Source organism: Homalodisca vitripennis, chromosome 4, assembly GCF_021130785.1.
Source record: "Homalodisca vitripennis isolate AUS2020 chromosome 4, UT_GWSS_2.1, whole genome shotgun sequence".
NCBI lineage: Eukaryota > Metazoa > Arthropoda > Insecta > Hemiptera > Cicadellidae > Homalodisca > Homalodisca vitripennis.
Genome location: NC_060210.1, coordinates 82,281,575 through 82,425,753, shown reverse-complemented (window position 1 = coordinate 82,425,753; position 144,179 = coordinate 82,281,575). Strand labels below are relative to the sequence as shown.

General features: G+C 33.3%; 4 protein-coding genes across 7 annotated transcripts; 2 read left to right on the top strand and 2 right to left on the bottom strand.

Annotated features, from left to right (window-relative positions):
- Positions 1-6,431: 6,431 nt before the first annotated feature.
- Positions 6,432-50,682, top strand: LOC124359649 (beta-catenin-like protein 1). The gene is made up of 12 exons (XM_046812562.1): positions 6,432-6,602; positions 12,995-13,100; positions 16,284-16,517; positions 17,988-18,094; positions 21,843-22,014; positions 26,598-26,757; positions 29,488-29,711; positions 34,438-34,586; positions 35,909-36,090; positions 38,747-38,925; positions 44,093-44,282; positions 49,024-50,682. The coding sequence occupies exons 2-12, from the start codon at positions 13,071-13,073 to the stop codon at positions 49,110-49,112; spliced, it is 1,716 nt and encodes a 571-aa protein (XP_046668518.1). The 5' UTR covers positions 6,432-6,602; positions 12,995-13,070; the 3' UTR covers positions 49,113-50,682.
- A 9,950-nt stretch (positions 50,683-60,632) lies between these two features.
- LOC124359648 (transcription initiation factor TFIID subunit 6) lies at positions 60,633-90,876 on the bottom strand. 3 transcript variants are annotated; one of them, XM_046812558.1, is made up of 12 exons: positions 90,419-90,858; positions 83,743-83,829; positions 81,803-81,956; positions 81,157-81,307; positions 80,624-80,759; positions 78,301-78,480; positions 76,837-77,071; positions 76,492-76,640; positions 75,781-75,952; positions 68,198-68,322; positions 64,135-64,224; positions 60,633-61,236 (listed from the first exon to the last, which is right to left on the bottom strand). In XM_046812558.1, the coding sequence occupies exons 1-12, from the start codon at positions 90,569-90,571 to the stop codon at positions 61,141-61,143; spliced, it is 1,728 nt and encodes a 575-aa protein (XP_046668514.1). In that variant the 5' UTR covers positions 90,572-90,858; the 3' UTR covers positions 60,633-61,140. The 3 variants fall into 3 exon arrangements, with proteins under 3 accessions (XP_046668514.1, XP_046668515.1, XP_046668513.1); XM_046812559.1 differs by lacking the exon at positions 64,135-64,224 and having other exon boundaries at positions 90,419-90,849; XM_046812557.1 differs by lacking the exons at positions 60,633-61,236; positions 64,135-64,224 and adding an exon at positions 67,397-68,115 and having other exon boundaries at positions 90,419-90,876.
- A 6,166-nt stretch (positions 90,877-97,042) lies between these two features.
- LOC124359647 (synaptojanin-1) lies at positions 97,043-110,671 on the top strand. Its single transcript, XM_046812556.1, has one exon. The coding sequence runs from the start codon at positions 97,514-97,516 to the stop codon at positions 100,967-100,969; it is 3,456 nt and encodes a 1,151-aa protein (XP_046668512.1). The 5' UTR covers positions 97,043-97,513; the 3' UTR covers positions 100,970-110,671.
- Positions 110,672-120,350: 9,679 nt separating this feature from the next.
- On the bottom strand, positions 120,351-140,166 carry LOC124359645 (pre-mRNA 3'-end-processing factor FIP1). Of its 2 annotated transcripts, none has more exons than XM_046812554.1 (9): positions 139,783-140,166; positions 135,767-135,890; positions 135,490-135,665; positions 135,172-135,298; positions 131,932-132,221; positions 130,293-130,432; positions 125,085-125,181; positions 124,250-124,392; positions 120,351-120,650 (listed from the first exon to the last, which is right to left on the bottom strand). In XM_046812554.1, exons 1-9 carry the CDS (start codon positions 139,939-139,941, stop codon positions 120,509-120,511), a joined length of 1,398 nt encoding a protein of 465 aa, XP_046668510.1. In that variant the 5' UTR covers positions 139,942-140,166; the 3' UTR covers positions 120,351-120,508. The 2 variants fall into 2 exon arrangements, with proteins under 2 accessions (XP_046668510.1, XP_046668511.1); XM_046812555.1 differs by having other exon boundaries at positions 135,767-135,887; positions 139,783-140,165.
- Between the last annotated feature and the right edge of the window lie 4,013 nt (positions 140,167-144,179).

Below are 144,179 nucleotides of genomic sequence, written 5' to 3'. Positions count from 1 at the left end.
CATTTGACCAAGCAGTTAAAATCATCACGTCAGCAGAAGCCGCTGAGAAGAATGCAGCAGCCTTGGCGATCAACGGAAGCCGCAACGCCGAGCGACTACAAAAGATGACAGCTCATCACCGCAGTGTAACAGCTGGGAGCAGAGCATCGGCGGGTGCCGGCGGCGCTACCACACCTGGAAGTCACCACCACAACCCCAAAAGCAGCGCTTCGCACGACTACAAAGTGCAGTGTTCGTGTTGTGGTAATGTGGGCCATTTGCGCCATCAGTGTCGATTATTTGGTGTTACGAGTAACGCGTGTGGAAAAAAGAATCACATTGCTAAGGTTTGTCGATCAAAGGGTAAGCCCCAAAACCAACAATCTAAGTTTAAACACTTTAAAAATAAAAATGATAGTAGACATAATTATGTAGAAGAAGTATGTAGTCAAAACACTGATAGTAATGTTGAACCTGAATGCTATGAGGAAGATATTTCAAATTTATTTAAAATGAATGAAAGGGAAGTTGAGCACATTAAAGTTAGTCCGGTTAAATTAGAATTAATAGTTAAGGGTAAGCCAATCTATTTTGAGGCTGATACAGGCGCGTCAGTAAGCGTGTGCAGCGAGAAATTTTACAAAGAAAACCTTAATAGTTGTAAATTATTGCCCACTGACTTATCTCTAAGTTCGTATACGAATGAACCTATAGTTCCGTTAGGGAAAATTGAAGTGGATGTTCAATATCAAGGAGTTAGCAAATTTCTTGAATTGTTTGTAATCAAGAAAGGAGCTCACCCTCTCATAGGACGAAATTGGCTTCAAAGTCTCGGTGTGGAAATATCTTTCAAAAATAAAATATTTGGCATAAGCAATAAAGACAGTAATCCGGATGTTACGAGTAAACATTGCATTGAACTAACTAAAGATTTGATCAAAGAATTTCCGGAAGTTTTCAGTGACAAATTAGGTCAATACAAAGGTGTACCAGTTAAATTAAAGTTAAAACCTGACGCCACACCAAGGTATTTTAAGCCACGGTCCATTCCCTTTTCACTTAAAACTAAAGTCGAAAAAGAACTAGAAAGGTTAACTGAGGAAAAAGTACTTGTTCCAGTAAAAAGTAGTGACTGGGGCACTCCCATTGTTCCAGTAATAAAACCAGACGGAGGAATACGCATTTGCGGAGATTTTAAAGTTACCTTAAATCCATGTTTAGAAGTTGAAAAGTACCCTATCCCCAGAATAGATGAATTGTTTACTTGTTTACAGAAAGGCGAGAAATTCAGTAAAATAGATTTATGCCAAGCTTATATGCAGCTAGAGTTAGATGAAGAATCAAAGAAATTATGCACTATAAGTACCCATAAAGGGTTATTCAGTTATCAAAGAATGCCGTTCGGAATTTCTTCCGCAACGAGTATATTTCAGTACAGAATCGAACAGTGTTTACAAGACTTGTCCAATGATGTTGTATTTTTAGACGATATATTGATTACAGATGTAAACGATGATCTACACTATCAAAAACTTAGGGAAGTTTGCAAACGCCTAAGCGAAAATGGTCTCACAGTAAAAAAGAATAAATGCACATTTTTTGCACCTAAAGTGGAGTATTTAGGTTTCTGTATTGACAAAGAAGGGTTGCACACTTCCGAATCTAAGGTAGAAGCAATTAGGAATGCTCCCATACCTAAAACAGTGACAGAGGTCAAAGCTTTAGTAGGTCTAATTAATTACTACTCAAAGTTCATACCACATTGTTCCACTATACTAAGTCCCATGTACAGTCTTCTTAAGAAGGACACACCTTTTAATTTTGATAAGAATTGTATCGCAGCTTTTGACAAAGTAAAAGAGTTACTTTCAAACGCACCAATTTTGGCGCATTATGACACTAATTTGCCTTTGAAGTTAGCCGTAGATGCTAGTTCAGTTGGCTTGGGAGCCGTCCTAAGTGTTATCTCACCAGGTGGTATAGAGAAACCAATAGCCTATCAGTCACGCACACTCTCACAAGCTGAGCGGAACTATTCACAGATAGAGAAAGAAGCTCTGGCTATCGTATTTGCAGTCAAAAAGTTTAATCAATACTTGTACGGTCGGAAATTTATTTTGTACACTGATCATAAACCTCTTTTAAGTATCTTTGGAAATAAAAAAGGGTTACCTATCTTTGCTGCCGGTCGCATGCAAAGATATGCTTTGTTCCTGTCCGGTTACGAATTTGACATTCAATACGTAAAGACGGAACTAAATAATGCAGATATGTTATCTAGATTGCCTTTAAGTGTCAATCACAACAATGCTACTGATGAGTTTGCGTGGCAAGGTACCTATTTACATTGTATTCAAGAAAGCTCATTACCTTTGACTTTTGAACATGTAAAATCAGATACACAGAAAGATCCAGTTTTAAGTAAAGTGTATGGCTACATTATGCACGGTTGGCCTAATGTCATTCCTGAGGGAAGCGAAGAGCTTACTCCGTATTTCCAGAGACAGAACGAACTGACAGTTGAATTTGGAGTAATTATGTGGGGTTATAAAGTAGTCGTACCAGTAACTTTAAGGGATTATGTACTTAAAGAGCTTCATTCTAGTCATTTAGGTATTGTGAAAATGAAATCGGTAGCACGCAGCTACGTCTGGTGGAACGGTATTGATGAACAGATCACAAATATGGCTAACAGTTGTTCTTCCTGTCTCCGGGAACGGAACAACCCGTCAAAGAGTCAATTACATATTTGGCACTATCCTTCCGCTCCCTGGGAACGTATTCATGTGGACTACCTAGGACCTTTTAAAAATAAAATGTATTTAATCGTCGTTGACGCTCACTCAAAATGGTTAGAAGTAGGCGAAGTTAGTTCAACTTCCGCTAAACTAGCTATAAGTTTTCTAAGAGAGCTATTTAGTCGCTTTGGTCTACCTGTTAATTTACATTCTGACAATGGACCACCCTTTACCTCATCGGAGTTTAAACAGTTCATGGAAATGAACGGTATAAAACATACTTTCAGTCCTGTGTATCATCCAAAAAGTAATGGCCAAGCAGAAAACAGCGTGAAATTTGCTAAAGACAAATTAAAGCGAGCATTTCATGACAATGCAGATGCTAGCGTAGCCTTGAGTAGGATATTGTTTGACTACCGTAACTCTGTACATAGTACTACCAATGAAACACCAAGCAAGTTAATGTTTGGCAGGAAACTGCGCACCCGGTTGGATCTATTGAGACCAAACATTACCCAGTTTGTAAATAAGAAACAAGAGGAGAGCAAAAATAGTTTTAATAAAAATATTACTAGGGTAGTTTATCCAGGTCAAACTGTATTAATGCGAGATTACAGGTCAAACAACAAATGGTTGCAAGGTATTGTAAATAAACAAATCAGTCCTGTTATGTATGAAATAGAGTTAAGTTCTGGCATTGTAACGAAACGTCACATAGATCAATTGATCGGTCTGAGTGACAGTTCGCTAGACAGAGACTCGAGTGCAGTAGCAGAAACTGTACCGAGAAACGTGGCAACCCCTACTTCCGCATACGCAGACGTAGACTTGGCAGCGCCGCAATACCAATCGCAATGTAACTCTCCCCCTGCACATGACGTAAATCGATCGCCAGTTGGCATGCAACCACTACGGCGAGTGGTGGAAGGTCACTCTCTTCTCCCTCTACCCCGCACCGTACTACACCCATATCAGAGCGCGTAAAATCAGCTGTTCTTGACAGTACCTGTCAAAGTCGAACGCGACGCTATCCTGAGCGCACTAGAAAACCTGTAAATAAACTTGACTTATAATAAAGATGTACTTATTCAGTAATGGTTGTGTATTATGTTATACTATGTGTTTTTCTTTTTATTATATTGTGGTTTTATCAAGCGTTTATTTTAATTTAAACTTGTTTAGTGTTTACTTTTTGTCAACTTGTTGTTAATTATAGAATCATGTCATATCAGTACTTTATCAATTATTACTTTAAGTATCAAGAGGAAGCATTCAAACTATTGAAGGACAATTAATTTTTAAATTTGATTTGTTTGTAATTTCTGAATTAAATAGGGAGGAAATTGTTATATATGAATATTCTTTGTGTCTTTATCTAGTAAGTTTAAATATATTTGCAACAGGTGCACATCACCCCATATGACGTAATGTGTCGGATGTTTTAATCGTATGATTTTGAATAAACGGCATTGGCTACTCGAGATCACCTGATCCCCCTCTCCTTTGGTCACTGCCTTGTCCGAGCATTCCTTGAGCCGAGTAGGCAGTCAACTCCCGGTCTCGCTTGCCACACCACCCCTCGTGTGGCCGTGTCTTAAGAAATGTAAAAGTGTTCTTTATTTCGATTCACCCGCCCCCGGCATAAGTACTGTTATTTAGATACAAACATAACACAAGGATACCGCATCAATGTGTGCATCGGGTGACAAATTTGTAGTCAAACTTACTCCAAGGTCGTTTATCGAGGTCACTCGCTTGATGTCGCCGGATACAGTGTAATTGAAAGCAACAAGATTCTTCAGACGACAGAAGGTGATTGTAAGACATTTGGTTGAGTTAATGACCATCTTATTATCATCGCACCACTCAGCAATTAGGTTCAGATCACGTTGAAGATTGAGACAGTCATCACGAGAGTAAATTTCTTTGAATATCTTGAGGTCATCTGCGAAGAGGAGATATTCCGATGATAGGTGGCTGATGATGTCGTTGACAAACAAGTTGAAAAGAATAGGGCCAAGCTTGGACCCCTGTGGGACACCTGAGGTGGGAGGAAATTCTTCAGACAAATGGTTTCCAAGTTTGACCCTCAGCGAGCGTCCACTTAAATAGCTCTTGAACCATTCTAGAGAGAGTCCGCAGAAACCATATCCTTCGAGCTTGGAAATCAGAAGTGAGTGACTAATCTTGTCAAATGCCTTGGAAAGGTCTAAATAAATGCTGTCCACTTGATGTCTTCGATTAAACGCAGAAAGAATATAGTCTGTGTAGATGACAAGGTTGGTCTGGGTGGAACGACCCTTGCAAAACCTATGTTGTTGGGGGACAATGATACTCTTTATGTCATTAGATATCAATTCCAGCACTAAACCTTCCACAACCTTAGCCAAAGCAGGCTGGATGACGACTGGCCTGAAGCTGGTGACATCAGTAGCATTTGGTGTTTTAGGAATCGGCACAACATAACTGGACTTGAGTGCTGTGGGAAAGATGCCGTCCATAAATAGTCTGTTAAGTAAATTGGTGAGAGGCTTTGAAAGCTGAACGCTACATTTCTTGAGAACTATAGGTGGGATGAGATCAGGACCATTACCTTTGTTGACATCAAGTGACTCCAGCTCCTTCCGTACTCTTTCCTCACTTACATGGAAGCGATTTACATTGAAGTTGCTAGCAAAATGAAAGTCTAAAGTTGTGTCATCCCTGGGATTGAAAGTTGAGGCGAAGAAGCCAGCAAAAAGATTGCACATGACATGAGGGTCATCAGTAACTGTGTGATTAAAAGTCAGACGAGTTGGGATACACTGCGATTTCTGCATTTCAAGAAGTTCCTTTCACATATTCAAGAAACTATGTAGGCACTATTACTAATTAAATCTCAATATAATTAATATTGCCGAATTCAAATGATTCCCTACTGCTGTCCACAATTATAGTGTTGTTCTAAATATCCAACAGTGACAAGTTATATAAAGCCAGCCACAACTCTTGGAACCTCCAGAAAGTTAATGTGGATCACAGGTTTCCAACCAGGCACGGCATTGATCTCCGTATATCTACACATCGTCTTACTTTCTTCGAGGGTCAGATGTCTCATGCGGGAATTTTGTTTTTTAATAGGTTATCCTTTGGTACTATAAGTAAAAACATAAATCGTTTGAAAACATAATAAAAAAATACCTGATAAACAGGAAATTTTACTCGTTGGAAGAATTCTTAAGGTCCACATAGATTTATTTTGTACTAAGCACTATCTGTTTGAATTCTATTAGGAAGGATAATTAGCTTCTATAATAGTTTTACTGTCGACGTCTGAGATAAACATGTAAGCAATGTATCTATTCGGAAATAAACAATTAGAATTTGAATTTGAATAATGTAAATGTTACACACACCCTTCATATACTTTTATACAGTGCATATATCGAACATATATTAATTTAATGAGTATTGATAAGGATATTTATCTGTCAGTAGTTGTTACAATCAGTTCTACATCTCAATTAAAATAATATTGATTCTTAAGTTAAATGGTTTATCATCATAGAATAAATAAATGGTAGAATTTTCCAAGTCAGTCCACTCCTCTCTATATCTCATTGCTCAAACTACGCCATTTCAAAAGTATTTGATATTGAAATGTAGTTATGTTTATTTTTTTACTCTATGTCGACAGAGTTCCTTTCTGTTCTGGCTGCATGCAACAAAACGTTAAATCAAGAAAGGACAGTAAACACTAAACATTACTCATAACCTACAAATCCTTTTGTTCAATTCAATTCACAGTTCACACTCAGTCAATCCTTATTTCCATCAAAATTAGATTGAATTTTGGAAATTCATTCGCAAATAAGGTTATAGTTGGACCAAATAGAGAAAACTATTGTAAGTTTTAGTTATACATATTTATTGTTTATTTTAAAGTAGCAAATAGTAAAGGATAGTTTTATTTGATGAAGACTAAAGTACTATTTAGAAAATTGTAAGTAGTTGTAGACAATCATGAATACAGACAGCTCTTATAAAGCGTATTGTAGGAACATATGTAAGAATTTTGTCACAATCTTCTAACATATACTTCTAAAATTTGTAGCCGTTGCTGTAATATACTATCAAAATCTAGCCTAATTGAAAAGCACTTAAAGTAAATTTAAAAGAAAACTTAGTGTAAAACCAGTATTTTATTATACACTATAATGGTCTGGTCAATACATATGCTAGGCCTATGATATATAATATATATATTATTTACTACTTTTTATTGAAAATAAAAACAATGACATATTTCTGAATTGAAAGAGTGATTTCTGTAATATAATAAGTGTTAATACAAGTTTTAATAAAATATACGCTATTAAACAAAAACTTAAAAAAAAAACAAAACTAACTTTTGCCTAGACCTAGGCTAATTTTACATATCAGAGAAATGTTACAATACTTGGTAAATCTTAAGATCAGTGACTACCGCTCCAATCGCCGTAATTTTTTGCATACTAACACAGGTTAACGTAATTTCACCGATAAAAATAGTCCCGATTATCGCTAACATATAAAAACCAGTTTTTCGGCAGTACACAATGTTGGCAATACAAAACACATAAATAACAAGATTTTCGACTATCAAACTAAAAACAATGGCCGCCCATGGTCGTTTTGATGAGTTGACAGTAGTCACGTGACCTATAGGACGGCTTCGATTGACCGCCAGACGTAAACAAACAAACCCACATGGACAAGGAATAATTAGTGAAGTTATTGACATGGCGTGCGATGGTTCTTGTCACACGCTAAAAAGACCCTAGCTTGCCTATTCAAAACTCAGATCACGCGATGCTTGCCCGCTGCGCAGCGCATTGCGCTGCTTGCTCTTTTAGAAAAAAAATTAACTCGAGCTTGCAAAGTCCAAGCTCAGATCACGCCATGACTGCTTACACACACAAAACTCAGAAAGAACTAATGCAGGTTTCATTACATGCAAAAGATAAGCGGCGCGCGTTTATCACTGATAAGAAAAGACGAGTTTATACTAGAAGTAGTACCTGGACTACTGCCCTACGAACTAATAACACCAAAAAAACGAATAAATGCACTGTCAGTCAGGTTTTTTAAAATTTTATTTTATTTTCAAATTTTGTTGGGGGGGAGTAAACGGCTACGGCGATAATCGGGACTATTTTTTTCAGTGAAATTACTTTAATCTGTGTTAGTATGCAAAAAATTACGGCGATTGGAGCGGTAGTCGCTGATCTTAAGATTTACCTACTTTTAGCTTACATAGACAGGTACATTTGCTTGCAGTACAAAAAATTCACAAAGATGGTCTGTCGTTATTCCTCTTCTCAAACTTCTCTTGATCGCTCGCCAAGTGTTTGCAGTTATTATCTCCTAAAATTTCCTTCAAATTTATCACCATTTACCAAATTGAAAAAAAATAGCTACTACTTGTTCTTTATAATAGCTCAAAACACTGCTATAATAAAGAAGTTGAAATCATATTTTAAGTTAATAATTTGTAAATATCCAATTCATTTCATAAAAAAAATCAAAATATTTGATAAAATGAACTAAATAACGAGTGTAGTGCACTCATTAAACTAATTACTTAACCTAATAATAATTTAATGATAAATAAAAACTATCTAGGCTATAAAGTTGCGTAACAAACAAGACAGAGTAACATTTAGTTAGTTAATTTGAACTATTTAAAAAAATAAATGTTTCTGACAGCTTGTGACACAATTAACACATGTGAATTGTAACTGTATATTTGCGACTAATACTCAAATACCATAGAAATGATTTTACTTTGTTTGAATTTATTAAAAAAAATATTCTTATCCTTACATTAACCCTAGAACTGTTAATCGACATAATTATGTCGGTTAATGCCGCTTTTGTGGTGTTAACCGTCAAAATTTTGTCGATCAAACATTCCTTCGTATAATTACTTTTTATAATATACTCCGGTAACGTATCGATATAATTCATGCACCATTGGATTCGGGAAGAAAAATGCTAAGGAACAGATGAGTTTTATTCCTCTTTGTATTGTGGTTATGACGTAGCAAGCTTGTTATTTTGAACGTAAAAGAAAACGCGACGCCGTTTGTTGTGACCGCCATATTGCCGCTGCCGTTCTTTATCACTTTCGTGCCGAGCTGTGGATATTTGTAAGTTTTAATAGTTTTACGCGTGTTTTAGTGTCGTATTTAATGTGTAGTATGTTGTTTGATGTCGTAGTAGTGTAAACATATATATTTTAGAATAAATCAATTTCTATTTACTGAAATATGTTTGAGAAATTACCGGCTTTGTGTAGGCTATGGCAAAATGACTTGGCTAAAATTCATTTCACATAGTTTGTTATTGTTTTCACTTACTAAACGTTATTTATAGCACTCTTTTAGCTCTGAAGTAAGTATTTATTTTTGGTAAATAGATAGTTTTCACAATAAAATATATATTTCCTGTAATTTCTTTGGTTATATATAATAACTGTTTGGGTTATTCTATATTTTTTCAATATCTTTAGTTATATTTATAGTTTTCTAACTTCATAATATTTCCTATTACTTATAAACCATAAATTTATAAATTTTGATATAGTACAAGCTTTAGAAACTATTTTATATTTTGCTGAATGAAAATTTTTCGCAAAATTTTTGAATAATGGCAAAATTTAACTTTTTTTACTTTTCAAAAAATAATTTATGGTAATTATTTCATTACTACTGTATATTCTATTTTATTCTAAGTAATAAAATATGCAAAATAACATGTATTCATAGATAAATGTATTAGCAAAACTTGTTTTACCAAAGTCTTACGTGTACACCCGATTTTCAGAATTTATACGCATTGCTGCTTTTTGTTCTATAGCTTTATGATGCTTTCATAAATGTGTATAATGTTTATGTTTTTCTGAAACTAGATAAAATTTGACACAGAATGGCTATCTCACTTATAAATATTTCTCACCATAACTTCATTTGCTAGGTATGGTCCCCCCCAAATTTAAGAAATATTTTTCGTAAATTTTATATTTGATTAAAAAAAGTGTTTATTAGAAAATTTTTTATGGTTAATTTTACAATATAGTGCAATTCTACGTTTAATTCTGAACACAAAAATAGGTACTTTGGGATTATACCGACCACACCCATACATGAATCGTTATTTGACATTTTGCTTCTACTGATTACTAGATTAGCGTAGAACAATATTTCGTCAATATAAAACAGGAATTGTCTTATCGCAAACCCCTCCCATCCTCAGACAGAGGTCAAAGTCGAGCGGTCTAGTAGATAACGTGATTGCAGAGTCTCGCCGCCCGTTCAGCTGGTGCGTCGCTTTGTTGTACTTCCGTGTTTTACCTCTACATTTCTCCAAACACAATAATTCAATAAAAACAAACATTACCAAACTAAAACTAAACTCTTTATTGAAAAAACACTAAAAACTTGTTTTTATTCTTGATCACACTCCGCCACCCAAAATGCGAGTGCCTCCGGCCATCAGCGCGGGCTTCGCCCCGCGCTGATGTCAACGAAAGAAAAACATCCCTCGAGATAGTACCTATCAGTAAAATATCAAATTCTAGAGGATCTGATCAAAAATATAAATTGAATTGTAATGGAAAGGCAATTAATTATGTACCGTGCAAATCATGTGATGTCACGCGGCCTGCCGTAATCGGGATTCTCGAGAAAGATAAGATAACAGCGACAACAATACCGATCACAATACCTGGAAATGCTTGTAATTTTGTAATCAAAGAGTTGTTTTTTCGTTCTATCATGTTTGTTTCTATAAATTTATATTTTGGTGTTCTTCATACTGGTGTGGTCGGTATAATCCCAAAGTACCCAAAAATATATACTCTTATTTATATTGCTTTTATTTTATATTTTTAATAATTTTTTTAAAAAAACCTTGCGCGAAGCTCCAAAACAGCCCGACACTACAGGATGAAATGACCGCCAGTTCTAGGGTTAAAGGAGCTGGCAATAATTAATTACAAATAGCTTTAATTACAATGGTTTTTATTCATTAGTTTAGGTAGCCTCTTTCTAATTGATAATTTGGTAACCGATTTGACTGTGGTGATTGCCGCTTACTATACTGCAGCCAGGGTGATTCATTAGTTTAGAACTGCAAAGTGTAGCCTATTATGGATCATACATATATACATATATATATATACACACACACACACATATATATATATATATATATATATATTTGTTTGTATATAAATGAATGAAAAACAGTACTTTGGTATTATCCGGAGGCCAATCTGTCCCTATCTACTGCTTGTTATTTCTTGAACCAGTTGCACTTTCATATTTCGTATCAGGTCAATTGAGTCTAGTAATGGTAGGTCAATTTCACAGTTAATGTGCTCAGCACAGGTTTGTGATGGGAGGACGACTCTTAAACGACTGACATTTTGCTACTGCCTTCTAAGATAGGCAGGCTGTATTTGGAGAGGCTGGAAGTGGCAGTACACTAAATGGCTGTTTTGAATCGGGGTGAATGCGCTCTACTATTTAGAGACCAGGTGATTACAAAATTTTAGATGAGGTTAAATTATGGCATTACATAGGCTAAATTTTTATATGTCCTGGTTTACTTCTTTCTAAAAAATCACTTGCCGTTAGGGTATCAGTTAAGTTAACTTCCGGATTTTATGTGTAAGATATTTATTATTACCAATTCTATTACATCTCTTGAAAAATACTAGCCTAATGGTTTCATAACATAAGGATATTCTCATTTAACTTTGGTAAACTACTAGTAACATACTTATGATAATCTAATCCAAACCTACTTATATTAAGAGGACATAATAACAAGAAGTAGATATAGGCAGAGTGCCCTACTTCTAACCGACAACGCTTCCTTTTAGGAGGTAAAAAACCAGAACCGATTCTTACAATGCCATGTAATTTTCATAGTAAGTCAAGTAAAATCTGTTATTTCTAATAATATTGTTATTTAAGGTCCTCTGTAGGAAAAACTCTTCGATAAATATTGGTCTCCAGATAATACCAAAGTATCGTTATGTTTAGCGTATAAGAATAGTAGACATTCATCAATGATTAAAAATAAATCTAAATTTTAGCTTTTTAACACAATAAATATTATTATTTGGATTTCAACTTTAAGTTAGCATGTACATACTAACATGTCCACCACTTGTTATTGGTGTTCTGTGTTTGATCTGTAAAGTAATTGGTAAGTAAATGAATAGCCAATAAATTATGTAGGAATAAAAACATATAGGTAGAGAAATAGTAGGTAGGCTGGTTAGGTTAGGTACAGTAAGTTTAGGATACTTTTACATGTCCATCACTTTGTGTTTGTCACTTGTGTGTTCACCGTCACAACAAACATTAAATTACATACATCACAACAACCTCTTTAAATTATATATTATTAAATGTTTTTTCAGTGGGTGATATATTTTTCAACAACAACATGTTTATTGTATACGGATCATTTTGTATTAACTCTTTATATTAAAGGCGATGATTGGAATAGTGTAATTAATTAAAATGTCCAAATAAATTATCACCTTCAACCAAGAGAAAACAGGTAGTGTGGATACTGTCATATGTATATGGTATCAATAGACGTCACGACAATGTACCTCAGTAACAACTACAGTCAATATGAGGGTGACTAAAATATAGATGAACAGTATACAAGTAGAACTAAAGAGTATTGCTCTGCGCAAGAATAGAAGTCACACTATGTATTTTTCATACCACTGTCTAGTAAATCAAACCACATACTTATTAAAAAATTTAGATTGTTCAAATGAGTACTTTTGAAATTACTTAATGCTAAATTATTATTGGAGAGTCTTTTGGATTACCTTTTGTTAAAAAAACTATTTCTATTTATATTTACTTGCTTTATTGTATAATTTATGTAGACCTTATCTTTTTGAATTTGTGGTAGTATTAACTTCTGATATAAAATAAGGTGGTTTTAAGTGTTAAAAATATTATTATTTGCAATCAGCACCTCAGAAAAATTTATAATATTGTTTAAGGGTTATTATCATTATATTATTCAAACTAACAGAAATAAGATTTTTTAATTTTTATAATTTTGAAATAAGATATCAGATAATCCGAGACACAGCTTGTACAGAGCAGAATACTCATTCTAAATTTCTTTTTAAAATCTTTTATTTAAGAGTTGACTTACTAATGTATTAGCAGAAAATATTATTATATTTTATGCTTCAAATGTTAATGATCTTTCAGGCAAACTGTTCAATCAAACAAGGGGGAATTACAGCTTAGCAGTTGCAAACATTAGCTGAAATTGTCCAACTGAAAAATGGATATAGGAGAACTTCTGTCTTATAAGGTCAGTAATTCCTTGCTTTGTAAAATTATTGAAGTGAACATGTTTAAAAAAATAAACATACAAAGTTTAACATAAATTCAATAATGTACATTATATCTTACATATATAATATACTGATGTTAGTTTAATATCATATGATCATTTTATAAATACAGGGTGCGGCAAAACAAACAGTGCAGTTGTGATGGACTTCTACATCCGCTGTGGTGGGGGTAGGAGCCGGGGAGGGGGCTCACTGCATTCGGTCACTCACCCCGTTTTCAGTCGTAGCAATGGTTTGGAGCGGAGAGCATCGCGGCATTGCCGTTCGCACGTGTTTTGAAAGTGGCGTTCTTACATCACGACTCAACGAGCGTTCCGAGTGCACTTTAACATTCCGCGTAATGATCCCGTTCCACATCGCAATGTTATTGCAAGTTGGGTTTGTGCGTTGGAAGAAACTGGTTCAACACAAAGGCCTAAAGCTATGGGAAGACCGAAAACAGCGAGAACTCCCGAAAACGTCGCAGTAGTGAGGGCAGCTGTTGAACAATCACCAACACGCTCTGCCCGGAAACACGCAACTGCTTTAAACATGTCTGATCGCTCTGTTAGGAGGATTTTACACAAAGATTTATTCTTCCACCCCTATAAAATTATGTTGGTTCAGAAGTTAATGCCTCCAGACTTTCAACACCGCGTGAATTGCGCTCAAGAAATTTTAGAACGTATCCCACCAAGGTCAACCTTCTTCAGCAGTGATGAAGCCCATTTCCACCTGTCAGGTTCAGTTAATAAACAGAATTTCCGTTATTGGTTGGACAGAAACCCACAACAAGTAAATGAGCGACCTCTCCATTCCCCGAAAGTGACTGTATGATGTGCGATTTCCAAATTTGGTGTTATTGGACCCTACTTCTTTGAGGAGGATGGGCTTACAACAACCGTGACCGCTCAGCGTTACGTTTCGATGCTGCAAGATTTTTTGAGCCAGAATTGAATCAGTTGGTTGAAGAACAACATCTTGAGGATATTTGGTTCCAACAAGATGGGGCCCCACACAGCACATGTTTCAAGGACGAAATTGCGGCAGATGTTTCCTGCGCGTCTCGTGTCTCTGAGGGGTGACCTGCGGTGGCCTGCAAGATCACCTGATTTGAGCATTTGCGATTTTTTCCTGTGGGGTTATCTCAAGGACAAGGTTTTTCGGCATCGTCCTCACAACTTGGAAGAACTCAAGATCCGTATTAGAGAGGAAATCACCGCCATTCCAATCAATATGTGCCAAAATGCAGTGGAAAACTTCAGAAATCGCCTACATCAGTGCATTGCTTCTGGAGGACGCCATCTTTTTGATGTGATCTTCAAATCTTAACAGAAAAAATGGGGTAATGTACTTATTCAAGCAAAATAAACCACATTTTCATAACTCGTACCGATTTTCTTTAATACCATTTCAAAACTGCACTGTTTGTTTTGCCGCACCCGGTATATTCAAATTATGTCGGATAAAGAATAATTAATATACTGACGATTAGTATTGATAATCGATAATTAAATTAATAATTAATATTGATTTTCATTTATCTATGAAACATAAAGTAATTCATTGATTTTTCTGCTATCCTGGTTCATTTGAATTCAAAACTCCATATCAGTTTAAATGATCAAATCCTGACATCCAAATAGGGTAGTAGTTAGTAGCATGAATTAAATATAGATGCATCTCAGAAACATACTTCAGTATTTTTGAAGGTTGTTAACAGTTTTAAATTTTACATGTACATTTATAATTTTTATTTCCCTTATATTTCTGATATAATTCCACTCAGTTTTCTGGCTTCAAAAAATAATACCTTTAAAAGATAATATTTTAGATTTCGGGAAAGAAGAATAGAGGACTTGTTTAATTTGCTCCAGGCTGCATGCATAACCCACAACGCTCAGCTATAACATATTTAGCATCAAAGTACCAAATGCTAATGCATTCTTTATAAATGTAATGCAGCCATAGCCTTTCCTTCTATAGCTGTTGGACTGTTTGTTGTTTCTCTGACTATTACTTTGGTGTTGGTTGAGTCGATAAGGTGACCGAATTCAAGAATAATTGGGATTTTAATTATGGTTACTGTAATGGTGGGGAGAAGAGGGATGGATGTTGCTTGTGTTTCATTCTTGGGCTGATATATTTGTGGATATAAATATACTCTGTCGATGATTGTATTCTGGCTGTCTGGAGGGGTGTTGTTGCTTGTACCTTAGGGATGGGTAAAATACTGTGTGACAGTTGTTTTGGAACAGTTGTGCTCAGACAACAGTTTCAATCCCAACCGTTGTCTGATATTTTAGTTGCAGATGCATGCTCAATGGTACTGACTGCCGCTGTTGCGTTGTTGCGCTGCACATTGCACAACTCTTGAAATTAAAACTAGACTAAAGACTGTCGTCAACGATCGTTACCTACAGTAAAAACAAATTGTTACTATTCAAGACTGATTCATTATGTTATCCAACCTGCCATAAGATTAGACCTGTAGTAACATTAGTTAGAATTATTAATTTGCGAGTGTGTTACCTAAAACATTCTAAATAAAACTCATTACTCAATACTCTCTGTAATAAATCAATTGAGTTCTTTTACATTAAGTAGCTTTATATATATATATGAATAGCTTTGTATAATATTATATGAAGTACAAAATAAATATGAACAGCAATGAGCTATTTATGATTTAAACCATCAAAGATATGTTTCAAACAAAATATATTTTATGATAACAGGTTAAAATATCAAATAAGCCTATCCACTATAACAAAGTATGCCTAAATAAACAAAGTACTAAAAAGGGTTCAGTTGTCCCCTATGCAGATTTGACATTATTCTAATTTAATGTTATTAAACAGGAGTGTTAAATTCAATGACTTTAGATACTAAAACACAAAAGATGTCTTTTAACATTAATTCTACACTATTAAACAATCAAATAAAAACTTTATTTAGATGGCTTTTTAAATGGCTAAACACTTTCTAAAAATATTTTATTTATAGTGAATGAAAAACAAAAAAGTATGTGCCAATCAGTATAATTTATTTTTTAAATATTTTTGTTATGGATTTCATCCAGAATAATTTAGATGACTGACTATACTAAACATTTGCGATGGAATACTTCACTGAAACTAGAGGTTTTTTGTTGGAAACAGCCTCCAAACACACCTAAGCGTCCTTTACCAGAAGAAGAAGTCGATGAGCCTGATGAAACTGAGTATGAAAGGCAGAGAAAACTTAGAAAGCTTCAGAAAGCACGAGCTGCAGAAATTGAACGCCTTGAGCTTGAACGCCAAATAAAACTGGAACGAGAAAGGGAAGAAATGGAAAGACAAGCACGAGAAGAACAACAAGATGCTATAATGAAACTTGTTGAAGAAAGTGTTGAGGTTAGTAAAAACCATTTGAATTTATTCATAGTGATATGTTTGAGAGCTTGTATAACAAATCTTGTTAAATGTGTGTTTAATGAAGATTTAGTTTTGTATATAGTCTTATAATTAACTGCAGATCTTAATTAAAATGTTTGTTGCATTCTTTTTATTATTTGTCTCATTTTATGGTAAACTCAAATTTCAAAACAAATTTATAAACAATAAAATTTTTTTGTAAGTTTAAAAAGGAACAAATAATTAATTATCTTTTTTTTATTAAATATCCTTTTAGATAATTTAATTTACTGCTAAAGAAAAACAAACTGAGTTAATCACTTCATTCACATTCACATTCAATAAACAAATGTTACGTGAGTTTTTTGAACCAAAACCTGCAAAACCGGCCAATTTCACCTTGGCGCTTCTCAGTAGGCGGCAGCATTAAGTGGCTGGTGTTAAAAGGGTTGTAATAACTTACCTAAATAATACAGAAACAGTAGAAACATATGTGTCCATGTGAAACTACTGGCATTTAAAGTTGGACATTTTTGCATTTTGGTCCAAATAAAAATGGCTGAAGAATAAAATGTACAATTTTTAAAGCATATACTTCTTATATAGCTTCAGGAAGTGACATATTTTCTACTTATACAAAAGTTAAGATTGTTAAAAAGTATTTAAAACATGCTATTTCCTTAAGTTATGTAAAAAATATTTAATTCCTTGTTATAAATTTCAAGTGGACAGCTGATGGCTGTATTTACCATATTGTAAATATGGGTTGGTTATATCAATTTATTTATAATACAATATTTAGTTTTTAGTTAGTTGATATAATACAGTATTATTGGTTATTGGGTGTCGTATTTCTATTTTTTATTATCTGTTCACTAAAAAAGGAAATAAGTGTGTGTATTTACATAAATGTATGTAAAAATATACTTTTTTTCTGAATAAAGAGGTAAAGACTACATATATTTATGAAATAAACATTATAGTTTGAGTAAAAGGTTAAGTTTTGAATGTTGCTGTACACACTTGAAGTTACTTATGGGGTGGAATTTAAACATAAGTATTTGTTTTGAATTAATTAAAATTTTGAAGAAAAAAATATCAACTTGATTTTGAAAAAAAAATTTGGAAATTCAATTTGAAAAATTCTTAAGAGCTCATCTTATACTAGCTCATTCTGATAAAAGGATGTTGAACATGTTACATTTAGGACATTGATTACTGTTTAAATAATTATCCAAAAATATACTATAGGTTTTTACCAGTAGGTCTATAATATTTTAAGGGTTTAGAAGAATTAACCACCATGTTGAGAGTTAATTTAATAAAATGTGTATTTGTTAGACTAATAAATTTGTAATTACTGCTACTGTGGATTAAGAGAATATGATTTTTATTTTTATTTTGTGAGTTGATTGCATTTTTCCTGTTGAATTTTGTTTGAAAGAATTTTAAACTAGTAAATATTTACAGGGGGAAGTGTTAGATGAGGCCACACTCAAAAGAATGGTGTTGCAGTTTGAAAAACGAGCTCTCAAAAATCAAGAAATGCGTATAAAGTTTCCAGATATGCCAGAAAAGTAAGTGTACAAGTTAAATAACATTATAGAATTAAAAATGTATTTCTACATCATTAGTGAAAATATATCTAAGAATGTGCATTGAGAAAATGTTGTTGTTTTATGATTATGGCTAAATTTTAAAATTAATGGTAGCAGTTTTGTCATCTATACAAAATGTTTACTGCTGTCGAATGGCAATTAGTTTAGCCCATTAGTGCCCATTGCTCACTTTTATGTGCACTGCATTTTAAAATACATCTCAATATACCCAAAACTAATTGAAGGAAACCTTATGTTTTCGAGTAAGTTTAATTGGCGGCCCAGCATTTATCAAAGCTCCTGGTGAGTTGTAGTTGCCAATTGTTTACACATGACAGAACTTTTTCATAATTCTGTCAACATATATTGGCACTGGGCATATATGGTGGTGGAGTGTTATTATTTGTTAAATGGTAGTATGGTTCACTGAGTAGTAAAAATGGAGGCTTATATATTATATGAGGAGGCACAAAAAAAATAGGATTTTCTGTATAATTTCTTTATTTTTCAATATTTTTACATAACATTATGATCAACTTCAAAGTATTCACCATTGACCATAATGCACTTCTCCAAACAATGCTTCCATTGTTCGAAACATTTTGTAATTTCCATTATCGGGATGTCTTTTATTCCTTCCAACAATTTTTGTTTTACCTCCTCCACAGTAGCAAAATGCTTTCCTTTCATGTCCCTTTTGAGTTTGAAAAACAAAAGAAGTCACACGGTGCTAGATCTGGTGAGTAGGGGGGATGGACAAAACATTTTTCAAAACATGCCTGAAGTGGACTGTGAGATGGCTAGGGATGAATTTGACTGCAACCCTTTTCATGTGCAAATCTTCAGATAAAATCCTTTGAATTGAACTCCATGACACTCCAGGCATCTCACAAAGTTGATCAATGGTTCTGTGACAGTCTTCATGAACAAGGGCATTGATTTTGTTGATGTTTTCGTCAGTTCTTGATGTTGAAGGCTATCCTGAACAGGGTTGGTTATATGAAAAATATAAAAATTTCAACAATTCAAGATAGAATTATATTATATGCGTGCACGCGCGCGTGTGCGTATACACACGCACACACACACACATACATATTATTATAATGATTATCTTTATAATTATTAATATACGAGGGCTGTTCGGAAAGTTGATTACGTTTTGCGCTGTGGCCGCCAGGGGCGGGACTAGTGCGGCCATCTTGGTGTCAGGACGTTCCACCGCTCAGTGGCTATCCAGCCGTGCTAGCGGGAAGTTCGTGTTGTAACACGTATAGTCACAGTGTCTGTTTGAAATGTCTGCCGCAATTGAAAATCCCACCAACTGTGAGGTGCGTGCAGTAATTAGGTTTTTGACTGCCAAAAACTGTAAGCCTATAGAAATCTATCGGCAGTTGTGTGAAGTTTATGGGACCAACATTATCACTGAATGTGGAGTGCGACAATGGGTCATTAAGTTTAAAAATGGCCGAACAAATGTTCATGACGAAGAGCAAAGTGGAAGACCCAGCATAGTGAATGACGAACTTGTTGAGAAAGTTGACGCAAAGGTCCGAGAAAATCGACGGTTAACCATAACGGAACTCTCGCTTAGTTTCCCTCAAATTTCACGAACTTTGTTATACGAAATCGTCACTGATAAGCTTGGTTTCCACAAGTTTTGTGCAAGATGGGTACCAAAAATCCTGACCGACGTCCACAAAAACCAGTGCATGGGGCTGCAGCGTTAACAATTTTGGATGCTTACGACAAAGAGGGTGAATCACTACTCGATCGCATCGTAACTGGCGATGAAACATGGGTGAAACATGTTAACTGCGTGATCAAATTGCAGTCAATGGAGTGGGGACACACAAGTTCACCTCACAAACCAAGAAAATGTTTGCAAACGATGTCGGCAAGAAAGGTTATGGCGACGGTTTTTTGGGACAAGAAAGGTGTAATTCTTGTTGATTTCCTGGAACGAGGCACTACAATCAACTCAGAAAGGTATTGCCAAACGTTAAACAACCTCAGAAGAGCGATCCAAAACAAGCGTAGGGGAAAGTTGAGCTCGAAAATTCTGTTGATTCACGATAACGCTCGACCTCACACAGCAAATCGCACACGTGAAGTTCTCGAATCATTCCAGTGGGAGTTGTTTCCTCAACCACCATACAGCCCGGATCTTGCGCCAAGTGACTACCACTTGTTCCCCACAATGAAGAAGTGGCTGGCAACGCAGCGCTTTGACGACGACGCAGAGCTGCAGCAAGAAGTGACAAATTGGTTGAAGACACAGGCGGCAGAATTTTATGAGGAAGGCATTGTCAAGCTCATCCATCAATATGATAAGTGACTAAATTTGAATGGCGACTATGTTGAAAAGTAGTATTTAAGTGTGGCTTTCATATGTATATACGAGGGGGTACCCAAAAAAAAAAACCGGAATTATTTAATAAAAATTATATATTATCAAATTTTTTACAATACGACCTTATCTCCTTCAAAATAATCTCCATTACAACTAATACACTTGTCCCAACGGTATTTCCATTGATCAAAACATTTTTTGTAGTCATTATAAATGGCTGCAAGCTCGAGCTTCGTTTTTTTCTTAACCTCTTCAATGCTGTCAAATCGTTGACCTTTCAAGCCTCTTTTCATGTGTGGAAATAAAAAAAAAGTCGCATGGAGCGAGGTCAGGCGAGTAAGGTGCGTGGGGCAGCGGAACCATGCCGTTTTTGGCTAAAAACTGCCTAACTGAGATGGCTGTGTGTGCCGGTGCGTTGTCGTGGTGGAAGAACCAGTCTCCAGTCTGCCACAAATCGGGTCTTTTCTGGCGAACATTCGCTGAACCGAGCTCCAAGTTAACCCACTACTCTCTGATAGTTCCTCAATTGTCTGTCGACGGTTGGTGAGCACAAGTTCACGAATTTTCTCAACATTTTCGTATGTTCGAGAGGTTGATGGACGTCCAGAACGAGGTTTGTCTTAATCGACATGTCGCCATTTTTAAATCGAGCGAACCACTCGTAGACCTGAGTTTTCCCAATAGCATCATCTTTGTAAGCTGTATTCAACATTAAAATAGTTTCTGCAGCATTTTTACCAAGTAAAAAACAAAATTTCCCAGCTGCACGTTGTTCACTTAAACTTGCCAAGACAAAAAAACGAAACAAGAACAAAACAGGGTTAGCGAAAACAGTCACTACGAACGAACAGAATGCACTAGGACAACGGAACTGGGGTCACTGAGCTCGCAATGGGTTGCGCAACACACGCCTAGCGGCAGGAATGTGTACTACACGCTGCCGGCTGCCAGCAATACAATTCCGGTTTTTTTTGGGTACCCCCTAGTAATAAAAATTGTTTCCTATTCTTTGTTAATGTTTAATTCCAAAACGTAATCTACTTTCCGAATAGCCCTTGTATTTAAGGATATATACATACACATAAAATGTATCACTAGATAGAAGATGTCATTTACGAGCCGTGTGGTATGAGCATTGGTTGGGTAGATTGAGAGAGATATGAAGCAGGTAGGTTTTAGCCATTTCCGAGTACTCAGTACTGAAGGGGGAGGCAGGCAGGCAGGCTATGTTATCGCAGCTCCACACAAAACAGGAAATGATCATGCCACTGCTACCTGGCGGTCAGAGTGTGCATAACTGCCACAAAGACAACCTTAAGAGGCTAACATTAAATTGGAGAGTGAGTCAGATTCTAACAGACATACATGTCCTAGGTTCATGGAGGCAGAGGTGGAGTTACATGAAGCACTACAGGAGATGCATGCTGTGGCTACTGTACCTGACTTATACCCTATAGTTGTACAGCTGAATGCTGTGCCTTCAATGCTAGAACTATTATCTCACGAGAATACAGATATCTCTGTTGGAGTTGTCTCTCTCTTACAGGTAATTTAATACATTTTTTCAACGTAACGATGTAACGATTGAAGTTACATACTTTGTGTATATAGTTATACAGTTCTGAACTTAGCATTGATATTTGTATTGTAAAATTAACTTATTTTTTAAGGTGTTTAATTTTTCCTTCAAGAAGTAAAATTATTCAACAAATAATCCGTAAATGTATTAACCTTAAATAACATGCTACACACAAAACCAACATTAAACGCCTCTCTCCGGGTGGATTTCTTAACATATATAAAAAAATTGCTTATATTCATTTTAAATTTATTCTGTCTGTCCTCATGGGCAACAAACCTGTACAAGAAGAGTAAGGTGGAGAATCGGTACAGTGTAAGATATAATATTATTGATAAAAAATGCTACAATAACAGACATTTTTTTTTCGCTGTGGCTATATGGCCGGCTACCGTCTGTAGATTAGACAGACGGGCGATGAGTGGTGACGTCAATCGTGACGTAACGAAAGGGCAGCCATAACTGTCACCTTTACACCACTGTCTTACAAATATAAAAAACACAATTTGTATACTATGTTATTAATTGCATATTATGCATTGGTAATGTATTGAACGGTAAAGTAATAAAAGTGTACACTTAAATAAATTAAAAAGAAGAAATATACAACTAAAAATTAACCATGTACCAGAATCTACACTTCGTAGTTTATTAAGATATAGTTTTGTTTCTCACAATTTTTTGGAATGTTTCAATTAATAGTCATTAAGAGAAATCATAATTAATTATAAATAATTTTTGTCATATTTTATATGTATGTCATTTAATAGCATAAAATAACTGGAACATTTGTTTTATTTACTAATAACACTCAAATGGTTATGATTTCATTGTATATTGTATGTAAGTGGTAAGAGGGAAATTAGTTTCTCGTCTTGGGATATTTGAAAATTAATTGTTCCATTTACCGATTAAAAATAGTTTTATTATTAATCATTTATGCATTATCGAACTAAGTTCTTATAGAAGGGATCTTGGTACAGTTTAAAGTACATAGCATACAGTCTACATCATTACCTAACTTTTCTATTGTATTCGGCAAAATACTGTCAGTTATACAAACGTCTGGATGAGTCAGACAGATGTAAAGTAACACTTAAACTGGAACTTGAAATGTTATACATCAATGTATAATTCTCATTCATTGTTATAAAACACAGGGATGTGTCATTACGATAACAGATAGGATTATTTAGAAACGTTGGCTTCTTACACGAAAGAATTTTGAGCTGTTAACTTACCATAAAAAGAAGCCTGAATATGTTCATTAAGATGTGACTGGCCAAAAACGGAAAATTGGGTTAAAGCAATAACAGTCTAGAGAAAGTTATAAGAGTTGTATACGACATCTCAACGAAACAACTGATGGCATCTCACACCCAGCACAACTGTCGTAGATTTAATGCATTTAACGTGGATGATACAGACAGTTCTTTTCATTACCACAATCCCTTCCGCTTTCCCATTACTGTACAATAAATCTCGGGAACTGATGTTTCCTCAAAATTCTTATTTAACAAAAATCAATCATGAAAATTCCTAAAATTGACTCTAAATATGAAACTTGAGTTATTAATTATAATTAGGAGAGGCAAACTAAAATAAAGCCGTAGAATGCATTATAAGACAATTATTAAAATGGAATTAACTGAGAACTTACAATATTTATTACTTTAAAAAATGAGTAAAAATAAGTAATTTACTTAATAGAGTTGTAAGAGGGATTGGACGTAAGTTACCAATGCGGTATAATGGTGTTACTAAAATGTGACAAATAGCTCTTTGTAAGCATCCAAATTAAAAAGTTAGTTATAAAGTTTGCATGAAAATGTTTACACGGATCAATACTGTGCACTTTATGATCAAAAGATAAGATCACTGTATATTTCTAAAGATAAATTTTATACGCACTTCTAATTTAATTTTTGTTTGTATTCACACTTATGGAGTTTAATCACAACTGCGAAGTTTGGTGCACAATATGATGTAATGAATAATTTACAATGTAAAATCTCATCATTAATTACCAAATGAATGATATTTATTATACACCACAAGTGCTAGAGCTACTTCAAAACCTTTGACGTCACAGTCTGTGATGTCATAGTCGTTCCCATTCTTTGAAACCAAGACCGGTGACCGGGCATATAGCCACTCCGTTTTTTTATACCCGTTCTATTAATGTTTAAAAGTCAGACACCTTAGTTTTTGGCATCTCATGCCTTCCCAAATCAAAGTTTTTTTATCAATGTACATGTTAACTAATAATGGTGTTGTCCAGGTTAGTAATAATCTATATAAAATAATTAATCAATGTACTTTATGTGGCATTTTATACATTGTTAAATAAGCGAGGAATTAATTTTTATAGCTAAATAAAGTATGTTTTCTACAGTGCAACCTCGTTAATTGGACCCCTTTATGTTGGATCTCCTGGTAATCTTGATCAGTTCAGGAAATTTTAAAATTAGCTTTTTGCCGTTCACTCAGACTGCTGAGCGTGGGACAGATTTTTATCAGTTAACTCAATAATTACATGTATTGCGACTTGTTGCGATAAAGATGTTAATAACAGGGAGGATACTATAACGACTTGGATTGTAGGTATTAATATTCCAGAATATTAAGATTTAAATTATCAATAAGACATCCAAGAAGATATAAAATATTTTTTGATTACTAAGCTCCGAGTGAATATTCAGTAAAATTTATTACTAGATTTTTAAACTATTAAATATTATCTGGTTTGTCTTAAATAAAAATCACAGTTCTAAATTAAAATAATGGATTTATTTTAAACTGGCAAATTAATAAGTTCAATGTTTCAGAATTTTCATCACTCTATTTTCCACAATGAATTTACAAACCGTTTAGTAATTTTAAAAGGTCCTTTGGCAAGAAATAAAAATATTAATCATATATATCAAACTAAAAATCAGAGCTCTCTTCTGAAATAAAATAATAAAATTTTCAAATAAAAATCAAATACCACTTGGAAATAACTAAAATAAAAATGTTCACTTCTAAGTTCATTCAAAATTCAAAATCAAAAATCAAACTTCTCTTTCCACTAGTTATACCTTAACTTTCAAGTCTATGCAATTCAGATACAACTCTCTCAAACAATAATTAATGTTCAATTAATTTCAAATTAATAATTCACAATAAAACAGTTCCAATTAAATATTAATAAATTACTAAATTTCCAAATTTCAATTAAAGTTACGAACAAAGTTCAATTTTAATTCACTTTTCTTGCAAGTTTGAACCAAATGTAACTTTTATGATTCTATTTGCTCTATTGTTCACTGAGAATCATTTATGCAGATTGCTCTGTAGTTTCTATGAATTTAATTTTTCCTATAAAATAGACAACAAAATTAATTTAATATCAGATCTGGAAGACTATTTCAATATAACGTTCAGTAAATTTGGTGCTTACCTCAAAATCCCTCACGAAAAAAAAATTAGAAACGGCACACTATAATCAACTTAATTCACGATAATATCCAAAAATTATGTGCTGGAGGTTTTATAGTTCCCCTTCCCCCCTTCTGATGGACATCCGCGGTGTTCTCTCATTGGCCCAGCCGTATCCAACTTAAGAACAATAGCCTTCTCAGATCTAACGTAACTGCAGTTCAACACAAGTTCTGATCAATTCAAGGCAGTGAACCACTTTCCTAATAATTTAAAATTACCAGCACTAACTTGCCAAAGGATTACATATTCGTTTTTATCCTAACTTCTCACAATCTATTAAAATTAAATCCCAATATTTCTTTCCCAAAATTTTCATTTAATTTAAGTTTTAATTTTTAAAAATCAACCAATGTAGCTTTAAAAACACTACAGATACTAACAAAGAAAACACAGAAAATATCTCAGTTATAAGCTATGCAGAAGCAGCATCTCATTTGGGCGAGTTAATGGTTTATTTGGAGCAACAAGGAGAGACATAACCGGCCAAGCTACTCATGTTGAAAAGAATGCGTGACCGCACGGCATGGAAACAGTATTCAAAGCTAACACAGCTTTGGATCTTTAAACGAAATTCTTTCAGAATAATTAAAACTGTATATACTGTATTATATTTTATCGTGACATGTATTTTAAGTTTTTTTCCAACAAATAGTGTATTGTTTGTAAATGTTGTTCTTTATTTTTCAACATTCTCCATTTAAATTGGATTTTCATTATGTCAGATCGGCCACGATCCCAGTGAGTCCAACTTAAAGGTTGTAATGTATTGGTAAATACGTGTCCTGAAATACTTGTTTGATAATTTATCTATTTTTTAAGTGACACATAGTAACCAACAGTTGGTTACTGTTTGTATTTTATGTCCTACAACTCATCTATATCTGTACTTTTATACATAAATCTAATGGTATCTCTCTGACTCTCTTTCTGTATGTGTATTTTACTCAATCACGTAAACAGTACTGTACTGATTGTTGGGAAAATTTACATGGGCATTCTTAGGATCTCTGGTTAAGATATATATTTTATATTTCGAAAATTAATTTTTGTTCCATGTTCATGTGCAGGAACTATCAGATGTAGATATCCTTCATGAAAGCCAAGATGGTGCGGACGCTCTAATAGATGCCCTGTTGGGACAACAAGTCTGTGCGTTACTCACACAGAACCTAGAGAGACTTGATGAGACTGTCAAGGAGGAGGCAGAAGGTGTACATAACACACTGGGTATGTTGTTTTGTTCTTTTTTTGTTCTCTTAGGACAAGAAGCTTATACATTGCACCTAGTCCTATAAGGACCTTTGTGCTGCTTTCGGAGTAACATTGTATTCTGGATGAGTAAGGTAGGGGATAGGGGCTGCCTCCTGTCGAGATTCATGAGGAAGAATTTAGGGCACTAATCTCAAGTCATGTCCCCTCGAAAGAAGAGGATGCCAGCTCTGAACCAGCCTCTCCAGTCAAAGCAGGCAGAGGGTGGCACACCTTTATGTTGAGGCTAGCAAGAACCTCTGAGGTTAGGGAACAACCACCACCAACTCCAACAGTCATCCCTCTCAGTAGATAGACCTATCAAATTACCCCTGCACCCCAGAATCTCGACATTTGCGGTTAGTGATGTGCCGCTCCTGGGCATCCTTAAGGTTGCCCAGATTGAAGTGACACATCAGTTTTTGCTGTGCTCAGTGGTAGGTTCAACTGGAAGGTATAAACCAGACAGAAGTGATCCCTGCTGGGTACATCAGGAGAAATAATTGCATTTCTCGTTTACAAATGTTTTTCAAAATAACTCTTGTCATAAATTACTATAGTTAAACCTTAATACAGTGTTTTGCAGCTTTTGAATCCTTCCAGTGTCCTCCCTTTAGAGGCTATTCCAATATGCTAGATAAAAGTAATAAAATACTGAAAAATTACTGATTGCATGAGCTGAACTTTGGCGGATTCCGGTAACAGGTTTCTAAACCTATTCAGTCCCCTCAGTCTTCCTAGGGCTTGCTGAATGGCATGGGTGAAAATGTGAGCTCTTTGTCAAGCACAATGCCCAGTATTTTGATCTTATCACAAACCACCAAGGCCTGGCCTTCAAGCATCACTTGCACCCACGCTGGCACTATCCCTCTGGAGCTTTATGCAGAACTAAAAACTTTGATCAGAAACCAGATCAGAATTGATATCAGCAACTGCAAGTTCCATATTTTCAATTTTATATTAAATGTAACTGACAATCATCTGCATATACATGAAGTGTACAATGTATTACACAACTGGATAGGTCAGATATGTACAGAATGAAGAGAATAGGCACACCTACCCTGAGGTACCCCACGCCGCTTAGGAAGGGGCAAAAAAGTCTCATCCCCTATCTTCGTGACCTGCTGCCGTTCATTCAGGTATGAATTAACCCACCTGACAATGTTCTCTCCAAATCCATAATAACTCATTTTAGCTATCAACAATTTGTGACTGTTCAAGTCAAACGTCTGGGAATAATCAAGCATGGTCAGTGAGCTATGTCTTCCCATGCCTCTTGCACCATACAGGTCAGCAAGTGCAGTGCATGTGCTGTAGTTACTTTGAAATCCAAATTGCAACTTCTGCATTATATCTTTGTAATTAACATAACTTACAATCATTTCTAGAATCTGACATGGCAAGTAATATGGAGATAGGTCTCAGCTGCTGAACTGTTCTTGGATTTGTTACTTTTGGTAGTGGTTTACTATTCTTGTTTTCAATTTCTTGGGAAACATGCCCTTTGTAAGTGATTGATTTATTATTAAATGAGTTATATCTCCTATGGCGTATGGGCTCATAGCTTTTATCATATCAATTGATATGTCGTCACTACCTATTGCCTTTGATTTTAATTCTTGTACTACTTTGTGTATATTGTCTTTAGTTACGCCAGCAACACAAAATTCTTCATTAACTCCATCTCTTTTGTAAGTCATAAAGAAATTTAATGTATTATCATCAACCTCACTACCATGTCGCATTTCAATAACAAAACTTGTTAATGTCATTAATTTTACGTCAGGTGGGATTCTAACATTAAATTGTCCTCCTATGAAATCACATAGCACAAAACTCTCTTGTCCTCCTTTAGACAAGCACAAAACTCTCTTGGATTATCACACTCAGATATATTGTCAGAGAAATATCCCTTCTTGCTCTCCAAATCAATCCCTCTTTGTGCTTATAATCATTCTAGTCATCATTCTTGCTAGACTTCCTTTTATTATTTCATTAATAATTTTGACCAAATACTCACCAAGTTTTAGATATAAAACCATGTTTATAATAGTTCCAAAACTAATATATATATTAGTGTGTGTGTGTGTTTATATGTATGTATGTGGTAACTTACCATGCCAACAATTCCAAAAATTTGGTTTTGTAAAATTTGTACTACATGTTTCGGGATCAAAGTCCCATTGTCAGGTGTATATGTTTTTGCATGTAATATTTTAGGGGCCTGACGATGGGATTTCGACACAGGTAGTAATGATTCTACAAAAACAAATTGTAAAACCGCCAAATTAAGGTTCTATACATTCTGGAAGAAGATTTACTTCTGGCTGGTTTATATCTTTTAGTAGTAACCACTGGATGTATAGCAAAACCCAATTTTGTCACTTACATCAGGGCAACCTTTTTGATTTCTAAAAGTGGCATATTTACTAACTACAAATTTCAAAATATTGGATCATTTGAATGATACGTCTGGTTGTTGTGGAGGATGATGTTTTGGCAGTGAAGCTTTAGCAAGCCTAAGCATGAGGGATACATCTCCCTAGCTTGATTTGACCAGTAGAGGCTGGAACATACCTGTCTCCCCTTCTTCAATGGTCGAGATAGGACTGATGCAATTGATTGATACTCAAAACAATGTTGTGTAAGTGCCCCATATGATGTCAACAAGTTGTGTGTCAGTGAAATACTCAATATTTTTTCCAGCAATATTTGAGAATATAATGGAATTCAGGCCAGAGGTGGTAGTGGATGTGGCTAAACAAGGGCTGATGCAGTGGCTACTCAAACGACTTCGTGTAAAGGCCCCATTTGATGCCAACAAGTTGTACGTCAGCGAAATTCTGTCCATCCTGCTTCAGAATTCAATGGAAAACAAAACACTTCTTGGAAGTATGGATGGTATTGATGTGTTGCTGCAACAACTTGCTGTGAGTACATGCAATCTTGAAATGTAAATGTATTTTGTTTTCTTGAATTTGTTTTTAGCATATTATTTACATGTGTTCAAATTATAATATTGTAGGGTTAGTAGCCTATCTATAACTCATATAAATAAATCAGTTGTTTCTTTTACAACCAGGGTGTGATTGTACATTTTAGAATTACAATTATATTAGGATAATAATTTTTGAGATAATATAAAATATTTAACTGAATGTGTTTTTAATCCTAGTATTAGGAATTACTTTTGTGAATGTTTAGAGTATTTATCTAGATATTAGAGCTCAAATAGAGTTGCATATATGACTTACTTAAAATTATCAAAAAGCAGATATCTTTAATACAATATGTATTTGAGCATTCTGGCATAAACCTCTATTTCATATGAGACATTTATTCATTTAAGCTAATTCCATTAACCCATTGCGGATCGTATTGTTTTGGCGCGCGGGCACCAGCGGGCGCGAATTAATTCACAGTCAGCGGCCACACGAACAGCAATGGTGCGCCACATCATATCTCTCGCTATTGCATACTAGAAAATTCAGCTGCAAAGGTATTCGTTCAGATGGAACATGGGCATGCTGGGTTATCCGTGATGTAGGAACGATAACACGCGGGCAAGATTACGGCGTGGCAGGGATGATGTCTGAATCATAGTCTAAATAAAGCGGCTCGGGCGAATCGATTGCAACATCCGGGTCATTGTCTAGACTAAACCCACCAACATGTACGTCTGCGTCGTTTAGTTGTGTCATTAACCTCAAAAGTATTATAATATCAACTGAGGAAAACACCCAATCAGAAGCGCTAAAAAGCAGAGAGTAAACTCATATGAATGATTTTTCAACTTCGACATACAACTGCGATCTGTAGGATATTTATAAAACTTTTGAAAATTCTAAATGTAGACCGTTGTTAAACCCTCCTAGTAGACAAGTGAAGACGATCGCCCGATCTATCAGACATTAACAGAACTATTTGGAGGGAAATTTAAAAGCAGACCGCTTATGCGACCTGAGCTCGTTACCGTGCCGTTAGGCCCGGCCGCTGCGTGACGAGCCCAGCTCGTCAGTGATCCGTAATGGGTTAAGATCTAGGAAAGGGATTTTCAACTGTTTTCCTTACAGTTAATTCTTAGAGGAGTAATAGAATATTTTAAGGCAGGTGTTATTTATTTCACATCTTTTATTACAATATGTTTAATTTCCAGTAGTTTTATCATAATGTTTGAGGCTGTAAAATATTTTAGACTGTTTCAGGACAAGAATTTACATTTTAGGAAAATAAAGTACTTTGAAAAAAGGTTTAAATTTGATGTGATTTCAACTGAATTTATGATAACAATTCTCTAATTTAATCATGTTTAATTTGTTAATTGTTATCTATTCATTCTAGAACTGTCAATTAAACAGTTTTTGATGCATTTAAATGAACATATAACTTTTTTTATTTGTATTATATTTAATGAAATGGAGTTATCTGCGTTTTTACAATTAAATATAAAATGCACCCAGACTCTGAACGTCAGGCCCGATGAGAGGAGGTAAAATCCCCAGGGCACATGCTCTAGGGGGCCCAGCAGCTTTAGAGTACTCACCGCTAGTATAGAACAAATATATTATTATATATTATAATGAAGAATTAGTATTTCTTTGGTTTTATAGAGGACTAGATAAGTTTTTATTGTTCATTTAAAGTCCTTGGTGAAATAGAAAAATATTGTGAAACAGAGGAAGTTATTCTGATCAGCAGGAGTCAAATTTAAAAGCTTAGCTATGTGGAGTTAGACCTAGAGACAGCTCACAGCACAGCATGTCGGCCGGTCCCTACGCTTGCTAAGGTTTATCAATCTTGGACTTTTATTAATTGAATCCAAACTGGCTAAAAGCATTAGTTATGAATCTATAATTCAAACATTTGCCAAAAAAGCCCAGAAAAGCGTTGATTTAACTGATTTGAAAGTGTTTTTATGACTTTGTCTTTAGTTAATGTAGTGGCTACAAAATAAATTTTGAATTTATTCACTCAATGTATTACTGCTAACCGTCATAAATTTAATAAAAAATTACTAATAAATTAAACGTGTTTACATCCAAAAAATTATAGTTTACAAGAAAATTCTCAGTGCTTAGTCCTAGTTTTTATTTAATAGTTTTAATCAAATAAAATTATGACAGTGCAAAATTAAGAATTTAGTAAACAAAATAATTAATTAGATTGTAAATAACTAAGTACCAATGTACTTTAGACTTTTTAATTTTGTTCTCATTATTTTATGCCTATGTGCTGTTTTTCACATAATAATGGTAAAATTAGTTACACTTTATATACTATATACACTGTATATACTGTACTTTAAGGCAGGTTTTTTGTAAAGTACTTTTCTCACAGTTTTGTAATGTAAATCTGTTTGTGTTTCACGCTTTAACAAACATTATTACGAAGTTTGAGCATTAACCACAAACTAACTAGTAGTGCTGAAACTACAGAGTTGCATTCAATTTGATATTGTTTATTTCTGCATTTAGACCTACAAAGCAAATTATTACTTCAAGTTTTTATTTTGCTAAAAACGAAAAAAGGTAAAATGTTGTGTTGTTTTTCAACCAGCAGCAAGCTTGAAAATTCATAACTTGGAAACTTGTGATCTCATTAACATCAAATTTGTATATAGGTATGTACAAGTGCACTGTTTTTGAATGTATATATGAAAAAAGTTGCTATGAAATTATCATTTTAACTTTTATTCTTGACAGGAAAAGTTCAAAATTGCTTTGGTCACGTTATGGAGCTCTTAACATTATTATGTTGAACATATAATTTTGTAAACTAAAACTTAAAACTTTATTTTTAACACTTCCTTAATCGAACAAATGTTGTTAATATACTGCAGCCGGTTCCTGTTAATGGAACAAGCAAACCACCAGACTGTCGAGGGCGATGTTGCCACGATCATGTGCGACTCACTAATTCCCTTGACTGCAAAAGAAAGCCATACTAAGAATGTAGTGATATTACAAATTTTCTGTGCTGCAACACCAATAAATTGGTCATGAACAAAACTGTAGTCACAAAAAATTATGGTTTTTTAAAAACACTTTTAGTACCTAATTAATAAATTCACTCATTTTAGTAGCACACAAGGAGTTGGTAAGTAAAAAATTAGATTACAATAGGTGGGGGGGAGAGGTACTTGCCAGTGTTTTGCCCTGGGGTCTACCCAAAAAAAAAAAAAAAAATATTTGTGGATAAATAAGCTAATAACTGTCACAATAAACTTCTTTCACAGATTAAACCTTTGTGATGATTGATTATATGAGGTGTGGCTAGAAAATAACTGGATTAGTATTGATGGAGCCACAGAACAAATGCAACAAAACTGAATATCCTACGGCTGGTCACATAGTGATTCCTCCTCACACCTCTCCTTGAGTTTCATATGGCTCCCATACTTAGTCCGCCCGTAGCGCCAGTTATAATTGATGGAGCCACAGAACAAATGCAATAAAACTGAATATCCTACGGCTAGTCACATAGTGATTCCTCCTCACACCTCTCCTTGAGTTTCATATGGCTCCCATACTTAGTCCGCCCGTAGCGCCAGTTATAATTGATGGAGCCACAGAACAAATGCAATAAAACTGAATATCCTACGGCTAGTCACATAGTGATTCCTCCTCACACCTCTCCTTGAGTTTCATATGGCTCCCATACTTAGTCCGCCCGTAGCGCCAGTTATAATTGATGGAGCCACAGAACAAATGCAATAAAACTGAATATCCTACGGCTAGTCACATAGTGATTCCTCCTCACACCTCTCCTTGAGTTTCATGTGGCTCCCGTACTTAGTCCGCCCGTAGCACCACTTTGAGTATCCAGGAAGAACAGCATGTGAACATCAAATTTTTTAATCTTGGAAAATCTGCAAGTAAAATATGTGTAATGTTACAACAAGAGTACAGTGACGTCTGTTTATCATGAACACGTGTTGTGGTTTAAACAATTTAAAAAGTTCCATTACTAGTGACGATAAACATATTAGCAGATCATTGTCATCAAAAACTGATTCTAACATTGAAAAGATCTGTAACCTTGTTTGACAATGAATCAGGATTATTACATTAACATCCTGATCCTCGTACTACCCTCCATGAGAACGTATGAAGAATACGGACAGTTTGTAGAAAAGCAAGTCATGAATCCTCCACAAGAACAATGCTCCAGCTCTCACTAAGCTTTGTCAGTGAAGATGTTTTTCGCCAAACACAATATACACGTCATAGATAATCCACTCCACTCAGCCCCCTGTGTCTTATGTTTTATTCCCTAAAGTTAAGTCAGCTTTTGAAAGGAACAAAATTTGAGACTTTTGAAGTAGTAAAAGAAAAAGCAACGGAAATCATGAACAGTGTGTTATGGAAAATGATCTGCATCATTGTTACGCATAGCAGAAAATTCACATGGAACGATGTAAAGATCAAGGAGAGGAGTTTATTATAAAGATAACATCAAATTGTAAATATCTGTAAGTCAAATTTGTTTTCAGTCTCAGTCCAGTTATTTTCTAGCCACACCTCGTATGTCCAGTCAGATCTTGTAGTTTTTATAGAAGTGCTGATCCAACACTTGTATTACATAATGCAGAAAAATTATTACCAATTGCAAGATTAATCAGCTATGTAACTAAATGAAATGTTCTATGATGTACAGTTTTACAAACGTCATGACCCTCAAACTACAGAGGAAGCAGAGATGATGGAGAACCTTTTCGACTGCCTGTGTTCCAGCTTAATGGTGACTGCTAACAAGGACAAATTCCTGCGAGGGGAAGGTCTTCAGCTTATGAACCTCATGTTAAGGTACTGCTTGTCTAAGCTTAATAGTAACAACATTACTTTTAATTACATTTTGTGAAATACCACAAATCTTTATAAAGTAGTTTTTAGTCATTTTCTCACAAATTTAAATCTATACTGTATTTTATTATTTTTACTATGAGTGTATTTTTTTCAATCAAACTATTGTTACATCCAATAACTCTCAAAAGGTAAATGTTCAACAGAATCAAGAAAAATTTGGATTAATCTGATTTATCAATTGTTTGTCAGTAAAATCCTGCCTTTTTTTTTTTAACTTACTCTAATTTAGAGAAATCTTTCTGTAACATATCATTACTTATCTTCTGTGTTTATTCATTTTCACATTGAAAATTTTCAACATTTTTCAAATTTAGTGATTTAGTACAATTAGCATATTTTTATTAAATTGTGATAAAGCAACAGACATTTTGGTCTATTTTGGCAATTATAGGGCTAGAGCCACCTTCTTGTGTCAAAACGTTCCTACACACACTTAAACAACTACCACAGTATTCAACTTGGATAACGGGTGGACAGTGCCTCCCCTACTTTGCTCTCTGTGACGTTTTAAAATGTGCATATCATTATAAAATTCTGCCACTTGTGAGGCCCATTCTGTGAATAGGTTTTAGTGGGCCTAAAAGTTGGAATATGCAAATCAGCAACGTGACGTGTACGGAATAGGAATAATATGTGAAAGTCTGGTAAAGGAATGGCTTTCTTTGATTACTGTACTAATGTTTACAATGAAGACTGCACTGTTATGACTAGCCTGCTAACTGGTAATAAAAATTAAAAACTAAATTTAAAAAAATTTAGTGTAAATTATTGAATTTTAAAACGTTTTCTCAGAATTTCACAAAGTTATTGCATACATTTTTGGTAGAAAAGTTTGGTTGATATATGATGTGACAGACTTTTACAAAGAGTATTGGAAACTCGTAGCTCTCAATTCTCAATTGTACCTTCCAAATGTATAATTGGTTTTTTCATCTTGTTCATTCTGTATTATAAAAGGTTAAATTTTTGGAAAGCTCTAGTATCCTGTCTTGGTATTGAGATTATAATGGATAACTTATTAAGTTGTGATTAGTTAGATTACATAGCCTACCTTATACTATGTGATGATTAGGAAATGTATGTTTATATTATGTCTTAGAAAGTTTCCTGAAACTCTCTCTAAACGTCCTGAACATCAGCAGCGTTCAGTATTTAAAAAAAATTAAATAATGTAAAACAGTATTTTAAGTAACCATTTAAAAAGGTAAAATAAAGGGGTTAAGTATCAATAGTACTAATTTATCAGTAACTATTCATTCTAGGGAGAAGAAACTGAGTCGCAATGGATCATTAAAGGTTCTAAACCATGCCATGTCAGGTCCTGACGGCAGAGACAATTGTAACAAATTTGTTGATATTCTTGGTTTGCGTACTATTTTTCCTCTGTTTATGAAAACGCCCAGGAAGAACAGAAAACGTGTTTTAACAACTGAGGAGCATGAAGGTAAGTGTAAAATTCGTTGTGTTTCTTAGATTGCCAAATAAATTCTTTACTATGATTTCTCTGAATAAAAAAATTATTTTAATGGATTTGACCTCCATCTTTTGGATATTTTATATGTTCAATTGATATTGAGAGAAATATACAGAGAATAGGATGTATGAAGATTCTTGAACCATTGGAAATATATTAATTTATTATCACTAATAAATTATTACACATTTTCCCATCTAAATTTTATTCATTTGTGAAGTTGCCTGATGATGGAATCCTCGATTCTGAAAAGCCTTGCATAATTAATTGTATTGTAAAATGTTTAATAATTTACTAGTGATAATAGGATATATATTTGTTTTTATAAAATAATGATCTTGTAGTACAATATAAGTCACTCAGGTTATCTATCAAACTTAAATACATAAAAATATAGGTAAATTGAAAAATGTCATTAATAATTTAAAGAATTTTAGTCTTATTACACAAATGTAAATCCTTTTCACACCAAAGTATAATAATTATTGTAATTTATTTTTACCTACAAAATGTAATACAATAGTTCTTGTAAAACTCATTCTATGTTCTACAACGTGTTAAGTATAGAACAAGTTGTATGTCCCTATATCAAGTATTTTAAATTAATTAGTCCATGGATTAAAAATGTATTTGAGTAAACCTACTAAATTTGTATAATTCTAATTATTAGGGATAAGAAATTTCACAAGTGATAGGTAGTTACATGAAAGATACAACTAAAATATTGATGAAAAAGTCAAATTCAACTTTAGCCTATTTATAAAAAAACATTTATTTTAACCATTTATGTGTCAACTGGTCATAATTGTATTTATTTCTCAAATCTCTCAGTTGATAGATGTTGCATCATGTCAAATACACCAGAATTAAAAAGCACAACAAAATGTAGACATGTTTTATATTTAGGAAGTATTTGATTTGTCCCCTTTCTTCATATTGTACATTTTTAAACTCTTATTTGTTTAAGAAAATAAAATTATTGTATAGCAATAATAATAATAATAATAATTGAACCTACACTTAAGTTTTTAAATGACAAGTAAACTATCTGTAATGATTTATTGATCTTATATAATATTAGTTTTATTGACGTTCTCTATTACAATGTTTATATGAAATATGAGAATAAAGAGATTCTATTCTATTCTATTTTCAAATAATATTTTGTCCTACAGAATAATGCTTAGAGATAGATAATAATGCTAAGAAAGAAAATAAATAAATAAACCCAAATTAGACTCTATTAAAAAAAGTAACAATTTAAAATTATCACTTGAATCGTTAGTCTATTAATTAATGATTTATTTATTGAAATTTGAAACATGTTATAGAAACCAATGAGGATTTACAAATTAAGGGATTAAAAGGATTATGAATGTTTGATATATAGGCTTAATTCATAAGTTAGTCTAGATTTCCAGAATGGTATCTTTTTAGTCAATTGACAAATATTCAAAGAGGAAATATTACTAATGGCATGCACATAAAAATCAAAGTCCAGTGATAAAAAGTTTGTGCAAACAATTAATAAAAAATTCGAATAAAAATATTTTCAAAAATTAGCTTGCATGTTTAGATTTAAAATAATAAACTGAAGACATATATTTCCCAGATGACTACTATTTTAAACATAAAATATTGTAGAAATGTTGCCAGTATCCTTTGAAAAATGGAAGAACTTTATTAGCAAATACAAATCATGCTATTCTATGATGATAATAGCAAAGCACTACATATTACTTCCACTTCAGCATTCCTAGTAGTTCTGTTCAAAAATACAATACTGAATCTGTGTACTAAATAGACAGTACTTATTTCTACAAACTTGGACAGGGTTAACAAATTTAAATGAATGAACATTTTTCAATACAGATTAGTTTATTTTAAATGGTAACACTATTATAATCATGCATTAAATGAAGCCCTTAGAGTTCGAGAATATTTTAGTGATTAAAATATCAAGTGCAAATCTTTGTTCATGCTATTGAAATTTAGATTGTACGAGGTAATGTTGAATTAGTCATTAACCTTGAATTATGCATAGCTTAACTTTATGCTATTGAAATTTAGATTGTACTAGGTAATGTTGAATTAGTCATTAACCTTGAATTATTGCTTAATTTTTAGATTTCTTAGACACTTAAAATATCTTTGGCAAATCTGTGTTCATGCTATTGAAATTTAGATTGTACTAGGTAATGTTGAATTAGTCATTAACCTTGAATTATTGCTTAACTTTTAGATTTCTTAGACACTTAAAATTTCTTTGGCAAATCTTTGTTCATGCTATTGAAATTTAGATTGTACGAGGTAATGTTGAATTAGTCATTAACCTTGAATTATTGCTTAACTTTTAGATTTCTTAGACACTTAAAATATATTTGGCAAATCGTATGAGTTTTAAAAAACCTAGAAGGTAGAGTAAAACCCCTATCTGATGTTACTTTTAGCAAAATAGATTAGAAATTAAGCAAATCACAATTTATTATGCTAATAATAATATACTAGAGATAATGGAATATTTAAATGTTACTTGATTTGATACTGGTACAATACTCTTCAGTTGTACATGTCACTTTTTTTTCTCATAGAAGTAAATAATTTGACTATATTGTTTTGTTGACAGAGCATGTAGTCTCTATCATCGCAAGTATGTTGCACAACTGTAGGGGGCAACAGCGACAACGACTGCTCAGCAAGTTTACAGAAAATGACCATGAAAAAGTAGATCGATTGTTGGAACTACATTTCAAATACCTTGACAAAGTTGAAGAAGTAGATTCCATGATTGATAACCAAAGGAGGGTAAGAACACCATAATTTGTCTTTTTATTATATTTATTAGTGCACTTTTGTAAAACTCGTTACAAAGAGACCTAAGTCACTACCTTTGTTTTAATGAGTATTTTGAAGTTGAAAAAGGAAAAAAATTGTTATACCCACAATTCAGTGAATACAAGCACACTGTTTATCATTTTTATGAGGCGAAAATTGCAAGTGTGTAAGACTCACATTTTATGCCCTTACCGGGGTGTGAACACCCCCAGGTGCAAGGAGGGAGGTCCAGGGAAAATTTTTGAAATTAAGGTCTAAAAACAGATTTTGTGCACTTTTGCACCTTTTAGAACATTAAGTTTGTCTCTCAATTTGATTTATTATTGATTGAATTGATAGGTTCAATACTCTTTCTTGTATCTTATTCCTTAAACCACTGTTATGTTAAATAAACTAATGAAAGTTTCTGGCTCAAGAAAATATAACAACAGAAACTAGTGAACCAATAATATTACAGAGTTTAATAATGGTTGCACACACAACAAAAGTTTATTAACAATTAAAATAAGAACATGATCTCTTTTGTAATTAATTTCTTGCTTTCATTTTGGAGAATGAATCAATTTGTCCAAATAATCAATTGACTGAGATAGTTCATTTCAATTGATAACTTAAGTGTTGACCTGAGGTAAGTTTTGATTAACTTCAGCTTGAAAAGCTTCGTACAGTGGATACGATTCGTAACGCTATCTACAGCATCCATGCTTTCGGTTAATGACAAAAAGTTTAGGTCATCCATTGAAGGCTTTTGACCTAAAAAGAATAAAATGATGTCATGAAACTCTTCAAGTGTAAATTTTAGAGAAGATATAATAAAAAATAGAATTGATTTTTATGATTGTTTCTTTTTACGTTATTTACATATGTACTGAAAGTGAAGTGTCTGAATAAAAAAAAAAAAAATAAGGAACAATAAGTAAAAATTGGGAAAAAGCTAACATCAATCTAGTAGGAGTAACATTTTACAGTGAACGACAATGACTTTATTATACAAAATAAACAATTAAATTATCTCTGATATATATATGATCTATATATATAAAAATGAAACTGTTCGTGTGTAACAGCATCACTCACAAACGGCTGGACGGATTCGCCTAATTTTTTTTTTAATTTGTTCGTCTTGATCTGTAGAAGGTTATAGGATACTTTTTATCCCTTTCCCGATTCAGGATTCCGCCCCACTGGTTACAGAAATACCCTTAAGAAATGCATTGCAGCAAACATATGTTATTAAGTGAAAGAGTCTTTTCAAATTTTTAATCAGCTGTTCTTTGTAAACATATATAATGCGACAAAAAATATATTTATATATAAATTTCTTTACACTTATAGTTTTAAAGCATAGAGTAAGCTTAAGAGAAACGACAAATTTTGTTTAAACTGTTTCTGCAATCATAATATATAAAAATGAATGTTTGTGTGTTTGTCCTTTATAGACTCAGAAACTATTGGACCGATCACTATGAAAATTTGTATTTTTCTATGTAGAAGGTTTATACGCAATGCCCATTGATGTAACTAACCACCAGGCTGTACTGCAAGATATAAAAGTTATCAAAGCGCCTGCACATTATAAACTGCAATTACAACACAGTAGTTACGTATATTAAAATATCCAAACACTATTTGAAGGCAAAGAAATATACGGGCAAAGCTTAAGAGACGCGTGCGAAGGCGCGGGAAACAGCTAGTATATTATACTTGGAGGCTCAAATAAACAAATAAAACAAAATAATACCAAAATATAGTAAATGTTATTAAGTTGTATTTGATGAAATAAAAGGTCATGCTTTAACCTTGATCGAGAGACTTTGGCATAAAATTGATGGATTTATTCAACTAATTTTTATTATCTAAGTGGCTTATAATATATATATAAATGACTTATGTAATGAAATTCCAAGTTTAATGAATTTATCTTTGTAAAAAAATATATAATTATTAATGTATTAGAATGGTGAAATATTAATGTTAGTTTCAATGATTAAGTAATTAACACTACCTGTTAACTTCAATTACATTATTATATTACTAAAAGAATAGTAACCTTTCTTGGGTAAAAGTTTCTGTATAGAAACCAGCTCCTCGCACAATTCAGCCCCTCTAATGTCACTTTGTTCAGTCCCATCCAACACTGAGCTCTTCGAGTTGTTCGCATTTGATCAAAAGTGTTTGTTTATCGGGCAGTTTGTCTAGCTTGAAGAGAAATTCAAATTTTGAAGCCTTGGCCTTCAACTGCTCAAACCTTTCTTCCACAGCTGAGTAAGCTGTATTGACTAATGATAAGAAAAATTCAACTTTAAATTTTTCCTGTGGGTCAGTAAGAGTTTCATCTCTATCCTCAAAGTCAGTGTTTCTTCTTCTTCCTGAAAGGACCATAAAGAACCGACTTTTTCTGATTCCGTCAGCATCAAGTCGGAATCAGAAACGGAAACAGTGATTGGAAAAACATAGGCAAAACATGAAACTGCTCCAAATCTCAAGAAGGGTTATGAGAAATGGGTTGAAGCAGAAATAAGACTTGACTGAAGGAACGAAAATTGACGATTCACAACAAAGGATTGTTGCACAAGAAAAGAAAAGGTGGAAAAATGTTCTCATCTGACTCCTTGCTATTACGCAATTTTTAGCGCAGCAGCAACTTGCCTTTGAGGTACCCATGAAACGCTATATAAACTAGACAATGGAAACTACTTAGGTCTTGTTGAACTCATAGCCAAGTTCGATCCTGTGATGAAAGAACACGTTTCAAGAGCTTTAATGAATGAAAAACGAAGATGTGGCTTGTATCTTGGGAAAACCATCCAAAACGAGCTTCAAGTAAAGTACAAGAGTCTATTTTAAACAGAGTCAAAGAAGCGAAGTACTTTGCATTAATTCTAGACTGCACTCCTGATTTGAGTAGAAAACATTCTATAATTTGCGATGTGTCCATGAAAAAAGTGACAAAACAGTATAAGTATGTGAAAGTTTCATTGACTTTGTTGAGATCATAGACATCACTGGCAAAGGCATGACAAACCGTTTTTAAGGCCTGAGAAAACTATGGCCTTAACATTCAAAATTGTAGAGGTTACAACAATGGGGCGAACATGAAGGGCAAACATTATCAAACAAAATAATAGAGCTTTTTTATCCTTTGTGGCTGCCACAGCTTAAACTTGGTGGTTAGTGACGCAGCCAAGTCTTCGGTCCCAACAGTGATCTTTATAGAACAATCCAGTGTCTGTATACTCTATTCAGCTCTTTAACCAAACTCTGGAGCTTGCTCCTAGAGAGTCTTTTGAGATCTGAAGAATCTTACACTGGGTCCCCTTTGACCTTGGATCCTTATGATGATCCCTTGTTTGAATATGATGTTAGGAGCGAAGCAAACTCTTTGGCCACAACACTTGAAGATTACGGTTTTTTAGTTTCTCTTATATCCTGTATGACGGCCTCTTTCAAAATAACTTGGTAAGTAAGATGTTACAAAGGTGATCAACTTTCCTCAAGCTGTAGATGCGTTGAAATCCATTTCAGAGTTTTTAGTTGACTTTCATGAGAATGGATTTGTATCTAGTTTGATGAAAGCAAAAGAGTTGTCTGATTAGCAGAAAGTTTAAGTGAAATTAAAAACCCCAAGATTGCAAGATTAGGAACATGGAAATGTCTTTGAAATAAAATATGTTTACATAGTATTTAGTTTCCCAGATGACATTACTTTTATTAACCCATTGCAGATTGTGTTGTTTTGGTGCGCAGGCACGAATTAATTTACGGTCAGCGGCCGCACGAACAGCAATGGTGCGCCACATCGTACTGCTCGCTATTGTATACTAGAAAATTAAGCTGTGAAGGTATTTGTTCAGATGGAACATGGGTCTGCTGGGGTATCCGTGATGTAGGAACGATAACACAGGTGGCAGGGATGATGTCTGAATCATAGTCTAAATAAAGCGGCTCGGGCGAAGCGATTACAACATCCGGGCCATTGTCTAGACTAAACCCGCCAAAATGTACGTCTGCGTCTTTTCGTTGTGTCACTAACCTCAAAGTATTATAATAACAACTGAGGAAAACACTCAATCAGAAGCGCTAAAAAGCAGAGAGTAAACTCATATGAATGATTTTTCAACTTCGACATACAACTGCGATCTGTAGGATATTTATAAAACTTTTAAAACTCTAAACGTAGACCGTTGTTAAATTCTTAGTCGACAAGCGAAGACGATCGCCCGATCTATCAGACATTAAAAGAAATATTTGGAGGGAAACTTAAAAGCAGACCGCTTTTGTGACCTGAGCTCGTCAGGCCCGGCCGCTGCGTGATGAGCCCAGCTCGTCAGTGATCCACAATGGGTTAATTGCTTAGTTTATAAATATATAGAAGTATGTGTGTGGAGTCAGAACTAGATGGTAATACATAAATTATTAGCACCTAAAGAAAATTTCAAGACAACCGTTTTTAACCAAATGAATAACATACAAAACTTGAACATAGTATAAACAATATTTTCATAAACATAAACTAATTTACAAAACTTTTGATTACTAGAAATGTGTATATGTAAAAATACAAAGATCTTTTTTATTGTTTTAAAATGTTTAGAAAAAATCATAATAACATAAATATGGTGTATTTATTATCAAATTAAAAATATAAAACTGTATCAATAGACAAAAGCATACAAATTACACCAAGAACAATACAAAAAAATAGCAAAGTGGCAAAAATCCATTATGCATTTCTGCTAAGGCAGTATAAAATACAGCATTACGCATAAACTGAACATTGTTATGTAACATTTAATTCTTAAATTGCATTCACCTAAATAATTATAAATTTATAAGCCTAAGTAAAAAAAAAGTAAATACTGTTATTCTTGCGACAAAAATTTTAAAATGTGTTGTAAATATTTTGTATTTTTTAGCCATTTTTTTGGTTAAAAGCCATTGCCTAAAAGTAAAATACTCCTTTCAATTCTTATAATGTTCTGTAGAGTGATTAAAATGTCTGTTATTTTTCCTACCTCAGAGAGTGACTAAAATATACCGTATAAAACCAGTTTGCACCACCTTAATACAGTTTATAAAAGTATAATATATTCACTTGTAATGTGGAAGTCTCAGAAATAATTATGGATTATTAAAGGGAACAGATGATGACAATGAAGATGAGAACTACCTACGGCGACTGGAGGGGGGTCTGTTCACACTACAGCTGATTGACTACATCATCTTAGAGGTGTGCACAGCAGGATTGAGCTCTGTAAAACAACGAGTTGTACAAATAATCAACCTGCGAGGTGGCTCTCTCAAGACTATCCGGCATGTTATGAGAGGTAGGTTAATCTTCTAGTTCTCTACTATTGATGTTATAGATTAATATAAATTAATTGTAACAATTCAGCATTGTAGCTGAGTTAGTTTTATAACTGTCTTAATTTTCCTAGATCTCATAATTACAAACTATTCAGTTTCACTAGTCTTGACATTTGTTGTCACTGGTCTTGTCACTTTGGTTATGTTTACTTACCATCCTGAATGATGTGGTATATTGCCTTCTTTCCACTTGTGCTGAAATGCTTCACAGTAAATATTAATATTGCTGCTGAGGTTCATAACTCATTATTATTTTTCTAAAGGATGATTAAATATCCGTGAAAATTAAGTAAGCCTAATAAATTGTTTTCAGCCAAATTTATCATTTTATTGAAGTGAAAATATTCCACTAATAGTTCTATCAGTTGGAACTGAAGATGATGATGAGATGTATTCTGGGCATAAGAAGAAAGTTAAAAGTGAAACCAGGTTTCTGTAGAAAGTAGCATTTAAACAATTTTAAAAGAAACTTATGTGTAAACCAAACAGATTCTGAAAATATTTTAACTAGGAAAAGTGTACAACAAAAGAATAAGAGGTGTTTTAAGGTAGTAAATTTAATAGTTTAAAAAGAAAAAATATGTTTCGTGTTAACATTTAAAAGTTATAATTCTAATTAATGGTTTTGTACTTTTTCAACTGAATTTAAATTTTTGCTACTCTCACTATCCCAAAACTCAATTCCGTCACTTAATAAAAGATTAATATCAAATTAAAAGCTAATAAGTGCTGAGCAAATTCAAGGCAATAAAGGCCCTTCTTCCTTTGTCAGATTTCCAAGTAGGAAACATGCAATCCTTTGCATTATTTACTTTTTTTTTTTTTTTTTTTTTTTTTTTTTTTTTTTTTCTGCTTTAGGGTATTGGGGTGGATTCACAGATCCTCACACGTCAACCTGAGCTTATTGTGTGCCCCTTTGATGTTAGAGGGGTAAGCCTATCTTTGTGCCCTTAATTAGGCTAAGAAGCTTTTCCCCGATACTAGCATCTGGTTCGTCGCCTGGTTGTTTATCACCGAAAAGAGCCCTTCTCCTTGCTCCCAGTCTCTCACAGTCCAGTATTATGTGTTTTGCAGTCTCTTCAGACTTATTGCAGAGTCTACACTCCGAGTCCTCATTTCGTAAACCTAGAGTGTTTAGGTGTTTCCTGAAGTGGCCGTGTCCAGTGATCAAGGCAATCACTTGCTTAATCCGACCCCTGCCCAGCCCCATCAGCCATCTGGTGAAGCCGGAGCTAGAATCAGTGAGCAGTCTTTTGCCGAGTGCTTGTCCTTGGTGACTCTGCCACCGCAAGCGGTGTGTCTTCCTGGACCATTTGTTTATGCTTTGGTAAGCGGCTGACTTGCTTATACCACAACTCGGTTCTGGACCGGTGTATGGCATGCTTGCTCCGCTTTTGGCAAGCCTGTCGGCGTATTCGTTGCCACCTATGCCTGTGTGGCCCGGTACCCAACCAAGACGCACAAAGTTGCGTGATCCAAGCTTGCAGAGAGTGTTAAAGCACTCCCACACAAGCCTGGATGAAATGCTGTTGGAGTCAAGAGCTTTAAGAGCTGCCTGACTGTCTGACATTATACAGATGTTCATTCCCTGGTACCCTCTGGTGAGGCCTAGGTATGCACAGGCTAGGATACCATAGATTTCGGCTTGAAATATGGAGCAGTTCCGACTCAAACTGCCGCAAAGGGCAGTTCTAGGGGATTGACTAAACACTCCATATCCAGTTCTTCCCTTAATAAGCGAGCCATCCGTGTACCAGACAAAGCTCTTTCTTATTGTTGGGATGTTATCTTGCGATTTCCACTCATCTCTGGAGTAGAAGTCAACAGAGAATGGCTTAGTGTGAAATGTAAATATGATTCAAGAGGTATTATTGAAGATTTTAAATAATAAGTTAAAGGTTTGATTGTATTAGTTACACAAAGGATTAATTGTTCAATGATATAAATTGAGGCACGGAAAAGTGAGCATTCTAACTGCTATCGGTGGCATGAGGGGCTCTAGTAGCTGAGGTAGTCAATATTTGAATGCTAACTATCAAAGTTACGTGATACAGCCCTAGTAGCTTCGGGCCTTAGAACTAACTAAATAATCCCCCAGACCTCAACCCAACTCATCCGTATGAATGATTTATCTCCTTTGTAACTAATATAACTAAAAGTTAATATTATCTTTAGTTTTCTTTTTCCTTGTGAAATAATGCCATAAAGTTAGCAGACATTCAAAATTGGCTTTTCAGACTATTATTGTGAATCATATATTTGTTTAAACTTGTACTTTGGTAACTGTAATATTTCATAATTATGCTTCATTGAAATTTCTAATTCGATTGTATACAATTTCTGATTGAATGTTAGATTTTTGCTTTTTTGTTTAGATTTGTGTGTGTGTGTGTGTGTGTGTGTGTGTTTTATATTTGTTTTATTTTATTTTTATGACAAATTACACATTTATTTTTCTATAAACGAAACATTATATTTTGAAAATATCCCCAGCACAAAAAAGGACCAAAAACTGACCCAAAAAACTATAGACCCATTTCCTTAATATCAACGTTTTCAAAAATTATTGAAAAAATAGTATTGAAGAGACTAATGACACATCTTACACAACAGGACTTAATTACTGACTGCCAGCATGGCTTCCAGAAGGGAAAATCTACTTTATCTGCCATCATAAGTCTGGTCGAATCTATAATTGACAGCATAGAGGAGGGACAATTTGTCACTGCCTTATTCCTAGACTACAGTAAGGCCTTTGATAGCTTAGGACATAGCCTCATCTCTAAAAAACTTGCAGCTTTGGGAGTAACAGGTCTGGAAAACAAGTGGTTTGATAGTTATCTCAAAGGGAGATCCCAAATTGTGGAGATTCAGCATACTACATCTGGCGTCACTAGCATGTTCAGATCTTGTCCTCAACCAATTACTAGAGGAGTCCCACAGGGATCTGTGTTGGGACCCATTTTGTTTATTTTGCTGACTAACGACTTCCCAGCTCTAATTCAAAATGAAAGTACGAGCTGCATAATGTACGCAGATGATACCACTCTTCTTCTAAGAAATGACACAGCTGAACAATTGTACAGTAACTCTATCACATCATTAGAAAGCGCCATAATCTACAGTAAATTGAATGACTTAGCAATAAACCCTGACAAAACTACACAGGTACACTTTAGCAGGAAGAAAGAGGTACCAGCAAGCATTCCCAATATATCAGTGGCTAACCAGATCAAGTTTTTGGGAGTAACTCTCGATAGCAGACTCACATGGGCAGATCATGTAAACAACATATGCAATAAAATTAGTACAGGCATCTACGTTGTTAAACGTATTAAATGGGTAGGCTCTCTGGAAGCGGCAAAAATAGCCTACTATGCGCTAATAGAGTCTCACATTAGGTATGGCCTTATAGTCTGGGGAACCTCCCAAGGAAACCTCAAGAGAGTTCTGGTACTCCAAAAGAAGGCAGTCAGGACCCTTGCAAACCTTGAGCCACTACAAACTTGCCGACAGGCCTACCAGATCCTAGGCATACTTACAGTACCTGCACTTTACATTTATGAAGCCATCTTGCACGTAGATAAACTACATCTGCAGACTCACATGGACCTCCATAATTACCCCACACGCCATGCCTCAAGGCTCACCCTACCTCAACACAGAACAGCTTTATACGAGAAGAAACCTTCATACATTGGCCGGAAATTTAAAAACCTTCTACCAGACTACCTCCGCAGCCTGACAGGAAACAGACTAAAGAACCTACTTCGAGAGTTTTTGCTGAAGAGACCTGTATACACCATTGAAGAGTTCCTGGAATCTGCTAACACTGGAACCACGTGATTTTAAAAATTGAAGCATAAACCTCCTAAACTCACAATGATGACACTATTAAACTGTAATTATCTAACTTTGCATTATGTATTATATTTTGACAAATTACTGTACTTAATGTTCACGTAATAAAGACATTTTGATTTGATTTGATTTGAAAAAAAAAAAAGTTTTTTTTTATTACAATACAAATAAAAAAATATTTTTCTTTTATGTTTCTACATAATATACATAGATGATTGTATTAAATTTACCAACCATCCTTTTTTAGTTTATTGACATTTTTTATTTGTAAGATTGATATAATTTTACATAGTACATAGTACATAAGTTTATATGTATTTGAAATTTCTTAACATTTGGTAGTTGATAGTTTTCAGATATTTATGTATTTTAAAACAATCAACTGTCGAGGCACATTCCTCTTACATAATACTCAGAAATTGCCTGTCACCAAGAAGTACAGTGAACACTAGAAAAAGGATTGGCAAAATATATGTTGTTCAACAATTAATGATTTTACTTTTTTATAAACATAAAATAACTGATTATTGATTATTAATTAATGACTTGTTTTAACTGTTAGAAACCAATTTTTCTCCTGGTATGAAAATGATCTGCAGCAAGTCATAAGATTTTTCCTACTTTACAACTTTAATACATTAAACTATTGGTGTACTAATGGGTTTGAAAATTGTCACTGACTCGTTTATATTATATTCAAAATCAAGACTCAATGTAAAGTCAATATAAGATAAAAGTCAAATTATGATTTTAGAGCCAAATGATCAACAAAACCTATTAACTGCTTAAATGATAATGTAATGGTCACAAAATTTGTCAATGATAATATTGCTTGTGTAGAGTATGCTGGAAACCTGGGAGATGCTGGTGACACAGAATGGAAGGATCTAGAACAACAACACATCTTGCAGCTGGTGGACAAATTTTAAAATACATTATTTAATGAAAGTTATATTTATATTTAAATAGGTTATGCAAAAGTATACATTGAATTTAAAAATTCTAGGAATTATACTCATTTTAAATTTTACCCAAATAGAAGACTAAGTTTATCTTAAAAATGTAAAAGCCTTTGCTATTGGAATTAATACCCAATAGCTTTGTGGTTTTATGTTTTTTCTGCCTCAATTGGTAATTACTTCTTAATCAAAGTAGAAATTTAAATAAAACTTTGTTTTGTATATTTATTTTGTACAGTGAAATTGAAGTAAAAGATTATTAAAATATAGATTTTTGCAGTAATTACAATTTACTGTCTTCCAATACATAACTCAGTCATTCATGCTCTCATACTACCTGCCAACACTTGAACTAAAGATTTTCGTTTGGGCTAAATACTGTTTGTTACATTTAAATGTTGTAAGCTGCCCATTATGTGTGATATTGGGTGGTCTCATAATAATTATATTATGAAATTGCTAGGAACAATTTTTTATGCAATATAAATTGATGAGTGTTGATTATTTTTTAATAACCTCGTTTTCAGGCCATGACACATTTCTAAATTTCTTTATTACAAATGAATACACAGAAAAATATGAGATCAACACAGGTTTAAGGAACATTGAACCGTTTTACTTTGTTTTATCTCAGCTTGACATGAGTCCCATGAATTGCCCTGCAGAAGTCCAAGTGAAACCTGATCATACTTCTGGGACAAGTAACTGAATTGCCTCTCAAATCAATTTCTTTAATATTTGATATATTAAATCTATTCAGTTCAAACATTCTTCATTTTTATTTCATAAAAGGGAATGAGTTCTAACATGTCAGGGGTGGATGAAATGTCAGCATGACAAAAGTTTACTTTTGGACAGTCATGCTGATGTTCTACAAAGGTATGATGATAAAAGAATTTTCGTGTTCTCAAATACAAACGCTAATGAAGTACATGTAGCCTCATTTACTTGTGTGGTTTATGAAATTTTGATCAAGAAGTATCTTAAATTGGTAACAGGTGTTTTAATCCTGGATTATCTGTAGTTCTGATTGATTTCTTTTCAAACGTGGTGAACTGTAGATTAGTTAATATTTAACCCATGACCAAAATTTGTTCTGTATGGACTTTTTTAGACTTCTTGAAAGCTGAATGTTTCACGACTTTTCTAGGCCTACTTGACTAATTATTATTCTAATACTTTACCAGTGTCAAACTTTTTATCCAATTCATAAATGTTACATGTGTAACAGGGATCTACATTCGGTAATACATTGCACTTAAATCAAATAATTAAAGTTTTGCAAGTCACAAAACACCATGAACTTACTTTTGCTTTGTAAATTCATGGTTACTGTTTCAACATTATTTTGTAGATGCTTACAAAAAGTAAGAAAATAAATTGAAACAATGCCTTATAAAAATCTCTGTCATTTGATGGTTACATATAGGCTTATGATTATTAATTCACATTAAATGTATGTCATGGCTTTGTTCACAAAGAATATTTATTCATTATTTTTGTAATATATTTGTTATTTAAAATAAAATAATTTGTAATATGAAGTAAACTTTATTTCCGATTCCCTTAACTGTGGGACTCAGTGTCTCAAACTGTTTATAGCAAAAGAGAGATTGTAAACCAAGTGCAAGCTTATATTTTCGCTCTTGGAATATGAATGCTCTGAATATAAACATTTATGTAGACACCTATATTTCATTTCATTTCATATAGAATAGAATATTTTGTTGCTTACTGAATTTTTACCAATTCAATAACTTAAGAGATTATCCCTTTGGTTTTCTTTAATTCCAGTTTAAGACGATCAACATTTCTACAGAAACAAATGCTAACTGTAAATATGGCACCACAGTGAACATTCAAAATAGCTAAAAGCAGTGACCCAATTTGCATTATATGACGGCTATCCAGAAAATAGATTACATTTTGATATAAACATAAAACAAAATACAAATAAATAACTGTATTATATAAATTTGAAAATGACACTAAAATACTATTTTTCAACATTTTTTTGTCTTAAGAAAGAAGCTTATTAATTGCACCTAGTCCTATAAGGACCTTGGTGCTGCTTCCAGAGTGACAGGATATTCAGGATGCGTAAGGTTGGGGGTAGGGGCCACCTCCAATTGAGATCCATGAGGAAGAATTTTAGAGCATTAATCTCAAAGTCATGTCCCCTTGAAAGAAAGGTAGGCCAGCTCTGAACCAGCCTCTCCAGTCAAAGGACGCAGGGGGTGGCACACACTTGAGACTAGCAAGAACCTTTGACACTTAGGGAACGAACCCCAGAAATGGGAACGAACCACATTTGCTGTTAGTGGTGTGCCACTCCTGGGCATCCATAAGTTTGCCCAGATTTAGGTGACACATCGGTTTTTGCTGTGCCCAGTGGTAGTTTCAACTGGAAGGTAATAAACCAGCCTGAAGTGATCCCTGCTGGGTACACTGGGTATGTTACTTCAACATTGTTTAGCTTGCTTGCAGTACATATAATGTTTTTCAACATAGTTACCATACAAATTAGGCACTAGACTTATTATAGTGGTGAACTAGTTTTTAAATTCCAGTTTTATAAAATTCTGCCATCTGAGGTTCTACCAGGTAGTCACACCATCCCACAGTTCCTCTATGTCATCAAAGTGGTGCGTCACACAGCTTCATTGCTGGAAACAGCTGGGTGCAAGGTCCAGAATGTAAGGCAAAGGTGGAATCACCTCAGGTTCATTACATAACCTGATGTCCTCCAGCTTAATAGCCTTCACCACTCCTGAAGAAAACTGCATACATTACTTTCTCCACCGATTATTGTTCCTTAACAATTGGGAGAGACATGGTTCATATTCAAACACCCATACACGACTCTCTCCTCAAGTTGGAAATCATAAAATGGTATGTGCGACTCGTCACCATTGACAATTTTGGACATAATCCAATGACCACCATTATTAAGCAGTTGGAGGGTCTGCTGGTTGATTCTTACGTGCTCAGCTCTTTTTTCATCTGTCAAATCGTGCGGTACTCATAAAGAAAGTTTGTTTCTGACTTAAAAAAATCATGCAATCAGATCATGCAATGATCTGCACTGTTGTAGATCTAATCTGTAGGGGAGCTTCAATCATTAGATAAAAGTAGTGTCTGTCCTCTTGAATCATAGCGTGCACCTGATCAACATTTTTTTAGTGGACAGTGGAATGCAGCCTTCTTGAATGTTTGTTGCCCTAAACTAAATTGCACCTCTTCAAAATTCCAAAAACCACCTCTCACAACAGTAGCACAGGATGGTATTTCAGAACTAAAGCCAATTTTGAGACTTTCAGTGCACCTCTCTTGAGACAAACCAATCATAGCCCGAAAAAGGTTTTTGGATAGCTCCATGACTTTACGAAATTTATCTTTCCAAATAGAGGACACAAGTTCACTGATTAACCAAAGTTGCTGTCAGGTACAGATAAGAATGATAAGATTATTTGCAGTAAGCACTGCTGATGTCTCAAAACTTTTATACAATGACCCTTGAATACCACTTTATCAGAATATCAGCATCTCATGTGTGCCAAAGCCATATAGAATTTTTTTCTAATTCCACTTCACCTATGGACATTTAATGTACTGTAAGAGATTGAAGTTAAAGATGACTAAATCAATACTAATACAAATTGTTTGGTTTAGATCATTTTGGAATTTCTTTCCAATTGTATTGTTCAAGATGTGTTGTTCCAATAATGTGTTACGTACATGATGACAACTCGATACTGTTTTTATTTTCATGAACTGTTAAAGAAAAAGCATTGTGGCCAAGAACAGAGAATGTTGCATTTTAAAATTTTGTTACACGTTAAGAGGCTGGAAAATGAAAATAATAACATCAAACAGGTTAAATATTAGAAATAAGCAAAAAAGAAATAACAAAACTCAATTTTTCTTACAAATTTTTATTAATTACATATCTTGTAGAGACCAAATTTGTAACATTTGTTAAAAGTGACTCATATATTTTAATCAAAATATTTATAGGATACTTTATCAATAAATATTGAAGGAACTGGAATTCTCAGTAGATACTGCAAAAAGAATTCTGAGATTGAAAGCATAATCTTACTTTATATAAGCTACTTATACAATATAATTTCTGAGCAATAGATAAATAATTTTGTATCCAAAGTACAGAAAAGGGGTCTGTAACAGAAATATGTAGTTACCGCCCCCCTTTTATACCAATCTTTTCAAATGTGATTTAAAAGATTATCTTGGAACAGCTATTACACTATCTTCAGCAAAATAACATGCTAACCAATAAAAAAACATGGTTTCTTGAAAGACATCAACTGCTTTATACAACTTGTAGTGCATATAATAAATCAACTAGGAGAGAGCATTGTTATCAGTCTATTTTTAGATTTCAGCAGAGCTTTTGACTGCATCAATCACAGTTTCCTAATTGAAAAACTAAAAGCATTAGATACAGGAGAGAAATCAGCAGACTGGTTCCACAGCTACTATACTGATAGGAAATAGCTCTTTGAAGTATACTATCAACAATCTAACAGGGTAACCACAGCACTACTACATATATGATGAGTACCTCAAGGATCAGTCTTGGGACAAGTAATATTCCTTGTACCCACTCATATGTTAGGAATCTTTGAATCAGTAATGTATGCATATTATACAATTACATTTACAGGAAAAAATAAAGAGCAATTATTAATTAAAATTGAGAGAGCTTTCGCTATGACTAAAGAGTACAGTGTTCCTAACCACTTAGTCATACACAAATGACAGTTGGCAGTTGGCAGAGGTGGTGATTTGACCTGTCTATTTTTGCTCCTGACTTAACCTCAAACTTTAATTAATTATGATTTGTTCAATTTTTGAGGATCCAATTCCAGAAGATAATGATTTTGCTTTGTGTTCTATTAATAAGTGCAAGTTGCATTTCGAGTGTGCTAATATTGCTGAAACCACTTGGAATCGAATGGGTGAAAAGAGAAGAAATGCTTGGAAGTGTAAAACCTGCACATCTAGCACAGGTAACACTAAGGACGTTTCTGAGTTAATATCCCAAATGCAGTCCGAGTTTTTGATTAAAATGGAAGAAACTATTATTAAACAACTAGCTTTACATACCAAGGAGTTAAAAAAAGATATTGATGAATTTAAAACTTCCCTTCAATTTTTTTCTACTAAGATCGATACTAATGAGATTCAGGTATCTGATTATTTGAGTAGAGTTTCTCAGGTTGAGCAGCATCATGAAAATATCATGCTCGAAAATAAACACCTTACTGAAGAAATAAACTCCCTGAAGGTAAAAGTAGAAACCATGGAACAATATAGTCGTAACAAAAACATTGAAGTTATAGGCATACCAGAACTGGAGGGAGAAAATATACCTGAAGTTGTGAATAAGTTATCAGGGTTACTAAATGAGACTATTAACTATGCAACTGACATTCAGGCGGCGCATAGGGTACCTACAAAACGTAAGTCGGGTGTAAGGCCCATAGTGATACAATTTGCGAATAGGCAAAAACGAAAGTCAGTGCTTGCGAAAGCAAAAAGCAAGGACAATATGGCTTTTCTCAAGTCTACAAACTTTGTACCTAATGCCCCTGAAATTTATGTAAATGAACACCTAACTGGATTCTACAAAGAACTTCTATTCGAGGCAAAAAAGTTACGGGACGTGGGCTATAAGTATGTGTGGATAAAGGATGGTAAAATCTTTACTAGGAAGACAGATACAACTAGAATCATCCAGATATTCTCTCAAACTGACATAAAAAAACTACTGAACTCTAGTTGAATAGCTTCTATCAGTAGTTTGTTAATGTATTATACATTTAAATGTGTGTTATGGTGGTAAATAACCTAGAGGACTTACATATTTTTCACATAAACATTCAAAGCATACGTAAACACTTTGATGAACTTTTAATATATTTAAAATCACAAAATATAAACTATCACATTATAATCCTTAGTGAAGTCTGGTGTAAGGGTGATGAAGAGACTAAATTCAATATTCCTGGCTACAACATGCATCTACAACCTAGACAACATAACCAAGCTGGTGGGGTAATAATCTATATGGACTCTGACCTATATTATCAATATCAGCTTATTTGCTTTCCTACAGCTGAAATAATAAATGTTATTCTACCTGTCTCCATTAACAACCATCACTTTAAATTTTCACTCTATGGCATTTACCGTTCTTGTAGACATACTTATGCAGCTTTTGAAACAGATTTTCACAGTATATTAAATAACAAAATTGACCCAACTGTTATAATAGGTGACATAAATATATGTACATTAAGAAATTCAGGCTCTGGCAAAAAATACATTGATATGTATTCTTCTTATGGATTTAAAAACTATGTCAAGTCACCTACTAGGGTTTGTAATGGTGTTTCTTCTTCTTTGGATCATGTCTTAGTTAGAAACACAAAAAATATAAAATTTAGCTGTGATGTTATTCCTGCAAGTATAACTGACCATTGGGTATTGGATGTTAAAGTGTCAATTAATGTAAACATTACTCAAAAATCATCCTTATACAAATGTTTAGATTATAAAAACACTATTGATACGTACTGATTGGACGCCTGTTTTTGTCAATGATGATGTCAATGTAAGTTTACAGCATTTCTATGATTTGTACAATATATGTTATGATGCTTCTTTCAGTTTAAAAAAATTAACTAGTAAAAACAGAAAACGTAACCCATGGATAACTGAGGAAATGGTTAACTTAGTGAATAGGAAGAACTACTTGTATAAATTGTATATTACTAACAAAATGAATATAAATTTAAAATCCCAGTATCATGAGATGTCCAAACTAGTAAACAGTAGAATAAAAAAATGTAAGCTAAACTATTACTCATCGCTAATAGAAAATAATTATGGAAACACTAGATATTACTGGAAAATTGTGAAAAATATAATGAAAAAAGATACAATAAAATTTACTAATATAAAGTGTAATGGTAAAGATGTAGAGGTGGCAGGCAATGAGGTTTTTGTTGCTAATTGTTTTAATGATTATTTTGTTAATGTAACATCAAAGCTAAAACAAGATGCATTTGGCTATGATTTATTTGAAAACAACTTTCACAATAGTTCGGCTGTATTTGAAAATTCTTTTGTTACACAAAACTTAGTTCTTGAGGTTGTGAATAAAATGAAAAATAAAAGAAGCTGTGGTATTGATGGCATTGATATTGTAACAGTAAAGAACAATATTGATATTTTTTTACCAATTCTGCATCACATTTTTTCTAAGTCGCTCGCTCAAAATGTTTTTCCTGATATATTTAAGATAGCTTGTGTTATACCAATCTTCAAACATGGAAGCAAAACCGAATTTTCATCGTATCGCCCTATATCCCTCATTAATACTCTAGCTAAAATATTTGAAACCTTAATTAAGAATCAGCTTTTGGATTACTTGGTGTCTAGGTCTATATTTTCCCCATATCAGTTTGGATTTCTTCCAAATAAGGGGACTGACTTGGCCATACAAAACCACATTCAGTGCATAGCAGAATCTGTTGACAGGAATAAATTCACTGCAGCTGTCTACCTTGATTTTCAGAAGGCTTTTGACCTGGTCGAGATAGACATACTCATGAAAAGATTTGAAACCTATGGTATAGCTGGAAATGCATTGGCTTGGTTAAATTCTTTTTGCAGGAAAAGAAAGCAACCTGTAAAAGTGAACAAATATGTTAGCAATACATTAGAGTTGAGGCACGGAGTAGCTCAGGGCGGTGTTCTAGGACCAATAATGTTTAATTTATTCATAAATGAGCTGCTGAAAATTAAATTAAACTCAAAGATTTTTGCTTATGCAGATGACACTGCAGTGGTATGCTCTGCATACAATAAAAGTAGGTTAATTCATCTAATTTCCAGTGATCTTGAAAAGCTTTCGCAATGGTTGTCAAACAATAAACTCCTAATAAATGTTAGTAAATCAAAATGTATACTCTTTTTTGATAGAAATATATCTTGTGAATCTCTGCAAAAAGAAAATAAGTTTTATTGTCATAAACACCAATGTATCTATGGTTGCAACTGTGATGTAATAGAAATAGTGGATAATGTAAAATACTTAGGTCTAACTATTGATAGAGATCTAAAATGGAATGTCTTTATACACACATTAAGCACTAAACTAAGAAAAATTAATTATGCTATATATCATATGAGAGGTTTTTTGAAACCCAATCTGCTAAGACAACTATATACCTCTTGGTTTGAAGGCACTTTGCAGTATGGAATAATCCACTATGGAGGTACCTACGAGTCTATTTTAATACCAATAAAAAATTCACAAAGATTTGCTGTGAGAAATACTGGGTGCGGCAGTCAATCCCGCATTTATAAATAGCGCGCAGGAGCGTAGGAGTGGTGGGGGCCGAGCAGCCAAGGTCACCATTGTGTTCTCCTATTCATAGCATTTCAGTAGACATGGAGCCGTGGACTAAGCAACAACGTTCGTTTGCCGTGAAAGCTTTTTATCAAAGTGGTAGCTATGTAGCCGCTATGCGTCGTTTCCGAGCGCATTTTCAAATTAATCGCAATAGACCAGTGCCTTCGGTAAACGCAATTAAGTTGTGGGTCGAAAACTTTGAAAATATTGGTGAAACGACAAGGAAAAGAGGTGGCAGTGCGAACTCCAGAGAATATTGAACGCGTTCGAATTGCTGTGGGAAGAAGCCCTCGGAGATCAGCACGTCGACAGAGTACGGCACTTGGAATTTCTGACAGAACCGTCAGAAGAATTTTGAGGTTAGATTTACATCACCATCCTTACACAATTCAAGTGGTTAACGCTTTGAATGAGAATGACTTTGATGCTCGACTTCGTTTCTGTAACCATTTTTTGGAAATGATTGAAGAAAATGGTGAGCTTGTTCACAACCTCTGGATGAGTGACGAGGCGCATTTTCATTTATCGGAATATGTGAACAAACAGAACTTTAGGTATTGGAGTGACCAGAACCCGCAACAATTACATCAAAAACCTCTCCATTCATCTAAGGTAACAGTTTGGTGCGCAATGTCCTCGTCGGGTATCATAGGCCCTAATTTTTTTGAAAACGAAAGAGAGCAATCTGTTACCGTGAATGCTGAGCGCTATTCGACAATGTTAAGGACATTCTTCATTCCTCAGCTTCGGCAACATGAAGTGAATGAAGAAACATTGTTTCAACAAGATGGAGCAACAAGTCACACAGCCCGCGTGAGCATGAATGTTCTTAACGGAGTTTTCCCAAACCGAGTGATTTCCCGCAATGGCCCGATTCCGTGGCCCCGTTCACCAGACCTCACTGCGTGTGATTTTTTCTTGTGGGGTTACCTAAAAAGTAAAGTATACGAAGAAAGACCTCATACTGTTGGTGAACTGAAGGCAAGAATCCGGCTAGAAATTGAGAGAATTCCTCAGCCTATGCTTCGTGATGTTATGAACAGCTTCGCAAATCGCCTGCGCGAATGCCGTACTCGGGAAGGCCGCCATCTTGCTGATGTTATTTTCAAACAGTGATTATTTTCAATGTTTCTTAAATGCTTTTTAATGTAGAAAACTATTTTATGAATATAATTTTGATATCTACGTCCGTTTATTTTTTACACCTATTTCAAAAATGCGGGATTGACTGCCGCACCCTGTATTTATAATTTAAAGAAATATGATAGAATTTCACATTTATTTAAGGAAGACAACATTTTAACTTTTAATCAACTTTATGTTTATCATTGTTTAAATTATATCTATAAATTCTTAGACAGTTTCGACATTAAAAAAAATGTAGTTAATCATCGCATCGTAAAGCAAATTTCAATGCCAAACTACACCAAGGAGTTGGCAAGAAAGCAATTCACTTATACAGCCATTAAACATTTCAATGCATTCATAATGAACTATGGTGACAGTCTATTGTATGAATCCAAACCAAAATTTAAGATGAAAAGTAGAGAATGTCAAAAACCTAAATTCTTAATAATTTTATTTTTATTGTTGTGTCACATTAAATATAGTTTATCTCATAGTTTAAAAATTGTTATGTTTTAAGTTTGTTATCAATGTCTGTTGTTAAGCTGTTATTGTTGAAATTGTTTGTTAGATCTATATTGCTGCATTTGTTATTGTTATGTATACATATATTTTATATTAAATCCTGTTATTGTTGGAATTATTGTTAAATAACTTAATATATTTGTAACAGTTGATTAATTTTTGTGTTTAATCATGTACTACTGATATGTGTGTATATGTATATAATATTTATAGGTATGTATAAATATATATATATATATATATATATATATATATATATATATGAATATAATCTGCCTAATTAGTCCTTATGTTTGTTAAGCTTTTACTATTATTTGGTTTTGTTTGATTTGTGTAATAGTTTATATACTTATAATATCTAAAAATGTTGAAACATGCAAATTATTTAAATTTAAGTTCACCTTCTGCCAAAAGAGACTGAATAGGCTTTAAATGTACTTTGCCAACTGTATGTAAAATGTATATATAATGCCAATATATTAAAAAAGAACTTGTTTTCCTTTTCCACACGTGCTTTGTGTAGCACATGGAATTGTATTTTTTTGTAAACTTTCTGGTAAATAAAGATTTTTGTGAACTGTGAACAAAGAAAAACAGTCCAGGTAGTATTAAAAAAAACAAGAATATAGATATGAGAATGATTGGCATTAACTGTAAAATTAACATAAAGCACCTTGGCATAGCAATTGACTCCAATCTATTTTGGAAGCCATATGTGGACCAGTTATGCAAAAAACTGTTCAGGAACCTTTCTTGTACATATACTGAAGCAGGTATGTACTCCAGAGGCAACAAGAACTGCCTATTTCACATTTATTGAGTCTCACGTAAGATATGGTACAGCTTCTTGGGGAGCAACAACTTCCACAAATTTAGAAAGAGCTCTCAATCAACATAAAAGGGCTGTTAGATGACTAGAGAGCATGTATTGGTTACCAAGAGAGCTGTGGCGCAGCATTTATTGAACTTAACAATTTAACTGTTATCCTTCACACAGTCTCTACTTTACATCCAAGACATTCCTCAAACTTTGTCCAGCATAAACCCAACATATATGTTGGAACAAAGCTGTTCAACCTACTGTGAGAAGAATTAGAAAAACACGGCAGCCAACAGTTGAAAAAGCGAATGACTGATTGGCTGATGAAGAGACCCTAGTAATGGATGTATTTTTGTGGAAGAAGTTACACTAAAAGAAGATACTATTCTAATAATATAACCCAAACCCATTACTAATCTTCAAGATTATGTAAATAAACGTATAAATTGTCTATTTTTAAAATACTGGTGGTAACATGAGTACCTCAAGGATCAGTCTTGGGACAAGTAATATTCCTTGTACCCACTCATATGTTGAAACGTAATATTGGTGGTCAAAGAATTAAAAAACAAAATATTAGCTCACTGACATTTTTATTTTAATTACACACACTTTCGTACAGCAATAATTACCTGCATCAGAAATCACATTAATTTAAATTTCTATGTTCTTATGTTATTTCACAACTTTTCCAAAAGTTGTTATAATGACTATTATTTAACTTCATATAATAATGACTTTAATCATTAAACATTGCAGATTTATTTCATGTTTACAACCAAATAAAAATCCCTTTGTATCTACAATTACATACATCATAAAATTATAACGTTTCAATTTCAGAAGTATATTTACAAAATAATAATTTCATTAAATTTATTATTATTATCATCACAAATAGTTTGTATTAATAAAAAAACTATGCTATGCAATATAATACAAGGTGTAGAGTATAAAATTGTTCTAAAACTAAAACATAAAGAAAGTATAAAAATAGCATTATTAACAGCTTGGTAATATGACAGTGTTAACTAAAAACATTGCAGTTATAAAATTAATCAAGAGTTTTACAAGAAGGGTGGTCATGAGACATGGACATCGAGAATCTGTTGTTCATCTGTTTCCATCTTGATTGGCTGACCTTGGGATGTGACAAACAGCTTGTTTTGTTGTCCAGCCTTGAACAAAAATTATAAATATAAAATTTAGTCCAAAGCACAAGCTTAAACATTTTAGCATATAAATCATTGTTAAATATACAAACAAATTGTTGGCATTGTAATATAACCATAGTTAGAAAACAAGTACCATCAACCTCAACAAGTTAAATTGTGTTACACTTCAATTTAAATAATATGAGACAATTTTAAAACAAGTATACCTTACAAATAAAACCACTGAATAAATTTTCAATTTGTAAGTTCAAAACCAATCTCATACATCGTATATTACTAGAAAAGTTTGTAAAACAAGCACTGTTTTAATTTTAATCTCAAGAATGGCTAGACCGATTCATCAGCTAATTCTTTTTGTGAAATATTCATAGAAATCCAAGAAAAGTGTTTATACGAAGAAAAATATCTCAAACGTTACCTGGAATATTTTTTAATTTTGAAAAATGGTAATATTTACACTTACAATTTAAATTTTAGAACAATGCTTAATCAGTAGTGATGCAGATAGCAAAGACAAAAACGAATTGAAACATCTAATGCATTGCAAATACTATTTAACTCTCTTAAGGCCGGGACACACATACCCGCACCACGCCCGACACGTGAGTCGGCCGTGTGATTGGCCGTCATACGGTGAAAGAATTGCAGCGCAGTTCTTGGCCGCACCATCACCGATAGTTGAAGTTTGAATTTTGACGGGCACGGTGCGGTCTACGAGCGGCATCAGTCATGGATTTAACACTTATACATATATAGAACACTTATCGAAGAAGTAAGGAAGTTTCCTGTGTTTTATGATCAATCAAGTGAAAAGTATCGGAATGCAGAGTATAATGAGAATGTGTGGGAGAAGATTTTGGAAAATTAGGAGTTGAAAAAGTATAAATTTGAATAGTTTAGAAATATAATTCTATGTTGGTTACTGTTGCATTCTTCTTTTTAAAACTATTTAAAAGTAGTTTAAACGTTCCATTTTATTGAATTATTTAGTATAGCCTACTAACTTTACATTTTGTGTCTGCGTATAAAATCATATTTATTGATAAAAGTATTTCATTCTTTTACATTTAGAGTAAACTTGTCATATTTTCTTATTGTGCTAAAATTGAAAACATCAAATTTGAAAACTAACCTATGTTGTACAGTGATTTAATCAACTAAATTCGAAGTATTTAAAATCTATAAAAAGTTTTCATTAATTAAGAAATAACAAGCAAGTACTTATTTGCGCAAAATTCTATTTATCTTGGATGTATTGAAGTTACTTTTGAAGATGTATTGAAGATACATTTATTTCAGTATTTTGTATGGGTCATATTTAGAATGATCTATAACATTTTTATTTTTTATTCTTTTCACTACAAAAAAGTAAAAATAAAAATATTTTCTTTACAACAAGATTTTGAAGCAAGAAAAAAACCATGTTCTCCAGTATTTATTTTAAAATATTTACTATGTTTTGAAAATTATTATAAAAAGGCTTGCAAACACAGCAAACTCTGGCCTCACATTATAAGCTCTTGGGTGTAATACAAAAAATACCAAATATACTGTTTATATTGTATTTGACCGAAATTCACTGCAATGAAAACAATGAACAAGAATAATAGGGATGAAAAATATAACCAAGATAATGTTATTTACAAATTTTACATAATAGCTGATTGTACCAAGCTTTACTGCAGCATTACAATGTTTCATTCACCACAGCGATTAATAAAAATAACAACAATAAAATGAAAATTCTTCATCTCAAGCAATACTTAATCTTCTTAATATTTTATAAGTATCTGTCACTTTGAAATCCAAAAGAAATTAATATGCTCTTGTCTAAACAGTGAGATTGTTGTGCTCAGACTGCATACGGACATGTGAGGCTTCACGGTAACCGAGCTGAGCCCGCACCGACACTCAGCCGACTCACGTGTCAGGCACGGTGTGGTTATGTGTGCCCCGACTTTTATAAAACCAACCAGCTGGGCATTTTTTTTACTTCAGGTACTCAAAACTGGTGGGCATTGTGATATAGCATTTAACAGTGACTTAAGGAAAAACAGAGAAATCAACATTAACATACTTTCTTACTGATACATTCTTTCCCAGACTACAGTCTAAAAACAACAAGACTTGTATGATGCAAAACTGTATAAATGATTATTTTGAAATGTGTCTTGAGATTGATAAGGATTTCCCCTTACAAGTAGATAGAGTTTTTCCTTAGACAGTGATAGGCTTCTCAGTCCTCTGTATGTATATGTATGTATGTATATTCTCTTCATCGGGACAAGGCAAACTCAACTATAAGACTAGAAATATCAACGTTTTTTGACTGAACTAGATTTAAGACAGCTAGATACATATATATATATATATATATTTTGATCGGGGCAATAAAGCAATAAAGGCCGGAAGTAGACACCTTTTGACAGAGTTAAACTCCTCAGTCCTACGAATGTATACAATATTTTTTTCATCAGGACTACAAGACTAACTTAACTATGACAATCAAAATTTCTTGGACCAAAAGAACAGTATATAAAAAGGGCTATAAGTAAACCAAAGTATATTTCCAAGATCTATGTATTTGTATTTTCGTGATCGGGGCAATAAGAGAATCTCGGCTATGACGTTGGAAATAGTTCATAATTAATTCGAACCAGAAATGCTTCTACATGCCGCCCGCGATAATCCCGATAGCCGTGCGTGAAATACTAAGGTGTTAAACAGTTTTCACAATAATGTTTCATGATGAATAATCTCTCGTCTCAATATGAATGCATTCTAACGGAATAAAGAAGAAACACTTACAAGTACTTACTGTATATTTAGCATAATATGTTGTATATACTACATATCCTTGTTCTTTTACAATATGAAACTTAGCTAGAGTGAGAGACAGACCTGTGCAGAGATAGGGGAGGATGGAGAGACGACTACTAGCTTGTTGGCTCCCAGTTTGACCAGAGCACCGCCAGACCCAGACTGCGACACCTGTTAGTCAAGCCATGCCAACTGTGCAAGCAATGTTAGTGTGCAACGCTCTAGTGTTACTGTGTTAATACAGGCTGCTTCCACCATACAACTGCATCATTTTGTACACAGATTTCACATATTGATAAATTAATTATTTACAGTAAAAATTTGTCTATAAGTAATTTGAGTGTAAACAAATATAACTCATTCATTTTGTAAGAACAACAGACTACAGTATTAGAATGACAAGGACCTTTTGATCCCTATTTTATTGTAACAAATACTACCAGATAATATAATGTAGGTAATATTTAACTATTTTTGCATTTATATATAAATGGTTATCTATAATATTATATAATATATTAGCAGATGTGTACTTTTCTGCCCTAAAGGTTAACAGTAAGTCAAAACAATTAAATTTTTTTTATTTTGGTGTAGTCTCCAACTGATTGTCACATGTGTGGGTCATTCAGATGAATAGTTATTCGGAAAACTGATGGGATTTCTACCAGCCAATGCTGCTGTGACAACGAAAACTGACTTGTGTGGTACATTCGGCATGCAGACTGGTGACAGTATTAAACTGCATTTAGACTGGCAAGTAAAGTTGCGATATAATTTGTGCAACTACTATGCAAAACAACTTTTTTATAAATAGTAGGTCCTTGATTTTGTCAATAAACATTTATTGTTATTTTTCTTCAGATTTTTTATTTCATTATTGAAATGGTTATGTCATCCATATTTTGTTCAATATTGTTGACAGTTTGATTAAATTTAGTGCTTAATGAGACTCCCACCCGGACAGAGCTTTTAAGCTCTCTTGGGAGAATACTCTATTTCTTTCTGTTAATTCTATTGATTCTTTCCAATTTATACTATGTTGTATTATGATGTTCCTGATATATATTTTTGGTTTGTTTGTGTATGTATATATGCATAAATGTATGTGTGCATATGTATATATTTACTGTTCAAGTATGAAATATATAGTTTGTATGCAATTGAAATTGTAAGCTTGAAATGTAAATGAAATAATTCATTTTGGGCAGAAGAAATTGTATTTGTGTTTTTGAAAGAAATAAAGTATATTATTATTATTGTAATTTGAACAAGATGAGCAAATTTTACTGGTGAGAACTGACATAAGTACTTGCTGCAGGAATATCACTATATACTGCGGAAATCAATACAAAGTCTGTTCAAACACAGCATTGATGTCTAGGCAATGTTAATATTGAAATTTTAATAGCCGACACTGCTCTCCAGTTCATGCAAACAACTCTCCAACACTAGTTGCGCCAGCGGTTACAAGAGATTTTGCACCCTTTTAGACAAGCCATTATTACTGATGGACACAAAACTTGTACAACTTCGTGCCAGTGTAAACGCAGCTAGTTCAGTCGATGTTTGGCTGAAATCACAATATCAAAACATAACCTTCTTTGTTTTTATATGTAATCTGACGTCCAATCAGAACGTTTGTGTATAAGGAGCAATCGTTCATAGACCTGATGAAGCCTCGGCCTCAATACGAGAGGTAAGCGCTAGAGCGGCGACTTAAAAGTATGTTTCTATTGCACATACGGAGAACGCTTGACACTGGCCACGATGCTCTGATCTGCCACCTATTCCAAACATAAAATTTTTCTCTTGCTGCTCAGCCCTTAGCTCATACTGTCATTACTGCGCAGCATGTCGATGCAAACACCCCCTTCTCAGAGTTACATTTTGTCGCAAACACACAATTTTCATCTCCATAAGGTGTCTTATCAGGTATGGTCAAATTCAACTGACATTCTGGTGAACTCAAAAAACCGGGTTGCATCTCTCATCAAACAGATGATAATATACAAAAAATCAAACTCTAAGCCTGTTTTTAGAGTGAACTCTGTACATGTTAGCTCTGTGCCATCTAACAAAAGTTTTCAAAATGCTATTTTCACTCAAGAATAAGAGTTGGACAACTTCGTTCTGAGACCCATTTCAGTGACTAAATAAAACTTAAACACAAAAACACCAATTGTATCATGGCCACTAACGCTTTGCCGTTTACAGCTACCTCTCGTATAGTGGTTGAGGCCCGAGACGATCTGTTGGCTGACTTTAATTGTCCAATGGATAGTTATGTCTTTGAGGGCTTGTCACGACATAGGGGTAGATCTAACCACAATAAACTCTACTACATTAGTGAAGTTAACTGGCATCACATAATGCTTGCGAACATATGTCGATCTTCATTCACAGTTTTATGAACCAGGTAGCGTAAAATACAATCTTTTGAGAAAATTAGGTAGTAATTCAAGGACTCAAATTATTCTTGATTTCATTAGTTCTTGGAAACAGAAAAATTGTTTTGGATATTTTCCCGGTTCTAAATGAGATTTCCGGCTTATTCCTGGTCTTTTACTTTCCAGACTTATTCCCGGTCAGGTAGCCACTCTGTTTTAGAAATCTTTGGGCATCTGATATTATTAAAGAGAAACTGGAGTATTTACTCATGTTACCTAGATGAAATCCTGAATCACAATAATTGTTACGTCATAAACAGATGTGAACAATCTTATTTCACAATCCTCTTAATTTGTACTCTTGACTTTTTCAATACCTGAATTATCATCCAATTTCACTATAAATTGAATCAGCCTTTGATCACCCATAGGATTAACAATGATATTTTTATACCAAAGCTAGAATTGCAGGGACATGAAAATAATGATTACTTTCTAATTACTAACTTTAATTTAGGGTAAAAGGATATGGAAATTAACAAAAGAAATGCTACTATCAATCTTCATATTAAAATATGATAACCATAACTTTATAACACTATTTTATATTTTAACTAATAATGCTGGTGTAACAACTATAATAGGAATAAAATCTAACTTGGGATTTCAGTAAGTTAATAAGTGGCAAGTACGTCTTGGATACCATGTGATATAGTAGTTAATACTAGGAGTGCTTTGGGAGTCTTCTATGTAAGTTGTATTAATTAATGGGCTGGTTTTCAAGAAAATAATTTTCAATTTTGCCAAAATTATAAGCTTGTCTTGAAATAATTTAACACTCTCCCTCCCTTCTCTTGCCATGTATTTTTTATAATAGTTAACATTTATAGTTTAAATTTACTCATAACATAATGAAACAGTTAAATTATCATGATCAAGTAAGAATGATAAATTAATTTTAATAATCAAATTTATTTTATTTGATAAACTTTTCTAAAAATTACAGAATATCAGTTTGGGATTATAATTAAGAACTTCTTGCTACTAAATCAGATTTTAAAAATTCTCACCTTCATGAAGAAACTAAATAAGAAATGAATATGGACTAACTGATTGATGATTTGGATTACAGCAATATCTATATATTACAATTTTCTAGAAAGATGATAATTAGTCAATACATGAACAAATACTCTAAGACAAAAATAAAAACTGACTTGACATTTTTAGGATAGAGGTTGAGTAAATTTATGTATCCTGTTCATAACACAGGTAGAAATGAAAACATGAGCTAAAGAAGAAAATAATCTACATTGAAAATAAAAGATAAGCTTCAGAAGAAATCTGTTGATACGCAGACTTGGGAACCAATGCATGAACAGAATGAGTGATGTGTGTGAAAAGAAACTAGCTAATGTTAAGGGACAGAAGGATGTATAGGAGAGGATGGTACATGACTTCGTAGGACAGAGAGGTGAACAGTGGATCCTTCTTGGTTACTGAGTACTTGGTTACTGAATTGAGAGGGGAACATTTGTGACATAACATTGGGATATGCAGGACGAGAGATTACTGGTGGAGCCATCAAGTCGGAGTAAGGAACGTTTGGTCCAGGATGAAATAAATTTTGTGGTAATGTGGGAGCCCCAGGACGCCAGCCTGGGAAGGGAAGAACCTGCAAGAGTTAAGAATGTGAAAGGTCAAACATGCATTTACAATATAAGCAGCAGTTACTAGAGACCAAGAATTATACTTACTGGTGAAGGTGAAGCAGGTGGTCTTGATGTCACTATCACATACTTCTGCTGAGGGTTCGTCAGTGCACCGGAGTGGCTAGGGCGTGGAGTTCCTGGCATTGTTATTGTGCGAGGTTGACTCATAGCTGAAATGTTCCAAGTATTAACTTTAATTGATTTTAAAAAACAATAAATTGAAAACTTGTTGCAATAGGTTATTTTAATCTGCATTTTATTAAATACGAGATGTTAGAAATTTCACAAATAAAACCACTGATTATATCATAGAGAATTACTTGTAGATAACTCATCCATAAAGGTTGTTGTGGTAATTCTAAATTGAGACTTTACTAGTTCGGAAAAACTGTCAGTGATATCACTGCAGTCTTTTTCCACTTCATAGCACAAACAATGTTACTATGTTACTAAATTAGCTGGTGAAATGTCTTTTAATTATTTCCATCAGTTTATTTGCTTGGGTAGCACAGTTATCCAATGTAAACACTAAATGCTATGTTAGAAAGGTATATCCGAGTAAATAAGCAGTTTTAGTATATCAAAATCTATCTATCTATATATATATATATATATATATATATATATATATATATATATATATATATATGTATGTATGTATCTAAAAGTGGCACAGACACTTTTTCTCTGGCATTATTATATTACACTGACAAACTGGAAAGCAGCATGTTTTATTACTCCACACACCACTTTATAACTCAACAAATATGTAGAGATAGGTTTTGATTTGATTGAGCACAATTACAGACAACATACACACGAAAGGTTATGTTTACAAGTTATGAGAGTGGTTGTCAGATAGTGTAACTAATGCTCATAAATACAATGATACACTTGTGTGGCGTAGTGTCGCAGAGTGGGCGCTGCAACATGCCATTCAAACATTTATGGATCACGTTCTTACTTTCTAGTAGTGAGGATTTAGTTGGTTTATTTTCATGTATGGACTTCTGGGAATTAATTGCATGATTTAATCTTACTAATATAAAAAATATTAACATCATGAGGTTACAAGTTTTGTATATAATAACAGATAACAATTTAATAAATTGTACAGCATTTGCTAAGCTAAATGGAGGAACACTGATGTCAAGTTTTGCAAACGTGTATGACGCCAAAGGCAAAAAGTGTTTCTTGTTTTCGATTCTGTACATTTATTTAAATCTGTTAGAAACGATCGGTTAAATCAAACAGATCGTAAAACACACCTTTGTGTTTCCTAAATTTGAAAACTGATGAAAGTACTGCAAGTGTATCTGATCTAAAATTAATCCATAAAGATGAAGAAAATAATGATGTTTAGTAACCCTTTCCTTTAAATAGAACCGTACTCTAACCTACATCTCTGGACCATCAAAAAGTAGACGTGTGTTAAGCTGTTTGACCAAAAAACTATTGGAGCTTTGAAATATGTTGTCTCAACACAATGTAAATAATGAGGGCTATTTTTAGAAATAATTATTAAATGGTGCAAAATTGTGAATGTCTCTCACGCATTTAAGGATGCACGTTTTAATGATATATTTTGTCAGCTAATAAGGTCCCTAAATGATGAAAACTATTTGTCTTTAATGAAGTTTGGATTGTGGCTTAAAGAGTCAATTGTAACAAAAATAAAGGGTGAAAACACAGGGAACAAACAGAAAAGAAATGGGAAGCTCACTTTGGACACACAACTAGACCTAGAACAAACAACTTTTACTATATTAGAGATTATTCAATATTTAAAGACCGTCTGGAATTTCGATTATATACTTTTGTCTAAATTTGATACTGATGCTTTAGAAAAAAGATTCAGCCAATACAAAGAGATGGGCGGAGGATGTTATAACGTTTCCATTATGCAAATTCTTGAATCAGAAAAAAAACCGTTAGTGTTATTAAGTTGTTTTCAGCTCCCTAAAGGAAATCAAAATTCAATACCAGAGATGATGATTTAAATTCAAATGTTGATCATGAAGCATACTTCTTTAATGAATCTCAACGATTTTGAGAATATTTTTGAAGTTGTAAGTTCTATGGAAGTAGGTAAGGAGCTAAATAGGCTCAAAAAAGGGGGGAAGCAGAGAGATATTAAGCCAGTCTTAAAAAGTAGTGAGGTCACTACTACCTGGTTTAGTGACACCTGTGGTGCCAGATCCTCCTAAAAGGAAGTGAAAAAACCTGCAGAGGTGCTAAAGACAGCTGAAAGCCTGGGAACGACTGCACACACAATGCCCATGAAGCAGAGTGGGTCAGCACTGATCTAGGATATACGTGGCGTTATTGCCAGGATATCTAAAGCAGATGTGCCAGGTCACCACAAAAAAAAAATATGTCTTCTGAAGTGAAGAACAGTGTTCGTGCACTCAGATACCTGTGCAAATGGCCTCGATGGTGGGAACACCCACACCTGCTGCGAAACGAGGAGCAACTAGCCCAGTTAAGAACAAATGAGGCAAAGTGGAGGATGGAGGCGATAGTGTTTCCTCAGAAATTCCCAGCAACCTCCCTTTGACACTCAGATGCAATCAACAAATGTCTGGGCGGATCAACAAAGGAAAAGGAGACGGCAGAAGACCAAAAACTCTTGGGGGCTGATGGAGCAGCAGTAGGAATGGCATCAATAAGAAACAAAGAAGGGTGACTTAGGTGTGTCTGGAGGCGCTTCTGATCAAGTCTCTAGCAGGGAAAACCTTCGCTTGGAGAGATCCAAGGAACAACTAAACCTGAGAATATTGAAACTGAAATCCAATCCGTAAGAAAAACACGGTCAGGAGATGTCCTTTTGGAGCAAGGCACAAATTCAAAAAGGAAAGCACAATTTTGTAATCCACTGAGAGGCGTGCTCGGTTCTACTGTAGTTGTCCGTAGCCTTTAAATAAATAAAAACACCTTTTATTTAGAGCGTCTCTCAGTACAAACTGCTTTACAGAGCAACTCAAGTCAAACTTAACCCTTCCCACGCGGAATTTATCTTTCAATTTTGACTCATAACGCGTAATTAACTTTAAATTTTTTTACATTTTACCAACTCTAATTTTTTTTTAGTTAGTGGTGGCTATTAGGAATAAAAAATAATACAGTATCACAAAATAATCAGACCCCTATATTTTTTAACAAATTTTTAAATTTTACAAAAAATCGTCAGGATTCGCCATTGCATGGAACAATATAGGCCTAAACGACAGAACGAATAAAGTAACAGCAAAATAAAAAGATAATATAATGCTAAATACAACAGAAACACGAACAGTAAATAAGGAAATATGGCAAAACAGCGTTAAACACTAAAATATGCCGTGCCGGGATATATCCGTTTACCGCATAATGGTTCGCTGCAGACTGAGGCTAAATCACGCCACGAGGGACAAAGCCACGCTCTCCCACCACTGTGACGCGCCAATGAGGTTCAAACTGTAACATCTGCTTTTCGGAACAAGTATTTAACACTCCCTTGAACTCTAGCGGATTCCACGGCAACTACAATTTATTAAATAACACGAAATAGACTTTGAAGGATATATCCGTTTACCGCGTTTCGGTTAAAATTATGCCTAACGGATATATCCGTTTGCTGCGTGGGAAGGGTTAACACTAAGAACTTATACTAAGGTTGGCTATTGTAATTCAATCTATAAATTAATAATCTAAAGTTAAATTGGTGAGGTTAAAATATGCAACAGTCACTTACAACTAGTTAAAATAAAATCCTTTAATTTAGATCTAAAACTAGACAGTGACTGTGTGCTCTTCAAGCTACCGGGTAGGTCATTGTACAATTTGGGCCCAAAGTAGGAAAAGCTCCTCCTACCGACTTCCAGCCACACTCTGGGGAAGTGAAGCTGGTTGTCCTGGTGACTGCTACGTTGCGAGACCTCCTGTCTTTGCACAAGTTTTTCACAGTGATAAAGAGGTTCCCCGAATGTTAGGGCCTTGTGGATCATGCAGACTGTAATTATTCTGCATGCTTGTTCCATACACAAAATATTGGCTGCATCTCGATGAGAGGACACATGGTCAAACCTTTTTAGACAGAATACAAAACAGACGGCTGAGTTTTGCAATCTTTGAATCCTTCCAATGTCCTCCCTCGAGATACTGTTTCCATAGGCAGGATAGCAGTAGTAAAAAACAGAGAAAATCACAAACCGCATGAGCTGTAGCTTCGCAGACTCCGGCAGTAAATTCCTAAATCTATACAGGCCCCTCAACCTGCCCAAAGCACGTTGGATAGTGTAAGTGACATGATCAGAGAATGTGAGGACGCTATCAAGAATGATGCCGATGGCCTTCACCTTGTTGCTCACAGCCAAGCCCTCACCACCGATTCTGACCACCACATCTCTGTCACTGAGGGCCTGCACTATGTTGTGTGGGGCTACATGAATGACAAAGCACTTGCCTATGTTCAACTGCAGACCATTGTTTACTGACCATATACAGATGTTTGAAAGACCAGAATTGATGTTTGCTATGGACTCTTCAGCAGAGCCAGGTTCATACGACAAATGCAACTGACAATCATCAGCGTATAAATGAGCTGTGCAGCTTTGCACACAACTGGGGAAGTCAGATGTGTACAGGTTGAACAGTAGAGGTCCAAGACAACTACCCTGAGGTACACCCCCACGTTTTGATCAGAGGGGTAGATGTCTCACTCGCTAGCCTTGTGATAATCAATGGAGGCAAATGCTTGGGAGAAGTCTATCATTACCAGTGTGCTGAAGTTCCCTGTATCTTTTGCGTCTAATAGATCACTGATTTACCAGGGCAGTACAAGTGCTGTGGCCTTTTCGGAAACCAGATCGCATTTTTGCCAAGATAATCTCTTCCTTCGGAAAATGTTCTATTTGGCGTGTGACGATTTTTTCTAAAATTTTTGAAGCTGCTGGCAATATCGAGATGGGCCTTAATTGATGGACACTTTTCGGGGCAGCAACCTTTGGGATAGGGCGAACTATACTTGTTTTCCAGCCCTGGGGAAATACTCCGCTGGCAAGAGATTCATTAATGAGATGTGTAATAGCTCCCAGAGCGTACAGACTCATGGCTTTTATCATTTGAATTGATGTTTGATCACTGCTTACTGCTCTAGACTTGATGTCATTCATTGCTGATTTTACATCTTCTGTTGTTACAGCTGAGAAACAGAACTTACGTATTGAATGGTATCTTTCCATCTTTTTGAAAGAATGTATAGCGGGTTGACTAGCTTTGTTATGACTACCCATTTCAACAAAGTATTTATTGATCTCATTTACATTTAAATGGCTTGGTAAGAAGTCATTAGCTTTGTTCTTAACCATATCATACTGCTTCAAACAGTTCCAGAAATCTTTAGGGTCTTTACTAGAAGTCAGTTTATGATTCAAAAAAAATCTTTCTTTGCCATCCACACCATACAGTTCAGCTCATTTCGTATTCTTTTGTACTTCTCCCAATCGGTACTAGCCCTGGTTTTCCAGTATTGTCTTCGCAATTTATTTTTTGTCTTTGTCAATCTATCTATACTTCCATTTCTCCAAGGGGCTTTCTTCTTTGTGATTCGTTTGCAAACAACTGGGGCTTGCTCATCAAAGACTTCTCTAATATGAGTCGCAATGAAATTCTCAATGTTATCAACCCCTTGGACTTGCATTGCTACTCGCCAATCAATATCAGAAATGTGTTTAACAGCTCTATCAGCATCAAACTTTGAGTAATATCTGTAAGTAACAAACTTTGGCCTTTTTTCTCCTTCTTACATATTATAATACAATAAATAAACCTGTGGTTCGTTATCTTCACCCCTCTGTGGTCCTTGACACTAGTTGCATCAATAACGCCGGTCCTCTCGACCTCCACAGACCTGTCCACTATGATGTGGTCTAACAAAGTAGTAGAGGTATATGTGACTCTGTAGGCTCTGTTATCAGCTGTATTGCGTTTTATTCTTTCAAGAGTTGGCGTAAGTAGATCGCATCAATAGACGATTTTGAGAGTAAGTTGACATTTGTATCTCCCAACACTACAACTGAGTCCACTTCAATCGCAATGCCAAAAAAAATAGAGTGAAGCAAAGCTGAAAGTGAGGTGTACCTTCAGCCTTGAGCCTCGAGTTGCGATTTAAGTGTTTGACATTGATTGTTGTACTGAAACCGAGGATGTTAAGTCAGCCATTGAGAAGGCGCAAACACGGGAGAAGTCAGGGTAAGCTTATCTAGACTGAACTCGTAGGAGCAACGGGTGCTAGAACGGGGGCTTGCAATAGTTGAGCTTGTGTGAGAATGCTACCACCCGTCTTGTGGACACCAGTTGTATCAGGATTGGTTAGGTGTACTGTAGAGTTCAATCCCGTATGACAGTTGTTCAAAAAAGTAGATGCCATGAGGGAGAAAAGCCGCATACTGGTAGATAAATGGGTTCGCTGGTCTAAGGAGATGATGTCCAGGGCAAGAAGGAGGGAAGGTGATGCAGATGAAGCTCACTTGGAGTACAGACGTGCATGAAGATAACTTTACTTTGCAAGACATTAACGCAGATCCCTGGGATCTGTGATACAGGATCGTAATGTGAAAGCTCGGATCTCTGTCCCCCAGCCCATGATGGATACTGAAAATACTGAAAGGATGGAGCACGTCGTCGAGACTCTCTTTCCAACTAATCCTATGAGAGATCTAGAGTTGCATGCATACGATTCAGGGTGTGCCACTATTTACTCTTTACAGAAGAAGAATTAAAGCAAGCTGCAAGAACACTTCAAAACAAGAAGACTCCAGGGCTAGAGGGCATACCGGGTGAGTGATGGAGGTGGCTGTGGAGGAGTGCCCAAAAGTGCTCTTGAAGATGTACTGCCACTGCTTGGAGGGTGTTCCTAAAAATCTGGAAAAGACAGCATCTAGTCTTGGTCAGCAAAGGTAAGGGGGAACCAAGCTTCCCATCAGCATACAGGCCTCTCTGTATGCTTGGCGTTGCAGGGAAGCCATTGGACAAACTCCTCCGGCCACAAGGGCAAGGAAGCTGGTGACCTCTCCGCATGGCAGTATGGCTTCGGGAGGGGGAAGACAACCATTGGTGCCATCAAAGGAGTGGTAAGTGCATTTCAGGTGGCACAGCAGAGGATCCACTACTCCAGGGAAATAGCACTGTTGGCCACTCTAGATATTAAGAATGCTTTTAATTTGGCAAGACGGATTGACATGCAGGAGGCCTTGGATTTAGCGTAAAGGACAACTTCTGTATGAAATAATAAGTTAACTACTACGTTTTTTGCTTGACAGCCACTCATAAATAAAATAAATAGGTCTCGCTACAGGCATATCGCCACTACTTAATGCGTACAGGAAAGGGTTAACTCTGTTTTTTATTCTTCCCACATTTAGCTTATGTTAACTGTACTATAAATTAGGTTATTTATCTCAAATAAATAGACACCTATTATAGCGGTTATATTTCAGTAGAAATCACTCAAGAACATCCAGTGCCACAGGCGGCGCGGCGGTGGGACCATCCAACATAGTGTGACATCACAGATCCTGCAACACGATCTGTATATCTAGTGCGGCCCCGGAACAGCTCACCAAAACATAATTGATGTGATTACCAACCTGAATGAATGATGGTAGGTTGACTGAGAGCTATGCTGGGAGTAGTGGCAGCAGTCCGAGCTTTCACCACGGCTCCGTGCAACATTTGTCCCAGGGACCCAAACTCAGACTTGTACTCCTCCAGGTTGTCAGGAGGCTGTTTACTTGATTTCAATAAAGGAGTAAGGACTTTCTGTTGGGAAACATAAAACTATGATTTTAGGTACAAAAAAACAATGAAATGAAACAACTACAAAAATTAATTTGAATCCACAAGTAAGAAAGAAATGCACCTCATGGTACAGTTATAAATTAGGACAACCAGTTTAGTGCTAATATATGGTTGTTTAGTAATAAATGTTATGCTCTTATTTCATTCTTTAACTGTCGGATTGATTATATTACATTTTGCAACAGTCTTTACGTTGTGTTTTCTTAGTTGAGATTATTTTATGAAAGTGTGGTAGCCATAGTCTTTTAATTATTCTGAACATCAATTTTCATTCTAAATAGATTTTTATTGTAATACATATTTTCAATATTCCTATACCCTTTCTGACTAGAGACATTATTATATTCACAACAGTAAATAGTTCAGATGAAATATTGTTTGTATATAAGATCAAAAATTAGGATCATTTTATAAGGATTTATGTTAAGAGCAAAAAATACAAATCATGTCTTGAGTTCTAAACTATAAGTATACTTTGGCTAAAAGTCTGTTGTACTTACCACAAGTAAGTGTTTGATGTGTCCAGAGGCAATTTTATCTGTAATGGAAACGGTACCTCCCTCACTTGCCAAATCTAGCCGTTCAGCTATGTTTTTTACTTTGGGCAGGATGAACACTTTCACCACCTCAGTTCCCAACTCAGACAATCCTGCATAGACCGAAATGGAAACACTTAAGACAAATTAAAGGTCAAGATACCATATGATTATTTTTAATAAAACGGATTTATTTTACCTAAATAAAGACAGAACCAAATTATTTAATTGTTTCTCAGATGTTCTTTATAGACAACTCATATTCTGAAATCATTTTAAAATAGTGAACTATTAACCAAAAGCTCTTACCCTCAATACTGCCATATAGAGAAGACAGTGGAGACTTGTCACTGTTAAGAGCACTAGAAAATATCCTTGTAATCCTTGTCTGGATGTTGTTTGTGGATGTGTTGAAGTTTTTACAGATCTGAGACATGAGTCGTGAGGCGAAGTCTCGCAGAGCCCAGTGGTTGTCCAGTTCTGGCCTCATGCACAGCTGTTTAGAGACTATGCATGTAGTCACAGACGGAATCAGCTCATGAAGCTAGGGACAACACAATATCCTTGATGAACAGACCTGTTTTGAATGCACCATACTTTGTGTTGAAGTACGTGTTTTTAATTTATATTTGAATAACTGCTAGAAACTGTATATTTTGAAGGAAAACAACAAAGTTGTCAGTTTTTACCTCTTTTCTAATACAAAACTACGCTAAATGCATCGTCAGCACACACCTTCAAATATTAAGACACTTAATACTCTAAGATGAAGACGCACTAACACGTAATGGCTATTTCAATGTTACATCTGTTACTGTTCTTGTTGTTGTTATGTACAGTATAAAAATCATTCAGTATACCCATTTGCAAAATATTAGGAGCTTCTTATACCAACAAATTGTTTTCCGTTCACAGAGATAGTAGCTCATAAGTTGGTCTTTCCTATCAATACCACTCATACTACAGTTGTATTTATTTGAAGGCCACTAAGGCCAAGTAAGTCATTGTCACTAGAAAAATTAGATGATATACTTCTTACTGAGTTTTTAAGACTATCATCAAGCTCATCACTGATATCACTGTCACTAGATTCACTACCACTTTGTTAATAACTATTACCACTACTGTACTCGTAGTGTAATCAAATTCATAATTTGCATACCTATCTATTTAACTGAGAGTTAAGCAATTGGGATTAAGAATATCTAATGAATTCTTATTACTCATCTTTAAAACTTTGAAACAATCAAAATAAAAACCTTTATGATCTTATAATTTCTATACATCACTGATATTAGTCATTTACATCAACAAACTAAAAGTAAAAACTGAGAATTTTACCAGAAATGGGTGTGTGCGCAATAGCGCACTTATGCGTCATCAGTACATGGCGAGGCAACTAGATAGCACACTTACGCATCATTCGTATTAGTAGTGATTTTCTGTCAGGTGTTTGGGTTTCTAGATAATTGAGTTTTAGTGGGGCCATACTGCATTCTAGAGTGGTATTTTGTGTCTTGCTTTGGATTGGGGTTGCTGGTCTAAAAGATTATGTTGTGGGATTTGGGTTGGGTGTGCACTGTTTTGATTTTCTTTTTGTTTGTAGCCATAGTGTTTTATCATGGTATTAAACAAGTTGAACTCCCGAAATCATATTTTGGAATCACTTTCACAAATGTAAAAACTTTTGTATGGACAAATTTTCAATATTCCAAAATTTAATATCTTAAGTTTAATGCATGCAATAAAAAGTAATTATACAAGAATTCTTACATATTTTTCCAAGTAAAGACTCTGGTTTTCAAGAAGTGCTTTGACCATTCGCATGAGATAAATAAGTAGCGCTAGGTTGTTCTGGACCACATTGACTTTTACTCCTTCTGCAATGAATGTGCACATGCGAGGCAGCATCTCATGCAGCCCAGGGTCAGATGATAGACTCTGCAATGCTTCCTGCCACGTACATCCAAATATACAATGTAATCTTATTAGATAATATTTATATTGGTTAGTATTACACTTGAAAGTAAATATCACCCTAACACTACAGTACATTATATATTACATTTTTAGATTTTATCCAAACCAGTTTTCTTTTTTAAAATTTAACAAATTATTCAGAATGTGAAGATTAATATGACTGTCCGGTATAAAACTTGTTTAAACTTTGCACAAAGAACATAAAACCAATTTAACCCATTGGTCTACTTGGATGAGGCCACTTCGCTGCTAGCGCTATGTAACATGAAGTATTTTGACTAGATCATTTTGCCACTAAATATCTCACTGTATTCTAACAAAATATCAGCACTATTACCTTTTTGTCTGTGTTTTATGAAATATGGGAATGGAATAATTTTAATTCACAACTGGTAACACTGCATTTGACTAGAGAAAGAAAATAAAGAAATGATCGCCTCAGTGACAACTGACTTAAGTAAATCAAACAGTGGGTGTGTAAAATGGTAATAATATTGTGTTAAGCTAATTAACTATACATCATTAGAGCTGAAAATATTTAGGATATACTTTTGACAGTAAAAGGTTTATTTCCTTGTATTTTTAGTATGGGTAGTGATAAAAATTTAACAATAAAGATTTTTTAACAGACAATATCCACTTTGATTAGAAATTAACCCAAAAAATAAAAAACATTAACATAACCATATGATATTTTTCTACTAAATTTACAAAAATATTATTTTTTTAAATTTTCAATTAATAAAATCAACATTATTTTAAGTGTTTAAGCTATTACTATTTATAAACTCAAATAATAAAACATTTTAAATAAAAAAATTGTTATTTTGTAGTTAGAATAAAATTAACACTAAAGCTAAGTTGTATGTATTTAATCCTTGGCATACCACTAATGAATTCCATAATTTTTCTAACAGCAAGATAACTATAAAATGTATTTTTCTTTAAGTTCAGAGATAGTTTTCAAATAATCAAATTAACTAAAAATAACTATTAACTATAATGTTAATTTGATGTCAATTCAAATTCATGGTACAATCTAATAAAACTGAAAAATTATATAAACTACTAATTATTAGAGCATTTGCGTATCTAATGTTTTGTAGGCAAGGTCAATAATCCTATCTTATCAGACTTTCCATTTCATCACAAAACCAAACTCTATTCATAAAATAAAGCTACCACCACTATAAAACAAGATAAAAAATGCAACCTAATCACAAGATGAAAAAAATAACAAGATAAGTAAAAGACACACTTGTGACAATCAACGAAGCAATAATACACGCAATGGATATATATAGTTATGGCTCTGTAGAATGCACAAAGCAGACGAGCAGGTGGACGGAGATAGACAAAGAGCGCCTCACTCTTCCTGCCGCGTAATGTAGGTTTTCTAATAATACTTCCTAGTCAACAGCGATAAGCAAGGAGCGCGCACCTGCCATTTTGAAGGCTTTTTGTAAACTAAAAATCTCTCCAAGAGACACAATTTATAATTTAGATATAATCGTGTTTGGTGTTTAAGTAAAAGTCTATCATTCAAATATATCCGTCTACAGCGTGGGAAGAGTTAAAAGTTGTAGCTTAGGATACCAATATTAAATCTTCAACTGGCAAAAACCCAATATCAGGTATTTTAATTGTATTCTAGATGGGTGGCACTCAATATATGAGTCACAAATAGGTCTACAAAGCACTGAACTTTTCAGTGATGTAAGTTTCTTTTTTGTAAAACAAAAATTCCTTTCGGTATGATACTTGAAAATACAGATAGTTTTTACCCATCTCACAAATTTGCGGCTAATGTTAACTATGCGACTACTTTATAAGTTGCTAAATCAAGTGATGTATCAAGTGAATCATATTAGAAATTTCATAACCTTTTTGGGGATAGTTTAGTTCATTGGGAGAAAACGTAGATATCATTTATGTCTGGGTTAAAGCCTTGTATGATGATTAAATACATTATAAAAGTGGAGATGGCACAAATGAGTTGCTGGCCAGTAGGACGGTTTAATGGGAGATAGTTTACAAAATATTACTCACTAATCATATAACGCCAAAGTCCAAAATGTATTAAAACTAATGAGGTATGATAAAAATTTAAACTTACAGCTCTACGAGCTTCATCCGAACCAACACAAGCCTCAGTGATCTCCTTGTAGTATAATTGTTGCTCAACGGATAACTCGTGTGTGGCCAATTGTTTCACATGAACTGTCTCCACATTGCGCAGCTTGTGCACTTTTCTAAACAATCACTTATTTAATTAATAAAACTTATACAATTCAGACTACATAAACATTTTTAGAGAAATCACTGACTTTTTATTTTTTGAAATCAAAGTAATAAACAGAGTTGTATTCTATAATGTTATTTAGGAAAAATATATGAGAAGATATTAAAAGAAATCGGGTAATTAAAAAAAAAAAAAAACATGTATCATTGTTTCCTTTTTCACGGTCTTCGATAATCAATATCATAATGAAAAGTTTTCTTAAAAACACAGCAAGTTTAACAGATTACTTTAACATATTTATAAATATAACTAATTTATTTTTGGCAAAAATTATCTCAAGAGGAATTAGTTTGAAAATCTCCAAATTAATTATTTAAATTGGGCTCATTCTAACCACATGTACTAACCCCACTGTAGGTTTTCCAGGTCCATCTCCCTTGGCTACCTTGGAAAGTTTGGTGACAGGATCGATTGCTTCTAATTTCTGCAGGTCTTTGGATACTGGTGGAGGGTTCTCTGGGATTGTTGGTTGCACTCCATCAATACACAACCAATGAGCTGTGAATCATATACAAAATGGAATCTTTTACAAAATTCATTTTTTACTATAAGCATACGCCTAAATTCATAAAAAATTATGTAGGAATTTATTTCCCTATGGCCGAGCAAGTGGACTGCTTGCAAAGACAAGATCACTTAGCAGTTACCCATCCAAGCAGCAGTGTGACATTGCTTGACTCAGTTATCTTGGGATAACCGTCAGATCCACTACATTACGCCATTGGTGCAATTATCATGGGCATTGCCAAAAGTTATAAATGGCAAAACTTTCAATACAATAAGTATTATTATGGTTTTATTAAAAAAAAAAAATTAAAATAATAATATTAATAAAAATGAAGTATGCTTACAACACTCTTCTTTCATATTTGCAAAAATAATAACTATACACACAATAATACATAAAATTATACATATCTACTCTGTATATGACTGTAGAAACAAATTATATATAAATGGATAGTTAAAAGTTTTATAATGTAAAAAACAAACCTCTTAAAGTAACTTCGAGAGGAAGCTTTGCCACTGGGCCATTTATAATTTCACTTAAATCAAGTTCTTTCTCTTCATTAAAATGGAGTTCTCGTCCTCCTCCAGAAGCGAAACGGAATGGAATAAAATCAGGTGCATGGAATCCATAAAGTGGCTGGAACATTAATGATAAGTTTTATGACTGTATAAACAAATTAAATACAAATCAAAATAAAAATTAAAAAAAGTTTCATAATTATGGTCAAATCTATTTGATTTACCTGACTGTGAAACTTTTATATGTGAAATCAATAAAACGTGAACAAAGTTACATAAAAATAAACCTATGTGATACACATTATTTATTTAAACATAATTTTATTTCAACTATCGACTTAAAATAGCCAAGTAAAAACAAAGTTCACTTTTACCATTTTTTCAAAAGAATTTTTATTATTTAAAGAAAACATTTAAATTAAATAAGTTTTTAAGATAATGGGTTACTTCAACAGTGGACATTAATTTATATTATTATATTAATGCTGTGTAAATTACTATGTAGTAGTCTTATATATATATACGAGGGGTATCCAAAAAGTAAGTTTCCATTAATTATGAAAAAGTTAAAAAGACTCAAAAAATAACTGAAACACATTTATTCAACTTTTTACATGATACCTTATTTTTCTACATAGTTACCATCCCTTTCTAAGCACTCTTGGTATCTAGGAAGTAGTTTTTTTATTCCAGCATCACAAAATTCACCCGCCAAATTTTTAAGCCAAGTATCCACCTCATTTTGAAGGTCATCGCTGTTGGCAAATCGCCGACCGCCAAGGTGTCTTTTCAGCTCCGGAAACAGATGAAAATCGCTAGGCGCAAGATCTGGTGAGTATGGAGGATGACCAAAAACATCCCACTTAAATTTCCTCAAAAGTTCCATTGTTGCACGAGCAGCGTGTGGTCGGGCGTTATCTTGAATAAGCAGAACCGTGCGCGACAAAAGTCCGCGCCGTTTATTCTGTATTGCCCGCCGAAGTCTGGTGAGAACTTCACAATACCTTTCTGCATTTATGGTTTCGCCACGAGGAAGATAGTCAATCAATAACACTCCACGGCAGTCCCAAAAAACTGTAGCCATTACCTTTCCTGCCGACTCAAAAACTTTGGCTTTTTGAGGAGCTGCCTCTCCTTTTTTTTGCCACACCATACTCTGGCGTTTGGTCTCTGGAGTTGAGTGGTGAATCCATGTTTCATCACCAGTGACTATTCTACTGAAAAGGTTTTCATCTTCATCGTCAAACAATCGCAAGAAAGACTGGGCAGCAGCCATTCGTTGTTGTTTATGGGCATTGCTCAATAAGCGAGGCACCCATCTTGCACACACTTTTGCAAGCTGAAGATCTTCTGTCATGATATTGTGCACAGATGACCGGCTAACTTCAACACTTGACGGCAGTTTATCCATAATTTCATCGAGAGTCACTCGCTTATCATTGTCAATAACTGCTCGTACAGCATTAATGACGTCAGGTTGCCGAGAATTGGCCGGTCGGCCACTACGCTCATCGTCATGAACATTTTCTCTTCCTTCCAAAAACATTGCACGCCAACGACGGACCATCTGAACGGACATAACATGTTCACCATACACTTGACACAACTGACAATGAATTTCAACGGCAGTTTCGTTTTTGGCGGTCAAGAAACTAATAACACTACGGACTTCGCAACTGGTGGCAGAACGCAGTGGAGTCTCCATGATTTTTGGGCAGCAACTGACTGAGAAGCGTGGCAATGGGCCAGTGACCGGCGCACCTGTTGCCAACCGAACTGCGATACATATCCCCGCCCACAGCTGCACGCTGTGTTACGTACGCGTCTTTTTACAGAACAGGGAAACTTACTTTTTGGATACCCCTCGTATATATTTAATGTTATAATTAAAAATAGTTCGATACCTCAATATTTTTAGCTTTCAATGCATTATCTACATCAGCAGTAGATAGTTTTTGTCGTTTGCCGTGATGCATAAACTTGGCTGCATCCTGTAACATGAACCAAAAATTATAATACGACAAAAAAATATATTTTTGTCATACAGCATATTCGACTTATCCATTTTGTACCTACGAGTGTAGAGTACCAAATATACATAGGCTAATTATTAAGTTGATTAGTAAATGTTACAACCCCATCAACTGATATCAGTTTTTCTCACAAAATTTGGACGCTCTGGGACATGATCTGAAGTTGGGAAATGCCCTGGCTGTCAATGTTCCCACCTTTCTGGTGGACAAAGAACAACAGCCCTTGAGATACTATCTTAATTCAAGCTCAGATCACGTGATCCCTCATAAAGATTATTTTTAACTTTGGTATTACTAGTAACAAATTTATGATAACCTAATCTAAACCTGCTTATTTCATTCTCGCCGGCACTGCTGTTTTTTAATAATTGAAACGTAGATGTCAAATTGTGGTTATATTTGTGTACTGAGCTTCTTCTAAATCTATGAATTTTCAGGGTTATCTTCCCGATAGCTTATCTGAGTCTTCAGTGGTCAGATCAGCTTAGTAGAGAATCAACAAGCGTCCCATGCCGTGGCTGTCACTGCCTCTTAGATAACAATGGCGTCCATTACTTGCGTTACTTTAATGCAATCAATTAGTTTTGAAAGTTGTTTACTTATTTCAATGTGGATTACGAGAGTAGTTAAAATATAGGGAAAATAATTTATTCCTTTTTAATTGCTAACGTGTTTTTTCAGGGTGAGTATGAGTTTGTTGTCTAATAATGTTATTTTTAAATCGAGAAAAGCTATTTTTACGTGACCAGAAGCTACTACGTGATATGTAAGTAGATATTATGTACATACGAAGTTATGGAGCATTAGTTTTACTTTTGTGAAGAAAACAGATTTTTCCGGGCATTTGCCATCATTATGTGCAACAAAAAATCAGTAACACTACGTTTCGAGATCTGCAATCTGATCTCTTCTTCAGGTAAATAACTAACCTAAAACATAATTACAAACTAGGTTAAAATAAACAAATCGTACCAGAGCGTTGTGACACGCCCAAGTCCTGACATTTTTTATTTTGTTTGATTTTGATCCTGATTTTTGTTTCAATTAACAATGGCAAATGTATGGAAAAATCCTGTTTCCTTCACAATCCTTCCGTCGTCAAAAATAAACTTCAAACAAAGAGTTTAATTATTTATTAAACTTTACACTTATATTTGATTTGTACACAATTTATTCATTTGTTGTTGAAGGTTTGGTTCAATTTCTATGCATTATTTTAATATTTATTTTTTTCCACAGTGAAAACGAAATTCGCATTAACCTATTGCTATGGTCCTTCTGAATAAAACATTATAAAGGTCTTAGGGTATGAAAATGACAAATAATGAATTTTAGAAAATTAAAAGTGAAACTACTTTTCTTGCAGATTAGTAGGAAGTTATGGTTAGGTAAATTTACAATATTGTTTGTTTTTTCAAATTGTGTTGCCTACAAAGCAGTAATGGACGGAAGGCATTCATTATAAGACAATTTAAAATTTGATTCAATTCAATTCAATTCAAATTAACTTTATTCAAGACTCATACAATGTACACATATAGTATAAATACAGAATTGTGTCAACCATTACATTACAATATCCATTTAGTGACTACATAAATCATTAAATAAAGAAGTTTGCCTCAAAATGTTATGTAAATGACAACACTGATTTTACAATTGTGCTACTATTTATAATATGTCATATTAACTACTAAATTGTTGGATGAACTAAGTTACCTCAAAATATTCTTTAAATGAGTATACTAATTTTTCAATTAAGGCGAGTGTTATAAGCATGATTTGCTCCTAATTTAGGTATACTATCTTCATTTGATTTCACAAGGATGATAGTTTGAAAAATATATACACCATATACGGTAAGGATTCTTAATTTGAAAAATGCTGTTTGACATATTCATTGTGTTCCAAATTTAACATTATTCTAATAGCTTTTTTTTTGTTGGTGAAGAATTCGGTCTAGTTTTGTTGTTGTTGTAGCTCCATACATGCTTATACCATAATACATGTGTGAATTGATTAGTGCAAAATAAATAGTTTTCAAGGTTTTAATATTACATACCCTCGACATTTGTCGTAGAGCGTAAAGACCAGAGGACATTTTATTTACTACATGGTCAACATGTTTATCCCAACTTAAGTGTTGGTCCAATATTAGCCTAGTCCAAGAAATTTTGAGTTTTCTACTTGATTCAGTTTTGAATTTTCTAGATAAATATTTGGCTTTAATTTTGATCTAGTTTGTTTTGTACAGAATGAAATAAAATTTGATTTATTTATATTTATTAGGAGATTTTTAGTGTCTGAAAATTCTTTTACAGTTGTAAGACTTAGAGATGATTTAAGCTCAATTTCTTCTTGACTTTTACCTGAAATTGTGATGTTGGTATCATCAGCGTAGAGGCACACTGACCCATCCACCTGTATCCCACCCGGCAACCCCTTTAAATAGCAAAGAAATAGAAGAGGGCCAAGTATAGATCCCTATGGGACACCATGTTTTATAGTTTGAAGGTTTGAATAAAAATGTTGTGTACATTTATATGCTGTTTAAATAACTAAAACTATTTTGAATTTGAATACATTGTTGTCGGCTTTATGATTTGAACCATTCATGTTCCTTACTCTTAATATTTAAATTGTAAAGTACCGTAATTCATCGAGGGACACACTGTCAAATGCTTTAGAATAGTCAAGGAAGATTCCAATGACTTTTTCATTCCTGTCAACCAAATCTATTATTAATTCAATGAAATTAACACCTGCAGTTATCGTAGATTTTTGTGGTCGGAAACCATGTTGCTGATCATCCAATATGTGACTACTTTCCAGGTAATCCAAAAGTTGATTATATACTACTTTTTCAAAAATTTTAGAAAACACAGGTAATAAAGATATAGGTCTGTAACTTGTTGGACAATTTAAATCCCCCTTTTTATAGAGTGGAACAACTTTACCAATTTTTAATTTGGATGGGAAAAGGCCAGATATTAATGATGAATTGTTAAAGATAATAATGATATTGTTGATAAGTACTACCTTAAAGGATGGTTATCGTATGCCGCCATCAGTGCGGGCTACCATAACCCGTGCTGATGATCAGAGGCACTTGTGTCAGGCTGATACAAACTCTTATTCTTAGAAGATCTAAACTAACAAAAACATCTTTTATTTGGGTCAAATTCAGGGAGACTTTAATAAGTGGCCTACACTCGTTATTCGATTGCTATTATCAAACAATTCGATTATCCAACTTTGATTTATATAAAAATCATACACAATAAGTGATAATAAATTATTTTAAATGTTGTAATTTTTTTAAATCAGACCGGGCAGGTTAGTTTTTTGACAGATTGCGCTTAGACATAGAGACATATTTTGGTTGGTGACCATATTGTGGCATTTGAAGCCACAGAGACAACGCAATATTTCATTGGAATTTGGCGTTTCTGCACATTCTGTGGTGGACTGGTATTCTTTCTGCCGCAAAGTGTATTTCCAACACATTTTAACGACGTCGAAGAAAATTAGCGGTCCTCTGACAGTTTTTGAAATTGATGAGGCCAAATTTGGAAGGAGAAAATACAATCGTAGCAGAAGAATTCAGGGACAGTGGGTTTTTAGGGGAATCGAAAAGTAGAGCAGAGATTCCTTCATTATTCCTGTTGAATAATGTGACAGGACACCCTCCTCGATGTAATAAAAGAATGGGTTCTGCCAGATACGACAATTGTTAGCGACTGTTGAAAGGCCTACAACTGTCTTGGTGATGAGGGATTCAGGCACTTCTCCGTCAATCATTCCATTAATTTTATTGACCCTGATACCGATGCACATACAAATACCATTGAAAGACACTGGCGAGAACTCAGGGCGAAGATCCCTCGTTAAGGTGTTCGAGTGACCATTTTGTCAGGTACTTGGCAGAATTCCTTTTCAAGGCCTAATGCCCCCACCCACGTACCAGGCTCCACCACTTTTTTGTTGTTGCGGCTCAGCTCTATCTGCCAACACACTAATGGTTTTCTATTTAATGTATATTTATAAACACAATTTCCTTTGCATTACATTACAATTTATATTTCTGATCAGCCCCTCTAGAATTTGATATTTTACTGATACGTACTATCTCGAGGGATGTTTTTCTTTCGTTGCCCCACGCTGATGGCTGAAGGCACTCATCTCAGCCTGATAAAAACTAATTAATTTGTAGCTTGAAATTAAGAAAAACTTTGTTCATTTGGGTCCAAATTTTGCTCATTTCAGTATTATTGTTCATTTACGTTTCCAAAGTTGGCACCGCATCCGATGACGTCATCACAAGGTTAAATCACGGTCACAAAAAGTCACGTGACGCTCGACGCGGATGTACAAAATGGACAAATTGGTCCACACGTGAACAGTTGTTCCATTTTGTATGTTCTACAACTTTGTTATTTCTCATTTCCACCCCGTCAAACCTTATATTGTTTTGTTCTGTAGGACAATTCCAATAAGTTAATAACACAAAACTCTTATTATGCCGCTCCGGCTGTTACTTTCACAATTACCGAAACGTATACAGTTTTGCTCAGAAAAATAGCAGTGCAAAACTTGTAATTCGCCACTCTGGCTATTAGGTTCACAATTACCAAGCTGTTTTATATTCATCTCCATCAACGCATGGCAGCACTGCAGCCATAGAACACCACAGATGGTTATTGGCATAAGGGTAAGTCTACTAATTCCTTATCCAAGATATTTTAAATTTTTAGAGCACTCTGCATCTTGTTTTCTGTTGTTTTTCTTGGGTAGGGTACGATAAGCGGACCCGGTTTTTTATATCGAAATTGGCAAACGATATTACTTAATAATAACCATCGATTTAATAAATCGATACTCATTAATTATTTTGAACAATTAACTTAAATAATCTATACCTTTAGTTGTAAACACTTTCAAATAATACTCGTAATTTAATATTTCGATTTTATATAAGTAACATTTGATTATTAAAAATGGCAGTTAATTTTATAAAACTACACAACATTGCTTTGAAAGATGATAAGCCATGTTTTTCGTGACTTCAACATTTTGGACACGTACCAAAAACCCCATTATGTGAAATTTGTGGGAAAGAAACAACTGTAACTGTGAGAGGAGCAAATATGGTCGTCTTCAGTTTTCCTAATTTTGGTTATAATAATTTGTTTGATCACTGTAAATATTAACCCTTTGAGTGCCGCAGCGTCTACATAGTAGATGTTGTTAAATGTGCATAAATTGCCGGCATCTACCCAGTAGACGATTTGTATTTAATTAATATCACATATAATTCATTTTTGTTTTGACAAATAACTTATTTCACGGCAATCTACAAGTTTCGAACAATCGATTGTGATTGATTTTTATTGTTCACCGCCCCCTTGTAGTTATTTGCCATCAGAAAAAAAACAGATGACGCAATAGTTGGTCAGCTGCTATTTGTTGCCATTAACTACACAGTTTCGTTTGTTGTGTGTTTACATTGTGCTAGTTTCATATGTTTATGCTGAAAACTGTTGTTATTACTATTCTGAAATTGTGTTCAGTAAAACTTACAATGCATTTATAAACTTCTTTTTTCGTGGTTAGTGACGTATATTTTATTGTTGGATTGGTGATGAAGTAAAACGCAAGTTCCAATCAAACTATTGATTTTAGGTGAAGTAAGGTTATTGTAGGCCTGTGTATATTTTTATATACTTTTTATATAATTAGTATTTTACAGTCGTCTTACTTCATTGAGTGAAATAGGATAGTTATAATATTGTTTCTAAACTTTTGACAAACTTGAACAAAAATTGTTTTTTGTTGTATTTTGTATATATTGCAGTATCTTGTTAAATATTACTGTAACACACCATATTATGCATGATTTTTGTTCAGTTTTTCATGCTCTTTCATATGGTATAGCTAAAAAAAATATTGTATAAATAAAATTTTAGTTCAAACTTGAAATTTATTTTTTTTTCATTTTTTAGTTTTTTGTTATAACCTATATATTCTTTTTGTGTAAATAAAAATAAAATTATAATATTATATGGAAAAAATACCTTGTTTTATAACACACAAACTAAAAAAAATTATTCAAATCGGTTGAATAGTTTTTTTAATATAGTTTTTTCCACACACGCTTGCAAAACAGAAGGAAATGCTCCGGCAATTTATGCGTATGACTTGGGAAGGAACTCAAAGAGTTAAATTCATATTTTAATTTAAAACATGATTGTTATTGGGGACTATAGATGCTTTATATCAATTGATAATCTAGGATTTGAGATGCGAATATTAGGTATCGATGATTACATTCTTCGATATAAAAAACCGGGTCCGCTTATCATACCCTACCCTTTTTCTTTTCACTGCCTAGGGATTCTCCATTTGAAAAAACAAATACTATGAAGTGGTCAAAATAAATATTTAACCAAACCTTAGCCAATCTCCTATACATTTATAAAAACAACTTTAATTGAAAACAAGGCCTACTGGACTATAGTACTAGTACAAAATTGACTAAGCACCTTACCTGAATAATGTGTTTTAAACGGTATGTAATATCTTCTGCTATTTCTTTTGCACCTTCATCAGGAATGTTTCCAATCCCTATACTCTCTGCAATAATTTTCATAGAATCTATTGACAGAGAACTTCCATTCAACAAATCTGATTCATTCATCATGGCAAAAGTTTTGAATCCAATAAGGCTATCTTTCAAAGTCAAGCTTTCAGTTTAATTCTATTATCCTTAGAAATTCAATTCACGAGCTACTATTTACATTTCATATAATAACAAATAGACAATACGAAGCCATATCAACAACTATATAACGTAAACATGACAGTCACAGTACTCCTCAAGACCGTAGGAGTGTTCTACTATTCTAACACTTTTTTTTCTTTCTTGTTGACCTATCTTCATCTTGTGTAGTTATGCTATGATTGCATATTTGCATTGCAGACAGTGTAGTTTCAAATACGTTCAGTGATGCCAGAATGAGATCCCTAAAATTTAAAGTACGCACGACAGATATAATTGGAACATTGACTTTTGATGATTAAGTCGAGTTGTGTAATAACGGCAAATAACATTAAATAATTAGAATGAAGTTATAACAAGTGTACTACGTGGCCGCGTTATAAGTTTATAAAGGCCAGCCAACAGGCAAAAAGAAAAAAAGTCCTAAATTATATTGTTAAATTGTTTTAGAGTTGAAATTCAAATCGCATAAAAATGTCATTGCCAAGTTTGACATTATATAAATTAAATTAAACAATATTATGCTCTGAAAAAAAATATATATATATATATCATAATTCCTGGTTAGTGTTTTTTCGTCATATACCGTTACGAAAATTAGTGACTTGGACCTTTGATTGTATTAGTTAAACAGATCATGAGTCATTCATACAGACGAGGTCTACTGAGATCTGTCCGAGGGATCATTTCATTTAAAGTTGCGTCACGTAATTATAATCACAGTTCAAAGATTAACTATTTGAGCTACCTGAGCCTCTCACTCCTCGCTCACGTTTTCCGTAACTCAATTTATAACATTAGACTAGACATATCTTGTGTAACTAATACAACCAAAGCTTAAACGTAAGTGCAATTAAAATGGCACTACAATGGGTTAAACCGTCTGAAACCAATGGTTATCTTAGAAGTGAATGCAATGTCGTAATGATTGTCCTACTGAGAAACCGCCTGAGACGTCTAGAGCAACTGGTGCCAATTAGGAATAAGAGACGTTTGCCTTCCGGTAATTATTTGAACATTAAAACATCTTAAGCGTTGTCTCATACAAAACATGTTACAATAGTTTTGAAATATTACACTATACTAACAACAAGCACATTTGTTTGAAATTGTTATTATTCGTTGTATATTATATTTCTGAACTGTGATATACTGTAGTGTAATACTGTCATTATTGTTATTATGTTGTTAATTATGGGCATTACTGCATAACTATTGTGTTGCTTTATATTGTACAAGATACTGTTAAGCACATTGTAGTCATTTGTTTTGTCTTTTTTAGCCATCGTTGCACGTTTGTTGTTGACATTGCCCTTAATTAATTATTTATGTATTGTTTTAGTAAAATGGTTGTTTCAGTAGAAATAAAAATCAAATAATTCTCTACCGAGCCACAGGCATTAAAAGCATTATAGATGGCCACGCTTTAAGAAATAAGTATGAGATCTAAAGTCCCTCTATCCATTTTTTGTTCATTTCATCCACGCGCTTAATAGCATTCATATTTACAATTTCAAGTTTTTGAACTCGAAAATTGTATTAAAAATCCTCATGTTGTGGTACGATTAAAAATGTACCAGCCGTGTAGGTATACCAGATCTTACTGCTGGAAAACAAACCGTTGTATAAATAGCGGTTTGATTATGATACCACACCCGTTATATTCCATGATATTTGTATATAGTTATATTGTATTATAATTATTTAATGTTTACTCTTAATTTTTTTCTGTTATTGTAATTAATAATTCAACAGTGTATATGATATAGGTTTTTCATTTCTAAAGTTACTTAATATTATTAATATATTTATTATTGCATGGTTTATCTTTACTCATATATCATCAGTCCTTTCATAATTTATATGACTTGTTTTTTGTAATATAGTTTATTTCAGTTTTGTTTGTTATATTGTTTGTTACTGTATTAATTATTGAGTTTTATTCAGTATGTAGTATTCTACGGTTATGATTCCCTGTAAAATTCATTGAGCTTGTATATTTATTTTGCATACTAGTGGATATTGAATTTCTATCTAGTTTTGTTTGTAGTTTATATTATCATGTGTAAATGGTTCACCATAGAAAAATAAAGAAATAAAGATATTAGTTGTACCAAATATATAAATGGTCCCCCAAAGTGTGTCCTATGTAATGGTGAGCACACACAAAATTTCAACGGACGTTATCAGTTGCGTAGCGAGGGGGGAGGTCCGGGGATTCAGTAAAACCCAACCCGAAATATTAAGATATATTACAAATTAAATTAAACGTGGGCAGGGAAAGAAAGAAATTCATAATTACTCTGGTCTACAAAATTTAAATTATCATAACGTTGTTAAGAATAGGTTTTTTCTTTTTTTAATTAATAAATTATCAAACGATACGTTTGGGCTCGGCCGCTTGGATAGTGTAATAGTGGTATTTCTACAGCTGGCCGACATTTGGCTGTGGACTATCTAGTTTGCACGGCAGCCGCGCCCGCGTCTATGCGTTTAGTAGAAGCACAGATTCACTGTTCCATCCCGTCAACTGTCAGGCCCACCGACATTACGATTACAGCTGAAGATTTGCTTAGTAATTGTAGTTGAGATAGTAACTTTTGCCGTGTCATCAGCTAACTTATACTTTGTTGTGAGAGTAACGGGATGAGTGTTGTTCTTTTGACGTTTATTTTACTCAAGGATTCAAAATTTTACTGTACTCTTCATTCTGGCTGAGTAGAAGACATCAAAGTGATGTTGGATTCACAAAAGAAGAAAGTAAAAGAACGAAACAAAGCTTCACTCAAGCCTATAATTTACACGATTATATTCTGTCGATAAAGTTATACACGTTTTTGATTACATCGGGACAGTGGCCCATTGGCGGCCGGAAACGATTAGAAAAGAAGGGAAAATTTCGAGCCTTGCTCAGGTACCGAGCAGAGACTTCGGGACACCCCTGGTTTTGGACCCCCTCCGAAACCAGTTCCTGGTTACACCACTGATTGTTATGTATTTAGGGACATAACATATAAATCTCATAAAATATTTGACTTGATCTAGGTATGAAACCTAATTTAATGAACAAAACTTGAATGTATCGTGTAGCAAGATATCCCGATAAAATTTTTATCCGTATACTTAAAGTTTTTGCATAAAATTACATTTACACATAGAAAATAATATGCTCTATGATGGTGCATGTCTAACAATGAAATTTGGTTGAGCGTCAACGGTGTGTCAATTTCTGTTCTGTATGATTTTATGTTTGTCTATCGGCGGAACATGGTGTGGCGTAATCTTACCTTGTAAAAAATAGTTGGACTTGATTAAATTGATAATTTTTGTTACAATAATTGTTATTACATTAGACTATAAGACTTGACGAGTTTCTAAACTTTCACCAAAATGATATTCAAGCTACAAGTGTTGTGGTGGTAGATTTGTTGGATCCGATGCATAATTTTTCATTCTATTGTTGACCTAGATTTAATACTTCAGTACAACGGGCAAATCACTTTTTAGCTTTCTAAATTCTCGATTCTTAGCCGGAGGCGATTAGAAAGCTAAACATGTATTAATATGAAATCCTAAGTGAGTGAATACTAGAGGAAGAAGTCTACATTAATGCATATATAAGCTCGTATTTAGCCCATGCTATTCTGAGCTCTTGCACAGGACAGTAGGGCTTTAGGAGACGGAAAATTTTAAAATCGTGTTTTTCATATCCATAATACCATATAATTTTTACAAGGCATTACAATAACAATAATTTATATTTTAACCAAACTGACACTTTGAAAGTAATTTGTAACTTAGAAAAATTGTTTTAGAGATTGTTAAAAGTAGAATGTTTGAGTATAACATTTTATAACTGTAGCGCGTAGTTTTAAAATTGTAAGTAAAACTTTAGACTTTAAGCCGGATTTCGATAAGCCTCTTGTAAATTTCTTCGAAGGTTTAAACTTTTTTTAAAGGTTGCAGCCATTACTAAGCAAAATTTGATTCCAAGCCATCAATTTGGATTCATATGTTAATATTCTACAATTGAAAAGGTGCATAGAGTTGTCGAAGAAAATAAACAGCTTCTGAAAAAGGGTACATTTTATTTTGCAATGATTTTAAAGTAAGCCAGGTGTAAGGGAAAGTCGGCATACTGACATGATAGCGTTTGCTCAAGACAAAATAACTTCTACCTTACCTGCACTTTATACGATAGTATTATTCAACCTTATCTGTTTGAAAGATAGTTCAGAAATAAATTTCAAAATTATTATTCAGGCCTGAAAAAGATTGAATCTAGAGTACCACAGGAAAGTGTATTGAGCCTCCTGTTTTACATTATATGCATAGGACATACACCACCGTTTCAAGCAATATTTTTAGATCTTTGAAGATTACATTACAGTCTTAATTTCTCAGAAAATCTCATTTATGTCTTTACAGATCTTTCAAGATGTTTGAATTCCATATGTGAATGGCTAAAACTCTGAAGAATGAAGGCGAATGAAAATAAATTCGTATACTTAAATCTTAATGAGGAAAATTGTTCAAACGTTTTCCTTGACAATATTAAAAAAACATTCTTTTCAGAAATTTAGGAATCCGCCTCGATAAGGCAAACCTGCTTTGGGACCATACAATACAAAGTTTTTGGAAACATATTTGCTTTTTTGAATAAAATTATATCTTTCTCCTGAAAATAAATAATTACTGTACAAAAATGTTTTTAAACCTGTCTGGACAGATTGTGCTGGACTGTGAGCAAGTGCGTCTTCATCATATTATCTGAAAAAATTCATCTTCTCAATCCAAAGTGCAGAAAACAATACCGCAATTTCTATAATTTCTTTGCAACACATGTGCATAGAGTATAATAGATAAATACGGTGATTTACATACACTCTAGCATTGCATATGTAGAAGAGATCTGAAAGTTTTACTTAGATAGCTAAGCAAGTTTCCAGGACACCAAAATTACCTTGCTGTATGTTTATTGGACAGTAGTGAGCGTGTTTATGGACTTGAAAGGAACTACTTTCTTGATTTAAGTGATCATTTTAAAGATTTTTATGTTGGTGAAGGTCTAAGACGTTAACCTACCGTTGTAATTTAATGTATATAAATATGATTTTTTTAATAATTGTAAATAATAAATATATATTATATACGTTTTTGAGCAAGTCCACTTTGACATCGTTGCATTTCTCGCTAGGCCATATCCATCATTATCACCCTGTAAATTTCAGCGTGTTAAAATTGGTTTTCATGGTTAGGAAATTATGTGATAATGACGATTAAGCGTGCAGCAAGTGTCTAAAATGTTGACTGATGAATTATCTTAATAATGTTAGCAATATATCCAATGATATACTTCTATATTCAAAATGGTACTCTAAACTCTAGCCAACCTCACGAAGTCCTGAAATCTGTTTTAGTAGGTACTATAAGTTATAGACAAATGAATATATCGACTGAGATTCCCTTACAGTTACAGCACATCTTAATTAAAATAGTTTATAAGAACCAGATAGTCTCAAGTAGCTGTTGCTCACTGCCAACCTCACAGGGTTATAAAATATGTGTTAGAGGTAGGTAATACGCAAATTAATATTTAGTCTGAATTTTATTCATCCCACTTACGCTGAAGATCTTAAAATAATTCTTAAGAACCAAACAATGCCAAGTAGCTGCTGATCGCTGCTAACTTTGCAGGGTCCTAGAAAGTATGTTAATGTTAGCTAATATGCAAATGAATCTAATGTGTCTATTTAGTTTCCCTAACTATCGCCAGCCGTAAATTTTAATTTATTTTCTAAGAACCAAAACACGAAGTAACTACTGACTGACCACAGCCAGGGCTTTAGAACTTGTGTTACTGGTAGGCAATAAGCAAAATATTTTATTTCCTGTATTTAATTTATTAAATTTACACTGAAGATCTTAAAATAACTCTTATGAACTGAACAGTCTTAAGTGGCTACTAGTCACAGTTAACTTCTTAGAGTCCTAGATCGTACGTCAATTGTAGCTAATATGCAATTGAAACTATTGTCTGAATTTCATTTGTAAAATTAATACCGTGAGTCTTAAAACAGTATTAAAATACAAATAATCTTAAGTAGCTGTTATCTGCTGCCAAATACAGACGATTTAATAAAAGAAGTAAATTTAAAATTGCATTGCTAACACAATAGACATAATATCAATTCCCATATTGAATAATCTTTTTTTAGTCTGTTTTTTTATTTAGCCTACTACGGCTTCTACCTTTACTTTATTACTTGCTCGGTTCTTGGAACTCAGTTAGTTATTTGTTGGTTAATCAACGCTGAATACTTATAGCACTGTACCTTATTACTCTATGGTGCGATACCATGCTAATAGGTTCTATAAACCTGACTTCTGTCTCCATTCAGATTTCAGTAATACTCTGTATTTGGTTCGGTAGGTGTCTGGTTTAGAGAAGTGGAAGAATTTTGTGAAGGTTGAACTTTGTTACTAATTGTGTTGTTACATGTTTTATTGAACAGTTTGTATTCTTGAACTTTTTTAATGAATGAGTTATGATAAACGTGGTTGCCAGGTATACGAATAATAGTTTTATATTTTAATTACGATAGTTTGATAATAATACTATATGTATTGAAATTGCAGTTACTTTTAATTTGGTGGTAGTAAATAGACTGTGTAAATTATTGTAATTCAGTCATGTATTCCAACAATTTTCCAATTAGATGTGATATATGGAGAAGCCGTGAGAATTTTCATACAAACCCAAGATGGTATAATTCATTTCACACATAGTATGGTTGAAATGTTTGTTATTGAATCAGAACATAATTAGTAAAAAATTTGGATGTTATAGCCTACACATTAAAAATGGCAATGGGAAAAAGCTTTCGAGTGTTTGAAAAGGTGAACCCACCAAATCCTTACAGTATTCTTTTAGAGCAGAGAATGAATAATGATTCAGTTCTTTTTGAATCACAAGCCGTTGCAGTTTTATCAGCCCAAGAGACAGAATCTGTCAAACGCCAATATACAAAACTGTGTGATGCTTATGGCTGTTTGGGAGTTTTACAATTAAACGCTGGTGAAAATACTTTGCTCTATCTGGTTGTTGTTAGTGGATGTATATCAGTAGGTAAAATAAGAGATTCTGAAATATTCCGCATAACACAAACAAATTTTATTTCTCTTAGAAATCAGTCTCAAGATGAAGAAAGAATATCTGAGGTTAGAAAATTGTTAAATTCAGGAACATTTTATTTTTCCTGGTCATCAACAACAGAACCTATAGACATTACTCTTTGTGCTCAACGACGCTACAAGACAGCTGTTACTGACAACAGATTTTTTTGGAACCGCATGTTACACATTCATTTAATGCGATTTGGTGTTAATTGCTGGCAATGGCTATTAAAAGTCATGTGTGGCAGTGTTGAAATCAGAACTGTTTATGTGGGACATAGACAGGGTCGAGCTGTGATTATATCACGACTTAGCTGTGAGCGAGCAGGAACTCGTTTTAATGTTAGGGGTGTAAATGATGATGGTAATGTAGCGAATTTTGTTGAAACTGAACAGGCAATTTACATGGATAATGAGATTACGTCCTATCTACAAATTCGAGGATCTGTTCCATTATTTTGGGAGCAGCCTGGGGTACAGGTTGGCTCTCATAAAGTGAAAATGTCTCGTGGACCAGAATCATCGGTATCTGCATTTGATAAACATTTGATGTATATAAAGGAAAGATACGGACATCAAGCTATTGTAAATTTGCTTGGAACTAGCCTAATTGGAAGTAAAGAAGGAGAAGCTATGCTAAGCCAACTTTTTCAAAGTCATCATCAGAAATCTCAACACCATGATGATGTTCCTCACATTGTGTTTGACTATCATCAGGAATGTAGAGGAGGTAATACAAAAAATCTTAGTAAACTTAAGGCAAAAGTTGACATTTATTTAAAAGCGTACTCTTTCTTTTATGCCAAAGATGATGAGGTATTAAGTGAACAAAGAGGGACATTAAGAACAAATTGCCTGGATTGCTTGGATAGAACCAATTGTGTTCAGACATTTCTTGGTATACAGATTCTTGGCAACCAGTTGGAGTTTTTAAATTTACATGAGAAACAACAAATAGTATCTAGATTTGAAGAAGTTTTTCGTCAGATGTGGGTAAACAATGGAAATGAAATAAGTAAAATTTATGCTGGAACTGGAGCAATACAAGGTGGATCCAAATTGATGGATGGAGCTAGGTCAGCTGCTAGAACAATTCAAAACAATCTTTTAGACAATAGCAAGCAAGAAGCTATAGATGTCCTGTTATTAGGTAATACACTAAACAGTGAACTGGCAGATCGTGCTCGAATTTTGTTGGAAAGAAATATGTTACATGCCCCAACAAATGTGCTTCGAGAAATGTGCAAACGTTCAGGAGAGTATGTATTTCCTCAAAAAATCCGAGTTGCAGTGGGAACATACAATGTTAATGGAGGAAAACACTTTAGAAGTGTTGTGTATAAGGATGTATCCTTATCTGATTGGCTTCTTGATCCATCAGAAGTCTCTTCTCACTCACTTGTTGATCAAAATGATGGTTCACCAGTTGATATATTTGCTGTTGGTTTTGAAGAAATAGTTGACCTAAATGCCAGTAATATTATGGCAGCTAGTTCAGAAAATGCTGAAATGTGGGCAGAGGAACTACAAAAAGTGTTATCCAGGGATCGAGATTATGTAATGCTTACCTATGTTCAGCTAGTTGGAGTTTGTCTGTATTTGTTTGTTAAACCTGAACAAGCTCCATTTATTCGAGATGTTGCAGTAGATTCAGTAAAAACTGGATTAGGTGGTGCTACAGGCAATAAGGGAGCAACTGCAATTCGCTTTGTTCTTTACAGTACTTCAGTATGTTTTGTTTGCGCCCACTTTGCAGCTGGTCAAAACCAAGTTGCTGATCGAAATGCAGACTATGCAGAAATCACAAGAAAAATCACCTTTCCAATGGGAAGAACTTTAAATTCCCATGATTATGTCTTTTGGTGTGGTGATTTCAATTACAGAGTTAACATGGATAAAGATGAAATGAAAGAGCTTATTAAAAATAAGGCTTATGATGAGATATTGCAGCATGACCAATTACTAATTGAACAGAAGGCTGGGAATGTGTTTAAAAATTTCCTTGAAGGCTCTATTACTTTTCCACCCACCTACAAGTATGATCTCTTTTCAGATGACTATGATACAAGTGAAAAGTGTCGAGCTCCTGCATGGACCGATAGAGTTCTTTGGAAAAGAAGAAAACAAATCCCTGAATCAGACAGTGAATGGAGTTCAGGCCAACTAGTGTACTATGGGAGATCTGAATTGAAACAAAGTGATCACAGACCAGTAATTGCTATCATTGATGTTGATGTATTTCAAGTAAACGAATCACGGCGAAATTTTGTGTTCATGGAAGTAATTCAAGATCTTGGACCACCTGATGCGACTATTATTATTCATGTTGATAGCACACAGCCAAATGATGATGACTCATCAATATTTGATGACAACTTCATGATGGTTTTGCTTCAAGAACTTTCTCAGATTGGTGAAGTCATACTTGTTAGGTTTGTTGATGAAACAATGTGGGTGACATTTAGAGATGGACAGTGTGCTCTTGTTGCTGCAAAAAAAGGGAAAACACAATTATGTGGACACTCACTTACAATGACGTTAAAGACTCCAAACTGGCAAGATCTAACAAAAAAAGAAATAATGATGTGTAGTAACAACACTGTTCCACTATGTGATTATAGAGAGGCTCTTCCGATTGACACCAGTTTAAGGAAGCCAGAAAGTAGAAGTGGCAAGGTGACACCTAGCGATGAAGCTGGGCGGAGCATTCCTCCTAGTCGGCCTCCTCAACCTGTAGTTCATAAACCTAAGGCAGGTGTTATTAGTATTCTTCCGAGACCGCCACAACCTCAGATAGATACTAATGCTTATCAAGAACCTATCCCAGGAGGAGCATTCAGAAAAGCCGAAGAACCAAATGTAGAATATAATAAAAATGACCAAAGTTCTGCAATTTATGAAGAAATTCCAAGTGAAGAATTTGAAAGCTCACCAATACCTTCTGGACCACCACCACCTCCACCAGGATGGAACATGGAAAATCCTCCCCCATTACCTCAGAGACAGCTACCTCCTCCTCCTCCCCAAACCGCTCGACCAGCTCCACCACCTGTTCCTCCAAGGGCTGGTGTACCTCCTCCAATACCATCTAGAGCTGCTCCTACACCTCCTATGACTCCTCGTAGAACTCTGCCTCCTCAATAAATAGAATCAAACAAACTAAGTGCAGTAACTTGTGATAATGTTTAAGTTGTAACTACTGTAAGAAGAACTATTGGCCTAGTTTAGTTTAGCAAAAATGTTGGGTACTATGTTGTAGATAACCATATAGCATAACCTTTTGGTTAGTTAATATTATTAGTGTAAAACTTTGTTTCAGTTAGATTTTGTTTATCATATGATGTCAGTGATGAGGAGTTGCATTATAACTAATTGATTGTTGAAATCTTTTAAGAAAATGTTGGGTTTAATTGAATCTCTATATTACAATATTGCTGTGATTATAAAATAATTATGTAATTCTGTACCAAATAGTGAAATAGTACAGACGAATTTGTTGATTAAAAGATAAGTGTTATTTAAAGGGTTACTGTGCTTTACTATTGTTGAGTATTTTCAGTGATTAGTTTGATACTTATTTTGTTGTTGAATCTTTTTTTATTGTTTTATTTTATTCTATACCACAAAGAATATCTTAGTATTTTCTAAGTTGAACCCTATTAGTATATATACACATATTAATTTTATTGTTCCTTAAATAAAGAACTGAACATTTAATGTATTCATAGAAATGAGTTTTGTTCTGTCAAAGAAACTGCCCATAATAGGCACATATAGCCACAAGCAGTCCAGTGAAGTCCTGAATCGTGGTTCATTTTTTAGTTTTAGGCATTAGAACATTCAATACTAGTTACTGCCTTTTAGTGATAACATATTAAGTAAAAGCACCCATTACCTTAAAAAATAAGCCAATCAGAAGCTCTTCAGTGTTCTTAGCTGTTATGCATACAAATTTATCAGTAACTTAGGGCTTATTTTGTGGCTCTCTTTAACAATAATGTTCATTTGTTGTTTTAAGTAGCACTTATTGTCATATCATTGCTAATATGTGTTATCTAAATATCTGCATTCCATTACAGTAACGTACAGGTTGTTTGTTTTATGAGACTTGGCAGTTATTTAGAAGTATATTTGTAGTTTATAGTATATAAAGCATGTACGCTTTAAATATTTATTCAAAGAATATGATCGCAGTGTAGAGAGTGTGTACACTTACTAAAAATAAACTGGTCTTGTTGATGATGTCAACAATAGTATTTAATTTTGTTCAGAGTGCATTTAACATTCATAAAAATTCCTTTTTATATAAAGAATGGATTTATTTTCAATACAATGTAGACTAATAATTGTATTTTCAAAAATTTTGTTTAACAGTAGGAAATATATTTTTACACAATTAATGTCACATAGTGATACTCATTTTTAAGTGCACAGTTACCTATATTTCAAATTACGTAATTCTAAGAATTTAAATAGCAAGACATATTTAACAATACAGTTTAATAAATTGCCCACAAATATAATAAGCCTATATATTTAAGTTGTTGTAATAAATGCTCTTGTGTTCTCATAAAATTGAAATCGTGATTATAATATCCCGTAAGTTATAAGACACTGATTGTCAAATCATGCAAACCACTCTACATGGAATGATCCAATTTTTCCAATCCAAAAGACATCATTGTAATTAGATTGTGTTTATACAGAAACAGTAAATTTCCATTATCATAGAGCAAAAGCACAATAGAATACCAACTCTACTTGTTCTGTATGTAGAGTAATAGTTTTCTCAAGGTCACAATATGCACAGAATTATTTGCTATGCATCTTATAAAATCCATTAACAAAATCCTTTTCCTTTTCCAAATGATAGTTGCAATGATCTTTCATGCTGAAATTGTCAGTTTGGCTTTCATTCTGGTTGGTGAAGATGCATCACTTTTGCACAGTGGTCACTCCTTCCATTGAGTGATTTTGAATGGTAAACAGTCTCAATGACGATAAAGAAGTGATAACTATAGACTCTTCTAACAAGGATTGAGTTTCTTCACAAACAGCAGTAAAAGTTTATGTGTAAAATATAAACTCTAACGTTTTAATAATATTTACAATATTTTCTTATTTTTAACCGACATTTTGAAAGTACCCACTTGTGAATTTATTTCAAGATATTTATTTCATGGATAGAATTGAAAAATAATTTGTTTACCAAGCATTTGTATTGCATTCATGTGTATAAAGTGTGCCTCAGATTTCTTGTAGCAGAATTCTAGTTATATTTATGTGTCTTAAAAGCAATTTGGTTATTGTATCCTTAACAAATCATCAGTATACATATTTGAGTTTTGGTACATTATTACAAGCTAGAGTGAATAGATTGGTAATTTAGTTAGAACTTGGTTTTGTTATTTAATTTACATTCTCTGAGGCAGAAAATAATATCTACTGGTGAAGATCATGTTTTCAGATAGGTACGAAGTGCCAGCAGATACTGACCCATGGGAGCTAATATCAGAAACAGTTGGCTTACTGAATTGGATATGTTTTAATCAGACATTTTTAAATTACAATACTCACTGGTTGTAATTATTGCTTTCAGTTAAATTTGTTATTCATATTCAACAATCAATCTAGCTAGATATCTCTGTAGATGTCTGTAGTGTAATGTCAGTTTTATTTTTGTGAATAGTAATAATTAATTGTATTAGACCCAAATTCAAAGTTATTGTCTAAGTTACAAAATATTTAAAAGGATTGATCAGTTCTAAGAAATATATTATTGTACACATAAACTTTATGTTTGAGAATGTGTTGCGGTCATGAGAAAAAATGATTTTTTAAAAATACTTTATTAGGTCCAGAGAAGCTTGAAAAGTGTGTATTTAGTTAGAAAATATAAAATGTTGTTATTTATTTGTAGTAGGTGTAGCTTACTAATTATTTCTACTACAAATGATTACATTTAGCATAAGCTTTTAATTTTTTTTAAATTTATTTTATTAATTCCCTATTAATCTGTGATTTTTTTAGAAATAATTTAATGTAGGTTTATTCTGTGAAGTACAACAGCTAAAAATATTAATTGTTGGGATGGGGGTCTGTACCAAGTGAAACAGAGTGGTACTGTGGTGCAGCTACTTGGAAGCTAGACTAAAAAGATTTCGATTAGAAGTGATGTCAACCTACAGTTTTTTGATGGTGTAAGTCCAACATTTTCCCAGTTAGTATGAGCAATACCAGTAAAGTCTCTTTATTCAGATTGGCCAGTGATGATTTAACTGATCTCACAAAGGTGCAATTTCAGGACTTCCTGAACTTCAGGATTTTCAGTTAGTAATGATAAACCATTACGCGTCCAACATTAAATTATATAGTCAATAGTAAAACTATTTCATTTCATAATATTTACAAAGTGCATAATTTCAATAATGTGATAAATTAAGACAACTTAATTACAATTCCTTCACTTCTTTTTATTATTTAGCAGATCTGTTTTCATTATATTTTGTTTTGGTAAATTCAAGATTTTTTTAAATAACGTTAAGACTAATATTCATTCACTTATAAGTATTTGTATTACTTTTTAGGAATCATAAAATTGATTAAATCAATATCAATGTTACATAATCGACTGATTATCTTTATATATATATATATATATATATATATATATATATATATATAAAATTCTTGTGTGTGTATGTATGTTACTGAACTTCTCTTGGCTGCACCAATGTTAATGACATTTTTTTTATGACTTCGGGTATATTCGAGAATGGTTTAGATTTACAAATTCAAGCAGTTACAAATTAAATTTATAAGAGAAAGGTACAAGTTTTCAAAGCACCTGAACATTATAAACTGCAATTACGAGGCAGTTACACATATGAAATAGCCAAACATTACTTGAAGATGCTACAGTCTGATGGTTGTCTTTAAAATCAATTACTGGTTGAACTTTAAGATTGAGTGTTTTTTGTGGTTCACAGGACACCTCAGCCTACAAAAAATTTTTAAATCGTCCTCAATTAAATTTATAAATATGAACAGTAATGACCACATGAAGTAATTTTCATAGTTTATTAAATGATACCTGAATTATTGTGCGTTTTAAAAATTAACTTGATTTTTGTCATACCTTACATATTATAACTGTCGATAATTTTATTTTTTGTTACAATTACTCAAAACTGTATCCTCAAATTCTTATCCTAATAATATTTTTAATGTGAAACTGCCCTTGTTTGTTTGTTTTCTTTCACGCTTAAATTATTCAACCGTTTGCGATGAAATTTCACATGGTCATTCTCATGGTCTCTGGGATGAATATAGGCCTTATTTCGAAAATCCCTCTGGGCTATGCTCCACTAGTCTTTAAAGTAGTGACAAAATCCCACCTTCATCTATAAGTTTTGAAAAATTAATTAAAATAGCATTTATAATGTAATCAACTGTTCTGTGTAAACATTGTTTATTATTTTCAGTTTGTTTACATTCATAGTAAGCACAAATATTTTAATGCTATTTTAGATTTCAGTGATTAGGTAAATACAGATCTATATTACGAAATTCCCCAAAACATAAGATGTTCAGCAGAATTTAACACTGAAGACTCCCTTTGAAGCAGTCAGCAAAAACTATGCTAGATGAAAGTTCGCTGGACTGTACTTTTGAACTAATGTACTAATTCCAGCTCTATATATTCTAATATATTAACAATATTTTTCAGTTTATAAGGAAACAAACACATAGGGTCAATTTACTTTTAGCTGTAAATTTTGATCAACTATTAAGTATAAATCTAAAAGACATTGTTACTATCTAACAAATGAAATTAGAATGGCCATAAATATACATTTTTTAATGTATTTTTTTGATCGTGGCAACAAGGCAAACTTAACATTGGCATCGGAACTATAATTCACTCGAACCAGCAGTGGTCATATAGGTGAAAAACCTATGAGATTGGGTACGAAGCCGCAGGTAACTGCTATTAACAAAATATATTCCATGTAATATTAAACTACCAAATACATAAAACGTGTGTTAGAAAACCTGTTTTTTTTCATAATTTTATTTTAAAAACCAATAATTATCTAAATTGATTATATTTTTTTTTATTATGTAGATTTCAGATATCTTAGGTTTAATAAGATTAGAATCAATTAAAAGCACTTTACTGTTGATATTATGTACGCAATATTGTACTATATTTTGTGTAGATTTTAGAACATTAAATATAGTTTTTTGTGCAGTACTGTGGAGTTTACTTATGTTTTTTATTATTTACAATTCTATAAAGATTTGTAAGTATACAAGTTAGGTGCACAGCCAACCACAAAGTCAGCACGGGAGGCTTTGGGTGTCTTTACTCCTCACACTCCTACACATCCCATTTGCTACTCAGTTTCCTGATTTATAGATTTTGTAGTTTTTCTAAAAAAAATCAGCCTCAGGTCCTTCATTTTGGCAGTCCTGTTTGCATGTGTTGCATGTTGCTGTTTAACATCAGTTATGCAATGTTCCTCGTATGATCTCTTTGTGTGAAGGCATGCTTTTTATGTACATGTGGACACAAAGAATATGACTTGCAATTATTGAAAGGTACACTGTGTGCTTTTTATTTTAATTATATTTCACAATATTAATTGGCCATCTTTTTGTTTTCAAGCAAGAGTGGCCTATTTTTCTTAATGAGTTCTGTAATACAATAACACGAAGTACAAAAACATACTGAAGTGGTTCCATATGTCTCTGAAAATTGTATGGCTCATTTTTAAAAGATGATTTTAATTTTCTTCTTAGCTTGAGTTTTACAGCATTGTTAAACGTTAAAAGATGGTGGTTTCATATTTCTTCTCTTGCAATGTTTTTTTATAAATAATCCAAAATAAATAATAAAACTGTATAAGAATAAAGCTGCAATCTTTATATTTTGAAGTAAAAGTGGTCTATCTTTCATGGTAACTTTATAATAAAAAAATATTTAAGTTACTGTACACAAAACATATTGAATCAGTCCAGATCTTCAATTTAACTCTATAGTTTTGTAACTTCAGTAAAAGATAAGTTTAATTTTCTTCTTAGCACTAGTTCTACATCATTTGTTAAACATAAAGATGCTGGTTCTGTTTTTGTTTGCTGCATGTTATTTGAAAAATTATTCTGTTGTAATAGCGTTTTCTTCTCAAGAGATTTAGGGTCATAAAAATCATTTTATATAGTTATTTTTTATATTTTTATGCAAACAATCGCTTGGTTTATTATTGTCCAATTTTTTTTTTCTAAAGATATATAATCATGTAAATTATGGTAAATGTACAACAGGTTTTAGGCTAGATCCAAAAGGGATAATAAAATGTGTAATACTACTTTAAGATAGCTGAATTGTTTAGAATTTTATTTCAAATAACACAATGTTTCTTAAAGTACAGTTGTGTACAAATATTATGTTATAAAATTTTTTAAGATTAGCAGAAGTAAGAAAATAGAAAGGTTAAATTATGTTTTTTTTTTTTTGTGGATAGAAATCCAGAAAATCAGTATTGTATTGTAAACAAGAAGTACTATTAGAAAAGTATTATTTTTCTCTTGCCCGCTCTCCCCAGAAATGAAGTATAGTTGAAAACCTTAATCTTAATAACACAACCGGCAATACATCTTTGATAAGTCGGGTTTTTTTTTTCAAATTCCTTCAACTTCTTATAACAGTTAATGTTAACTTCACCTCTACTAATCGAATATTGTTTAATATAAAAGCATTGATAAGTTTAATTTTCCGTTATCCGTACAGTATATTAACTCTCTACAATTATGGGAGAACAAATTAATCAACAAGCTTGAAATATTGCGTGAACATCTTACACAAAGAAAAATAATAATTACTGGTAGGCAACTTGGTTTTGGCCCGATTCACCCTCATTATCTTGTATCTTCTTTACTAAAAATTTTTCATAGCTATAATTTGTTCTGTCTCTTCAGTTGGGTCTTCAAGGTTTGCTTTTAATGGTGTTTTATATCAAAGACAAACCTGTGACTACAGAAATGTAAAGTTTTAATTAAAAAATGAACATAATCAAGCATTAGGCTCTATATTTATTTATTTGCACCACAAATCAGATATTTGTAATTTTTATTTAAAATTGAATATGCAGTAAATCAACATTTTTAATTTTAATTGAGTTATAATCAAGTACCCTTAAACTAAAACAAACTTTTGAAAAAAGGATTAATTTGATGAAAGAATAAATTATCAAACAATTTTAGAACTAATGTAAATGTATATTTTTATATACTGTATGTTAGAAAATCTTTTGAAAAAGCGTATAAAATATATTGAAGACTACGATAGTCCTAAAAATGAAAATGCAAATAAAATATGCAAAAGCTTTTCTTTCTTTTTTTGAAAATATAATGAACATTATAACTCAATTCGTCAAACATCCTTTCATTATTGAGGTAAACAGAGTTTTATTTTTATTCATCCTTTAAATTTAGATACCTCATTTATCAAAACCGATTGCAAAAAGTATTCACATTGATAAAATGAAGGTTTTAAAAGAAATTATGGCTTAACTTGTATTATATTTCACTAAGAGAAATAAAATATATAATAATCGGTAGTGCAGCATCCGTTGACACAAAAATAAATCTGATACCTAGAAAAAAAATGTTTTAATCACATGCTCAAAAGCAAATGCAGTAGGCTGCATACCTATTACATTTTCAAAGATCACGTGTGATCTTTCCACAAGTGCTTTTTAGGCACACAATATTTGTCTCTCTGATTTGTAATACTTAATATTGGCATACATGGAATAGATTTAACAACATTCTTCATTGTTTTAAATACAAGTACAACTACTCTGGTTACTTTCTTTTTTTTAGTTTACTAAAAACCAAGCTAAGACTATTCAAATTTTAACCTTGTAATTTTCATATAAAGCACACACCTATGCCAAACCTTATGAAGCGCAATATTTGTAGTTGGTGCTTTCAATACAACAACAATCAACGAATTGACAAATTTTGAAGTAAATTTGTGCTTATATGTTGTCACAAATACTTCTACTTGAGATTATTCAAAAAAAAAATCAATAAAAGGTTTTACTAGTTTGAATTGTCCAGTGGTATTTTTGTGGCAGAAAATGATTGGAAGATGCATCGTCCATCGTCCATTGGTTCTTAAAGGGTTGAAAATTTCCATTCAATTTTCAAAGACTTTTTGCACTAAAAATGCTCTTAACTTGCCATAGTGAACAATCAATTGGAGTTTTTCTTGTATAAGATGTTCATGCAAATTCAAGCAGTTGATTAATTTATTCTCCCGTAATTGTGTGGTTAAAAGAACAACCGACGAAAGAATTTTTCCAATCAAACTGAGGAAAGCTCTGCTTACCACTCAGCTAATATATCAACAGAAAAATTACTTGAATGTAATTTAAACTAAGTACAGATGTTAAGAAAATATTTCCATTAATTAAAATTATAAATTGAATTACTGTACGTAGCAGGTAAGTTTTTGTGTGCTCACAAATGCATAAATATTGTATGATGTACGTTACATGAAAATTATCATAAACTATCTTCTACTTAGTTTTTTCTATTTGAGATGTCAGATTTTATATCACAATCAAATGGTGTGGTATTTAGGAAGAATAACATATATATCTGTGTAGTCATATTATTAGCTAAGGCCAGTTGTTAAAATAAGTTATATTTAATTTAAAACATTGTATTACACGGACAGAGTAATGCTCTAAAATTAATTTGAGACAGTATATGTCTGTAATAATTACTAAAAAAATACATGTTATTAATAAACACTAAAGAATACATGTCATTACTAAACACACACAAAATAATTTTGTTGTAACAACTGCAGTACCTATAGAATTGTGATAGTTATGTAATATATCATTGATTATTGATTTGAATAGTAAGGGTTAACATTAATCCTGGTTAAATGTTTAATGGTATCTCAATTTTTTCTTTCAAACAACCAAATTTTTTGTATTTTAATATATGTCAGATAAAGGTAATACTACATTATTTTTAATAAGCTTACTGCTATGCTTATTGCAATTACAATTCACTGGTATTTAAATTTTTCACATTCTCTGATCTTTGTATTACTCGGAATGTAACAAGGGTTAATTTAAATCAATGAGCGATATACAATAATTTTCTTCCTGTATGACAAAGAAAATAAATCCCATATAACATAGTTGTCATTAAATAAATAAAAGTGTCATGTCATACATGGTTTTGAAATAATAAATGTTGATACTCACATAAATGTTATGAACCAAAATGAAAAAGTAAATTCATAATATGTACATGAATGCCAGAAATAAATTACTATTTTTTATTAAAAACTAGTAGTGTATTAAAAATAACTATACTCCTCAGTTAATAAGAAAAGACCAATTTTCAAGATGACGAAACCATGTTATTGGTCGTCATTGGAAAAGCTGCTAATGAAGAATTTGATATATATATATATATATTTTTAATAAATGAGGAACTGATATCCCATTAAGTATTTAAGATTATTGTCATTATTATGTTTAAAATAGAAAAATTAAGAAGATAATAATTAGTTTGTTTGCCTGTATCTTGCCAATTTTGTTTACATAATTTTATAATAAAGTGTACAACAGCAAGAAAGTTTAGTATTGTTATGGTGTTATATATTGTTATTATTGTTGTATATTAATGTTGTCGTGGAAATTGGTTATATGTAAAATAAGCTTACTGTACCATAGATATCACACAAGTAAATACAGCAATTACCATTTGAAGTAAGATTGTATATTAGACCAATAAATAAATCATTCAATGCCACCTTTGTTGCTCATTTCATATTAAAATCCCACTTTTACTACTTACATTTGATATTAGATGCCTGTTTTTAATGTTAATAACTTGTGCAGAAATATTTACTGTGTTGGTTGTTGGGAGTAAGTGAGCAGAATAAAGTTCAAGCACTGTCCTAAGGTAGCTGCAGTAAATAACTGAGTTCTACCCCATAACACAATGTTCCTTCAACTTCTATAACTTTGGCCATAGAATTATGGGAGAAAATGCATTATGGTTTTTCTTATACTTTAAAATATTTTAACTGTGAAATACAAAAAGTGTTAGCATTTTTTTCTAATTAACTAATAAAAATATAAAAGAACTAAAAAGTGTTTGGATGCGTATTGATTATGTATTTAAAATGAAACATCTGCCATAACTATGCAATAAAAATACATTTGTGAAAGTGTTTGAAGTTTTTAGTAGTTCTTATGGCGATAAAATCATCTACAGATTTTTATCAGTACAGCTGGCCTTAAGTTATTCTACCAGTGGCATTATCCTTAATCTAGAATTTTTGGAATGTGTCAGAGTTTTTCAAATACTTTATAACAGAGCTACTTTTCAAAGTTGAACCTTTTAATTGGGTATAAAATTATGTTATAAACCATTTATGTACACAATATCATATAATATTAAATATTAATAAATAAAAAATTTTGTATCTTTATGCGTGTTTAAAAAAATTATGATTATTTCTAAATAAAACTTCGTTAATTACATATGAAACAGTAAAATTAACAATATATATAAATCAAATAAAAATATAGCACATTTTTATAAATTATGTTTGATTTTTCTCATCGGCAATCTTGGTTACAATAAAAAATATCCCCTGCTGTTTAGTCTAAAGAAGGTAGATTTGATAGACGTGGTATTGATGGTCAAATATGTGACTGGATAAGGGCCTTACAGACAGGGTGGTTGTTACTACTCATGGGAGCAAGTTGCAATGCAAGGACTATGAGGGACTGTCCCCAGAGTGGTGTCCTTTCTCCTCTCCTGTGGAACCTAGTTGTGGACGACCTGTTCTTGTCTTTGAACAGCAGTGGTGTCTTTGCACGGGGTACAGAGATGACATTGTGATTCTTGTGAATGGAAACTTCAACACAACAGTACGGAACTGACCAATGCTGCTCTGAACATGGTGGGGAGCTGGTGTGATGAAATGGGCCTTAGTGTCAACCCTTTACTAGGAGGTGTCAGTAGGAGGGTAATGGTCCATTCCTACTGAGAGGCTCTTCCATTGAGTTAAAGTTTGACGTTAAGTACTTGGGAATGATCCTTGATAGGGTTCTAAACTGGTGACCTCATCTAAAAAGGGTTTTCACCAGAGGGAAATGATCTTTAATGCAATGCAGACGTGTGATAGGTGGGTCTTGGGGACTTACAGACAGAGCTTGTGCTGAGGATTTTGTTTTTGGTTTATGTCTCTGTGGTCAGACCTGCACTAATGTTTGGGGCTGTTGTCTGGTGGCCAAAAAGGTGGTGGTAGCTGGTCTGGCTGAAATCCAAAGGATAGTGCCTTGCTATCAGTATCACTGGGGCTTTTCCTAGTGCCCTGGGTGCAGCTCTAGACTGTTGCCTCAACCTCTCCACCCTGGATATTGTCATTCGGGCTATGGCCGGGAGTTCCTGCTGTCTTCAGCAGTCGGCCTCGGGCTGCAGCAGTGGGCACTGCAGAATTAGCATACTGATCCAGGGGAATGCTCTGCACATGATCTCTGATCAGACGTCACAAAAATTTTCCTTTGACAAACCTTTTAGGATTGTTATATCTCCTAAGTACGATTAGTCGTGAAGGAAACCTCTTTCACCAGCGTAGCTTGAATGGTTCATAAGAGGCTCTAAAACAAAAAATGGCACAGGCACTGGAATTGTGGGACAATTTAGGGAGCTGGTGGTCCCTATGGGTCATTATCCTAGTCTTTCAGGTAGAATTTGCAGTCATTATGGAGTGTGCTCGTGAGAATCTTCGTCTGTGGTATAGGAGTAAGACGGTCAATATTTTCAAAGATAGTCTGGTAGCACTGATGATGCTAGAATCTTGTGTGTTCAATTCCAAACTTCTTTGGGATTGTTATCAAGTCGTTTCTTCCCTTGCCAGAATAAACAATGTGACTATTTGTTGGGTTCCTGGTCATGAGAGGATCCCTGGGAATAAAAGAGCTTATACCCTGGTCAATATCCAATATGATGGGTCCTCAACCATTATGTGGGATCCTTTGGGGCTGTCTTGAAATGGGTTTCAACTGAACATGAGAGAAGGTGGAGGCTGCATCAGGGTATGAGAATGAGCAGAATTGTACTACAGTACCTTCCTTTATGGTAGCATCTGACTTTCTCTCACTAAGTAGATCAATGTCTTTTCGGGCTATAGTTCTGATTACGGGACATGGTCACCTGAAAAAGCATCTTCACAGAGTCGGCATCCTTCGGGAGGATCCGCTCTGTAGAATGTGTGATGAACAGGAGAAAACTGCTGAACACCTGAACTTTGATGTCCTGCAATAGCAAGGGAGCAGTATGCTAGCTTTGGTAGTTTGGACAAGGGTGGTGAATTTCTCCAAGATGACCTGATAGATAGGTTGTTTTTTACAGTTTGTGGAACTGCTGAAACTGTAGACTGGTAGGCCTTATGGTCTGCTTCCGGGATGTGCAAAAGGTCCTTCAGGTTTACGTTCATGGTAATAGGCCGCCTTCACAAAATGTAAAAAAACACATAAGAACAAACAATATTGCAAATATTCTGAGCATTCTAAAACTCCTTTTTGTTTTGTTCTATGTCTTAACTGAGATATAACTATTTATTTTTGAAATTTGGAATAGCTGCCATCTTGAAACCTGTCTTGAATAATAAAAAAATTAAGAATAAAAGGTAATTGTTCAACAATTTTATACAAATGTAAGTCGCTGTCATCTTGAAACCTTTAATAGGTAATTTTACCTGATAAACTAAGTTAAACAATGTGTTAAGTATATCATTGTATTATTTTTTTTTTTTTTTTTTGAAAAGTGTTGTCTTTATACTAACTACTAGTTTGATTCAGCTAGTCATTTTGGGGTCTATGGGTGAACATAGTTGAAAGTATTTAAATGTGAATGGCCACAATTTTGAGTTTTATTATTTATTGGATAAGACTAGTTAAAAAAACTCATCTAAGCTATCTGCAAATACTGTCTCTGGACCAAATTTAGTCTGGATCAAACAAGTTGACCTAGAGGATTGAAATTTTGGGGTGAAATTCTATTTCTATTATTCCTACATTGTTATTAAAAATCATAGAAATTGGTCCATTGGAAATCTTAATTTTGGTCTTGTTATATAGGTCTTATGGGTAATAATACTAGTGATGAGAATACACAAAATAAACATATCATTAGACAGAATATATGTAAAGGTTAATCATGTAACATTTTCTATTGACACCTATTTACGTTATGAAGTTACTTTGTTGGATTGGTTGGTATCAATGCACAGCTTGAAAATCTAAGCTTAACCTGCAATGTCATCTTCATAGCAAGCTAACATAAAAGTTTCTGTTTTACTGTGTTGACTGCGATTGCAGATGAAAAATGGATGAATTAGCGTGGATCTCATGTAAGGCAGTTCAAGAAGTTCTATTAACTAATTTTCCTGTTTGTCTGTTTAGTACAAATATTTAATTGATTTTAAGCCTAACTTTATAGAAAAAACAGCATATATATGTGAGTGTGTGGCAAACATCTTTGGTATTTGCTGGTACCTCAGACCAAAGAAAGTAATAGACTGGGTATTCTCATATAAGAGCCACTACAGAAGTTGAAGTCGAACCACACCCTCTTATTTCTGCCTTTATTGCAAGAATGTCCTAAACTGCCACATTCATGGCGGTTTATAATTCATTGCGTTTCAATAACACAGTATAGTTACAATCAAATTTAGACATTTTTTCCTCATTCAAAAAACATATAGACATCTATAATCATTAAAAAAGTCAAATTTGTTTTGTATTAGAATAATTTATAAACTTAAGTGCTAAATATTTTAGGTAGATTTTGTGTACAAAATCAGCTTTTTGACAATTGTCCCCAACATATTAGTACTTAAGAAAACTTAAAACATAACATAACTGATCCTCAATGCCCAAAAACAGTATTATTATAAAATATATAGAAGATATAAACTATTTTGCAATTTTTATTAGAATTCCAACAGTACTTTTTACAATGAAATCCGTTTTGCATAAGCAAGAATGGCCACTTAATGGTCTTACACAAGCTGGGAGGAACAAAAATTTCAAAATAGCTAATGCCTTTCAACTGACAATGGATGCTTTAGATAATAGGGGAAAACTCCAATGAGAGTTATAATATTTTATTATTCATATATCATAAAAAAGGTTTTGCTGGTAGCATTGTATTCGAAATAGCTGCTTTGGTTTATAAAGAGGGAAATAAAGCCTAAGCAAAGATTCTGTAGCTCTGGTTTTGACAATCCATTATTAAATCAATAGTGGATTAAAGTGATATTATTTTAACATATTTGCTTCTTTCTGAGTGAATGGAATCTAATGGACCAACAGATGCTCGGACTTTTTAGCATAAAATAAATCTGTTGGTACATACTGAATGGATATTTTTCATGGAACTATGGCATTAAGCATGTGAGGAGAGTTTTTTTTTTCTATGAGAGGGAATTTTAAATACTCAGGGAATATCCCTCATCCTTAGGGATTCACCTTGAGTGTGAGGGTCACACCTACTAAACCTGGGTCTCTCCTTGATCTAGTCCATGCAGAACCACAACCAGATAAAAACATTGAAGTAATTTTGTGACAGGGTTCTGTAACCACACTTCACAACTGTAGTTATTGTCTGGCTTATTGCTAACTTTTTTGTTCTGCATTGGACAACAGGCTCAAAATTCCAGACTGGAGGATACCGAAGAAGGTAACAGATGAATTCCTACCACCATATGAGCCAGCTTTTCCTGCGTCTTGTCAGGATTCTACCTACCATCTTGTCAACTCCGGCATCATGTGAACCACTGTCTCCTGAGTAAGGTGTCCAACCTTGCTCTAGCAGCGAGCTGTTTAGTTCTGAGCAATAAGCATGTTTCTTTTATTTTCATTATTTTCAGGTAATAATTAAAACTCTCATGTCCTGTAAGGAACTGGGTTATATAAAAGTTTATTCCACCATGCTTCCATTCAACTCATAGATCTCTCTTTACTGTGCTGTGCACCATTCATCCTGCCACCTCACATGCAGCAGCCATGTCTGGAAACCTAATCTACTCTATGCCATAACACTGGTCTTTTCTCAAGATTGACAAAATATTTGTTTTAAACTTATGAACATCTTATTTCAAATAATTTTGTAAAATAATAAAGAATTAAGTAAGGAAATTAATAACCTTATTTTTAATTTAAAGATTACAATTTTGCTTTCTTCATATAATAATAATGTTTCTATGTTCATTGCTACAACTGTTATGACTTGTTAGAAATTTTCTGTAAAATCTACTACAGAAAAATGATATTTTCATGGCTGTTTTTATGTATGTAAAACAATAAATAAAAACAAAAAACAACATGTGGTTTTTCTTGATTGTTATATTATTCATAGTTTGGTAGTACTCAAGACTACATTTTTAGTTTTTAGAATTTTTACTCTACAACTATATTTTTTAATGCAATTTAAAAATGGACTCTATGTTGACTGAAGTATTAAAATTATGTAGTCTTCAAATTAAATGCTCAATAAAATTACACAGATAAAATGTTTTCAATAAAAAGATTATATAATACTGTGTGTGTCTTTGGTTAAACTCAAATTGAAACTATAACAAAGACTAAATGGAGTGTGATTTTATGAATCATGTTGATACTTGATTGTTTATGTATTACAACAAATGAGATTAAGCAAATGGGCAGGCCTGTAGGCCAAATCAACGGATATCTGTTGAATGGCAGTCAGAGAGTTATAGGTAAACCGCTAACAAAAAAACCTTGGTTGATTTGAGTTTACGCAGGGTGGGGTAAATACCCCTCCGCCACCCCTCCAAGTATCCCCACCACTGCTCGGCGCTCACTCTATTTGATCAGCTAACTAATCTGGCTCAGTCGGTATCGTTCAATGCTGCGACCCGTTCAGTTGAACCGGTCAGTACAGAGTTACTAAGCCTGCCCGCTAGAGCGTGTTTTACCGGTCATCGTGTTGACTGAACAAAATGAACGACTAGATGTAATGACCGAGTGAACGAAAGGATCTGCTATAAAATAGTATTCGAATAGAGGAAGAAACAGCATATCGTACAGTGAACGGATAGATAAATAACAATAAATATATTATTTCAGGAATCTAGTAAATGCAAATATATTTATTAAAACTTATTTAAAAATGTAATTTTAAGTTACTAGATTTTTTGCTAAATATTTTAAATGTTTAATACTTATAATCAATGGACTTGGTTGATTGATATGCCTTTGATTTATCATAAGTAAGGTTATTCCCAACAAATGGGGAGACTCCCTAGTTCCCCTGTTGAGTTATACGATTACAGTTTTATTCTTAATCAGTTAGCAGTGAACGAAAGTAACGACTGAACAATTTTGAGGACCTAGTGTAACCTAATGCATAAACTCTGTAGTTTTAGTTAGTTCCATATGATGTTAAGCTATTTTTCATGGATAAGAGCTTTTAAATGAACTTAATAATAATATTAAAAGTTTTAACAATCATTAAAAATAACATATCTGGTTTGAAAAAAGTATCAAACTTATTCAGTTGGCAGGAAAAAGTGAACGAATCGTTCTAGGTGAACGGGTCTTTTGAAACACTCTGATCTGGATCACTTGTTCACTTGACTGACCCGTTCGAATTGAACAACACATTTGTAATGGCCACTGCCACTGCACGGCTAACCTCAAAACAAAATGCAAGCTTCCTGGATACATCTATAGCTACATTAATCTGTTCAATTAATAATTTACGCTTAGACTGCGACACTTATATACACCTAAAAAAATATATATATATAGTTATAGAACAGGTAAAGTAGCTGCAGTGTAAACAAAACTGTGAGAGCGAGACACGATCCACACAGCTGATAAACAGATACAAGAAGGAGCTGGTCCCGCTCCCCACCCCAACTCCGGGAAGGGGGGCCCCCCTCCTGCGCGGTACTGCTCAGAAATTTGCTTCTGCACAGGTTTCTTTAATAACGGTTGACATATAACAACTTACACACACACACACACATATATATATATATAACCTAATAAAACTATACTGAATTTATGGGGTTATTGTAATTTAATAAAACCCCAAAACAATATTAGAATAACTGTTTTATCAGGTAACTATCCCTTTTTTAAGAAATGTATTATAACAATTTTAATTTCTACTAACCATAAAAAATAAAAACCTAACATTTTCTCACCATATTTATTATTTTTATCAACTAAACATTTTCTTAAACTAGACTAAATTTGTGATGTTTAGGCAATCTTGGAATTTGAAATTGATATACTTAACTATATTTTCCAAGCACTCCCATCCACTTTTTTACATGGAAAAAACAAAAAAATGTTTACCCTAGTTACTTATCATAGTATTACACTCTTCAATGTGAACAAAGTGATACCAAATACATTTAGGTTTTCAGTAAAACAAACTAGTTTTTAGAGAACTTAGAAAGCAAGCTTGCAAAACTAGAAAAAAAACTGCTTGGCTTTTCAGAAAAATACTAAAGGAGTCGGAGGGTTAATTAGATACTTTAGGACTAACATTTCTTTATTCTCTGGTCAAAATGTATTGATAATTGAGTTTGAAGGTTAACCATAAACTTGCTAGTAGAGTTTTAGACTCAAACTAACTGAATCGGACTCCTTGTTTCTGTTTTCACCAATTAATTTCTTGAGCTCTTCTCTGAATTTTTTTCATTCCATTGGTTTCATACCCAAGTTTTGCATTTCCATGCTGGACAGCAGGAAACTATTGACAACTGTTGCATCTAAAAAAAAAAAAAAAAAAATTCTCCCACCACTTTTATTTATTTACGGATAAAGAAAGTAAGATGACACGTAGTGGTCTACAGTGTCTACTCCACCTATATAAGTGTTATCCACATCATTTTCGTTTTTTTTTGTCACCTAGTTATTTCTCCAGTGTCTGTATTGTGGTAAGAGGAAAGCATGGTACTTTGTAGTGGTACGCTAACACATCATGCTTAACCAATTGGCCTATTAAATTCTTTTTTGTAATACCTATTGACATACATTCTTGTTACCAATCACTATGCCAGTTAAATGGATTTTAAATTTTAACAACTCTAGAGCAAGTGATAAGCAGTAAGACCCGATAGTGAATAGGTGAAATCCTCAAGAGGCATCCCCACATTCTTCTCCTAACTATTTAGTTTTTGAAGTGGCCTATGTACTTTAATATGCTGTTTTTACATAGCGATTTTTTTCTGAAACTATTTGTACAATCAACTCATTGGTAAAATATAACTGGAAAAATCAAATGGGTTTGTGTGGTTTAAACAAACGTTATGTATTATGACGAAAACAACTACAAGTACAAAGAATCTGATTCACAATGGCTCGACTAGTTTGAATGCATTGGCAGAACTTTCGTTGCTTGTCAACAAATCAGTAAATGTACTGTGAAAAAAAAAACTGCTGCAATATTGTTTCAAAATAATAGTTCAAACTATTCCTGAGATATAGCAGCACAATCCAGAGCCAGTAGAACCCCCGAACTATTTTCATACGTCAGTGAAATATGATGTAATATGCCAGTGCCCATGTTTCGTCCGCTAGTGAACTACAACAGAACAGGCAGTGCCCGTGTTTTGTTCAAAACAGGTTAAAAGAATTCCAAAATAAAAAATTCCTCAATGCTTATGAATAATTAATCAAATTCATTTTATTTTTATAAATAGGCCACAATAATTAGTAAACAATGAACCTATGCCTTTCCAAAATTCACTGTCACTGATTTTGATCTAATTAAATATTAACCTTATTTTTTACATATACCTTCCATATAAATACTTTTTACATATAAATAAACATACCTTCCTGGTTTTAAAATTTCCTCTTCTTTCTGTTATTTTTAATGACATGTTTTTATTTATGTACAAATTTTGTTTATAATATCATAACCACTTTAATTTCAGATGTGGGTCTGATGATATTTTCTTTGAAAATGAAAAGCCTCACACAAATAAAAATTTTATTATTGGAGTGTTTGTTTTCAAATGACATATAGAATTCAAATATGAACAAAGCTTCTACAAAGTAGTCTGTGTCACTGTTGATCTACTGTTTTTTAATATACTGTAAAGCATGTGATATGAGTGATGTATATTAGAGAGGTTATATAAAAAGCATAATTACCTCTAAGGAATGCATGTAGCTGTGCAAAATTGCTATAATTATCTTTAATTGTCAAGATGAGAACCTGAATTTTAAATAGCGTACAATTACTGGCTAGGTTGTAAAAGGTGACTTAAAGTAATGGTTTGTATTTTATTTAATACCAAAATTTAATGTGGTTTACCATGATAACAGAAAACTGACTTACTAAAATAAGGTTGTTTTGTGATTCAATGAGTATAATGTAAGTTAAATTTATTTGAAGGGTGGTTGGATATAAAAAAATTAGTGTATTATTCATAGTAAAACTTTGTTTACTCTCTCTAACTTACAATAATTTACACTCCTAAAGTATGTATAAGCTATGTAATGATCATCACAATCAACCTATCAATGAGCTTGATCAATGACAAGAGTCCATAACAGAGCAAAGATCAGTATTTAAAAGTACAAGTTATTCACTATTTTCTTCTTTTTGGCGATCAGATTTCTTGGACTTCTTCTTCTTATGGCTTCTATGGCCTGGACTGCGACTCCTACTCTTGTGCTTCCTTGATCTTCGCTCAGTAGATCGACTTCGAGAGCGATGTCTATGTCTGAACAAATAATGCAGATAATTAATTATAAAACAAGGGAATGGAGTAGTTTAATATTTTAGAGTAAACCTGTGGTATGGTAACTCTTAGTGATACACAAACATTTGGAAAGAGCACATGATTCAAAGTATGAATGAGTTGAATGTTGTTTTATTGTATTATTGATTATTATTAGTACTGTGAACAATATAAACCAACACCTTGTTTTGGAGGTTCCCAAAGTGCGAGGGTGTCTCAAATCGCAAACAGAAAATAATATATTTTGTTAAATCACACTTTATTAAGCTTACAAATTTATATATGTTTACATGAATTACTCGAAATAAAATGTACTTCTACGGAATTAGTAATTATACTTTGTAATTACTAATCCTAAGAGTATTACTACTCAATAAACATTCTTAATAATCACCACCGATTAGGTTTCACCATAATCGGTACATTAAGGGAAACCTAATATCTAAAACATGAGCGTATAAAACAGGAGGAGGGGTGGGCTCAATGCCTCAAAGACAAACATTAAAATTTCATCAAGTAGTTTGTTTTAAGCTAGTACACATTTTTGAGAACTAAAGATCAACATTTCCCGGAGGAAGATTCCAGAGTCCCTATTTTTGAAGGGCATTTTAAACTTCCTAAATCAACCAATGTGCGAGTCCTTCAAAATAATTTTCTATGTACGTCACTGGTCTAAAATGTCTGAGAACCTCTTTCCTATAGTTTTCTAGGTGCAGCAATTATCATTAGAATACAATTGAAATTTAAGCTATTTGTTTTTTGCTTCAGACTATGCTTTGATGGAATCTGTAAATAACCTAATTTTTGTCTGTTAGATACGCAGAATGAATCTTAAATGAGACTTGTTATATGGAAATCTGTAAAGGGGATGCAGTTTAAATTATTTATTTTGTTGTATTGAGTATTAAGTACTGCAAACAATGAATTAATATCCCATATGACTAATTTTTAAGTTGCAGGTATTGCTAGTTATTCACAAATCACTAATCTACTTCTGTTGTCTCCGGCTCTGGTCCATCTTTGCCATCTTTCCTTCATTTGCTTTTCTATAGAGATATCTCTCATTACAAGCAAGTATAGATAGTCAAATTCATTTCAAAATTATTTTTTCATGGGATATTACGAGTTGAATTTGAAGGACAGTGTAATGTACAAATTTCCCTGTGAAATTAATTTCATTTAAATAACATTTTTATTTATAAGTGAATAAGTTTTAATATACTGGAAATATATATATATATATATATATATATATATATGGTGAATATATTAGACGAATAATCAAACTCATCCACATTTTGAGATTTTTTAAAATATTCAACACATCTATCAAGAGGCAATGCAAAATCAATATCAATAACTGTGACATTTTAAAAAGTTATAAATTTACCAAAACAGTGAGGTGATCTAAATTTAGTCAAATTTAGGCTACAATATCTACAAATTACATGTAGACATTTCGACATAAAATTGACTAACAAAGTAAAGCTAGCCTCAAAAACATATTCTCATTTCATATTTATGAACCTACACCAACTAACCACTGAGACGACAACATATTTGTTTACATCACCAAACTTATACAAATAATGGAACATAACTGATCACATACAGATGGTGCAAACAACATGAGACAACATTATTCCACATACACAAGTGAATATACCAATGTGGAGGCCTCATTACTGATCTTATTCAATGTGGAAAATCACGACAGCATACACCCATCACGACAACACCAATCATATTCAAATGACTACAACAACGTGGGGCTAGACGGTGACTTAAAACCAACCTCGTACAGTAAATGCTTAATTAAAATAAGCACTACTCCTTGCCTTTTAAACACCTCGTGTCCCTCAATTTTATACTTTTTGTTCTATAAGAGCCTAGGTATTTTAGGATTATAAATGGACATTTTTATTATTAATTGCATTTCTGATCTTCGACTAGGTATTTAAAACTAGATTTCAGTCAAAAGGCCCAACTTCTCCGTTTCCAGAACCATACGTATTTCAAAATTAAATAAATGAAGTTTAGGTCTGGTATTGGTTCTGAACATTTTTCAATTTTAAGGGGACATTATTTGATTATTTAATAAATAATCAAATAACAGTGTTATGTTTAGCAGTGGAAATTACATTTTTAATAAAGGTGTCTTTGGATTGCAAAATCATGGACCCCTCAATTTTATATTATTGCCCTGTACAAAATTACAAAATAGAGATTTTTGATTCTTTGAATCTATTTGATTAATCATTAGGTAGTTATTCTAACCCGATTAAAATCGAATTTGTAAACATAATGTTTGATTTGCTTAGTTCATAAGAATTTGCTAGCTTTTGTATGGTAAATTCCTTACATGGATTAAAGGTCTCGTTTTATTTACAATCTTGATTAATATGGCATTTTCAATCTCAGCAGCTAGGACCAAAGATGATTTTAAATCTTAGCGATCTCAAAATTAATTTTAGAGGCAAGGATAGTTTTATGTCCCTATGTAACAAATGATGAATTCATATTACTAGTTGTAACTCTAACGTAAACCAGGTAACAATCCACATTTACATAATTCTTTGTGTTGTTGTCCTTTTGAACTTGGATAGAACAAATAGTGATGAATCCTTCGAGGACAATAAAGTTGCCAATGGTATTTTCCATTTCCCTATCAAATTGTTGTTTTTGTATTACATGTGATGGCCAATCTTACTGATCGAGTTAAAAATACTTACCACTCTACAGAGCTAACTTTCTACATGTTTCCCACTGTTTATAACTTAAGTGTGATGCCTTTTGTCATAAATATACCAATCTTTAACAATCTTGTAGAATACAAAAATCAGCATTAGCTTTGTGGTAATTTATCATAATACTAAAAATACAGCAACTTGTGTTATTATATTACTGTATAAGACGAATAACATAAATGGATTTACACATTTTAAAATGTATTTTAACTCAAATACAGGGGGGAGTAGTGACATACTAGTACATTACATATTTGCCTGGCCTGAAAGAGTGAAAATTATTTTATAAATAATTTAAATCAGCATTAATTGTACTCGTATTGAGCGATAAAAAGGTTCTTTATTGAAAAGTTGTAGCAATTATGGAGTGGAATGGTTATCTTTGGAAGGTGAGAGAGGAGCATGTCACCACAACTGATTGCAACTGCTGTCAACCACTTGTACTTGTTAGCACAGAAACATTCCTGTTCCTCGATTGTGACTGAAGACAGTAAAACATACACCAGAGCAGTGCTAAACAAATGTGATTGTTTTGGCAGAAGTCTAAAATATTACAATAAATTTTCTCTGTAACAGAGTAATTCCTGGTGCTTAGAACAGTTTTATTTCCTTCTCATAACAATAATTGTAATAATATCATATTATATTACAGAAGTGTTGTTTTTGTAACTTAAAAAACTGTTTCAGTCAAAATATTACTGATAAATATTTTACTACTGAGTATAATTTTATGCATATTGACCTTGCTCCTGAGTGTAGTGCAGTGGGTGACATACTCATCATTACTCCTGAAAGAGTTAATAACCTACTAAAATAATTGTTTCTATTAGTTACCTTTCTCTGTCACGATGCCTGTCCCTGTCCCTGTCTCTATCCCGGTCACGATCTCTGTCTCGATCTCTATCCCGAGGCCTTTCATCATCTTTGGAAGATTCCCCATCCATTGGCTCCTGTTTTACTGATATTTTATCTGGAACCTTGAAACAACATTTTTTAGATATCACATATCTAACATTTCCTGAATGGAGAGGCAGTTTATTCAACTTAAACATTTTAAACTCTTAATAAATTTCTAAAATCAACAAATAATTAAAAGACAGTGTCCTCTTTCTTTGGTTTGCATTTAATGTTTAAATGTTTTAGTTATAAAGCATTGTATATATATATATATATATATATATATATATATATATATATATATATATATATTGTATGTATATATTTCTGTAAAATCTCATACTTTATCATTTGCCTGTAATGTAATTTTCTAAATATTGAGTGCAATGTAGACAATGTTTGTTCAAACATTGTAAGAGTAACATTCAAATGGTTCTACCACAATTTAATGGAATTTATAATTTTCATCAAAAGTTTTAAGTGATTTAATTTATTTATAAATGTTAAAAAGTTATCTGAGCATTAAAAACATTAATCATCAAGATAAAAATAAATCAATGTCTAGAAGTACATTATTACAGCAATCTCCAGCAGCTGCCAGGATAGAGTGCACTAAAATATCCATTTTATTTAGACCAAGTGCTCACTTAACTTAAGTATATGCAAATAAGATTATATAACATATGATCTAAGAAAATCCTTGTATGCCATTTCCAAATTTCTAAAAATAACCTAAATAATGATATAAGTTACAATTGATTACTTAAGATACCTGTGAGCTACTCCACTGAGAATCTTGAGTTGGCTCATAAGCATAATATGGATCCACTTCTGCAGAATAGAAGTCAGTCCCATAAGTTCCAGCAAATCTAAATTAATGATAATAAAAATAATCATAGAATACAATTGAAATAAATAATATTCCTTCACATGATTATTTCCACACCAAAATATTGTATATTAGTACTACTAATGTAAATACAAATTATGGCATATCACTTTCCTTGAACAAAAAAAATTAAATAAATATTACTTGTTTTTCAAATTCAATACAATTCTGAAGCTTAAAACCCTTCAAAGAGAATGAAAAGTAGGAATTTGATACTATGTATTTATAATTGAAAGTAGTCATAATTACGCTAATGGTGCAAGTGACTACACAAAGTTATCCAGAAAGTAAGAATTGTTTTTATTTTCTTTTCCAATATATAAGATATCCATGATCTCTCTGGACAGACTAATGATCCGGCTCATTTTGGTTAACAATCTAAGTCAGTTCAGCCAATGATTCAGTAATCTATATGATTATAAGTGACAAAAACAAACAAATAACAATAAATCAATTTCAGTAGTTAGTAGATTTAGTAGTTAGTCCACAGATAACATATGAAATATTGTAAATAAAAAAATTATAAAATATTTGCATCTTAGTGTACACAAATTAGGCTAATGTTTATGTGTTATTGAGCATTTATGGACTCCTCTCCAACCAAATTCACTAAGATTCATATTTGATTCATATTTCGAAAAAGAATGGCATGTCCATGAGGTTCAGTGATCGACTGTGAGAACTGGTAGCCAATGTGAACCGTTCACTGCCCTCCCAAACATTACTATGTCGCCAGGACTGCGACACACTGCCGTCGGCAGCGATCTAGTAGTGGTGGCGGTTGTTTACAATTGTCACTGCTGCACACTGTGGGCAGCCAGCTTGCGCTCACTTGAATATACCGCTCCATTTAATCTGGTACACAGGTAAATCGTGCCAAGACCGATCATCGCATGTTGTCATGATTAGGCTTGCTCACTTGTGAACCAGACTTTACAAAATAGTCACAGCGACAACACATGCTGGTTCATATAATTGCAAGATGTAAAGATTTTCATGGTTTGTACATCAAATTTATGGCTTATTTAACGTATTTTCACAGTGAACGAAATTCACTGCTTACTCATATTTTTCATGGTCGGATGGGGACCTTGCTAATACAAAGTTAATATCTAACTTTCATTCCACATTGCATCAGTGACAAATTTACAACATTATAAATTGCATAAATACACATTTATATATTTACATTTATATATATATATATATATATATATATATATATATATATTAATAAGTGATAACCACTTCACATCTTGACCTTAGAACTGGCAATCGCCGCATATGCGGTCCATTTGCACTGTTTTGTTTTCATGACTCGTGAACGTGTAATTATTAACCAATCACGTTTTATCTCACACCAATGTAAAGGAGAAGAATCAATCTACATATTGATACCGGTTTTGTTGGTCTTTGCTTTTATGTTGCATTCTCTTTGTACATTGCAAAATGTTATCCCGCCCCGCACTAGTCTATCGATTGACAGCTGACGTCAAGTGTAGTGCTTGTTACACAACGTTTGTTTCATCGTATTTGATCAGTCGTTGCCGCATACTTTGTATAGGTAATGTTTGTTTTGTTTTATATTTCATTATTAAACTATTTATTTAGATTCTGAATCATGACGATCAGATGAGTGGAAGACCTTCAATTGTGACTGACGAACTTGTGAAAAAAACAAGATTGCGGTCCGTGACGATCGCATTGACGTTAGATGAACTTTCTGCGATGTTTCCGCAAATCTCCAGATCCCTGATACACGAAACAATCACAGAAACTCTCGGATATAGGAAATTGTCTGCGAGATGGGTCCCAAAACAGCTCACGGAACAGCACAAGTTGAATCGAGTGCAGAGCTACAAAGAGTTTTAGGAAAGCTACGAACTTGAAGACGATGATTTTCCCTACTCTATTGTTACTGGAGACGAAACTTTGGTTACCCACTACACTGTGAAACTAAGAGGCAGTCTAAACAGTTTTCACCTCATTATAAATTTCAACCAGAGCTTTTCCCTTCACAACGAGGTAGCGAATGACGGCGCGAATTTCGCACGTGGCGGGAGATACGATCAACATTTTTCACGAGAGATGGTACTGCGTCAAGAATTTCAACACACTAATCTCAAATTGGTCTCGTTTTGAAGGGGACAAGCTACGTGGCAATCTTGCCAATATGTCTAAAAAGTATTCCCTACAGCTGTGAGAGTACCAGTACACTTACTTTCTGGACGTGCCTCGTAGAATAAAACGGGTACGGATTTTTTTATAAACTACTATAAGTATAATTTTATGCATTTAAAGTGCAACAAACTATATATTTCAGAAATAAGCATAACATTTGGAGCAAAATGTATATATATGATTTCTTACTTGATACACAGGAACTTTGCGTGGCATCGGAATATTTTGGTAAAAAAGTTTAAAAAAACTTTTTTAAGTAAAACAAAATTTTTGTGGTTTTTTTCTAATTTATCTAATTTCTTTAAGCATATTTAGATTCTGTAGTCTTTTCTGAAAAAATCATGTATAATATGTTACATTTGGAGTAAGTTAATTGGTATAAATACTTGTCTAAAAACCCATTACATGTCAATCTAAAATACTGTGGCATTTCAGGAACAACCATTGCCAGCTCTAGGGTTAATGAATGAAGATTTTTCATGATTTTTTATTCATTTTTCTTCCAAAATTATGAATTCCTCTTTTAAAATATAAATTTGTTTATAAAAACACATAACTCTCATAAGCAAAATAAATAAACCAGTTTCTGTATGGTAGTATTTGTTAAAAATCTTTAATCAGTTCACAATGGAAAATCATACTAACTAAATTAAACACTGGGTAAGAATGTTTTTTCTTTTTTTAGTAGCTTGCAAATTTAATTTGCTTCAAGTTAAATATGATTGAGATTCCTGGGGTTATTGTACGAACAAATAAAAACTGAATCTTTTATCTCGTATTATATTTGTTACAGGTTATGTATGTATGATAAACAAAACATGGAAATTTAATGACTTCAAAAAGTTTTCTGACAGTTTTGAAACTACTATTTTAACACATTGCCTGCAGCGTATGCCTAGCCACTACTCCAAATGTTCTAATTAAAGCCATCATTCAACTTTCATATGCACAGATAATAAATAACACGGAAGCTTATGTGCAAGTCTCAAGAATTGCAGTGTTACCCTCCCCACCAGAAATCTCCTCCTGCCCCTGCAAACCAAAAAAAGTAACAAAAACACCAGGTGGGAGTTTTTAGTACCTCAATAAGAAGTTTTGGTACCCTGAATGCAAAGTTTACAAACAAAATTTTTTTAACAATTTCATTAAAGATAAATTTTTAAATCAGTGGAAATTCCATCCAGAGAGTAGAAATTGCAAACTTACGGTTTTCAACTGCACCAACAAGATTATTACTATCCAAACCCCACTTTGTCATCAATCGTGCACATTTTCAAGTCCATCATTGAACTGCCTTGCCCATCTCCTTATATTTAACTACACAATTCATATACATACATCTATTTATGAATTTCTACTGGTTTAACAGTCCTCGTTTAGAGAATCTGTTTGGATGTGCATTGAAGATTTTAGGTATCTTTAATACACATACTGTAAGAAATTAATATCCTTATCTTAAACTGTTTTAACTTGGTCCTGATACAGGGTGGCCACTCAAAATCTCTTCATTTCAAATTCCTGGTTTTTTCCCGGTCGAAAATTTCCGATTATCTAGTCTATTTTCAAACCAAATAGACAACTGTAGTACTATATTTAATCCTTACGCTAAGTGCAATGATGACGTTTTATCGTCACTAGCAGTATCTGCAAGAAATGCTCACCTATTTTAAGCTCCATAGTTTTTATCTCTTTGTCTTTCAATGTGTTGACATAATATTGTGTATACCTAATAACTTTCCTTTCTGTGATGTTTAGAAAATACATGTATCCAATTCGGAAATAAAGATAACAAACAAATACCAACACAGCACTACCATCGGGCAGACTGCAGCCAAGTATTGCGGGTCAGAGGTCTAGTGGTGGATGAACTTTCGGTACGAGACAATGATTTTGCGAAAGCTCTTGCGTCCGTTTAGACTAGTGATATTTAGTTGGATACAAAACTTGCGCCATTTTTTGGCAGTGTTAACGCAGTTCAGTCGAGATTCGGATGTGACTGTGATATCAAAACTTGGCATCACTTAATTTGTTTTAACCTATGTAATTTGATGACAATCGGAATGTGTGTGAGGAGCAATCATTCATAGACCAACTGAGGCCTCGGCCGCGATACGAGCGGTTAGCGATGAGTGCTAGATTGGGCGGAGACTTAAAATTTAATGTTTGTGTTGTACACATGGGGAACACCCGACACTAGCCATGACAAACGTGAGCAGAAGGGCAGTACCCCACGATGGTGCTTATCCGCAGCAAATTCTAGACATTAAATGTTTTAAATTTGTATAGTTAAGTTTTTTTGAGGTGGGCGGAGGCTTGCCATGGCACAGGAGTAGAACTAACCAAGATAAACTAACTACACTAGAGGAGGTAACCTTACATCAACCGGCGTCAGATGTAGCTCACGAACATAATATGTTGATTTTCATTCACAATCTCACAAGCCAAGTCGCTAAAATACAATGTTTCGTGATTAATCAGTTCTTGATTCAAGAAGCTGTCAAATTATGTCTTGATTTTACAAGTTCTTAGCGACTAAAAAATTATTTTTGAAATTTTCCCGGTTCTCAGAAAAATTCCTGACTTATTCCCGGTTTTTTGCCGGTCCGTTAAATTTCTGACTTATTTCCGGTTTTCCCGGTCACCCTGTGATAGTATCAAGATGGCTTCACTTATTGCTTTACATGACAATTCCACATGAAATGATAAATATTTTGTTTTTCCAGAAAACAAATAACAGATCTAGTATGGTGAGATTTTGAATTAACTTAGACATTACAAACAAGCAACACTAAGAAACAACAAGAAGTACACTCAATATGGCTTTAAACCCATAGTAAGTTAGTGTTAATTGATTTTTTGAGATAGCAGAAGCAGAAGTAATCTCTTTTGTTTATCTTAGAATTCACTTACCCAGGTGGTGCGCTACCCAAGTGTGGAGGAGGCATTCCAGGTTGAAAACCTGGAGGAGGAACAGTTACTCCTCCCGGTGGAGGAACCATCATATCTGGGAAACCCTTGCGACTGTACTCTCTTCTATCTGCCGTCATAACCTAAAAATCAAAAAGTGTGTTAGCGAACAATAAGTGTAATATATAGTATTTCAAGGTAAAATAATTTATTTTGCAAATAAATAAATAATTAATTAATTATGTACAGTAGTTGATTGGTGTATAGAATTACTAAATGTTATTTAAGTGGAGCAATACATTTTTTATTGTTATTTTTCAACCCCAAATTTAGAACCCTTTAATCTTTATACGATATAATATAAAACAAATGCTAAAAGATTTACGCCATTATTTTCTATTATACTTTAAACTGAACACCGGTGAACTTGTTTTGTTTTTGAAATTTTAAATAAATTTATGATTCTACTTTATTTGTAAACATTTATAGTAACAAAATGTTCAGAATTAAATGCTCTTTCAAAATCTGAATCACTAAAAGTTTATTATAGAAATATGTTATTAAATCAAAATTTCTTAGAAACTATGTTAGGCAAACTGACAACTATTTTGTTCAAAACTAGTAGTCTTTATTTAAGACATAAATAGTAAATCTTGCTTTTGTTTTTTAAATAATTATTAATACATTTATTTACAAATATATGATATAGCTCTGTAGTTTCACATTGTGTCGCCGACTGTGTGGTCATGCCTTTAGTCTGAAAACAAATATAACATGTTATATATAGCAATACACCTAACAGCAAATTAGATTTTCTACAGCAACATTTGAGAAATCAAAGGCATTAAACATTGTGTCAAATAATTCCACTTCTTGTGTTTACTAGAATAAAATCACATAAAAGGTTTAACTTACTTTTGAATTTCAATTGAATGTAAAGAAATAAAAATCAGAGCGTCAGTCAGTAAATTGCCGTCTGGTCCTATAATGGTTAAGATATCATCTTGATGACTGAAAAAGTTATTTTGATCACTCCACGGTCGTTAAAAGCATTCAAACTGGTGAATATGAATTGAGGAAATAAAATGTTTCAACCACATAAGATTAAAGAAAGACTTATTTTAAATAGTATGTTAATTTAAGAAATTAAATTATTTTGCTAATAATGTTATATACTTCATTAATCTTTAATACACATATAGTAAAAAATTCATATCCTTATCTCTCAACTTTTCCTTGGGCATGAATTCCAGATGGATCAATTATTTACTTTAAATACAATTCCATACGAAATGATCATTTTTTGTTCTTCCTATTTTCAGGGAAGGTATTTTAAGAGGCCTTAACTAATTAAAAAAAATTGCAAACAGAATACTAACTGTACTTTACATTAATAATAATAATTTTTTATTTTTAGATTTTACAGATATCAATATCAATAGGATTTAATGGAGATCAATAGGACCCTCTATGCATGTCATTTGATCAGTACAAGTGACTTATAGATATATGATTAGAACAGGAAAACTTCAATAGCATTTTAATATAACTTGTTCCTCTTAGACATATGTTTGTACAACACATTTCATTAAATTCACTAAACTAGCATTTTTAAGATTTTTGACAGCAGTGAATAACAAACCTGAATAATATTTTCTTTAGGAGGAGAATCGGTAGTCCTACGTGTGGGCAGGCTTTCGCCTCCTATGACATCGATGCAGCCGGTGACTCGGCGGCTAGGAGGAGGACCCGTGGGTACCATGTACTGTTTATCCATGGGGACTACTGGAGCACGACCAGACCCTGTCATGGGTGCGGTGACATTGGTGCTCAGAGGTCCCAGACCTACACCCGACTCGTGAATACGCATTCGTTTCTGACGTTCACAGTATGCCCTCCATGTGTCTTCATTGAATCCATAATTGAAATAATCTGTTTCAAGATATCAAATATTTGATTTAGTTGTTGAGTTTAAAATTGCTACAATAACATAAACATACATGAACCGCCAGTCCATAAAATTAGATGTTAGCATTCAACATCTAAACTCCCAGCATATATGTCTTGTACATGTTCATAAAACCTTATAAAATATATTAAAAGTCACATTGGCAATCACTTAAAGTCTCACTGTGGTTAGAATCAGACACTTTATAAGTGTTACGGTTTTTATTGTATTCTATAAACTAAAATGATTATGGATGTTGATTTTGTGCAATTTCTGTATGTGATTTCCTTTTTAATCATAACTGCATTACTTTATAAAAATGCCCATAAAAATGTTATTTAAACAAATAAAACAATTGTTTATTTTGTTAGTAATCACTTTAAATTAATCTGAGGATTTATATATGTCATACATATTAACCCGGATAGAATGATACGAATAGAATGATAGACTTTGACCAAAACGCCAAATACAGTTATATCTGATATTATAGTTTATGTCTCTTGGAGAGTTTTTTAGTTCACAAAAGGCCTTCAAAATGCTTGGTGCATGCTCCGTGTTTATCGTGTTTGCCAAGGAAGTATTTATAAATGACCTTTTTTTTTTACTTTTTATAATTTAGTTACCTATAATAAAAATTAGGTTTGAACTTTAAACAAATATTTTTTTTACTTGTCTTGGCGTTATAGGAAAGTTAATGGAATTATTAGTGGCATGCAAAGAGTTAATTTTAATTATCAGAATACTCTCACAGCCTATGCATGAAGGCAAGTGTACTAGAACTTACACTAAATTGGTGGCATTACCAAATAATGCAAATGAGACTAGCTTGACAAGACTTGGTTTCAGATACAAGAACAGACAAGACGTCTCACCTATGAACACTTTACATAATACAAAGTTTGTCTGAAAAGTATTCAACCTACCTTTGCTGGCCGATTATTAGGTTATGAGTATGAAGATGATGGAACTCTTTTGAGACCACCACCAGGCATTTCCTGTCCTCCACCCAGTATGTGAGTCACAACTATGTTTCACTTGTTATTATATGCGATAGTCACATTTCACTATGACTGAAGTCTTGAGCAAATAGTATGCAAAAACCTGGCCATTCTGTTTCAAAGATAATGTGATACACAAAGATTTTGACGCCAAATCTATGGATGATACTCATATAACATCGTGGTATCGACGATTCAAGATGGAGAGGATTAAGCAATTAAGTTGAGTCCCGTGACTGAGCAGGTCTGCAATGGCCAGAAACACGGTTCAATCTAAAATCTTTATGTAAAATTTTACAAACCTATAGATTTTGAGATGCTTACATCATGGATTGAATTAACCCATTGGTCTACTTTAACAAGACTATTGTGCAATATAAACCGTGGAATAATTTGGCGAGACAATCTTCCCTTGCCAGTAATTAGTTGGCTGTTTTCTCACAAGCTATCAGCACTATTCTGTCTTAATTTCGTTTTACTTTGCAGGCTGTCAAAAATTCATTTAGGGAAGGAGAAAATAAACAGATGATCAGCTCAGTAACAGCTGACTCAATTTTTAAACAAATGATGAGTGTGTAAAATGGTAAAACGTGAAGCTTTACATATTATTGAAATTTATGTATGTATATACATTTATAATGATGGATATATTTTAAGTGACTCTGACACTGTTTAGGGTGAAGTGGGTTCCAATGATGTTGAGGATAAGTTCGAGCGTGGAGGTGATTTAGAATTTAGTGATGGCAATGCCCACTCTGATGGGCATTATTATTGTTTTTTATTTTAAAATTAACATAAAGTAACAAATTTAACATTAACATGCAATTTTTAAGTTAAAGTTACAATAGTCCCTCTATAATCCGGCCAGTAGACAAAGGCAGGGTGTCATCATAGCCGCAATTTTCGATCCCAGCTCATAACAATAGTGTATTTAAAAGCTTATTTCTGAATAGAGGACATATAACAGAGGAAGTTTGTGTAATATTTTGGTAATAATTTTGTTTTTCTGCTTATTGTGTTATTCATAATTTATGGTAGTTAGTATTTGTAGTGTGTTAAGTTGACAATTTTTGTACTCTATAGTTAAATGGTAGTGGCACAGTGAGGTTGTACTATACTGTAACTTTATTTGGTGTTTGAAATATTATCTGATATTGGAATCAGCATTTTATTAAGTTTTTATTACTATTTTTGTACAAATCAGCAGTTTAGCTTTATAAAAGTTTCTAAAAGTTGTCAGTTTTAAAATTTGAAACTCGGTCCAGACTAGGTACATAATGCGATGAAAGTAGACTTTTTGGAGGCTTTAAGCTAAAAATAACTTGTGCATAAGGCTGAAGTTCGCTCAAGGCTGAAAAGTTTCAAAAGAAAGAACAACTCAACAGAACTTGTATATCTAAGCATTTAACTTGACATATAATTTACTTGTATTTTTTGACCATTTTTGACCAAGAAAAAAATAACAATATAAATATAAGCTGAGGGCAACTTGTCAAAAGTGTTATAATATGGCAGGAACTTTGTGTTCTTTCCAGATTAATTGCAATGAGCCTATTTCAGATATAATATAGTTTAAAATAGGGCAGTAGCAATCTAACTGTACTTACCAAGAATTGAACTAGAGTTCTTGTGTTCAATAAATCTATCTTAGCATAGCTTAATGCACTTCAGTTTTTGCTGTTAAAGAAATTTAGTTGGCGTTATAAAGCTATAAAGATAATGTGGTCAAATAAATCAACATGATAGTTAAATTGATTTTTACACGATTTAAATAATCTTACACTGTACACCAATCTTCTTTAATATTGCAAAAAAAAATAGTGGTGTTTATTAATTACTATCAAATAATATCCAGTGACAATCATTAAGTGGGAATCTTTTCAAAACACACACAATATTTTTTATTAAATACAGAAATTCAACTCTAAGTTACCTGTAATATCAGCACCAGGTTTCCGCCATGGTTTATCCTCTAAGCTGTCGAGGTTGTATTCATGAGCAGCTATTCCGTTGATTGTTCCAATTTGTTCAAATTCTTCAATTGAGAACTTGCCTGGTTGCTGATACAATCATAATCAATACAATATGTTTATGAACACACTCAATACAATATATTTGGAATCCATACACAAAATGCTTACATATTATTACAGAAATTAAGCACAAAGTTATATTCATAAAAAATTAAAATAAACTAATTTGAAAATATTTAAATATATGACAATGCTTAGTTTCTCAGAATGATGTCTACCTTAAGTTGTGGAGGGAGACCAGTGGACGTGAGAAGGCCACCACGTTTGATGTTGAGACTGCTACCATATTGAGGTGCTGTACGAATGTCCCCAATAACTACATTTACTGTATCGTCTTCACTGTCATCATCCTCTTCAAACTCTCCACTCTCTGGCTGAATTATTTCACCGTTTTCTATTAAGGAAATAACAATTTACAATATTTACTACTCATAAAATGTTAATACATAAATTATTTAAAAGGTTGTAATATTATAAGAGGAAAGAATTACTAACCAGTACCAGGAGGTTCTTGTCCCTCATCAATCTGAAGGCTCCCCTCTTCTCCATCACCTTGTTCAGTCTCTCCATTACGAGTTGGAGGAGGAAACACTGGAGGTTCCAGGACTCCTGGAGGCTGCTGACAAACATTCAAGTAAACGCACAAGAAATATCCTCAAATTAAGTTAAAAATACTGAATTACAAGCAGAAGCTGCACAAAAATTAATGACATATTTGAAATTTAGGTTGTATACCAAATAGTCCATCAATATTAGAGGGCTGGAAGGAACTGAAGGTAACAACCTAAGGAGGGGTATATATAACAAGAAGAGTTAAGAGGGTTATAAATAGGAAAAAAGGAAAACGCAGAAACAAGGAGAACAACAGGTCTAAAACTGTGTTTAAGTGTAATTCAATGTGTTTTTATAAGTTTTTTCATCATTTTGGCCACAGTTTTTTCCTCTCTGATAAAGTTTATTCAAAGTTTTTAATATTTCATTCTTGTTTACCATTACTAATCTTATTATAAGTTATTACAATTATTAATACATTTGTTGTAACTCCTGATTGGCTATATTTTGATACAAAGTTGATAGTTTTCCCAATTTAGTATTGGATATATATGCAAATTTGTGTTTTCGTGTCATTGAAGATTCCAAAATGGAAGTAAAGATACTTTGTAAAATTGTTTAGCTCTCTCAAAAGTTCATGAATAGAGTACCTAAAAGATTTTGATCGATAACTGTTACCATTTTGATGAATAAGTAAAAACAAAACAAAAATGGATTCTTCGATCCTGTAATTAACAAACAGTGTTATTTATATGTATAACACAACTTGAACTCCAATAATTTGAAATCCAGTCATCCAAATAAACAATTATTCTCGTTATTGTTCCAAAATTTCAACCAAATGATTCATGGGAAATGGGATATCCCCAGAGTTTGGGGAATTCACCAATTCCAACTGCAGTATAATAAGCAGCCACCACCACCATAATGAAATCATCGATATTCATGATTATCAAAAATTGGTATTTAGGATTATCTTAACTACAGAAACCAAGATGTCGAACCTAATTACATTGTAGGTGTCTCAAATTACAGTAAGGTTCAGCTGTTTATACATCTAAAAAAAGTCATAATTTGATGATAAATGAATAGTAATTACTTTGATATTATCCAGAGGCCACTATTTTTTAACAGTTTTATTACATTCGTTAGCAAAATACTACATTATTAGAGAGAACAGACTTATTTTGAAAATTACATATCATTATGACGATTGGTTGTTTTTTGCCTCTCAAAATGCGATGTTGGCAAGAAGTAGGCCACTCTAACCTTTCTCCCATTTGTTATTAGGCTATACATAGGTACTTATTACAAATATAAAAAGTTATAGTTAACATTTAAAAGCGCTCACATGATCTGACATTCAATATCTCGAGGGATGTTTTACTTTATTCTGCATATATGCGATGTACCGAAGCCCGAACTGTTGGCTACGAGCACTTCCGATCGGTACTTTTCGGATCTCATATCACGTGCCAGATTGTCCAACATGACATCAGAAAAGTTAGACAATCTTGAGGTTGGGAAAACCGATCAGAAATGCCCGTGGCAGGCTTCGGTGGATCGATGCCACCCTGCACTTCTGGTGAAGATAGGAAAACATCACTCGATATAATACCCAAATTCAACCACAGATCAAGTGAGCGCTTGTAAAGGTACAACAAGCAACACAACCAATATGATTGATGTTCTTGTTGTTAGTACTACAAGTAACAAATTTATAATAACCTAATCTAAACCTACTTACATCGCGTAATAACAAAAAGTAGATAGGGATGGAGCGGCCTACTTCTTACCAACATTGCTTCCTTTGAGGAGGAAAATGACAAATAACGATTGTATTAATGATACGTAATTTTGACAGTAAATCAAATTAAATCTGTTCTTTCTAATGCAGTTTCTTAAGGTCCCTGGTGAGAAAAACTCTTTCAAAAATAGTGGCCTCCGGATAATACCAAAGTAACGAATAAATTATCTAGGATATGTATTTATAAAATGTAACATATAAAATAGTGTAACATCTGTTTTACTATTTTGAAGGACAAACATGTCTGACAGCTTGTAAAACATGTAAGCTGTTACTACATTGTTATTACATATATTAAAAATAGCTGGCAATAAATAAGACTGCAGTATAATAAGCAGCAATCATGACAGCTGAACAAGCAAACAAAGTTATCGAGTAGAAAAACCTAAACTATTTAATAAAATACCCGCTAGCTTTAATTTTAATTAAAGCTAGCTGTTTTCAATGTATGACAAAATAGTTTTTAATTAATTTAAACCGTGTAAATTAATTCCAATAATGACCACAACTGCAATTGCGATGTACTTTCACTGTTTGTGTCACAAACTGTCAGACATGCTTAATATTCCATTTCAAATCAACCAATGAAATATTAATTTCAGACCTTGACCTTTCAAATTGTTATGATTTTTTTGTATAAAAGTTGTACCTTCTCTAATTATTAACTCTAGGCCAATAGAAGTAATAGTACTAGTATACACAGCTCAAGAGTACTTTAAATACAATTTACTTATTTTATACAATTTAAAAAACAAATTCAATTCTTTTACATATAAATATAGCTTCTATGTATTAACATTTTTAAAGCCTATAACTAAATTCAATTGGACATTATACAAATTTATTCCAAATAAAAAAGTATCTGAAAACAAATTCAAAATTAAAATCATATGTTTTGTTATTGACTAATGGCGGCAAGAACAGTGACGTAAGTGTCTTCTTTGTTTCACAAGTGTCATGTTTAACCTTGAAAATAAATAAGGAAAGTATACTAAATGTTATTGTTTTGTTGTAACTATATATATTATAAATTACATTAACCCTATGTACTCGAAGGCAGTATTTATAATTTGTTAAAAGTGTGGACTAATTTTTGCTGGAATGTTTATCTCAGCTCGTATGTCCAGCTGTACTGGCCAAGATAGAATACGTACATAGCTCGTAAGGCCAGCACCACTGGCCACTTAACATAGCAGTTATTTTCTAATATTTTCTGTGTTTTATACTGAACGGCGAGTGCTGAAACCTATCAAACAGCTGTTTTCTATACTAAGTAATTTTAGGTAAAGTAGTAAATTTTAAATTACACTAGCCTATAATACTTAGATTCATTAAAAATAAACTTTAAATTAGTTTTCATTTCTTCTTTAAACATTTAAAATTACTAAGCAAATAATGCGGAAAATAATGAAAAATAGGCTAATTCTAAACTGCAGAGACAAACAACAAATATGGCCGCCGAACTGCCGATGAAAGTAGCGCAGCCATCTGTACTGGCCATGAGTTGCAAGGAGAAACTACAGCGAAACTAACACGAGCTGTCTGCAACCTTGGTGTGGCAAGTGATGCTGGCCTTTCGAGCACAAAGGGTTAATATTTATACATTAATTTCTAATATTGAAAACTAGCCAAACCATATTGTTCTTTGAAATATCTGTTACGTTATTTAGTCAAGACATTTTGCTCTCAGTCCTTTGTATGGTCATAAATATTGATGATTCATATCATTAGATAATCATCATCCGATTGTGTTTGTGGTCGCTTGTTATACTGCAGCCTAGCTGAACTATACCATAATATGAAATACCTCTATGAAATTTGGTTCGTAATTTTGTTGTTACTGATCAGTAGTTTAGATAATCAGAAATGTTGATGACTCCATTGTCATGGTGGCTACTTATCATACTGCAGTCATAATTAATTGTAAATAACTATAATTAGACTGTTTTTGTATCCCTAGTAAAGGTCTTTCTAATCGATAATTTGTTAACATTACCCCGATTCTATTGTAAGGTGTCAGGGTGTCGCTTAATATACTGCAGCCCCAACTCTAGTCATAGGATTGTGTTATAGCCTATAAATAAGATTAATCAGTAGATCCCTTTTACAAATATCACTCATCAACTTTAGGTTATAAATTTAGCTACTTTACCTGAGGCTCATTTCCTTGAGGGCCGTCAGGGTTAATAAATGGATCAATACTTTTGGAGTTATCTTCACTATTTTCCACATTCCCATTAGGCTGATCAGGATTAGAATCGCCATACAACCACTGATCTTCACTTACAGAATCATCACCTATGTCCGCCATTTTGTTACGATCTCTTTTACATCTACTTATACACTACATGTAGATTATATTCAACACCTGAAAATTTATTTCGATCCTACTTATATTTCTAAGTAAACCCTTTCAGCTTCAGTCTTGTACACTAATCTGTACTCATTCCCACCCCCAAACATGCACCTTACGCTTGTCAACGATAACATAAGATTCTGATCCAATCAGTGCATTGGTATAACAGGAGTAGTGATGGGAGAATCGAATACAGAATCGAATAGTATTCGAATACAACCAGAGTATTCACATATTCGAATACATCAAAATGAATTCGAATACTTTGGAAATGAATACAATTTCTCTGGAAGAATTGAATTCAAACCTGGAGTATTCGTTTATTCTGACGAATAGTATTCAAATAAAATATCCAAGAGCTGTATTCGTATTCATATGAGGTTTAAAATGAATACATATATGGAGACTTTGAAAAGAATAATTTAGGGGAGATTCATAATTTGAAAAAATAATTACAAATTTTAACACTTGAAAAAATGTATAATTAATTGTATAATTATTAAATTTTAAAATACATATTATTTAAGAGTTACAGTTCTAAGCAATAAAGACAAATATGAATATTTATTTTATATTGTTGTGTGAAAACAAAATATTATTGTATTAAAAAAATATTATATAAAATATAATATAATATAAAATATTTATATATATATATAAATATAAATAATATAAAATATAATTATATAAAATATTATTGGCTTCAGTCCATTTATACGGTAATTAGTGACAAGACCTGCTGTGGAAAATAGTCTTTCAGACGGAACTGAAGTACCAGGTAAACAAAAATATTTCTTCTGAAGTTCGTATATCATGGGTATGACTTGTTTATACGAGGCACCAAAAGCCAAAGTATTCGAATACAGTGGTGAATTCGTGACAAACAAGTGAAATAACCCAGGAACAATAGATTGCGGGAAAGAAGTAAGACAGGTCTAGAGACCTGTCTGTTAGAAACGCTCAGCTGAGCAAAAGTATTCGAATACAAGTATTCGAATTCATATTCGAATACAGGGGTGAATTCGAATTCACTGTATTCGATTCTTTAAAGTATTCGATTCTCCCATCACTAAACAGGAGTACAGAAGTAGTGAGTGAGTGATGGGGTCAACCGATTGCAAACAACAATTTGTGGGAGAAAAACCGATTCAATCGGTTGGAGATTATTTATTGGTTCAATTTTTCATTCGGTTTTTATATTCAAGTGACTGAAATCAGTTGAGCACTTTCAGTAAGTTGATAATATAATTCTATCATTTCCTTTCATTCAGTGGTTAAGTGAGTGAATCCAGCCAACTATATATTTACTGTAAAAATACCAGTCTTTTCAATAAAATAATATTTTCCCACCATTTATTTTCATGAAACTGAAATAATTTGCTAGTACGTGTTTTAATCTTATAGGCTTTGAATTTGAAATAAATAATATAACTTAACTATGTTACATAATGAAATGTTTATTATTTATTACAATATTATTATTAGCGATTATAACTTATTATAGGAAATAACATTTTATCACTGACTATCTATAAGTATAATATTACAATAAAGTAATTAGTTTATTCGATGAATTTCAATGCAAATTTGGTGTCAATGATTCAGTCGGTTGGAGTTTTTCGTATAGGTTGAATTCCTCATCCAGTTGTTTTTCTCGAAAGACTGAAACCAGTTGGGCAGTTTTAGTCAGTAGATATGATTCTATCAACTGTTTTTATTCAGTGTATGAGTGAATCCATCCAACTGCATTATGTTTTATGTTATGTTTCACTGAAACTTCCAGAATCTACCTAAAACGTACCGGATGGTATTTGAACGTACCTGAATTTTGAATTTTTATTATACCAATGTCTCCTACCAAGATGCTGTTCTCTTAGGTCGGATATCAGTAATAAAATTCCGATAGGACATGTGACTGAATGAGTTGAAGGTAGGCAGATATCGGTAGCACTACTATAAACCTGTGCAAGCAACTCAGTCTGCAAAGTGCACACTGCGAGACGTTAGCAACATTATCAGAAAATGTGAGGTCACAGTCAAGCACGACTCCAAGGGTCTTAATTGTGTTATAAAACGGTCAAAGTTCCACCATCAAGCGCAACAGGGACTCCACTACCAGCGAAAGCCTGTAACATATTGTGTGGGGCTAAATAGGGGAATTGAGCGCATGCTCACGTATTGAAGGTCAAAGTTGATTCTATAAATGGCCATTGAAGTCTTTCCCAGGTTCAAAAGTACAGTTGGCGCTCGTCCGCACAAAAAGGGTAGTTGCCTTGAACCAATCTTTAATCTGTACACATCTGATTTCTCCAATTGTGTACAGTATTTTCCGCTCATTTGTGCGGACGATTACCAACTGTACTTGTATTTTAGTGCCTTTCAGCTAAACATGATTTAAGTAGGTAAATATACTCGTAATACCTCCATACACCACAGTGTGAGAATCTTATGAACAGCCACCCTTTGAAATAAGGGAGGACCTAAATGACAGTTGATCCAGCTATGTCCATCGTTTTTCATTTCTGGCTTACTAAAGTCAACCCTGAAATAACTGGCCTCATGAGCTTGAGGGTAGAAGTATTTAGAAACGTGAGTATCTTATTTCAAAAGATTTAAACACGATACGTTGACAATGTATTTGTGATATAGTCTTGGTAGGTAGTTGCATTAAAAATGGAACGTATTCTGAGTAGCTCGAGTAATTGAATTGATGCCGGAACGTGAAAGTTATCTCTGTGTTTATGTTAAAAACACTTAATGATGATCTTTTACGAAACTGCTAGATAAAAACCTATAAAAATTAATTCAGTGTTTTTTCTGAGAAGTTTGAAGAATCTGAAACAACACAGGCATCGGATACAGCATCCACACAATCATTCTATTAATTTATCTATCGTGAATCAGGAAGAATAAACATTACCTCATTAAGAATCAGTGATTAATCGTAGGAACAGTGTTATAAAACCTCGGAAACTTCTTAATTTAGACTAATTTTAATAATTTTGAAATAATATGTGAATGACAGTTATTTAATAAACGTCAAGTTTAGTATTGTTGTAGGAATTTTGTTTTGAAATTGTTCAATCATCACCTCAACTTTTCCCTCTGAGTTTAATTTTTACCTCTTCGTCTAAGTCATTCACCTTTTCTACCCATTCAACACACTTGACAAATATAAATTCAACGAATTCCTTACTGTCTTCTTTAAGGTAAGGATTAAGGTTTCTAACACAATTTGTTTTCTCAATAAACATTGTGGAACAGTATCTAAAGTCAAAGAATGTGTAGACTTATTAGCTGTCATAAACTGTAAAGGATCGTACATAGGATAATACCTCTTTGATGCTGCAACAGTTCCTACAGCAATATGCAATATGACCGTGTATTAAAAGAAGGGCCTTTTTGTAGTTCTTTTTAAGAAATGTTGGAATTTTACCTTTCTCGCAGACAAATATCATGTTAAGATCATGAAAATGTTCAAACGGTGGTGGTTTATTTTGGCAAAGAATTATAATTAATAAGTATATGTTCATGGTTTCTATCTCTTATTTATCATTTAGACCAGATTTCACCACACTAAAGTTGCAATCACATTGACCAAATGACTGTCCACGAACAAGAAATAATTTAAACATTTCAACAATATAAACTGTCCCAATCCACAAGCAACATTTCACGATAGCAATAGTTTTGTTCTGTCCACCAGCTGCGTCACTGAAGAGCACTCTTTTGACAAACAAATTAAGTAACAATACTAGGACAATTTTTAGCTCTATCTATTTTAATGTGTAAAATTTAGCAGAGTAATCATTATGACAATGTGAATTTTATGCGTAGGCATCACATTAACATTTTATAGAACTATTTACAAATTAATAAACTATTTCTGTTTCGGCAACGGCAAATTCTGAGCATATTCAAATTTAATAATTATAATGACTGTTTTTAGGACTGTTATATTGAAATTTTATTTATTTTCTAATAAACGAATCGAACATTTTATCCACATTGTTAATAAAACATATGATACGTGCGTAAAAATAAAATATATGTAATAACTTATACTATACTAGTAATAAACGACATCTTTATAATACTTTATCTCGCATTTAGGTCTATTCAATATAGCATTTTCCCAATAAAGGGCATATTGTTCCATAGGCTCTTATTGCACATATTACCTCAATTTATTA

Coding starts and splice junctions, on each gene's coding strand:
- LOC124359649 (XM_046812562.1), top strand. CDS start 13,071: ATGGATATAGGAGAACTTCTGTCTTATAAG. Junction 26,758..29,487: donor AGGTGTACATAACACACTGG/GTATGTTGTTTT, acceptor TATTTTTTCCAG/CAATATTTGAGAATATAATG. Junction 36,091..38,746: donor AACAACTGAGGAGCATGAAG/GTAAGTGTAAAA, acceptor TTTTGTTGACAG/AGCATGTAGTCTCTATCATC.
- LOC124359648 (XM_046812557.1), bottom strand. CDS start 90,571: ATGATGAATGAATCAGATTTGTTGAATGGAAGTTCTCTGTCAATAGAT. Junction 81,957..83,742: donor TGAAAGCTAAAAATATTGAG/GTATCGAACTAT, acceptor TTAATGTTCCAG/CCACTTTATGGATTCCATGC. Junction 80,760..81,156: donor CCTGGAAAACCTACAGTGGG/GTTAGTACATGT, acceptor GTGATTGTTTAG/AAAAGTGCACAAGCTGCGCA.
- LOC124359647 (XM_046812556.1), top strand. CDS start 97,514: ATGGCAATGGGAAAAAGCTTTCGAGTGTTTGAAAAGGTGAACCCACCA.
- LOC124359645 (XM_046812554.1), bottom strand. CDS start 139,941: ATGGCGGACATAGGTGATGATTCTGTAAGTGAAGATCAGTGGTTGTAT. Junction 130,433..131,931: donor CTAAAGAAAATATTATTCAG/GTTTGTTATTCA, acceptor TTTGATTTTTAG/GTTATGACGGCAGATAGAAG. Junction 124,393..125,084: donor CTCAGTGGAGTAGCTCACAG/GTATCTTAAGTA, acceptor TGTTGTTTCAAG/GTTCCAGATAAAATATCAGT.